We start from the raw sequence: 120,681 nt of genomic DNA, 5'->3' as shown, positions 1-120,681 counted from the left end.
TTCAAAAGTGTGGAGTTTTTTTTTTTTTTTTTTTTTTTTTTTTAAGATGTTTATTCAGCAAGGACACATTCAATTGCTCAAAAGTCTTCTTAACGTTCTATGCAGCAAAACATAAATCCTAATGAAAAAAGTATCACTGTTTCCACAAAAAAAAAAAAAAAAAACATTTGCTGCCCTGGGTGTGTGTTCACTACTGTGTGTGTGCACCACTTGGATGGGTTAAATGGAGAGCACAGATTCCAAGTTTAGATCATCATACTTGGCCACACGTCACTTCACTTCAATACCAAGTACCATATAAAAACTGTTTTTGTACAGCTAAAATAACTGGAAGACAATGACACCGGAAGTTTTGCACATTCACCACAAAACGGCCGCGCACATGGCTTACATTTAAAATAGATCACATTCACCTTTAAATTAAGGTGGATTAGGAGGAGTAAATGATGAAAGAATGATAAGTGAACAGCCTCTTTAAAGTCTGCCTGTCGTCGTGCAGGGCTTTTGACTTTTCCGAAGTATTACGGAAAGTCATACGGGATTTTCAGATTCAGGTAACTCTTCAATTAAAGACATCAAGTATTCCTGCGCTGTAAGATCATTCAACAAGTTCACAACTAAGCGCCTTACTAATGTGTGTGTGGCTGAGAGAGTGTGTGTGTGTGTGTTTTCACAGAGAGGCGTAGCTTCCTGTCTCGTATCTCCCACTAAGATGGTATGACAAAGAATTTCATCATCTCACTGTCAGGCGCAGTTTGTAGATTACCACCACAGGTGGTGTGAACTTCCACAGAGTGGGAATAGGAACACGAGGATTATGGGAGAAAAAAACAGAAACCTGGATTTTAATCGTAATACTTTAGACTTCTTCAAGGCCAGTCGATTACTGACAAACAGCCCCGGCAGTAAAATATTCATTTGAGCGGGCGCCCTCATTGTCATCATTTACTCACCTTCATGTTGTTCCAAATCTGTGGTTTCTTTCTTTTTCTTTTTTTTTTTCTTTTTTTTTTTTTTTACACAGAAGATGATATTTTGAAGAATGTAGTTAACTCTATAGTTGCTGGTAGGCATTGACCTCAATAGCATTTTTATCCCATACAAAGTTAGTGGCTAACAGCAACTGTTTGGTTACCAAGAATACCAACATTCTTCAAAATATCTTCTTTTGTGTTCAGCAGAAAGAAACTCGTACAGGTTTGGAAAAACTCGGGGATGAGTAAATGATGACAGAATCTTCATTTTCGGGTGAACTATCCCTTTAATGGTCCTAAAAATATCCTTTTTCTATTGGTGTAAAATATAATGTTTTTTTTCTTGATTTCGAAGTGGCCTCCATTTCTCCATGAGCTTAATAAACTTTTTATGAAGTCTTGACCTCATAAATGAAAGCTATATATTTAGTTTATAATTTTTGTTGTTGATGTTGTTGTTTTTCCAGTTAATATTCAACAGATTGCTCACAGTCGGTCCTTTAGATCTTGGAAATGTCTCATAATGTGACCTTGAGAAAGGAATTTATAGCTATAAAGTCTTCCATTTTTTAAATATCCTCTGGGTGTGCATCTAATTTGTGATTAATCAGTCATGTGCATGAATCATGCACATAATTAAAATTTCAGTGCAAATATGCTTCGTTTTAAGAACTGTGTTTCTCTGGTTTATTCTTATTAAAATAAAATAAAAAATGAATAGTCTAGTTAATGTACTATATTTGTATTATATGCATTTATTAAATATTGAACACTAGTCTTTTATGATACTGCAGCTGCAGCCATTTAATAGAAATATGAAATGGGAGGCTGTACATTACAGTCATGTAACAAGAGTCAAAGGGGTTAGTTTATAAGCTTCACTTTGTATCATAACGCACTACCTCTCATTATTGCTTTTCTCAATGTCTCAATGTCTCTTTAAACATATGGGGGGTGGGGGGGTGATGACCGCTTTCTAACATCTTTTGTCAAGCTGTGATTCTCACTCCATGTGTTATAATTAAACCTGTCGGGGATTGTCCAGTAAATGCTAGATACTCGCTCTAATCACATTTTGTCTGTCTAGAGGTCATATTGAAAGATGGTGAGCTTAATTTGATCTATTATTTGAACTTTACATGAGTCATGAGGTGAGATTTTACTGATCAGCAATGCATTGTTTTCTATAGTCAGTTAGCAGATTATATTCAAAGCAGAGACAACTGAAATTGCTCCTTAATGTCACTTTATGCTAGTAAGAGATCCGATTGAGAGGCTGTTCATGTATCTGCAAATGTATGTGGACAAATCTGCTAAAACTAAAATGCTGTAGTCATAAGACCACCACAGAGCAGATTAGAGAAGAAAAGGAAAAGAAGAGAGAAGAGCAGTTTTCTGGCTATAGCTCAAATCTCTCAAGCATGATGACTCAGAGAAAACCATATATCCCAGAAACCCATCACCTCAGACTTTTCCCCTTTTCTCCCTTGAGTTTTGAGTAGCAAGAAGGTACATGGTGGACTGTGGTACAAAACTGCAGTAGTATTTACTTTTTTCCTTGTTGAGATCTTCTCTGGGAACTCTTTTCTTTGAGAGGTTTCTGTAGCCTTTGGGGCTGTCTGTCCCTGGGCTCCAATTAGTTGCCTTTAATGGTCAGCAAGGGCACTAGAGAGACCCTCATAAGGTTCTCCAGCCGAGCAGGAGAAATGAAAGCATGAAGTGTCTCTCTCATCTGGACTGGACTGTCATACGTTTTTGTTTTGTTTTTTTCCTTATTATATGGTCTCCTACTCGGTCTCTTCCATTCCAGTCTTTTGTTCAGTTTAATGGGTTGTTCTTGTTATGCAGTTGCTTTTGATCTTTATACCTTTAAAGTGACACGAACAAAATTAAAACAACATCACAGAATTGATTAAATCCTTCTTTAATACTTTCATTGTTCACTCAAGTAAAATAAAAAAGTAGTGTTCATACTTTTACTGATATTTGTATGTACTGCATAGCAAGATGCTAATGGTCTCTTTGTGCTTTTGTGCAGTACACTATGCAGCATCTCACGAACATGATTTGCAATTGCCCTTAGCACTATAGGATTATGTTTTATGGCATGGTTTCAAAATAGATTAGTCACTTTTAAAGTGTGCAAATGTGTAGGTGGATAGGGTGTCCTTTGTATAGCGACCTGTATTTAAGACCAATCCAAAACCCAAGAGTGAAAACTGCCAGAGACTGTAAAGGTTTTCGTTGGGGCTTTGTAAGCGTTCTAATTTGGGAATCTAATCATACTCTTTCCAACAGTGTTTTAAAACAGGTGCTTAAAAGGTGTGCACAGAGCTTTATAATCTTGCTCCACAGGAAATTAGGCCTTTAAAATGCTAATTGGCACTCAACTTCGTTCAACTGGAACTGGATTGTAAACTGTCATATTGTCTATGTAAACTTGGAGCTGCAAAACCGTTCAATGAAAATATGAACTGTTTCATGCTCCGCTTGCTTTCACAAAGGCGAGCATCCAGGAAACCATCGCTATAAGCCAATGCCTGACTTCTGCAACTTACCAGGAGCTTTCACCTGCAAACTCTTGGAAGATTATAATGGCGTATCTTTGTTTTGCATCCCAGCAGGCACCCTTGAAGATTAGAGGCGATGCTGTCAGGATAAACAGCAAACCTGTTGGAGCGTATGTTTGGGCCACCGGCAGCTAATTGTGGATGCAGCACATGTGTTAACATCCATGCATGAACTTCGGGAATGCCAGTATAGTAATTTAGGTCTTCAGGAAGAGCTAAAGGGTTAGACAAATTAGTGAAGAGCTGTCATGTGAATTTTTAAGAATAATTGATTCGGACAAACCTACCAAATGGCTGAAAGGAAGTCAATAGCAATTTAGGTTTTAAATAAAGAACTGACATGTTCCACATGATTTCATTGTTCATAAAACAATTTTCACACTGGAATGTCTAATATGGTAACGGTGCATTGAAACCTATTTTTGTTTTCATGCCTAATTAGTTCACTTATATTCTTGTCAATTCTTAGACGTATGCTTCTTGCCTTAAAAAAGGCTGGAGCAACAATCTCCAGTGGTGTGCTACTGACATCTAGTGGTAAATACTGAAAAATATGAGTAAGTAAATCAGAATCTGACTAAAGATAAAACTCAAGCAATTTTTCTTTTTTTTTCACAACAGAGTGTAACTAAATTTAATAAATAAACCAACAAGTTCAAAACCACTGCCTAAACTACCATGCAAACAAAGCAGAAATGTAATACTGGTATGGTGAACACTAACTGATAACTAACTGATTTTTACTGCCTTTAAAGATGGACCACAGTACGTGAATGTGACAAACAGGAACACACCTGGGCTGTTCAGCCAGACAGGGCATTAGAGAGAAACATGTTGACTTACAAGAGAGCACTCTTATACAGTGCTACTATTGTGAGCTAAATGCTAACATCAACTTAAGTTACTGGAGAAAACACTTTCACTGGTTTGAAAATCACTTACATGGTTCTTGTGGTGTTGGTGTGGATGTTAAAACCTCCGGCAAAGTAGCTTTTCTTTTAAAAAACTTCAGAACACAAATGATCGCTGTTGCTACCTTAATAGTAATTGATTTTGACACCTTGATTTGAGTAAAACCTTTTCCAAAAACTCTTTTCACAGTTATTATCATTGCTAGCATGTCAAACAGGTGTTCTGAATTACATTCTGTCAGATTTGAAACACTGCCCCCTGTGTGCAGTAAAATCCCTGGAGTGACCCACAGCCCATGTGATTCGAATTTTACAGGCAATGACAACAGTCTCTGTAAAATTTTCTGAGCTAAATTTAGCACTGGGTCAAACAGAACAAGGTTGCTTAGATATTGCATACAAATTATATAACATACAAAGAAATGTACAAGTCATAGAGAACATGAAATGTTGAGCAAACAATATCAGGGGCGAGAGGTGAATGAACCAAAGACAGACAGAGGTGGGTCTTCTCCGAGAAGGTAGATCAGATCACCATTCTCGCTTCCTGTTGACCTGCACAAGATCACCCACATATTTTAGGCCAGAGGTGAAAAGAAAAAAAAAACACCAAAATCCCTATACGTGTGTTGGTGCGTGCACTTATTTATATATCTTCAAACGTCCTCCTTCTTTGGGGCATGACAGGTGGCCCCCCCAGCTCCACCTGTCCATCCTTTTCCACAGCCACATGGTGGCGGACAAATCCAGAAAGGGAACAGTCATTCAAGAAATGGCATGCTGAAGTGCCTCGGGGCCACGGAAGATCTCTGGATACCGGATCAGACGCAGCTGCCCCCCGGCTGCTATTTTAACTCCGCTTAAAGCACCATGGGCAGCCAGCATCTACGCCATGGACTACCGATAACAACCAGTCTGTCTCTGCACGCCATGAAGTCTACCACAGGGGAGCACGAGCATGCCGCACACGATACCCAGAGCTTGCCCTCCGACCCTGATGAGCTCGACAGTGGCAGCGAAAGCTCAGAAAAATCCACCGGAGCTGGGAGCCCCATGCAGGGCCACAGGGAGGCGGGGAGACGCAGAGGGGGTCGTAGACTTGCAGGGGTGAGCAAACAACGTCAGGCAGCTAACGCTCGGGAGCGAGACCGCACACACAGCGTCAACACTGCCTTCACGGCTCTGCGTACCCTTATCCCCACGGAGCCGGCCGACAGGAAGTTGTCGAAAATCGAGACCCTGCGACTGGCATCAAGCTACATTTCACACTTGGCCAATGTACTTCTGCTAGGGGAGGACTGCAGGGATGGGCAACCGTGTCTGAAATATCACAGCATCTTACAAAGCAACACCAAACTCAAAACTCCACCAATCCGACCCATCTGTACCTTCTGCTTGAGTAACCAAAGGAAAATGGTGAGTCCTTGAAGGTGGTGAACTATCAACTGCCACCTGTTGATTCTGTGAAGGTTGGATTGCCAGAAATTGTGACATATTTGGTCATGTATTTGCATGCCAAAACTTTATATTACTTGCCAGAAGTACCTTGTAGCTACCTGAATTGTTCTCTTAAGTGTTCAGCTGCAATAATGCATGTATGTATTTCACATAGAATTGTAAACTGATTGTTGTGCGGGTGTGAATTCTAACACCTTTCAATTATCATGTACTTCTGCAGCTTAGAGACGGGGAAAAGCACACAACTGCGTGACAGCAGAAGTTCTCCCAACTGACCGCTGCTACATACGAGCTCTCAACTTCTGAATGTTTACATGTAAAGAGACATTGCCTTGCACAGAGACAAAACATTTCTTTTTCAAATCTCTGAGGACAGACAAAACAGGCAACATGAAAAGAGACGAATCTGCACTTTTTCTGCATGTGTGTCCACCTTATTAACGGTGTTTTGGTTAATGTAACCGGAGAATATGTGTAAAGTTGCAACTGGTGGTAGGCTATTTCAGTATCAGATATAGTAAGCTACACCATCCCTCACCATAAAAAAACAGTCTTGTGTCTGCCTCTTGCACGTCACATGATGGTAACTGAAACCTTGCGGTTTGCAGTGGTCGCTGTCAGTACAACGGTGGGCAAAAATCTCATCCCCTCCCTCTTGTTTCCACATCTAAGCCAGGACCACGATCCCAACATGGCTCTCAGGAGACTGTAAACAAGATTCTAACCTCAGCATGATAATTTGGGTTGGGCAAAGCATGCTAAATATTTATTAGAAAGTTTAAGTGGCACATGACTGAATGTTTTAGGTGGAAGTATTTCATTATGAAGGCATAATCTTTCAGTGTTGGTCAAGGTACATGATCCCTAACACGAGCCCTGGGTTATGACCCTGACCTCAATTGTTAAGTATCCTTGTCTCGAATGCTACCCTAAATCTTTTTAGTCTTTCTTTGAGTCCAGGCTTTGGTGAGATAATGTTGTGTAGACTGTTGAGTAGTAGTGCTCACCAGTGCAGGCTCAGTAAGAAGGTACATCGAGGTCACACCATAACAACAAATGGCATGCTTGTGCTTCTAAATCATAAAATGCCACATTCAGTTTTATATATTTCACTGAAATTGCATTTAGGAAGGCCATTTAAGCATAAGTTCAACTCACCAGCGCCTACGTCAAGGCAGAAGCTTGCTGCATTGCATGCATTTCAAGACTTGTTGTCGTCGATGTTAGAGTGCAGACTTAATGCGTTAATTATGCAATCATATTCAACTCTACAGCATGCAATTTTATCTCCTATATCATATTGACATACTATATATACTATATAGATTCGCAATATGACGGGGTTTTTTCGTTTTTTGTCCACTGATTTGCACCAAATGAAATATGTACGAGACCGTGGCCTTCTGAAAAATAGGTAGCTGGAAGTTTCATCTGGGAATTTCACTGCCTATTGCTAATTGCAGCTCTCTTGCATTTTAAAGTGCGCATGACTTAATAAAGGCCAATTTGATTTCAGAAAGTGTTCCAGAATGTGTCCCAAAAGTTGGCACGTTTTAAGTTGACAAAGGTCTGGGGAAAGATCAGCAAGCTTCTGTCTTGTAGCGTGCGCTAAGCTTAAGTACACCACTGAAACATCAACTGCTGAACCTTTTATGTTGTTTACATTAATAGGAAAGACAATTTTGAGCCTAACATTTATTGTGATTACAATTTATATTCAGATACTGCATCTTTGACGTGTTGTTTGAAGGCAGAATTATTTCTGTGAAAGCATCAAGATGTATCAACCAGTCGTTTCTATCCAAAATGTTTACTTGCGCGTCTTGCACAAATCAAAATTTCAGCTTGTAGGTTTGTCTGAATCTGCAGACTGTGCAGAATGACTGTTCCTTGCAATAAAAACACTTTTCAATATGGACGTTATACAAAAAAAAAAAAAAAAAGTGCAATGGAACTACCACATAATGTACTGGAAATATAGTATTCTGGAAAGGCTTTTTGTAAATATTTGCATTTTTTAACCTTTAATTTTAAAGGTCAAAATGCATTATACCAACAATATGGCATACCTTCAAAAATCTTAATCTTAAACACTAGCCTGTCGTCTAATACTTATAATTATTGTGTTGTCTGCTCTTATTTATGTTGCTTTAATTGTCCGCTCTTCTCAAAATGAGCTGCTATTTAATGAGTAAGTATTTTTGTACAAGAAAAACATCTGTACTCGCGACTTTTTCAAACCATAAAATTATTTTTGAAAACTGTTCTGAATGAGCTCCATCTTTGGTTTTGAGGTGCCCCCTGGAGGAAGACACATACTGCATGCAATTTCAAAATGGTGGACTGAAATCTGATTTTGCAATTACTCAAAAACCAGCATGTTAAACAGAAAGCAAGGCAAGAAGCACAATGCATATACTTCTAGGTCTTTATTTCTTAAAAAAAGTCAATTAAGATTAAAGAAATCGGTGACATAAGATGAAGATACATAGAAGAGGTTGGGAGTCATTTAAGGGTCTTTACAGGGTGATCTGCAATTTGTTTTCAGCACTGTACAGTTTCATAGGCAGGGAACAGAACGCTGATGATATTATGGGAGAAGGACTTAAGCCTTTGGCAATAACATCACGATGAGACAAGGTGACTTTTTTCCCTTTGTGGACACTGATCATGACAGGGCATGAAGGCATCGATACCATATAGAAAAGGGCGTCTTAAAGGCAAACAAGGCAGCCTGATCTAATTCAATGGAATGTCAATTCATAAAGGAATCACTATAACAATAATTTAAGATGTCCAAACTGTATCAACACTTAAAAGTTCCTTGAGTGAGTAAATAATTACAAAGGTTGACCACTTTTGTGCTATATTAAGTGTAAACCTTAATATTAGAAAAATCTGTTAAAATTAATCATTTGTCATAAAGCCCTTAAATGACATCTAAATGTTATGGTTTGAAAAACAGGAGGTAGAATCAAAAAAAAAAAAAAAAAAAAAAAAAAGCCAAAAGAAATAATTACAAAAAAAAAAAAAAAAAATAGAAAGACAAGCACTTCTGTAACAAAACATTCTGCTGACATGGTGTTTTAGTCTCCCTCCTCTTCCTCAGATTCGGACTCTGAAAGAAACAACAAATAATATCATTAGAGGAACTATTTTAATCTGAACGTTTCAGAGAAGAAAAAAAACCTGCTTACCCTCTTCAGCGTTCTTCAGCCACTCTACAAACTTCTTCATCTGCTCGAGGAAGACGCTCTTTCCTTTGGCCACGTGGGATTCTGTGTACCACTTCAAAATAACCTCCTCGCTCAAAACATCAGCTAGATGAAGAAAAAAAAAAAAAAAAAAAAAAAAACCAAGACATCTTCAAAACACTTTAACCAGCCATAAACCTCTGCATAGCGCTGCACAGGCTAGGTAACATTTTTGTACAAAAACTACCACAGTGTGCCAAGCATTGGGCTTCAGTGCATAGTCTTGAAAAGATCAGCTATCAAAGACACACCTTTGTAAAGAAGCACCACGATCTTCTGGAAGGCCTTCATGAAGTGGATATTGTCGTAGCAGTACTCCTGGATCTTCAGCAGGAGGGTGAGCTCAGACAGGCCCTGGGAGGTGAAGGCCTTCAGCAGTGGGCTGTATTGCTGCAAAGAGTTAGCAGAACAGATTACTACCGCTAATTTGATTAAAGGAAGCACTATGGATCATTAAACCTTCCAGAAGCATCAGATACCTTCAAGAGTTTGATGGCTTGCTCCGTGACGAGCTCCTCCTTTTTATTCCACTCGACAGAGCTCATGACACTGGTCCACACGATGCCGATCATTGTCTGCTCGGAGATGCTCGTTTTCTTCATCTCTTCACGAACGTAGGCAATGATCTGGGGAGCAAACAAGGAAAAATGTATCAAATACAGGCACAGTAAACCTTCAAAGCCAAAATATGGATAACGATTCAATTTTTAATAAAAATCAGAAAATGTACTTAAAAAAAAAGAAAAACTTAAAACAGGCAGAGACAGACAAGGCAGAAACTCACGTCTTTGAGGGTCTCGCCGCGCGACATCTGCTCTTGCAGTTCTTTCTGAAGCTCTTTGCGTGCGCCAATGGACTGCTGGTTGCGAGCGAAGTCCGAGAGCTCCTTCAGCCCAGCGTCGGTGAAATATTTTGAAAAGTGTTCACAGCTACGCTTGTTGGCAGGGAACAGCTCCTGTTTTGCACAAAAGAGGTTACATCAACAAGGAAAAAAAAAAAAAAAAAGGCATGAGGTTGATGTGGCATAAGAAAAGTTCAACATCTTTTGAGGCTGCAAACAAAATTGTAAAATTTCAGATTTTTGTTCACTTCAGTTTACTCAAGTAACGTGTGCTTTTGTCATTCTGTCACTGATGTGAAGTTGTATTCTTATATGGCTGTTAATTTATTTTTAAATTTCAGGTTTGTTTTAATATTTCAACTTAAGTTAATTTATTTTAATTAATTTTTTCTTATTAATGCCGAATAATGTTATTAAACGGTTTACAGATTTACCAAAACATTCAAAGATCCTGTTTAATTTTATTTCTGATTAATTTTATAGTTTTAATTACATATAACCAAAGTATTATTCACACACTAACCCTTTACCATTTTATTCATAGATTTTTACATAACTTTTATATTACTCTATTAAGGTATATTTTGGATGCTTTTGGGATTTTGTGTGTTGCATTCCAAGTTGAGGCTGCAGTACAATATTTACCATCAGCCTGTTGTCCATGCCAACTTTACGCAGGCTAGCAGAAACTGAGTTGATGTCTTTTTCGTTGATCCAAGATTTGAACAGTTTCACAGCGAAGGCGGCAGACACACCTGCAATAAAACCCAGATGACAACTTGGTTACAAACTCTTCACTCAAAGCACCACTGCTAGTCTAGAGCCATTAAACAGGTCTGTCATTACCTTCCTTGACCAAGTTCTCATTAAAGAGGCTGTTCAGGATGGAGGCTGATATATTGCCATTGGCCAACAGGATTCCGGTAAGCATGGCCAATTTATTCCTCTCTGACTCTGTGAACCCTTTTAAAAACAGCAGCAGCTGTGGAAAAAGAAAAAAAACGATACTTTCCAGATGCACAACGACACACTTTGTTTGACTAACAAATATGGTGTTATCCTTAGTTCACCTTTTTAATCTCCTCTTCAAACCCTTTCTCCAGGTACTTGTAACGCCTGATCAGCTTGTTAAAAACCTACAACACAAGGTGAACACGTTAAGACATGTAAAGGGGAAGCCGGTAAAAACAAATTACACCCGCCGCAGCGATATTAATTCAGATGAAGCTCCAAAACGAGAATTTTCCAGCCAGCCAGCACATAACTAAATACCTGAGCGTAAGCCTGCATGGTCTCCAGGTCTTCACTTGCCGTGAAGAGGCAGTACTCAGTACGGGTCATGTCATCAGATAGAGTCCCTCCTGGGGCTGCGGGAGAACAAAAATAAATAATTTTAAATAAATGACATTTTTGGATTTATATTTTATATAAAAATACTAGTTCAGTCTTATTTAAGTTTATTGCCACATCAGCTTCACAGGCAATATCATGGCAAAGATTAGTTATTAAAGGGATACATCACCCCAAAATGAAAATTGTCATTAATCACTTACCCCCATGTCGTTCCAAACCCGTAAAAGCTTTGTTCGTCTTCGGAACACAATTTGAGATATTTTGGATGAAATCCAGGAGGCCTGTGGCTGTCCCATAGACTGCCAAGTAAATAAGTGTCAAGGTCCAGAAAAAGGTATGAAAGTCATCGTCAGAATACTCCATCTGGGTTACATGAAGCGACGGGAACACTTTTTGTAAGTGAAGAAAACAAATAATGACTTTATTCAACAATTCCTTTGTCAACAGTCTCCTCTGTCTCTCTCCATATCACCTTCTGCTCTTCTGTACCATCCATAAATACACAGAAACAGCACATCCTTGTGGCGTGGATGATACAGAAGAGCATACAGTGATATGGAGACACAGAGGAGATTGATGACAAAGGAATTGTTGAATGATACTTTGTTTTCTTTACTTACAAAAAGTGTTCCCGTCACTTCATATAACCCAGATTGCACGTCTGATGGGAGATGGAGTATTCTGATGACTTTCATACCCTTTTATGGACCTTGACACTTATTTACTTGGCAGTCTATGGGACAGTCACAGGTCTCCCGGTTTTCATCCAAAATATCTTAAATTGTGTTCCGAAGATGAACGAAGCTTTCACGGGTTTGCAACGACATGGGAGTAAGTGATTAATGACAATTTTCATTTTGGGGTGGAGTATCCGTTTAAGTATAGTAGAACAATACAAAATACAATTCAACAGACAATTATAAAACAAAGCATTGCACATACATTTCTATAAAAGATACTTTACATTTACTATTGAAAGAAATTGCAAAAGTGTTTATGGGTCCATCTTATAAAACAAGTCCTTAAGAGTTTGTCCTCATAATAATGTCTCATGACATTAAATATTGGATGGAACAAAAGCACATGTTTAACAGTCAAGTGAGACAAGCTATATTATAAAAATACTAGTAAAATAAGAAATATTTAACAAAAAAAAGTAAACTTAGTAAATAAATTAGTAGAAAATCTTTAGCAAAAAATTAGATGTACACATTATATAAAGATATTTAGTAAAAGTAAATTAATAAGTATAAATTGTAGCGATTAAAAAAAACATTTAGTTGATTTAGTATAGTTTAGTTTATATTTATTATAGTATAATTTATTAATATAATGGTAAAAGTTCTATAAATTGTAGATATAAGTGATTAGTGCAAATATTTCATGACAAATTATTTTAGATGTACACTATGTATAAATATTGGGGAAAAAAAAACCTGTAGATACTGCCAAATTAGTTGAAAACACTAAGAAAAAAATGTATTTAGATGTAGACTACTAAAATATTAGTAAGTAATATTTACTTTACATTTTTTAGATATGCTAAATTATTTGTACAAATTAGTGAAAATATTTAGTAAAATTAAATAAAAATATAAATTGTAGATACGTATTTACATCCACTAAAAATTTGACTTTTAGATATAGCTATTTCTAAACATTTAGCAAAATAAAATGAATTTAAATACATACACATTTATATAAATTAGCAAAAAAAAAAAAAAAAAAAAAAAAAAAAAAAAAAAAAGGACTGCAAAGATATTAATACCAGCCCATCGACAGAACCGCACACGGTTGCTTACCCAGCATTCCTCCAGCCACCAGGATGTCGAAGAGTGTCTCAGCATACCGGCGGTAGTCAAGCTTGGCGCCGGAGGCATCGAGGAACTTTGCAACCGCTTCCAAATCTGTGCCAGTTTGGTTCAAGCCTTGAACAATACTTTCTTGAAACTGAGTAGGGTCAAATCTCTCCTTTTCATCTGCGAGGAAACAAGGGAAAGTTTCAAATGGGAGGCACGGCTTTAAAACACTGTTATTAACTGTTCCTTAGACTACTTACCTCTTTTCCGAGTTTTAAAACGCTGGCCGGTAAGCGTTGGCTTTTGCTGCTTTTGATTATTCATAAAAGACACCTAAGAAGACACAAAATTAAAATATTAGTGTACATATTTGTGTTCAGATTAATATCAATAGAGGCATCAAGGAAACGGCAGATGCGGCATGATATATCCCAACCCAACAAAACCATCAGAATGATTCTAATAGAAAAGGTGCAAAAAAACACCTTTAAAACGTTATAAACGATTTAAACCTTTAATAAATTGGTTTATTTACAGATCCAGTTAAACCTGCATTGATCCAGCGTGCAACCACGAGTCACGTTGCCTCCTGATCAAAATGCATAAACTAATGTCATTAATATCAAATCAATCCATTATTGCATGCATATATATTGTTGCATAAAAGTCTTTATTTTAAGGACGATTTTTATAGGTCTGAACTGCAGCTCACGCGCCGGTGTCGCGCTAAAGCTAACCGGCTAATATGAGGCCTAACCGGTCCGAATCTAATTTAAACGCCACATATTATCGCTATATATAGTTATTTTTTAATAATAAAAAGAAAGAAATAATAATTAATTGACATAAATTAAATAAAAGAAAGGAAGGAACATTATTTATATTTTTTTTTTTTAGTTAATTGATTTGATTTATGTAGCTAGGTCATCATTATTGATTTAAACAGCTAATCACAAACGTGAGCCATCCTTTCAAAACACGGGTTTGCAAAAACTCAAAACCAAGCTGTATACGCTCATTATAGATATATAAAACAAATGGAGGACTTACCGAAATGAATGCAGATAAAAAACGGCTTTTTGAACCCAAGAACAAAGCAAGACAACAGCAGGTCCGAAACCGACACACAAAAGCCCTCACGGATGGCAAGAGACTGCTGCGCACGCGCGGATGGACAACTGAAAAGACAATGGATCGGTCCATTACAGGGGAGAGCGGAGGTTAGAGGGGTGCTGTGTTGATATGGTCACGCAAAATATAAATTTAAATGTATTATTTTGACAACTTTTTACAGTAAAATGTCACAAAATGTTCGCAGAGTCAAACATTTGCTTGTGTTACTGCTTACGTGGAAGTTTATAAAAACATCACCCCTCTGTGCTAACAGTGATTCATAAATCCGATGCTGATCATACCATTGTGATGAGGGGTGTGATTTCTTTATTGCTAAGGTCGAACCATAAAAAAAGCATTTAGTTCAAAGGGGTCAACACGAAAACATTTCGTTTGCAAAATATTATTATTATTATTTTTTTTTTTGTTTTTTTAGTTTTTTTTTTAGATTTTTTTTTTATTATTTTTTTTATGCTTTATTTTAAGGTGTGATTTTTCAATATTTCATGTCCATATATTTATTTGGTGACTAGTCATGTATACGTGGTCATGTATTATTGCAAAATAAACACTCTTACCTTATTAATAAAAACTGCAAACAATATAAATTGTTATGTACTTTGATTGACTTTATTTTTCCCACCACCATCACATATTTCATAACTTGAACACCACCAGAAAGTAAAGACCATCATCACTACTCATCTACAGACACATGATCCATATTTAATTATTTCTCATCTTCAGCATCCATACAGCTTGTTGACCCTTAGAATGTCAATGTTGGACATTCCCTGGCTCTGTCCGATTTCCACCGTCTTATCAGGAATGGGGGTGATGGTTTGCAGGCCAGGCTGGATGGAGAAGGTTGTTTTTCCATAGTGCATGACGGAGCCGTAGTCATATGGAGTGTTTTGGTTGTTGGTGTTTTGTTTCTTGAAGTTGTCAGCCATATCAGGAGAGACATTCTCCCAGTTGATCCTGACGTACTGGTCGCGATCGCTCCTGGTGTGCTCGTGGTAGAAGCCCAGAGCATGAAGGAGCTCATGCTGAACAAGGCCGTGATACACACAGTCATTCCTTCTGAGGGAGACCACCTGTTTGCCACCAGTTTCTACCATAAGAGAGAGAAGCACCTGAGAGGAGAGACGAAATAATGGGGTTAAATATAATCAATGTTTTGGACTAAGGTCAGTTAAATGTTTTTAGTTTTGTATGATAGTTCTCACCCATCTTTGCTCTCGATACTGATGTAGTCAGTCTGAGTTGATCTGGCCACAAAGCGGATGCAGGTTTTGGAGTGAAAGGTGGACATGGCGTTTGCAATCACTGATTTCTCATAAGAAGCTGCAAAACAAAAAGACACAAAGTTTAAAATGAGATCTACATGAACGATAGATATGTTCAGTGTATGAAGGAGATTCACTCACAGTATTCCCTGTTCACTATGTAAGGGACCTCCACTATGTTGTTAGAGTTTTTCTTCCAGAAACAGTTGTTGTTAAAACAGGAGAGAGCATTTCTGGTTTTGGGAAACACCAGATCTCCTTCAATCAAGACTTCAGAAGATCCTGTTTTTAAAGAGATTAGGTGAAATATTTATACTTCTAGACTATTTTTTCCCAACTATTTTGTGAAACCCATTGCTGGCTTTATAGAAATCTACAAGGTGTCTGACCATTGTTGGTCTCCAAAATCCTTGTAGTGATGTCCACTCTTTCTGGCTCTGACACAAACACTCCTTCAAACCCTTCCTCCTGCAAAAACAGAGATGTTTAAAAAGACTCATTTGAGGAACGTTGATCATTTAAGGGAGACACTAGACCAGATCTTACCATGAGAGGAGACGCCTGTGAGACGCCAAACAGCAGCAGCAGAATGGAGAGGGAGGCTCTTGTGTCCATGTTGTCTCAGTGTGTAGAGATGTTCAGGATGCTCCTGTGCTGAGCTTTGGTGTCTTTGTGCTGTCAGTCCTGGACTTTATATTCACATGAGCAGGAGGGTCTACTGGGGGATTATGGGTAGGGTCTTAGTGTCCAGAGACTAATGTGTGTAACTACAGGGAGGAAACTCTGACCTCACCTGTTAGTCCAAATCCTTACAGAAACAAATACTACACTAATGTTCAAGTAATGTATTTATTGTTAACACTAAAGTGGTCATGCTGTAATGTTTGTGTTTTAGTGCGTGCAGCATACGGGGGAGGCCCCAGAACTTTAAACATTGAAAAACCAAACTGCTTCCATTTCAGTGGAACTGTATATTTTGTTCTCAAGTCCAGTTATTCTACTCAGTTGCTGGGATAATAATAATAAGTTATAATAAGTTTTATGTATATATTGCCTTTCCAGTTCTCAAGTATGCTTTATAATATGCTTTATAATAAATGGACGAAATGTTTATTATGTTTATTTAAATGTTTAACGCATTGATAATTCGGCCCCTGCACTTAAAATCCATGTTAATTTGATGAATCAGTTAAGCAAATGTAAGAACCATTTGTGACCCTGGACCACAAAACCAGTCATAAGGGTCAATTTCACGAAAAGGAGATTTATACAACATTTGAAAGCTGAAAAAATAAGCTTTCCATTGATGTATGGTTTGTTAGGATAGGACAATATTTGGCCGGGATACAACTATTTGAATATCTGGAATCTGTGCAAAAAAAAATCAAAATACTGAGAAAATCGCCTTAACAATTGTCCAAATTAAGTTCTTAGCAATGCATATTACTAATCAAAAATTAGGTTTTTGATATATATTTACAGTAGGAAATTTACAAAATATCTTCATGGAACATTATCTTTACTTAATATCCCAATGGTTTTTGGCATAAAAGTATAAATAATTAATAAATAATAAATAAGTTTGACCCATACAGTGTTTTTTTGGCTATTGCTAAAATATACCCCAGCGACTTAAGACTGGTTTTGTGGTCCAGGGTCACATTTGTGATTCTGTATGTTTTTGGACTAACAAGCTAGGTCAGAGTTTACTCCCTGTAGTTACACAAATTAGTCTAGACACTAAAACCCTACCCATAATCGCCCAGTAGACCAAACGCAAGAACCAGTGCGGTTTGTGAGCAAGTTCTTCTTCTCCCTATATGCTGTAAAGTGCACTAACTTTGCTGCACTTAAACAAAACAAATGATTTCTCATGAACACCAGATACAAACTGAACTGTTTTAGTGAATACAACTTCAATTATGGTCTGTTTTTCACACTTTTCAGATTCAGAAGACTTGGAATAATGCACACAAATCACAAATCAACCACTGTTATGTGCTTTTTGGAGCTTTACAGTCAGTATCACCATCCCTTGATTCTTGTGTTTCACGGATGAAATGTCATTACGTTTTGGAGAGACATGCAGGTAAGAAATTATGGTATTTTTATTTTTGGGCCAGCTATACCGTTTATATAACTATAAACATATCAGTAGTATCACTTACAATTCATTTAAATTTGGGAATTTTTAAGAGCCTTATTTGTATACTTACATTTGTTGTTCTGTATTTTCACATCACATATACAGATGATAACAGCAGAATGTAAGGCTACAAAAAGTAAATTCATAGATTTCATTATTCATCATAAACTAAAATAAATTTTGAATGGAAAAAATAACATGATAATATAGGCTTTTGTTTCAGATTAATTTGTGTCAGCTGAAGTAATAATTTAAATGTTTTTTTTTTTTTTTTTTTCATTATTTATCATTAATTACAACTCTCTCATAGCAGCTTTAGGCCAGTGAAGCAACCTTACTGTTGAGTCATGATGGGTTTCATTTGAACTCAACTTTGAACAGTTGTTGCACTGAGACCCTTTACTACATTGCAGTTAAGAACAAAGAAACATTTAGCTCAATTATTTTGAGGCATCCCAACAACTGATTATGAACCATTTCTGATTCTGAATGTTTTTGGACTAACAAGCAAGGTCAGAGTTTCCTCCCCGTAGTTACACACATTAATCTAGACACTAAGACCCTACCCATAATCGCCAAAATAATCGCAAATGGGGTAAGCAAGCCAGCGCCTTCGTGAAGCTCAGGCAGCACGGATTTCAACCGCCATTGCCTAGCATCCATCTGGCGAACCTCCGCTCTCTACTCAACAATATGGATGAACTCCTTCTGCTCTCCCGGACAAATAAGGATTTCTCACACTCTGCTGCTCTGTGTTTCATGGAAACCTGGCTGAATGATGCCATACCGGACAGCGCGTTAAATCTGCCAAGTTTCCAGCTGTTCAGAGTGACCGAGATATAGAATCAACGGGGAAATCGTGCGGTGGCGGGACATGCGGTTACATCAACGAAAGGTGGTGCACAGATGTAACAGTGTTAAAGAAGATGTGCTGTCCCGATCTAGAAGCGCTTTCCATTAACTGTAAGCCTTTCTATTCGCCGCGGGAGTTTTGCTCGTTCATTCTCGTGAGTGTTTACATTCCTCCACGAGCGCACGTGAGCTCAGCTTTACAGAAACTTGCTGATCAGATCACAGACACAGAACAACAACACCCGGACTCTGTTTTAATCATTCTTGGGGACTTTAATAAAGCAAATCTCTCCAGTGAACTACCAAAATACAGACGGCACAGCACTTGTCCCACCAGAGACAGTAATAAATTGGATCACTGTTACAGCCCAATAAAGAATGCATATCACTCTGTTCCACGGGCAGCTTTGGGGCTCTCTGATCACTGTTTGGTTCATCGTATACCAACCTAAAGGCAGAAACTGAAATCAGCTAAACCTGTATTAAGGATTGTTAAAAGATGGACTAATGAAGCACAGCCGGCTTGTTTTGACCTCACTGATTGGAGTGTTTTTGAAGCTGCTGAATGAGCTCACAGAGACTGTAACATCTTATATCAGTTTCTGTGAAGACATGTACATTCCTACCAGGACTCATCTAACTTACAACAACAACAAACCATGGTTCACTGCAAAACTCCATCAGGCCAAAGGCCAAATACACACTGGAAAAGGAGATCAGAGTGGCAAAGAAGAATTATTAGGCCTCAGTTCACTTCCAGCGACTCAGCATCAGGGCGAAAATGTTGGAAATAGATCACCAACTACAAGACACCATCCCCCAGTACTGTTGAGAATCAACAGCTGGCAGACGTTCTGAATGAGTTCTACTGCAGGTTTGTATCCATCTCATGAACACTTGACAATAACTGTGGAACACACAACACTATTTATACACTCATACACTTATTTATCTAACACACATAGGCTACACTTCAAATTTGCACATAATATACCTGTACATACAAAACTGTCTATTGTAATATACCTGCACATACAAATGTCAATTTGTATATTGTTATTCCTTATTTACTTTTTTTTAAAATTATTCTTTTATTATTTGTGTTTTTGTTCTGTTACTGTCATTCTTGTCTGAACACTTACAGTACATCCTCCCGAGGTCTGTAGGAACATATTACTTGCATTCACAGGATCTGTTTTTATTGACAGTCCCTAAAGCCTGCACTGACTTTGGCAAAAAGGCTTTTAATTTTGCAGCACCATCTGCATGGAATCAGCTTCAGAATGAGCTACAGTTGAAGAAGTTGGTCTCACTTTATTCTTTGAAAGGCTTGTTAAAGGACCTTGCAGAAAGGCAATCTGTCTGTCATTGGACCCAGGTTGACATATATATATATATATATATATATATATATATATATATATATATATATATATATATCTATATATATATATATATTGTTGTTTGAATATGAAGAATGAAAGTGTGTTTATGTATTGCCTTTGTATTTGTACCACACTGCTGCCATTATTTGGTGACTAGTCATGTATACGTGGTCATGTATTATTGCAAAATAAACACTTTTACCTTATTAATAAAAACTGCAAACAATATAAATTGTTATGTACTTTGATTGACTTTATTTTTCCCACCACTATCACATATTTCATAACTTGAACACCACCAGAAAGTAAAGACCATCATCACTACTCATCTACAGACACATGATCCATATTTAATTATTTCTCATCTTCAGCATCCATACAGCTTGTTGACCCTTAGAATGTCAATGTTGGACATTCCCTGGCTCTGTCCGATTTCCACCTTCTTATCAGGAATGGGGGTGATGGTTTGCAGGCCAGGCTGGATGGAGAAGGTTGTTTTTCCATAGTGCATGACGGAGCCGTAGTCATATGGAGTGTTTTGGTTGTTGGTGTTTTGTTTCTTGAAGTTGTCGGCCATATCAGGAGAGACATTCTCCCAGTTAATCCTGACGTACTGGTCGCGATCGCTCCTGGTGTGCTCGTGGTAGAAGCCCAGAGCATGAAGGAGCTCATGCTGAACAAGGCCGTGATACACACAGTCATTCCTTCTGAGGGAAACCACCTGTTTGCCACCAGTTCTACCATAAGAAGAGAAGCACCTGAGAGGAGAAATAACGGGGTTAAATATAATCAATATTTTGGACTAAGGTTAGTTAAATGTTTTTAGTTTTGTATGGTAGTTCTCACCCATCTTTGTTCTCAATACTGATGTAGTCAGTCTGAGTTGATCTGGCCACAAAGCGGATGCAGGTTTTGGAGTGAAAGGTGGACATGGCGTTCGCAATCACTGATTTCTCATAAGAAGCTGCAAACAAAAAGACACACAAGTTTAAAATGAGATCTACATGAACGATAGATATGTTCAGTGTATGAAGGAGATTCACTCACAGTATTCCCTGTTCACTATGTAAGGGACCTCCACTATGTTGTTAGAGTTTTTCTTCCAGAAACAGTTGTTGTTAAAACAGGAGATAGCATTTCTGGTTTTGGGAAACACCAGATCTCCTTCAATCAAGACTTCAGAAGATCCTGTTTTTAAAGAGGTTAGGTGAAATATTTATACTTCTAGACTATTTTTTTCCAACTATTTTGTGAAACCCATTGCTGGCTTTATAGAAATCTACAAGGTGTCTGACCATTGTTGGTCTCCAAAATCCTTGTAGTGATGTCCACTCTTTCCGGCTCTGACACAAACACTCCTTCAAACCCTTCCTCCTGCAAAAACAGAGATGATTAAAAAGGCTCATTTGAGGAACGTTGATCATTTAAGGGAGACACTAGACCGGATCTTACCATGAGAGGAGACGCCTGTGAGACGCCAAACAGCAGCAGCAGAATGGCGAGGGAGGCTCTTGTGTCCATGTTGTCTCAGTGTGTAGAGATGTTCAGGATGCTCCTGTGCTGAGCTTTGGTGTCTTTGTGCTGTCAGTCCTGGACTTTATATTCACATGAGCAGGTGGGTCTACTGGGGGATTATGGGTAGGGTCTTAGTGTCCAGAGTCTAATGTGTGTAACTACAGGGAGGAAAGTCTGACCTCACCTGTTAGTCCAAATCCTTGCAGAAACAAATACTACACTAATGTTCAAGTAATGTATTTATTGTTAACACTAAAGTGGTCATGCTGTAATGTTTGTGTTTTAGTGCGTGCAGCATACAGGGAAGGCCCCAGAACTTTAAACATTGAAAAACCAAACTGCTTCCATTTCAGTGGAACTGTATATTTTGTTCTCTAGTCCAGTTATTTTACTCAGTTGCTGGGATAATAATAATAAGTTATAATAAGTTTAATGTATATATTGTCTTTCCAGTTCTCAGTCATTCTTTATAATATGCTTTATAATAAATGGACAAAATGTTTGTTTTGTCCTAAATGCATTGATAATTCGGCCCCTGCACTTAAAAGCCACGTTAATTTGATGGATCAGTTAAAAAAATGTAAGAACCATTTGTGACCCTGGACCACAAAACCAGTCATAAGGGTCAATTTCTCGAAATTGAAATTTATACATTATCTGACAGCTGTATAAATAAGCTTTCCATTGATGTATGGTTTGTTAGGATAGGACAATATTTAGCCGAGATACAACTGTTTGAAAATCTGTAATCTGACGGTGCAAAAAAAATAAAAATACTGAAAAAATCGCCTTTAAAGTTGTCCAGATGGAGAACTTTGCAAAAATAAGGGTTTTGATATATTTACAGTAGGAAAATTTACAAAATATCTCCATGGAACATGATCTTTACTTAATATCCTAATGATTTTTGGCTTAAAAGAAAAAATCAATAATTTTGACCCATACAATGTTGTTCTGTATTTTCACATCACATATACAGATGATAACAGCAGAATGTAAGGCTACAAAAAGTTAATTCTCATTTTTTTCATTATTCATCTTAAACAAATGAAAATAAAATACATTTTGGATGAAAAAAATAACTGTAGGCTTTTGTTTCAGATTAATTTGTCAGCTGAAGTAATAATTTAAAGGTTTTTCTGTTTTTCGTTTTCATTATTTATCATTAATTATGACTCTCTCATAGCAGCTTCAGGCCAGTGAAGCAACATTACTGTTGAGTCATGATGGGTTTCATTTGAACTCAACTTTGAACAGTTGTTGTACTGAGACCCTTATTAAATTGCAGTTAAGAACAAAGAAACATTTAGCCCAATTATTATGAAGCATCCCAACAACTGATTAAAGTAACCGGACTACATAACAAAATATACAGTTCTGCTGAAATGGAAGCAGGTTTGTTTCTCAATGACTTAGCATGCTACTGTTCTAGAGCACTAAGAAAACAAAAACTACAGCTAGTCTACTTTAGTGTTAAAACCAATAAATAGCGTAAACTAAAATGTTTTGTCTGTTTCTGCAAGGATTTGGACTAACAAGTGAGGTTAGAGTTTCCTCCCATTAGTTAAACACATTAGTCTCTGGACACTAAGACCCTACCCATAATCCCCCAGTAGACCCACCTGCTCAGGTGAATATAAAGTCCAGGTCTGACAGCACAAAGACACCAAAGCTCAGCACAGGAGCATCCTGAACATCTCTACACACTGAGACAACATGGACACAAGAGCCTCCCTCTCCATTCTGCTGCTGCTATTTGGCGTCTCACAGGCGTCTCCTCTCATGGTAAGATCCGGTCTAGTGTCTCCCTTAAATGATCAACGTTCCTCAAATAAGCCTTTTTAATCATCTCTGTTTTTGGAGGAGGAAGGGTTTGAAGGAGTGTTTGTGTCAGAGCCGGAAAGAGTGGACATCACTACAAGGATTTTGGAGACCAACAATGGTCAGACACCTTGTAGATTTCTATAAAGCCAGCAATGGGTTTCACAAAATAGTTGAAAAAAAAAGCAGTCTAGAAGTATAAATATTTCACCTTATCTCTTTAAAAACAGGATCTTCTGAAGTCTTGATTGAAGGAGATCTGGTGTTTCCTAAAACCAGAAATGCTCTCTACTGCTTCAACAACAACTGTTTCTGGAAGAAAAACTCTAACAACATAGTGGAGGTCCCTTTCATAGTGAGCAGTGAATTCTGTGAGTGAATCTCCTTTATAAACTGAACATATCTATCATACATGTAGATTTCATTTTAAATATGTCGGCCTTTTTGTTTTGCAGCTTCCTATGAGAAATCAGTGATTGCAAACGCCATGTCCACCTTTCACTCCAAAACCTGCATCCGCTTTGTGGCCAGATCAACTCAGACTGACTACATCAGTATTGAGAACAAAGATGGGTAAGAGCTATCATAAAATATTAACATGAAACATTCATCAGTCCTTAATCCAAAGTCAAAAAAAAAAATTATATATATATATAAAACCCCTGTAATTTCTCTCTGCTCTCAGGTGCTTCTCTTCTCTTGGTAGAACTGGTGGCAAACAGGTGGTCTCCCTCTACAGGCAAGGCTGTGTGTATCACGGCATCGCTCAGCATGAACTCCTTCATGCTCTGGGCTTCTACCACGAGCAAACCAGGAGCGATCGCGACCAGTACGTCAGGATCAACTGGAAGAACATATCTCCTAATATGGCCTACAACTTCCAGAAACAAAACACCAACAACCAAAACACTCCATATGACTACGGCTCCGTCATGCACTATGGAAAAACAGCCTTCTCTATCCAGCCCGGCCTGGAAACCATCACTCCCATTCCTGATGAGACGGTGGAAATCGGACAGAGGCAGGGAATGTCCAACATCGACATCCTGAGGATCAACAAGCTGTATGGATGCTGATGATCAGTTTAATATGTATGTGGCGTATCAAATAATTTAATGTAGTTCACATTCCCGTAAATGAAGAATCGAATGAGGTGATGGTCTTTGTCTTTTATTGGTGTTCAATTTCTGTAATGTGTGGCTGAGTAAGGAAAAATCAAGTTAATAAAAAAAATGAACATGCAGTAAAATGGTGTTTTTTTCTCTTTAAAATGAAATGTCTGATTTCATAAATTATCAGAAGACACGTTTAATTTCTGTCATATGTCATAGATGGGGAGCAATGAAATATGCTAGCGCTAGTGTGCGCTGATTGTCATGAAACAAAGCTTATTGCAGACACACATTTAAGTTCCAGGGGCAGGTTGCATAAACTGCTTAGACCAGTCTTAAAAAGTTAGTCATCTAATTTCTTTTCTTCAAGACTGGTTATAACTTTTTAAAGTCAGCTGCTGCAAAAGGTAGATTGGTGTAATGTGAAGCCAAAAAAATACGACTGATTACTCCTTGGCTAACTGCTAGTTGGTCAAACTAGCTTGTAAGACGCAGTTTTAACATTGTGTCTATGTTTATGCAACTGGCCCCAGGGCAGAGCAAATCATCTGGACTCTTGGTTAACAACCAGATTTTCTTTTTTTCTTTCTTTTTTTTCTTTTTTTGTTGTCACAAATAACAAGTACAACTGGATTCCACTAAATGACTTCGATTTATTTTCATTTTAAATGTATTATGACATTTTTAAATGTAAATCTCAGAGTGGGCTGACAGAAAAGTTTTTCACGCTCTACACATCACTGAGCATGACACACTAAAAGTGTTTCTCCTTCTAGTCTAAAAAATGTACCCAGTCATCACTTATTTCGGTTCTTCCATATCAAACACTTTATACAGCAGCAGTTCCCTCACTTTCCTAATTGTCCCCCTGAAATGCACATTGACCATTTTCTTGATTTGAATATCAAACATAAGCGTCTAATCTCAGTCATTTATAATTTAATACATTCAAATAATGTGGACCTTATTGACACTCTTAAAGATATCTGAGCACAACCTAGGAGTTACTATAACAGAGGATCTATGGCATAACATCTTGACACTCCTCTTCCTCAGGTGCATGGTTTTATGCAGTGTAAAATACTATTCAGAGCTCAATGCCCAATTGGCAAACTGTTTCCCAGACAGGAGCGCTGCCTGTAACCACTGCAAGCTTTCACTTGCTGAAGATGAGTTTTATGCAGACTACTTAATATAGTTCATGTGTCTGTAGGTGAATAATGTATAATGAAGTGATGGTCTTCTGATGGTGTTGAATTTCTGAAATGTGCGAAGAAATGATTAATTAAACATTTAACAAAAGTGAACCTTTTTGTGTACTGTCTTTACATCTAATAATTCTTTCTCAGACACTCACAGCACAAAGTGAAATGAATGAATGAAGGAAGGAGTCTCCAAAGCTATACAGTATATATATATTTGTATACTTACATTTGTTGTTCAGTATTTTCACATCACATATACAGATGATAACAGCAAAATGTAAGGCTACAAAAAGTAAATTCTCTTTTTATTTTAATTATTCATTTTAAACAAATGAAAATAAAATAAATTTTGGATGAAAAAAAAAAATTATGATACTGTAGGCTTTTGTTTCAGATTAATTTTGTCAGCTAAAGTAATAATTTAAAATTTTTTTTTTTCTTCTTCATTATTTATCATTAATTTATGACTCTCTCATAGCAGCTTCAGGCCAGAGAAGCAACATTACTGTTGAGTCATGATGGGTTTCATTTGAACTTAACTTTGAACAGTTGTTGGTACTAAGACCCTTATTAAATTGCAGTAAAGAACAAAGAAACATTTAGCCCAATTATAATGAAGCATCCCAACAACTGATTAAAGTAACCGGACTACATAACAAAATATACAGTTCTGCTGAAATGGAAGCAGGTTTGTTTCTCAATGACTTAGCATGCTACTGTTCTAGAGCACTAAGAAAACAAAAAACTACAGCTAGTCTACTTTAGTGTTAAAACCAATAAATAGCGTAAACTAAAATGTTTTGTCTGTTTCTGCAAGGATTTGGACTAACAAGTGAGGTTAGAGTTTCCTCCCATTAGTTAAACACATTAGTCTCTGGACACTAAGACCCTACCCATAATCCCCCAGTAGACCCACCTGCTCAGGTGAATATAAAGTCCAGGTCTGACAGCACAAAGACACCAAAGCTCAGCACAGGAGCATCCTGAACATCTCTACACACTGAGACAACATGGACACAAGAGCCTCCCTCTCCATTCTGCTGCTGCTATTTGGCGTCTCACAGGCGTCTCCTCTCATGGTAAGATCCGGTCTAGTGTCTCCCTTAAATGATCAACGTTCCTCAAATAAGCCTTTTTAATCATCTCTGTTTTTTGGAGGAGGAAGGGTTTGAAGGAGTGTTTGTGTCAGAGCCGGAAAGAGTGGACATCACTACAAGGATTTTGGAGACCAACAATGGTCAGACACCTTGTAGATTTCTATAAAGCCAGCAATGGGTTTCACAAAATAGTTGAAAAAAAAAAGCAGTCTAGAAGTATAAATATTTCACCTTATCTCTTTAAAAACAGGATCTTCTGAAGTCTTGATTGAAGGAGATCTGGTGTTTCCTAAAACCAGAAATTCTCTCTACTGCTTCAACAACAACTGTTTCTGGAAGAAAAACTCTAACAACATAGTGGAGGTCCCTTTCATAGTGAGCAGTGAATTCTGTGAGTGAATCTCCTTTATAAACTGAACATATCTATCATACATGTAGATTTCATTTTAAATATGTCGGCCTTTTTGTTTTGCAGCTTCCTATGAGAAATCAGTGATTGCAAACGCCATGTCCACCTTTCACTCCAAAACCTGCATCCGCTTTGTGGCCAGATCAACTCAGACTGACTACATCAGTATTGAGAACAAAGATGGGTAAGAACTATCATAAAATATTAACATGAAACATTCATCAGTCCTTAATCCAAAGTCAAAAAAAAAATTATATATATATATAAAACCCCTGTAATTTCTCTCTGCTCTCAGGTGCTTCTCTTCTCTTGGTAGAACTGGTGGCAAACAGGTGGTCTCCCTCTACAGGCAAGGCTGTGTGTATCACGGCATCGCTCAGCATGAACTCCTTCATGCTCTGGGCTTCTACCACGAGCAAACCAGGAGCGATCGCGACCAGTACGTCAGGATCAACTGGAAGAACATATCTCCTAATATGGCCTACAACTTCCAGAAACAAAACACCAACAACCAAAACACTCCATATGACTACGGCTCCGTCATGCACTATGGAAAAACAGCCTTCTCAATCCAGCCTGGCCTGGAAACCATCACTCCCATTCCTGATGAGACGGTGGAAATCGGACAGAGGCAGGGAATGTCCAACATCGACATCCTGAGGATCAACAAGCTGTATGGATGCTGATGATGAGTTTAATATGTATGTGGTGTATCAGATAATTTAATGTAGTTCACATTCCCGTAAATGAAGAATCGAATGAGGTGATGGTCTTTGTCTTTTATTGGTGTTCAATTTCTGTAATGTGTGGCTGAGTAAAGAAAAATCAAGTTAATAAAAAAATGAACATGCAGTAAAATGGTGTTTTGTTTCTCTTTAAAATGAAATGTCTGATTTCATAAATTATCAGAAGACACGTTTAATTTCTGTCATATGTCATAGATGGGGAGCAATGAAATATGCTAGCGCTAGTGTGCGCTGATTGTCATGAAACAAAGCTTATTGCAGACACACATTTAAGTTCCAGGGGCAGGTTGCATAAACTGCTTAGACCAGTCTTAAAAAGTTAGTCATCTAATTTCTTTTCTTCAAGACTGGTTATAACTTTTTAAAGTCAGCTGCTGCAAAAGGTAGATTTGTGTAATGTGAATCCAAAAAATACGACTGATTACTCCTTGGCTAACTGCTAGTTGGTCAAACTAGCTTGTAAGACGCAGTTTTAACATTGTGTCTATGTTTATGCAACTGGCCCCAGGGCAGAGCAAATCATCTGGACTCTTGGTTAGCAACCAGATTTTCCTTTTTTCTTTCTTTTTTTTCTTTTTTTGTTGTCACAAATAACAAGTACAACTGGATTCCACTAAATGACTTCGATTTATTTTCATTTTAAATGTATTATGACATTTTTAAATGTAAATCTCAGAGTGGGCTGACAGAAAAGTTTTTCACGCTCTACACATCACTGAGCATGACACACTAAAAGTGTTTCTCCTTCTAGTCTAAAAAATGTACCCAGTCATCACTTATTTCGGTTCTTCCATATCAAACACTTTATACAGCAGCAGTTCCCTCACTTTCCTAATTGTCCCCCTGAAATGCACATTGACCATTTTCTTGATTTGAATATCAAACATAAGCGTCTAATCTCAGTCATTTATAATTTAATACATTCAAATAATGTGGACCTTATTGACACTCTTAAAGATATCTGAGCACAACCTAGGAGTTACTATAACAGAGGATCTATGGCATAACATCTTGACACTCCTCTTCCTCAGGTGCATGGTTTTATGCAGTGTAAAATACTATTCAGAGCTCAATGCCCAATTGGCAAACTGTTTCCCAGACAGGAGCGCTGCCTGTAACCACTGCAAGCTTTCACTTGCTGAAGATGAGTTTTATGCAGACTACTTAATATAGTTCATGTGTCTGTAGGTGAATAATGTATAATGAAGTGATGGTCTTCTGATGGTGTTGAATTTCTGAAATGTGCGAAGAAATGATTAACTAAACATTTAACAAAAGTGAACCTTTTTGTGTACTGACTTTACATCTAATAATTCTTTCTCAGACACTCACAGCACAAAGTGAATTTAATGAATGAAGGAAGGAGTCTCCAAAGCTATATATATATATTTGTATACTTACATTTGTTGTTCAGTATTTTCACATCACATATACAGATGATAACAGCAAAATGTAAGGCTACAAAAAGTAAATTCTCTTTTTATTTTAATTATTCATTTTAAACAAATGAAAATAAAATAAATTTTGGATGAAAAAAAAAAATTATGATACTGTAGGCTTTTGTTTCAGATTAATTTGTCAGCTAAAGTAATAATTTAAATGTTTTTTTTCTTCTTCATTATTTATCATTAATTATGACTCTCATAGCAGCTTCAGGCCAGAGAAGCAACATTACTGTTGAGTCATGATGGGTTTCATTTGAACTTAACTTTGAACAGTTGTTGTACTAAGACCCTTATTAAATTGCAGTAAAGAACAAAGAAACATTTAGCCCAATTATAATGAAGCATCCCAACAACTGATTAAAGTAACCGGACTACATAACAAAATATACAGTTCTGCTGAAATGGAAGCAGGTTTGTTTCTCAATGACTTAGCATGCTACTGTTCTAGAGCACTAAGAAAACAAAAACTACAGCTAGTCTACTTTAGTGTTAAAACCAATAAATAGCGTAAACTAAAATGTTTTGTCTGTTTCTGCAAGGATTTGGACTAACAAGTGAGGTTAGAGTTTCCTCCCATTAGTTAAACACATTAGTCTCTGGACACTAAGACCCTACCCATAATCCCCCAGTAGACCCACCTGCTCAGGTGAATATAAAGTCCAGGTCTGACAGCACAAAGACACCAAAGCTCAGCACAGGAGCATCCTGAACATCTCTACACACTGAGACAACATGGACACAAGAGCCCTCCCTCTCCATTCTGCTGCTGCTATTTGGCGTCTCACAGGCGTCTCCTCTCATGGTAAGATCCAGTCTAGTGTCTCCCTTAAATGATCAACGTTCCTCAAATAAGCCTTTTTAATCATCTCTGTTTTTGGAGGAGGAAGGGTTTGAAGGAGTGTTTGTGTCAGAGCCGGAAAGAGTGGACATCACTACAAGGATTTTGGAGACCAACAATGGTCAGACACCTTGTAGATTTCTATAAAGCCAGCAATGGGTTTCACAAAATAGTTGAAAAAAAAAAGCAGTCTAGAAGTATAAATATTTCACCTTATCTCTTTAAAAACAGGATCTTCTGAAGTCTTGATTGAAGGAGATCTGGTGTTTCCTAAAACCAGAAATGCTCTCTACTGCTTCAACAACAACTGTTTCTGGAAGAAAAACTCTAACAACATAGTGGAGGTCCCTTTCATAGTGAGCAGTGAATTCTGTGAGTGAATCTCCTTTGTAAACTGAACATATCTATCATACATGTAGATTTCATTTTAAATATGTCGGCCTTTTTGTTTTGCAGCTTCCTATGAGAAATCAGTGATTGCAAACGCCATATCCACCTTTCATTCCAAAACCTGCATCCGCTTTGTGGCCAGATCAACTCAGACTGACTACATCAGTATTGAGAACAAAGATGGGTAAGAGCTATCATAAAATATTAACATGAAACATTCATCAGTCCTTAATCCAAAGTCAAAAAAAAAAAATTATATATATATATAAAACCCCTGTAATTTCTCTCTGCTCTCAGGTGCTTCTCTTCTCTTGGTAGAACTGGTGGCAAACAGGTGGTCTCCCTCTACAGGCAAGGCTGTGTGTATCACGGCATCGCTCAGCATGAACTCCTTCATGCTCTGGCTTCTTCTACCACGAGCAAACCAGGAGCGATCGCGACCAGTACGTCAGGATCAACTGGAAGAACATATCTCCTAATATGGCCTACAACTTCCAGAAACAAAACACCAACAACCAAAACACTCCATATGACTACGGCTCCGTCATGCACTATGGAAAAAAAAGCCTTCTATCCAGCGCCTGGAAAACCATCACTCCCTCCTGATGAGACGGTGGAAATCGGACAGAGGCAGGGAATGTCCAACATCGACATCCTGAGGATCAACAAGCTGTATGGATGCTGATGATCAGTTTAATATGTATGTGGCGTATCAAATAATTTAATGTAGTTCACATTCCCGTAAATGAAGAATCGAATGAGGTGATGGTCTTTGTCTTTTATTGGTGTTCAATTTCTGTAATGTGTGGCTGAGTAAAGAAAAATCAAGTTAATAAAAAAATGAACATGCAGTAAAATGGTGTTTTTTCTCTTTAAAATGAAATGTCTGATTTCATAAATTATCAGAAGACACGTTTAATTTCTGTCATATGTCATAGATGGGGAGCAATGAAATATGCTAGCGCTAGTGTGCGCTGATTGTCATGAAACAAAGCTTATTGCAGACACACATTTAAGTTCCAGGGGCAGGTTGCATAAACTGCTTAGACCAGTCTTAAAAAGTTAGTCATCTAATTTCTTTTCTTCAAGACTGGTTATAACTTTTTAAAGTCAGCTGCTGCAAAAGGTAGATTGGTCTAATGTGAATCCAAAAAATACGACTGATTACTCCTTGGCTAACTGCTAGTTGGTCAAACTAGCTTGTAAGACGCAGTTTTAACATTGTGTCTATGTTTATGCAACTGGCCCCAGGGCAGAGCAAATCATCTGGACTCTTGGTTAGCAACCAGATTTTCCTTTTTTCTTTCTTTCTTTCTTTCTTTTTTTTTTTTTTTTTTTGTCACAAATAACAAGTACAACTGGATTCCACTAAATGACTTCGATTTATTTTCATTTTAAATGTATTATGACATTTTTAAATGTAAATCTCAGAGTGGGCTGACAGAAAAGTTTTTCACGCTCTACACATCACTGAGCATGACACACTAAAAGTGTTTCTCCTTCTAGTCTAAAAAATGTACCCAGTCATCACTTATTTCGGTTCTTCCATATCAAACACTTTATACAGCAGCAGTTCCCTCACTTTCCTAATTGTCCCCCTGAAATGCACATTGACCATTTTCTTGATTTGAATATCAAACATAAGCGTCTAATCTCAGTCATTTATAATTTAATACATTCAAATAATGTGGACCTTATTGACACTCTTAAAGATATCTGAGCACAACCTAGGAGTTACTATAACAGAGGATCTATGGCATAACATCTTGACACTCCTCTTCCTCAGGTGCATGGTTTAATGCAGTGTAAAATACTATTCAGAGCTCAATGCCCAATTGGCAAACTGTTTCCCAGACAGGAGCGCTGCCTGTAACCACTGCAAGCTTTCACTTGCTGAAGATGAGTTTTATGCAGACTACTTAATATAGTTCATGTGTCTGTAGGTGAATAATGTATAATGAAGTGATGGTCTTCTGATGGTGTTGAATTTCTGAAATGTGCGAAGAAATGATTAATTAAACATTTAACAAAAGTGAACCTTTTTGTGTACTGTCTTTACATCTAATAATTCTTTCTCAGACACTCACAGCACAAAGTGAAATTAATGAATGAAGGAAGGAGTCTCCAAAGCTATACAGTATATATATATATTTGTATACTTACATTTGTTGTTCAGTATTTTCACATCACATATACAGATGATAACAGCAAAATGTAAGGCTACAAAAAGTAAATTCTCTTTTTATTTTAATTATTCATTTTAAACAAATGAAAATAAAATAAATTTTGGATGAAAAAAAAAAATTATGATACTGTAGGCTTTTGTTTCAGATTAATTTGTCAGCTAAAGTAATAATTTAAATGTTTTTTTTTTCTTCTTCATTATTTATCATTAATTATGACTCTCTCATAGCAGCTTCAGGCCAGAGAAGCAACATTACTGTTGAGTCATGATGGGTTTCATTTGAACTTAACTTTGAACAGTTGTTGTACTAAGACCCTTATTAAATTGCAGTTAAGAACAAAGAAACATTTAGCCCAATTATAATGAAGCATCCCAACAACTGATTAAAGTAACCGGACTACATAACAAAATATACAGTTCTGCTGAAATGGAAGCAGGTTTGTTTCACAATGACTTAGCATGCTACTGTTCTAGAGCACTAAGAAAACAAAAAACTACAGCTAGTCTACTTTAGTGTTAAAACCAATAAATAGCGTAAACTACAATGTTTTGTCTGTTTCTGCAAGGATTTGGACTAACAAGTGAGGTTAGAGTTTCCTCCCATTAGTTAAACACATTAGTCTCTGGACACTAAGACCCTACCCATAATCCCCCAGTAGACCCACCTGCCCAGGTAAATATAAAGTCCAGGTCTGACAGCACAAAGACACCAAAGCTCAGCACAGGAGCATCCTGAATATCTCTACACACTGAGACAACATGGACACAAGAGCCTCCCTCTCCATTCTGCTGCTGCTGTTTGGCGTCTCACAGGCGTCTCCTCTCATGGTAAGATCCGGTCTAGTGTCTCCCTTAAATGATCAATGTTCCTCAAATGAGCCTTTTTAATCATCTCTGTTTTTGGAGGAGGAAGGGTTTGAAGGAGTGTTTGTGTCAGAGCCGGAAAGAGTGGACATCACTACAAGGATTTTGGAGACCAACAATGGTCAGACACCTTGTAGATTTCTATAAAGCCAGCAATGGGTTTCACAAAATAGTTGAAAAAAAAAAGCAGTCTAGAAGTATAAATATTTCACCTTATCTCTTTAAAAACAGGATCTTCTGAAGTCTTGATTGAAGGAGATCTGGTGTTTCCTAAAACCAGAAATGCTCTCTACTGCTTCAACAACAACTGTTTCTGGAAGAAAAACTCTAACAACATAGTGGAGGTCCCTTTCATAGTGAGCAGTGAATTCTGTGAGTGAATCTCCTTTATAAACTGAACATATCTATCATACATGTAGATTTCATTTTAAATATGTCGGCCTTTTTGTTTTGCAGCTTCCTATGAGAAATCAGTGATTGCAAACGCCATGTCCACCTTTCACTCCAAAACCTGCATCCGCTTTGTGGCCAGATCAACTCAGACTGACTACATCAGTATTGAGAACAAAGATGGGTAAGAACTATCATAAAATATTAACATGAAACATTCATCAGTCCTTAATCCAAAGTAAAAAAAAAAAAATTATATATATATATAAAACCCCTGTAATTTCTCTCTGCTCTCAGGTGCTTCTCTTCTCTTGGTAGAACTGGTGGCAAACAGGTGGTCTCCCTCAACAGGCAAGGCTGTGTGTATCACGGCATCGCTCAGCATGAACTCCTTCATGCTCTGGGCTTCTACCACGAGCAAACCAGGAGCGACCGCGACCAGTACGTCAGGATCAACTGGAAGAACATATCTCCTAATACGGCCTACAACTTCCAGAAACAAAACACCAACAACCAAAACACTCCATATGACTACGGCTCCGTCATGCACTATGGAAAAACAGCCTTCTCTATCCAGCCCGGCCTGGAAACCATCAATCCCATTCCTGATGAGACGGTGGAAATCGGACAGAGGCAGGGAATGTCCAACATCGACATCCTGAGGATCAACAAGCTGTATGGATGCTGATGATGAGTTTAATATGTATGTGGTGTATCAGATAATTTAATGTAGTTCACATTCCCGTAAATGAAGAATCGAATGAGGTGATGGTCTTTGTCTTTTATTGGTGTTAAATTTCTGTAATGTGTGGCTGAGTAAAGAAAAATCAAGTTAATATAAAAAATTTACATGCAGTAAAATGGTGTTTTTTCTCTTTAAAATGAAATGTCTGATTTCAAAAATTATCAGAAGACACGTTTAATTTCTGTCATATGTCATAGATGGGGAGCAATGAAATATGCTAGCGCTAGTGTGCGCTGATTGTCATAAAACATAACTTATTGCAGACACACATTTAAGCTCCAGGGGAAGGTTGCATAAACTGCTTAGACTAGTCTTAAAAAGTTAGTTATCTAATTTCTTTTCTTCAAGACTGGTCATAACTTTTTAAAGTCAGCTACAAATTTGAATTTCTAAAATGTGCAAAGAAAAAAATAATTAAACATTTAACAAAAGTGAACCTTTTTGTGGACTTTGTTTACATCTAATAATTCATTCTCAGACACTGACAGCACAAAGCAATATATATATAACAATATAGTAACCCACTGCATGTATGTCTTCTTTATGCATTCTTGTATTTTAAGCATGGAAGACAAGGCAAAGCCTGTAACATGTGATGTGTGTCAGTCAGTCGCTCGTTCAGCTGATGGTCAGTAAACCAGGAGCATCTCCAGCAACAGAACACTGCGATTCTTCTCAACTCATCATGTCTTCTCTATCTGTAAACAGTGAGCTTGTCTTCTACATTACTGGCAAGAAGGTATGTTTCCATTACAGATATTGGTTTTAAATGATATGTTTACAGATCTATAAACTGAAGGCACAAACATTTAATTTGACAAACGTTTTTTTTTTTTTTTACAGTATTTTAAAAATGGTACAGTCATTCTGAATTTTTTTTTCTTATTAGTTTTTACTTTTTTGGCTCATATTATTATTAATATTTGACTATGGCTTTAATCTTGCTTTAGTTCATAAATGAAAAGTGTACAATATGAAATTAGTTTTCAAATTAATTAGCTAATATCAGATTGTATTAGTATCACTTCTACTGAGATGAATTACAAAATTTTAAATGATCATATCTAGTCTTCTCATAATCAAAGTACATAACCAAACTTAAAATGGCAGGAAATAGCGCAACTAAACGTGCCTGTCAGAATCGTGGCACATGACAATTTTTTTCCTCTTATGTATGATGCCATGAAAATGATTTTCTACGCTTCAAACAGTCCATCATGTGTTTCTCCCTCTTACACACACACACACACACACACACACACACACACACACACACACACACACACACACTCTCTCTCTCTAACTATGACAGTGGTTTTTCTGTTCTAATATGTTTCTAGTTTCCACATTTCTCCCAGAATTCCAGTCAAAACTATTATCATAAAATAGATAGTGACATCAATTTACAGTTGATACATACTGTATGTCGGTCTCCAAAATCCAATCCTATCACATGAAAAATACTGAATGATTACTGGCTTGACAGTTATCACAAAATTTGAGCAATGACGGTCAGTTAATTTTTTTGTTTTTGTTGTCTACAAACACAGAACACCAGAATTTAAACATTCTGTTGTCTTTCTTTTTGGGAAACCTGTGTCGTTGTACTGGATACCGATGGATAATTGATGGATTTAAAACATTCTGTGATGTAAGGACTGTTAACTTCTAATACAAAATAAAAATGTTTACAAATCAGTGAAAATTAGTACACGTTAAAAAAAAAAAAAAAAAATAAAAAAAAAAAAAAAAAAACACAACAACAAAAAAAACACTGAGTTTGACTACAGGAAACAAATATGTGTAGTGAAATTATCTATTTTTCCAGACTCTATTATCTTGCTAAAATGGTGACGGAAATGGAAAATGTTGCATGGAATACAGCAATTCTCACAACAATGTATCCGATGTAAGAAAATGTTAGCCATATGAATTCTTATAATGTCCTATACATGAGCTATATGTTGTCACAGTCTTCAGCTGGGGTGCCCAGGAGGGCCACCAGATGACGCTGTTTTCTGTGAGCACATAACTTGTGTTGTGTTTGTTTGGTCCCATGTGCTCTCTCCCCTATTTTCTGACCCCACCCATCTTTATTTTAATATTAACATTAATATTGTTTTAGTTGCTCCACCTGTGTCTCCCTTGTTAGGTTCCCTATTTATTCTCCTGGTGTCTGTAATCCTGTGCTGATCTGTTGTTTTCTATTGTGGTGTTATGTCTGTTTATAGTGCAGTTTCTAGTCTGCCTGTTGTTTTTGTTAGTTTTGTTTCATTTTCTTATTAAAAGAAGGACCCTTCTGCCTGCTTTTGAGTCTTCGCCTGTTTCCCACCGTGACGGAACAGATCAGCCAGACTCAGCGGCAATGGGAATTTTTTTATACTCAGCTGCCAGACAACAGAGGATCCAGACCCTGGCCAATAGGCCACATCCCTGCCCACAAGACAATCGCCCCTTTGGGCTGTATGCGGAAGATCTCTTCTATGCAGGCCAGGGGCTAGGGTTTGAGGAAAGCACCCTCATCCACCTGTTTCTAGCGGGCCTGGATGAGCCTGTCAGCTGGGGGAGCTGGATATGTGGTCCTACTGGGAGATGGTCGACCACATCATCTATCTGAAGGAGGTGGAACTGCTGGAGGGTGCCCCCCTCCCAGTCTGGGCTGCTGTTCCAGAACCTCCTCAGGTCGTGCCGGCTACTTCCAGGTTCTTGGGGTCATTCTCTGGGCACCTCGGGCTTAGACGCAGCATGAAAGATCCTTAGCTGATGTCGGTGAGGGAGGCAATGGCCGCTCACAAGGTTTCGGTGGCGGCGGTCGGCGTCCGCTCACAAGGTTTCGGTGGCGGCGGCAGTGTCGTCCGCTCACAAGGTTTCGGAGGTGGCGGCAGCGTCTGCTTGCAGTTCCCCCGAGGCGGCGGCGTCCGCTCACAAGGTTTCGGAGGCGTCGGCGGTGTTGTCCTCTCACAAGGTTTCGGAGGCGGCGGTGTTGTCCGCTCACAAGGTTTTGGAGGCAGTGGCGGCGGCGTCCGCTCGCAGTTCCCCCGGGGAGGCGGCGTCCGCTCGCAGTTCCCCCGGGGCAGGGGCGTCCGCTCGCAGTTCCCGCGAGGCGGCGGCGTAAGCCCGCAGTTCCCCCGAGGAGGTGGCGTCAGTCCACAGTTCCCCCGAGGCGGCGGCGTCAGCCCGCAGTTTCCACGAGGCGGCGGCATCCGCTCGCAGTTCACCCGAGGTGGCGGCGTCCGCTCACAAGGTTTCAGAGGTGGCGGCGGCGTCCGCTCGCAGTTCCCCCAAGGCGGCGGCGTCCGCCCGCAGTTCCCCCGAGGTGGCGAAGGTGCAGTACCCCCCCGTGGTGGCTGAAGAGGCTGCAGTGTTCCCAGAGGCGGCAGACGAAGCTGCAGTGTCACCCTCTCGGAAAGGGAGGAGGAGAAGGAAGGCTTCTTCCGTCCTTCAAGGCCTGGAGGTCTTCCCAGATCCGGGTGCCATCCCAGAGCCGCCCAAGCTTCTTGCCCTGCCGGGGCCACCCTTGATGTCAGCTCTCCCCCGGCTGCTCGCCCTGCCGGCTCCCTCCTTGAGGCAGGCTCCACTCTTGCTGCCTGCCAAGCTGCCGGCCCCGCCCTGGCACCTTTGTTTACCTCTGTCTCCAGGCCCTCTTCCACTACACGGGCCTGGCCCGCCATCTCTCCCCCTGATCCATCTCCGTTCCACCTCCCTCTGGGATTTCTTTCGTTGGAGCGTCTGGAATCCACTCCTTAACGGAGGGGTTCTGTCACAGGAGGGCCACCAGAAGACTGCTGTTTTCTGTGAACACATGGCTTGTGTTGTGTTTGTTTGGTGCCATGTGCTCTCTCCCCTATTTTCTGACCCCACCCATCTTATTACATCATAATTGTTTTAGTTGCTCCACCTGTGTCTCCCTCATTAGGTTCCCTATTTATTATCCTGGTGTCTGTAATCCTGTGCTGATCTGTTGTTTTCTGTCGTGGTGTTATGTCTGTTTTTAGTGCAGTTTTTATTCTGCCTGTTTTCCCCCTCGGGGTTGTTTTTGTTAGCTTTGTTTCATTTTCTTATTAAAAAAGGACCCTTCTGCCTGCATTTGAGTCTTCGCCTCTTTCTCACCGTGACATATGTATCATTGTAAGTAGACAGAAAATTGTAATTCTAGTAAGTCTGTAACTGTTATTATCGGTAGATATCTGGAGAACTTTTCAGAATGGATAATGTTTTACCCCTCGATCCAACTCAGGATCTGATCTTTCCCCCAGAGTTACTGGTAAGCAAACCATGTGTTCTTGTGCTAACTAATAAGAACAGATATTTCAGGCCACTAATTTTTAACAGATTATTGGAAAGCAAAAAACTGAACAAGTTTTTTTCCAAGGTGAAAAGGTCAGGTGGATTTCCCCAGCAGATCTGAAAGATTTAATCAAGCTGAAAGCTGAATACCCCAACGCACCTCTGTTGGTTGGAAACACAACCATAGCTTGGTTTCAAGAAAAAGTTCATCCATCCATCCATCCATTCGTTCATCCAAACTGTTTCTGTTCTTTTACAGGGCCGAAGATGAATCTGAAGAGAACTGTTCATCCTTTGGTGATCTATGGTGGAAGCATTCCAGAACTTTGAGCGATCAAATGGAGAAAAAATGGTAAATCATGGATAAACAATGTATCAGCATTTCATATGCTTTTTAGTGAATATTAAACCCAAAGTAAATCCAACAACACTGCTTTATTTAGGTGTAAATCTAAGGGCAGGATGCAGTTTGTCTATTTTGAACGATGTCCTCCTGCGAGGAATTGAGAAACTCGGGCCAGAGAAAAGCAAAGTTTACCAGGCCCTCGTTCAAACATTACAATGTTTGGTGGGCAAACAGATACGCAACATGTCTGTGAGTAAAAAAACTAATTGCTGCAAGGAATTAAGAGGAACAGATGGACTGGAAAATCTTAAGTTGTTAAAATAACATTATATACAAGACCAAAAATTTGATGACAAATTTGTGTTTTAATTACATGTCTACATTTTACAGTTTTATGTTGAAAATTCAAGACCACTGGTGAATTAATGTATGAATGAATGAATGATGCATTTAAATAGCGCTTTATTGTGTATTTTTGTACACCCAAAGCCAGGGGCAGATTAACACTTTGTTGTACCCTGGGCAACAATATTCAAGGGCCCCATCATCACGACCCCAGGATCACCATAATATGGTCATATACAGAATATATTACTGTAATATACAGTAAATATACTCAATACTTCAAATTCTAACTGTCATCAGGTGTATTTTGATTTACAAATATTTAAATGCTCATAGAACTACAAATGCACTACTATGTCCTCTATCAAAGACATTCACTCACATATGATGCTATGAAAACAAAACACATCAGCATCTGTATAATCTGGTAAAATTGACCCACTACACTGAGAGGGAGGGAAATATCCTCCATTTTCACAAAAAATGAATAAATAAGCAGCCACTTTCAAACCATTGTTTATTTAACAACATTTATTCCCAATAGAAATGTATTGAATTGATAGAGCTATAACAGAAGACCACAGACAACACATCAAGAAACATTTTGGTCTTCAGCTCATTTTAAGCAGAAATCACCCTGACAGGGTGACCCTGTTTCCTCAGAATTCAACAAGGCAATCAAGTTATTAGTCCAACACAAACAATTTGAAATCTGCCAGTTATCCCTCCACAACAATTTACAGCATTTTAATGAAGCTGGCACCTCAAGGAAAAAATAAATAAATAAAATGCAGTATCACTATTATCTGCTCATAAACATTTTTATCCTAAGCTAATTTTAACTTGTTTTAAGATAGAACAACAAATCACAGCACAATTAACCAGTTAAACATTTTAGTGCTACATAAACATTTAGAAATCTGTCAATTTCTCTGAAGAAGACAAGACAGAAGTAAATGCTACATTTACAAAACACACAATTTTAGTCCTAAATAATGACGAAGTGCATGTTTGAATTTGAAATGCCTTCATTTGGCAAACACATCTTACAATGGCTTTTTTTTTGGACTTTGACTGTGCAAACTGGTGTATAACATCTTCAAAATCAAGGCCACTAACAAGTTCATGTCCAATAGCTAAAATAGAAAGTGCAGAGCCGTTGTCTGTGACACAATTTCTCTCTAGAAGACAAGATAAAAATAAATACTACAAAAACCTGGCAAAACACACAATTTTAATCCTAAATAATGAGGAAGTGCATGTTTGCTTTCATTTGGCATCTTATACTGGCTTTTTTCTGGACTTTGACTGTGCAAACTGATGTATAATATCTTCAAAATCAAGGCCACTTACAAGTTCATGTTCAATGGCTAAGAGAGAAAGTGCAGAGAGCCGTGTCTGCGACATTGTGGTCCTCAGCTAATTTTTAACCCGTTTCAAAACAGAAAATGACCTCTCGCCCTCACAGTTAGACACAGGTAAGGTTAAAAACAGTCTTAGTGCAACATAAACATTGGTAAATGTTGTCTTAAGTCCATGTCTGTCAAGAGCTTGCAGCAGCTGTACAGGTGAAGTCTCATGCTGCACAAAGTGCTTGAACTGAATAAGTTCATCCGACAAGGAACTATCCAGATCTGTTGGATAAGTGGAGCTCAGCTTAGCAGCTCTTACACGCACATCACAATCATCACAGTCCCTCTCAAATAAAACCCCAAAGAGGTCACACACATGTGTGTAGGCTTCTATGCGCTTGGATAGGCATGAACAAAGTCTGTCAATGATGACGTAATATGTTTCAACTTTAAATTTCTGACTGCTGTCATTAAAATCTGCTTTGCTGTCATCAGCAGACTCATCTGCAAATCTCTTTTTTTTTCTCACACGTTTAGTGTCAAACTGGTAGTTTTGTGTCACACTGACCGCGCGTGCTGATTCTTCGAGCTCTGAAAAACTGTTCTCGTAGAGTGCCAACATATGAAAGCAGTGAGCGCAAAAGGCCAAGAGCAGTAGCTAAATCCATATCACTTTTTTGGAGCTGGTCACTTGTTGCCTTAAATCTATGCAGTACCCGGTCCCACAGCATAGTCATTATTACCGTCTCCAGTTTATCAAGTTTTGCGACCAATGCAGCAGCTTCGAGTTTAGTTTGTGTTTTCTCATCACAGTCTAAAGATATTTTGGCTAATATATCTCTAATTGCCCCGTAATTTTCTTTGAGAGCTTTTGTGGAGTCTGCTCTGCAATTCCATCGGGTGGTGCTGAGGGATTTAAAAGTGTATTTAATGTTATGTTCGCTGTTATTGAAAACTGTATTACAGCGATGTGTTGATGCACTACAAAATCTATACATAGACTGCAGCAGTTCAAAAAAAAGAGTTAACCTCCTCACAGCAATTATCAACGCAGTTAACCCCTACGAGGTTCAGAGAATGGGCAGCACACGGTGTATAATGAATGAGCGGGTTTTGTTTTTTCAAGTGCGCCTGGAGCCCGCTGTATTTGCCAGCCATGTTGCTAGCATTATCGTAACTTTGGCCACGACAGTCTAACAAGTCTAACCCCAAGCGACACACCATTTCAATCACAGATTCAGCTAGGCTGAAACCTGTGTGGCTGTGGATGGGCTCAAACCAAATGTTTTGTCTATGTTCTGCACTCTTTTCGTGATCACTAACCCTCTCTGGATGTTTCCAATCACAGAATTCAATGATAAATGCGTGCTTTTGGGATGACAGAAGTTTGCAGGCATAACAATAAACTGATCCAGTTGATGGCGAGTAAAGAAGCCATTCCCTTGGCACAATTTGATTGTTTGGGAGCCGGCAGTGAAGCAAATCGTTGGTGAGGGAGCGTGTCCTGTTACTTCCAAGTCCGGACTCCCTTACCGATGCAGGATACTTGGCGGCCCGGTTCTGGAAAGCTGCAGGCCCTCGGTAAATGGCTTCTTCCCGGAGCCGCTCCGTAACGGCCCCCCACAGTGCAGGATCCCCAGGGAGTAGAGGCGTTGAGATGCAGGGGCTGCTCCCAGACTCGACAAGCGGCTCAGGTGGCGGCGGCGCCGGCGGAGACACTGGAGACCCGCCATCACCGCTTCCCTCTACGATCAGACTCGCTGCCTCTGGGTTGTTGCTTGAAGTTGCTGCTGGCTCTTCGCTCTCCGGGCTGTAAACGTAAGCTGGCGGTGTAGAAAAGTCCTGGCTAGCTGAGTTGTCCTCGTCGTTGACGGAAGCTGACTTAACAGAACTGTCGGCAACATTAACAGGAGTGAAGAAATTACCTATTTTAGGTATATACTTTAAATTTTCTGCGTTTCTTATGTCCTTTTCCTTTTTTAATTTCCGCTTCGCGCTCCCACTTAGCTTCTCCATGTAAAATTTTTTTTTTTTTTTTTTTTGTGTAGCTTCTCCATGTCAGATTTTTTTCTGTTGTAGCAACGCCTGACGTAACACGCTCGGCGTAACATTTGACCCACCTCAAGCGGACTGACCAATGAGGAGAGGGTTTTAACTTGAGGCCCTCTCTTCATTGGTCAGTCCGCATGAGACTGACTCTCAACCGCTCTCAACTCACGTTCAAAGTCATAGGCAGCGCAGCGTCTCTCTGTGCAGTGCAAAAGCCCGTGTTGACAGTTTGTTTAATTTAAAGCGGGAGATTACCAGATACAGTATTTTGCTCGTGCCCTTGCTGCCCTGGGCCCTTTAGAGGTCTTGGGCCCCTGGGCAATTGCCCAGTTGCCCGTATGGTTAATCCGGCCCTGCCCAAAGCGGGTCTCTCCTCAACCACCACCAGTGTGCAGCATCCACCTGGATGATGCGACGGCAGCCACAGTAAAACGGCACCACTGCGCTCACCACACACCAACTACGGGTGGAGAGGAGAGAGAGTCACAGAGCCAATCAAGTGGTTGGGGATTATTAGGAGGCCATGATTGACAAAGGCCAGAGGGGCAATTTGGCCAGGACATCACGGTTACACCCCTACTCTTTTACGAGAAGTGCCATGGGATTTTTAATGACCACAGAGAGTCAGGACCTCAGTTTAAGGTCTCATCTGAAGGACAGTGCCTTTTGACAGTATAGTGTCCCCGTCACTATAGTGGGGCATTAGGACCCACGTGACCACAGGGTGAGCACCCCCTGCATGCCTCACTAACACCTCTTCCAACAGCAACCTAGTTTTCCAGGAGGTCTCCCATCCAGGTACTAACCAGGCTCAACCCTGCTTAGCTTCGGTAGGCAACCAGTCTTGGGCTGCAGGGTGATATGGCTGTGGCTAAAATACCCTGGGTGGAAATATCCTGAGCGCCAACCCCAAATATGACTTGAGCAGCATTCTAACAGCAGCAGAGTGTACGCTACACATTGTTTCTAATGGTAATGCCAGTATATTTGGACTTTATTTGTACATAATTTCCTATAACATCCTTATTGTAATATTTGTCATTTCCCAATATATCTGATATGGAAAGTGCATTACCTGCTATTTTTTTTTTGTGTTATATTTCATACATCCTAGTCAGTGAGCACTGATTTTTGATTGCTAGAAAATGGGATGAGAAACTTCTGGTAGAGGGAACACAGCTCTTAGAAGAAGAAATTTCTGTGCCCCCTACTGCCCCTGGTGGACGGGAAGAGTATCACAAGAGTTTAGTACTCCGCTTCTTTTTCAAGTTGTACACACAAGTGCTGCTGGAGCTCCAACAGAAGGTTTGACTATGCTAATTATCAGTTTAAAAGCAGGACAGTTTACTTAATTCCTACTAAATATAATATTATTTTATTGTGTCATTAAAGGAGGTTGGCATGCATGATATGCCATTTGAATATCTCAGGACATTAAAACCCTTCAAAAATGAGGTGCCACAAGGAAACAACTCATTCCAGGTAGGCAGACCCGAGTTACACAAAAATAAACGCAAAACAAAGCTTGCATTTTTATATCAAGTGTGGTTAACAATTTTAATCAATTAATTATTACCAATTAAATTACAGCTTGTACCAGAGACTCAGTCTTCTAGTGGCCCAGTGGGACGTCCAAATGTACACCAAGCTGCTCTTCAGCAGACAACAGGAGAAGCTGTTTATTATGATGACCTTCCGGCTGTTAAAGGAGAACTGTTTGTTTCAGTGGTAACCAGCACCATGGTTCATGCAAAGATCATGTTAGTGGAATGTAATTCATTCAATATTTATTGAATAATAGAGAAAAAAAAAACAGAAAAAAAGATCAGTCTGATTCATTTTATTTTTCCCAACCCAATTACACATTCCCGAAAATGAACACCAACACAAGACAAAGAATCAGCTCATTCCATTATTCATCTACACACATAATACAAATGTAAAAATTCCTCATCTTCAGCATCCATACAGCTTGTTGATCCTCAGGATGTCGATGTTGGACATTCCCTGCCTCTGTCCAATTTCCACCGTCTTATCAGGAGTGGAAGTGATGGTTTCCAGGCCGGGCTGGATAGAGAAGGCTGTTTTTCCATAATGCATGACGGAGCCGTAGTCATATGGAGTGTTTTGGTTGTTGGTCTTTTGATTCTGGAAGTTGTAGGCCATATCGGGAGATATGTTCTTCCAGTTGATCCTGACGTACTGGTCAAGATCGCTCCAGGTTTGCTCGTGGTAGAAGCCCAGAGCATGACTGAGCTCATGCTGAGCGATGCCATGATACACACAGCCTTGCCTGTTGAGGGAGACCTCCTGTTTGCCACCAGTTCTACCAAGAGAAGAGAAGCACCAGTTTATCTGGCCACAAAGCGGATGCAGGTTTTGGAGTGAAAGGTGGACATGGTGTTCGCAATCACTGATTTGTCATAATAGGCTGAAAACAAAAAGGCTGACAGATTTAAAATGAGAAATATGTTCAATGAATGAAGGAGATTCACTCACAGAATTCACTGTTCACTATGTAAGGGACCTCCACTATATTGTTAGAGTTTTTCTTCAAGAAACAGTTGTTGTTTAAGCAGTAGGGAGCATTTCTGGTTTTGGGAAACACCAGATCTCCTTCAATCAAGACGTCAGAAGATCCTGTTTTTAAAGAGATTAGGTGAAATATTTATACTTCTAGACTATTTTTTTTCCAACTATCTTGTGAAACCCATTGCTGGCTTTATAGAAATCTACAAGGTGTCTGACCATTGTTGGTCTCCAAAATCCTTGTAGTGATGTCCACTCTTTCTGGCTCTGACACAAACACTCCTTCAAACCCTTCCTCCTGCAAAAACAGAGATGTTTAAAAGACTCATTTGAGGAATGTTTTTTATTTTTTGGGGGAGATAGTAGAGATCTTACCATGAGAGGAGACGCCTGTGAGACGCCAAACAGCAGCAGCAGAATGGAGAGGGAGGCTCTTTATTCTATTATATATAGATATATTATATCTATATTGTCTCAGTGTGTAGAGATGTTCAGGATGCTCCTGTGCTGAGTTTTAGTGTCTTTGGGCTGTCAGACCTGGACTTTATATTCACCTGAGTAGGTGGGTCTACTGGGGTGTTATGGGTAGGGTCTTAAAGGTCCAGAGACTAATGTTTGCAACTAAAGGGAGTACACAATCTATTAAGTCCTAAGCCTTGCACAATGATGGGGGGTAGCTTGTTTAACTAAGTCATCCATTAAGTGAATGAGCTGGACAATTTTTAATTTCTTTGAAAATCCAAATCTCATTGTCTCAACCTTGTCTTCACATCAGCTCTATAGATGCACCAGTGGCTCTAGCCACGTCTGGAGTGATCACCTTCATCTCTGCCAAGGATGTTCCTGGTCAGAATCGAAGACTCTGGTTCAACAACCCAGAGGAGCTTTTTGCAGAAAAGGAGGTACCACAATAAATATTCTCTGGTTTAAAGATTGATCTGAATACTAAATTAATCCTATCTAAGATGTTTCAAGCCTTACTATATCTATCATTAGATGTAACTTCTTCTTAGTCAATATTGCTTCTTTTTAATTTTAGGTACACTGTAATGTTGTGTCTTGTCTGTTTGCACTTTGCAGGTCATTTGTGTAGGGCAGATTATCGGCACCATTGTGGCTGAAACCAGAGAACAAGCCAAACGAGTAGCCGAGCAGGTGGACATCCAAACTGTCTTTTTCACTATAGAGGTATTTGTAAACAAAATCATATTCAGAAAAATACTTCATAATGGAGTACCAAACAAAAGTTGAGGAGCAGCACGTTCATCCAATCCTACTAATTACCCCAACATCTTTATTATTAAGGAGGCCATTGAACACCAGTCATTTTTGCCCCAAAGAGAAAACTGGAAAGAGGAAATGAGGAAGAAGGCTTTGAGAAAGCAGACCACATACTGAAGGGTTTGTACAATTAAATCTAAATATCATTTTGATGCTTTTTTGAACTGTTCTTTGACTTATATATATATATTTCTTTTATAATTCTCACAGGTGAACTGTATATGGGTGGTCAAGAACACTTCTACATGGAAACGCAGGGACTGATTGCGATTCCTAAGGGAGAGGCAGGTGAAATGGAGCCCTATGTTGCCAGTCAGCATGCAGCTTTTACTCAGGTCTGTATTGCCCCAAGGACATAAACGGTTGGATATTATTCAATATAAAGATATTTATTTTTTATTAATTTAAATCTGTATTTAAAAAAAAAAAAAAAAAAAAGAAGAATGCGGAGCATGAAAAAAGTTGATTAAAAAAAAATGTTATTCACATACTCTTCCTCAATTTTTTACCTAATTTCCTCTTTTGAACAACAGGAAGTGGTGGGCATCACTCTTGGCATTGACTCCAATAAGATCACATGTCATGTGAAGAGGCTGGGAGGTGGATTTGGTGTCAAAGTCATGAAGATTGGATCATTATCTGCAATCACTGCTACAGCCACTTACAAGTATGGCAAAATGAGACTTGTACCTTTTACAGAATGGCACTTATTTAACTGATTTTGTATTTGCCCTTATTGCTTATATATAAGTGCATTGTTTTCTTATTTCTGTGAAGTGCAAAGAAAGTATGCTATGAAAGCAGCCTTTAACACAATACTAAAAGATAATGCTAAGTACTGACTGTATCCTCAAATTTAACCACAGGACTAGCCGTGCTGTACGATGCGTACTAGAACGTGGAGATGACATGTTATTCACCAGTGGCAGGTCCCCTTTCTAGGGAAAGTACAAGGTAATGTTTTACTATTGGTAACAATATGTTGACTGAATAACTGTGAAGCATCACAACAGCTTAAGTCCTGCCTTTTTCCTACAGGTTGGATACATGAATGATTGAACAATCCTGGCTGTTGATATTACATACTACAGTAATGGAGGATGCACTCTGGACGAATCCTCCTTTGTATGTTAGTTTTTAAGACTTAACAAGAAAAACTGGAATGTTTCACATTTTGAAATGGCCAATCCCTTTATGAAATGTTGAAAATCTATTAAGTTAATCCTGATAATAAGGAACTGTAAGCTAGGTTACCTTAAATTCCCATGTAGGTCAGTCTCCAAGTCACGTATCTTCTATAATTTACTACCAGATAGTGGAGAAAGCTCTCCTTCACATGGATAATGGCTACAAGATCCCAAATCTACGTGGACATTGACTGGTGTGCAAGACCTACCCTCATATACAGCCTTCCATGGATTTGGTGGACCTCAAGAGTTGACCAACATTGAGAGCGTTCTACATGAGGTGGCCGCCAGATGTGGCTTACCTGCACATCTGGTGGGATTAAAGACAAGTTGATTAAACAGAATTCAACACAGACTTAATGGGTTGAAATTTGAAAAATTTGAACTTAAATGTTAAAAACGCTACAACTGTTGGTTCATGATGTTGAGCATGATAATATTGTTGAAAATTGTATAAAAATAAAAATGTGTCTTACTATACAGGTGAGAGATATCAACATGTACAAGGATGAGAAATGCTACACCCACCACAAGCAGCTCTTTTCTCCTCATGACATGGTGCAATGCTGGAACGAGTGTCTGGAGAAATCAGACTACACCCATCGATGTCTGTCCATTGAGCAGTTTAATGCCCACAACCACTGGAAGAAGAGAGGGATCTCCACTATCCCACTGAAGTTTAGAATTGGATTCTCCAAGGGCTTCTATAACCAGGTGGGTAAAAACTTGTGACACTGCATATAAAATGGTGCAGTTTGGTTCACATGATCACTTCAAAGCTTTTAACTGTTTATTTGTCAATATTACTACAAAGTAGGGCTGTATATTGCCAACAAAGTCACAATACGATACGTATCCCGATACAGAGGCCACGATACGATACGATACATATCACAATACTGCACTTTTGTGCACAAAAGTATTCTCGTAGTTTCGTATAATTGTGAATGAACCACTGATGTCACGTGGATTCATTCACAGATCTCCTTTTCAGTTGCATTGCTGAAATTGTTGCATTGTTGTCAGACAGCTCCAGATTCCATCGAAAAAAAAATTGTAATTTGTGTTCCGAAGATGAACGAAGGTCTTACGGGTTCGAAACGACATGAGGGTGAGTAATTAATGACAGAATTTTCATATTTGGGTAAACTAACCCTTTAAAGAAGCGATGGCAGCTGCACGGAGAGAGAGAGGCCTGAGCAACAGTTTCCCTTTCTCTTCTCCTGCTACTGTGGAAAAGATACGTATGGACTGTGAAGGTGGGTGAACAGTGTTAATACAGTAAATTCATATTCATATATATTCATATATATATATATATATATATATATATATATATATATATATATATATATAATATATATATATATATATATATATATAATTAGATTATATCACTATAATCTAATACATTTAATAGATAATATTTTATTTGTTATATTATTATACATTACTTCAGGTTTATCAGTTTTGGCTCCTAGAAACAAATTTACAAATTCATCATTTAAATATTACTTTTCTTTCTACTTTTTTTTTTTTTTTTTTTTTTTTTTTTTTTTTTTTTTTTTACAGAATACTTTGGATAGGAAAGTAAAAAGCAAACCCTGGACCATCAATGTGTGAAGAAAAACGTCAGATTATTCAAACTCTGTAATGCAAACAAGCTGTCACTTTCTTTTCATTTAGACTTTGAGCTTATAAACTGGCTATCAGGTCCTCAATTTACATGCCGGGGACTTCTAACCTTCTTTAATATTTTTATTATGCAGTTAATGTTTTATAAAAGCAATAAGGAACTTGCTCAGTCAGTTGCATGATGTAGATTAATTCACATTTATTATAATAGCTGTTTAAGTCTAAGCCTAAATGTCAAGAGAACTGATTTATGTGAGATGAAATTAAAATATATTAATAAGCGTGAATAACTAAAAATTGTTCTTGAGACATGTTTGCATGCAACTTCTTTATTTTATTTTTATTTTATTTTTGTAGATTACTTATCGTTCAGAAAACAGCTGATAATAGTTGGATGTTAAATCAGGTGACTGTCTTGTGTCTACATAAATGTTGTGTGATTTAATAAGAGCAACTCAATAGCTTTAAATCAGAATAAAATGTAATAAGATGATGATGATGTTTTCATATGTTCAGAGCCCACGGCTGAGCTGGTCCAGAAGTTGATTCACTTTGTGCAACCTACCGAAAACAAATTATATTTTGTTTATATTTTGTATATATTTCAATTATGACAATCAAATAATAAGTATTTATAAGAAATTTTTTTTTACCACATTTATCTTTATTAAGTATTTGTTTAATCTATATTTGGACTCAAAAAGCACAAATGGGTTACTGTAACTCTCGTACCATCTGTGTGAAGTGTGTGGCACAGGCCAGACATGCCCGCTCTGGGGTGGCAGGGCTGTTCAGCTGGAAGGGGCCTGTTAAACCTGCATCTTTTCGAGCTGCAGTCACAGCGTCTTTAATAGCGAAGAATACAGAACTGCCAAGAAAAACAGTCGGCTCTCCAATTCCCTAAAACAAGAGGATGAGAATGCTTTAGTTTGCAGTGATGTTACCTCTAGAGCAGATCTGGAAAAACGCAAAAAAATTACAAAAATCATAACTAGGGTGCAATATTAGGTTTGAATGCAATTAGATGTGAAGTAAACCACAAGGATTCCACAAAATCCAAATAAATAAACTCTGCAGTGACCTGAAACTTAGTACAGTATAGTACAGTAGCAGGAGAAGATGAGTGAATCACCTTTGATGAATAGATGGCGTGAGGGTTGGATGAGCCGGCTAAAAGGTAGACGTTGAACTTCAGAGGGACATCACAGAAGGATGGGATCTTGTACTGGCTTGGTCCACGTGTGTACAGAACACCAGACGGAGAAAACTTGAGCTCCTCCATGGTGTAGAGACCCAGACCCTGCATGAATGCTCCCTCAATCTAACGCAGACACACATATTATATGAGAATATGTTTTTTTTTTAACAAAAATACAGCAAATGCTGTAATATTGCAAAATATTACTACAATTTAAATAAACTGTTTTCCATTTGAATATGTTTTAAAATGTAATTTTTATTCCTGTGACGTAATGCTAAACAAAAGAAGTAATGCTAAACAAAATTATTATAATGTTTACATTAAATAAAACTGATGACAATTATGAACAAAAGATATTACAATTATTAAAAATACATATATTTTGCTCAAAATTACTCTTGGACCTGACACAAGGGGGAGCTAACACTTCTGTTACTGGGCAATGGTTATAAAAAAAAAAAAAAAAAATAGCTAATAATCAGGCATATTTATTAATCACTGGTGTATAGATTATATATTTTGCTATTAAATAAAAAAAAAATTCTATTAAGAGGAGAAACATCGTAGAGATCATCTTACCTGACCAATGTCAATGGATGGATTTATACTTCTGCCGATATCAACAACAATATCAGTCCTCAGGGTCTATGAGAAAAAGATATAGTATGTCAGATGAGTTTTACACTGACTTGACAAATAGCTGAAAATGTACATGCCACAAATCTTCTTCATCATATCTGGATTTACCCTGTACTCTCCAGTCAAACAGTCCAGCTCAACCTCACTGCAGCCCACTGCATACGTGAAGTAAGCGTACGGCTTGCCTTCCTGCTTCTCCCAGTCCATGTCTAGATCGTGGCCTCTGAAAACAGACAAAACTCTCATTAAGCATTAAACAAAACCTCCATGTTTTGTCTAGTTGTAAGCCTTTGTTTGCTTCTTTGATGATGCAACGAAGATCACACTGTTGACAAACAACTACAACTTCAATGTCTCAAAGTACATTTAAAACCCAAAAATGCTCCTTTTAAATGAAGTTTGGGCAGTTTACCTGTAGTATCCTGTGGCTGACAGACTGATCTTCTGCAAAAATGCTGTTATTATCTTTAAAGACATAAAAAATACATTAAATATATCAAAAATAAAATATATAATACATTTAAATAAAAAATAATAATTAAACATTGTCCGTAACACATGGCTTTGAGTAGCTTATTGTTTTTATATAAAAGGAGCAATAGTAATATAATAAAGAAAACACCAATATGTAATAATAAATAGATTAAACTTAATATTTTTTAATAAAACACAAATCTTCCACTAAATAATATATTTAATTTATCTAACTGTAGATGATATTAATATATAATTATTAATACAAAATAATGTGCAACTATTTCAGAACTGTATTGAATGTGGCCGATTCTATCAGATTTTGAAGTCAGAACTATGTGTAATATCCATACAAGATATTGTAGCAGAAATAACTGTACTCATCATTTTCATTTTGCATCAAAAAGCAAAAACTTTAATGGTTTGTCCACTTTACCCAGTTCTGCCATGTTCCCTTAGGATTCTTCTTTCTGATTGGTTCTAGTCTGTTGTATAGTATCTGACAGGCATCCTGCAAAAGTATGATTTGAACAATCCAAAAATAGTGCATTAATAACATTTTATGATTTCAAATTTGCCTCCTATAAACAAAATAATCAAATCCTTCAATATCAACAAATCATGTTGTCCAGACAGATCTGGCATTTCAAAATCTGGTGTTCGATACCTTCACAGCCATTCCATTAGCGTCGGTACCAAAGGACGCAGCAGATGGGCAGGTATTCGGGACGCATTGTGTGCTGGTCTCAGAGATGTGGATCAAAGAAGTAGGAATATTCAGCTCTCGACTTGCCACCTGTGAGAAAATAGCTGAGATTAGCCCAAAAACTATGAAATGGTTACAGGTACATGCAGAAAGCAGAAAGTGGGACCTGTTCAGGACTTTAGTGTGTATGCCTTGGCCCATTTCCGTCCCACCATGGCTCACTAGCACAGACCCATCCTTATAAATATGCACGAGAGCGGCAGCCTTTGTTAAAAACAAACAAAAACACCAACAGATCATTTGGAGTTCAATTAAAATAATATAAAAGACACTGGGGCATGTTTTAGAAGAATGTAACCTGGTTGAGGAAGGCCTCAGCAAACCCAATGCCATATTTGATGGGCACAATGGCGATTCCTCTCTTTTTGAACTGGTTCTGCTGATTAAAAAGATCAATGCCCTGCCGGCGCTGCCTGAAGTCAGCTTTTTTCATACACTCGTTCCAACAGCGGACAAGATTCTCTGGGTCAAACTCCATCTTGTAGTGAGTGAGGGACACTTCCTTGTACATGTTGATCTCCCTGATCTGCAAAAATAATATGGAATAAAGCACAAATAATGAGAGATGAAAATAAGTAGATAACTATGTATTTACTCATTCTCAAAAAAGCCCGTATTTATGACAATCAATCAATCAATCAATAATCATTAACATATCAGCATCAAAGGCTTTATTAATTCCAATAAATAAATATTCATTACCATGTCAGCATCAATGATTATATTAATTCCAATAAATAAATAACAAATCGAAATTTCAGCAACAAAGGCTATTTTAATTCCAATAAACAAACAAATAAATAAATATTAATTACCATATCAGCAAAGGCTATATTAATGCAAATAAATAAATATATAAATTGATGAATCATAAATACATAAATATTAATTTCTATATCAGCATCAAAGGCTATAATAACGAATTTATACTGCATTATGTGACAATTTTGTGACACTGACCTCTTCAGGCAGACGGCCGAGTTTGAGTGCAACATCATCGATCATACTCTCAACGACCAGCATGCACTGGGGCACACCGAACCCTCGGAATGCAGTGTTGGAGGGCAGGTTGGTCTTGCAGGCCGCCGATCGGCCACGCAGGTTAGGAATGTTATAGGCGTTATCAAGATGCAGGAGGATCTTCTCTGCCACCTTCAGAAGTAAAATATAAGAAAAGAGATACAGTATTCATTTAGTACTATATATTCTCCAATGACTTTCACACAGGTGTCTATAGTGGCCAAAAGCAGCACCCTGAATAAGTAGCTTCCACTTTTAAGCCACTATTTTAATCTCCAGCAGGAAGACAAATCATCTCACCAGTACGGATTCATCTACTACGTTTCCAGCATTGGCATAGTACTGGAAATCAGCTGCTGTTATCCTCCCGTCCTTCATAAAGCCTACCTGTTAAAATAAAAATATCCAAATAAATTACATGAATACAGATTAGATAATAGCTGTTATTAGATTAAGTGTTTAGAAAAAGCACTAGCCTTATATATTCCCCACACCGGGTGGCGTCCTCCGGTAATTAACATGTCCTCTCCTCTCTCCAAAACACATCGCACAGGCCTTCCAGTCCTGAACAGAGAGAGAAAGTTAAGTGCTATACTTGCCAAACTTCTACATATTAAAAATATTCATGTGGTAAATACAAATGTAAATCATTTATATTTAATTTGTAATTTAAATAATCATGATGAATCTGATGTTTGCGTCCAACTTATTTTGACTCACTTCGAAGCAGCAACAGCAGTGATGGAAGCCAAAATGGCAGTTTTGGTGACCTTGCCTCCAAAGGCTCCGCCCAGTCGCTTAACGTGACAAGAAACACGATTGGACGGGATTCCCAGCGTCTCAGCTACTGCCTCCTACAACAGATTAGAACAAAACATATCTTTCTTGCACGTTTAACTCCCTGATCTCAAAAAAAAAAATAACATAAATAAATAAATACATTAATCAATTAATTAATTAAATTAAACCTCAGCTACTAACTCTTAAAATTAATTGGAATAAACTTTTTTTTTTATTACATGTTTATCTCTGTCACGATTTTCCACTGGAGTGCCCATGATCTTCACCAGAGGGCACTCGATCCATGACTTTTACCATTCACCCAGGACTCCATTTCCCATAATCCTTTGCCGGGATCCATCAGCACTCAACAATTGTAGTCACCTGTCTCTCATCACCTCATCAGTCTTTCTCACACACACACACACACACACACACACACACTCTGCTGATGACTGTTAAGCCTGTAGTGTTCTCCTTGTTTTTTGTTTTGTTTGACCCTGGACTGTTTTCCTTGTTTTTTTGATTTTTTGCCGCCTGCTCTGACCATTTCCTGTGTATTGGATTACCCTTTTGCCTGTGCCTTGGATATTACTGTTTGCTGGTGTTCTGAACCTGCCTGTCTGACCGTTGCTTTTAATAAAGCCTTGCTTTTGGATCCTCTACTTGCGCTGTCACACCTCCTATGTTACAATCTCCTTGATCTGCAAAGGATCTGATTGTGATCTGATTACAATAAATAACAAAACAAAAATAAAAATAAAACATAATAAAACAAGTTTCTGCTACTGACTTCCTACAATGAACCAACTTTCTTGCACGTTTATGTACGTTTTATCCTAAAAAAATAAAAATAATGCAATAATATTAATAAATAAAAAAAATTTATATAATAGTGAATAGCAATAATGCAAAAAATAATAATAATAATATAATAATAATAGTAATATAAAGACATAATAATAATATATATATATACATATATATATATATATATATATATATATATATATATATATATATATATATATATATATACACACACACACATATATATATAAAAAATATATACAGCTCCTTACTCCTTCAAGGAACTGGAAACAAACAAACTTTTTTTTGTACATGTTTATCTCCTGTCCTAAATATACCAAATTAATTATATCTATATAATATATATGTATATAAAATTTATTTAAGGCCTTTATGCCTTCTTAATGTAACAGAATCTGAGCAGCATACTTGTGTAAATGCTGGGTGCTGAGTGGACAAATAAACTTTCATCTCCTTCTCTTCCCCAATTTGAATGACCAGAAAACTCTGTGTTTCCAAGTAGAAATGTTCCTGTCCTCCAATCCGAATCTCTCCCTATATTGCATGTAGAAGCATGTTATAGAACATAAATGAGGTGTAATCAGAAAGGAAGATGGACGATCTTACCTTCATACACTTGTTCAGCCTCTCTCAAACCCTTTTCCACATCTCCTCGCTCAATCTGTCTCCTAGGTAGGAAGAAAGACTCTTTTTCGATGGCCTCCTGAAAACAAGATCCAAAAAGCAGCTCCATAAGAAACAGACTATACAGTTAGGTGAGAATAAAAAATTAGTGCAGCTAGATTATTTCTTCTCACCTCCACAGTGAAAATGCGATCCTGCAGATCTTCATAGCTGATCTTCACCACTGCTGCCCCACGTTTAGCGTGTGCTTTAGATTCTGCAACCACAGCGCAAACCATCTGACCAACACAAGTCACCTGAGGATGCAGAAGAGATTGCAAATTGTGCCTTATTTTGAGGAATTTCAATATGCAATTAAAATTCATACTTAAAACAAATACCTTACAAAGAAAACCCCACTAAATAATACACAGACCTCATCTTCAGCCAGCAGTTCTTCATCATATCCTGTGAAGGTTCTGATCCTTTTGCCTGGTATGTCTTTAGCAGTGATCACGTCCACCACACCGGGCAGCTTTAGAGCTTCACTGAAGTCAATATGACTGTAAGAAAATGCTACCATTTAGGTATGAAGTTACTCATTTGTTCCATTGCTGGTTTCAATTTAGTTTTTCAAAGTAATGAGCAACCATGACTTATTAATTATAAATAAATGAACATTAATTTCCTTATCAGCAAAGGCCATATTCACGATTAAACTTTATTTAAATATTTTTATTTATATATATTATATTATATATAATATTTTTTATTAATTTTGATTGCCATATTAGCATTTAGTCTACATTTATCACAATAAATAAATATTCATCTCAATATAAACTTAAAATGTTATATTTATGCTATTAAATATTAGAATAAAAAAAAATGTTAATTGCCATATCAATAAAGGACTATGCTCATGAACATTATTTATTTATTGCCATATCATCACTGAATGAATGAATGAAAACATATCAGTTTTAAAGGCTATATTCAACTAAAAATATTTATTGCCATTTCACCATTGTAGGCTATATTTATGCAAAGAGTGAAATTATTTCCTTATGAAATGAACTCCTCATGAAGCCAAACACTCAGGAACTCTCGCAATGCAAAGGCCATGCTAAAAAACATTGAACTTTGATCAACTCTTATCAGATAGGGAGATCTGGAAGAAAGACCATTTTCTCGTTAGCCCCTTCACCTGGGTACATAGTCCAGGTCACTAAAAGTTGGCAGAAAAAATTCCAAGAACTCAAATTGCTATGCTCACATAAAACATTTACTATATCTTCAGAATTCATGATCGTAAAATTGTCATGTGTGGTATCATTTTAAGAGGTCTATGTGCGATTGGTAAAATGGTCTCAATATCACAGTTGTCACTTGTATTATGGGAATATTGAAAACTTTTGTAGAATTGTGTTCTGCTTTAGGGGTCGGTGAGAATGTTTATCTATCACCAGCCAGGTGTGGCCCTGGGTCACAGGAACCTTACAAAACCAAAAGGTCTTTTATGTTTTTACAGCTGTTTTGAAGGTTTCTTTGTTGTCTGGTCTGAGTATATAAGGGAAGTGACAAAACACTACTTTGTGATTCTGTAGTCAGATCAGCACGTAGTGTGGAGTGTATTTCATATGCTCCATACAATGTATCTTCCTGAAGTTGGAAACATTTAAACTTTTTTTTTTTTTTTAAAATGTAATGTTGTGTTAAACACATTGTGTCCATAGAGTTGTTTGTACTATTACATGTGCGCATATGCACCTGAGTGCTTTGCTATGCATTTTAGACCATGTGTCTTACGTTAAATTAGGACAACTGTTACATGTGTGAAATTTATTTATCTCCTGCGTGGAACACTTGGCTATTTTCAATATAGCTACAGTAAACCATGTACAGGAGCAGGGTTGCCACGTGGTTACAATGTGATTCAAAATTACATTATCCTTTCTAAATTGGCTTCTAATTGTTTCATTATGTAATTGGCATGATACAATTTTTACCTGACTGATAATAAAATTGTTATATTTGACTTAATTCTGAACTCTCCTGAAATCATTACGACTAGTAAACTGTGGGGAGGCTTTTGTTACTGCAAATCTATGGCCAGGATAGGTCAAACTGAAGATTCATGAATGGTAGGAGTAGTAGGCACGCCATCGGAGACCTTCTGGTTTCTGTCTATCGCTTATATTAGCAAGTTGTACAGACAAGGACTAAGTGAATTACACTTTTTGTCATAAGCAAGCAGTAGGTGGCAGGCAACACAGGTATTAGTCTACCTACACCCTCTGAATATCATCAGACTGGCGAGTTGTTGATCGTAAGATCCACGAAAGGCCAACGTGAGACTTAAAAGAGACATTAGGGTCCCTAGTGAACGGATAATTGAAAGTATAGTGAGTCCCGGAATAATCAAATATCTAAATTATTATTTGTGATCATTAAATTTAAGCAATATTTCTAATTAAAAAAAAACTGATCACTTGAAATTGGAGTCAGATTGAGCACGTGGAGCTAGACTAAAATTGAAATTAAGTCCTGATAAATTCAGAAGCGCAAGTAAAAAGACAGAAATTACGCATTGAACCTTCGACCAGGCCACTGGATGCCGCTTTTTGGGCTGGAGGGTGGATTCTTACATTTATGACAACAAATAAATAAAAATCCAATGCCATAAGCATCAAAGCTATTTCATGACAATAAATAAACAAATAAATACTTAAGAACTCCATGTTTGAGATTGAATTAATTTGATTTGACTTAATTTGTATGACAAATTAAAAGTAAAAAAAAAAAAAAAATTGTAATTAAAAATATTTTTTGAATGGTTTTTTTGAGTTTTTTTTGGTTGTTTTTTTACGTGATCTTGGCGTGTGGCCTGGAGCTTGTCACGATCACGAGGAAAAGTTCACCGTCAGTTTGCGGTAGGTCATCACAGTATACGGCCTCTCCTGTGGCTTGACTCAGAGCTGTCCGGTGCATCATGGGTCGGCCCACCGGATCTTGAGCCGACTGACCCTCCAAGACATTCTGTACACATAAAACACACTACCTGCTGTTTATCTTCTATAAGTTCAGTACTTTTTGGTTTTTGCTGACTTTTAATTGAAAAAACATGAATGTTGCAAGCAGGATTCGAACACAAATTTTCCCATTTGAGCACTGGTGATACCCATTGATTTTTGCCTGTATAAAAAGACCATATAGCGCTACCTGAAACTCTTGGTAGCCAGGGCTGGTATATTTTTTAAGAGAGGTTGAATTGCACTCTGCATCTTTTGGGGTATATCCACCTGAGTGACATCCTGTAAAAAGATACACACAAACAAAAGGGGTAAACAAATTGAAATTCCATGTGATATTGATTTCATAAAGTGGTTCATATATCCTTTCCTTAAGGTATTGGAGGACGAGCAGTTGAATTTAAAAAACAAGCTCAAGTAAGGGATCTGCGGAAATCCACTTTTCCCGCCTGGTGCCGACGGCCCAAGTTTGATCTCATCAACCAGCGTGCTGTACACATCACTTTAATGTTGCCCTCCTCCCAAGGCCTTCGAGAAAGAAAAAAAGTTAAAAGCACAAAAACAACGCAAACTATTGCAATTCAGTACAACTCAAAAAACAACACAACCTATTATGCAACTTTTACTCCCATCCTAGAGGCAATGCAAGTAAAATAAACTATACTAAGCATTATGCAAACTAACTTTTACTCCAATACCAGAAAAAAAAAAAAAAAAACAGCAAAGCATTAGATCTTTCTCGCATCCCAGAGGAAATGCAATCCAAAAAAAACACTGCAAATTATTAGCCAACTTCACTTTTACTCCATTCCCACAAAAAAAAATTCAACTCAAAAAACAACGCAAAGAATTAGACAACTTAACCTTTTTTTACTCTCCATTACCAGAGAAAGTACTGCAAAAAAAAATCCAATAAAAAAAAACAACAACTGAAGTATTACCAATTTAAATGTTTTACTCCACAAAACACAATTTACTTAAACTCTAATTCCAAAGGAAAAACAAAAACTTTTAAAAAATAAATAACATGACAACATAAATTCACTCTATACCTTCCTACAATCTGTTGACATGCGCGGTCAGCGCTGAGGATGGTGGCTCCCACTCCTCCGTAATAAATACTGATCTCCTTCACTACATTTGAGTTCTCGTTGAACCAAACGCGCATCCCAGCATTCACCGTAGCTAGTGCGCTCTCCCTACGTGGGGCGTGTCGGAAGGCATGGTGACGATCTCGTTCTAGGGAAAAAAAACAATGATAATTTTTGGAAAAAATGTGTGCAAGCACTGAACTAGCCCACGGTTCATTTCTTACCGGTCCCTCTTGAAGCTGGAATGAAAAACGGACACTACACACTATCTCGTCTGGCTTTAGGAACTGTCTTTGCAAATCCAAGGAAAAAATCTTTTATCGATAGGCACCCTCCTTCGTCCATCTGTAATGAATATTGGGTAGAAAAGTGAGTAGCCTGTCAGGCAAAACATGCTTGAAGTACAATAACTATATTCATAATTAATGCAAAATGTGAGCATGTGAAATATTAAACATAATTAAAACACACTGATTTAAATATTATAAATTTATATAGAAAAGTTTGGTTCACCTTTAGAAAGTGCCACTAGAGTGCATCTTCCAGCAGCTAACGATGGGGGTCAGGTCGAGTTTGGATACGCGCGCTTGCAATATTGCCACCCAATGTCTACATGTTTAACAAACATAAAAATAAATAATATAAATAAGCAAAAATAAAGTGTAAACTAATTAAATTTTGACTGCAGATTATTTTTACAATTAAAAATAAAACTATTCAACATTTACAAAAAGTTCATTATTTATTTTAACTTATTTTAAAAATAATAAAGTATTATGCTTTTCTTTTATTTTTTTTTTTTTTACTTAACTTGGAAATTCAATGCTCAAATATTATTTAATTTGCATATAATTTGAAACAATTTTTTTCAGTAATTAGATTATTTTAAAATAATAATTAATAATATTTAATTCATTCAAATAATTAATTTCAAATATTAATCATGTTTAAAATTAAAGTATTTTCTCTTTATGTTGATCAATGTTGTTATAGTTAACTAAAACTATTAAAAATAAGCTTGCAGTGATTAAAATAAAGATCAAATCAAGTAAAATATAAATATAAATATTATCTTTTTATTCACTCTATGATTTACCCAGGGATAGAAATACATGTTAGGTATTATATAATATATTAAATATTATATATACTATAGATATAATAAGCGTCTATAATATATACACATTAGTAACAATAAATGTAATATACATCATTTTATTTGCATTCTGAATTCATTGGTGCTTTCTGAGATCGCTCGTGCCCTTCTCCGCATAGAATACATCAATGAGTGAATGTGAATTTGTGAGAGCAGCAAGAGTGATTCAGGGTTTGTTTACACTTACAGCCAGGCCACGTTTTCGGATCGGTTGTCCCGCCCACAAGCTTTTATCTTCTGCAGCAAAGCCCGAAACATGTGCGTGCTCTCTGGTGGGAAATCATTTATACTTCTCTCCAACACACTCTTCAGAAACGACATACTGCATCCTGCTCCAACACACACACCTACAAACACAAACCATTCACTAATGCTTGGAAAATTATGTCATTATTTACTCACCCCTCAAGTTGTTCCAAAACTCAACAAAAGATATTTTTGAAGAATGTTGGTAACCAAACAGTTTGACGGTAGCCATTGACTGTCCATAGTATTTTTTTTTTCCATGCTATGGAAGTCATGGCTACCAGCCACTGTTTGCTTACCAACATTCTTCAAAATATCTTCTTTGTTCAGTATAACGAGGAAAAAAGAGGAACAACTTGAGGTGAGTAAATAATGACATAATTTTCATTTTTGGGGTGAACTCTTAAAATTTGACTTTCTGCACTGTTAGATTTTAAAATTGATTTCTGATATGTACCTCATAGTGACGTATCCATAAGATTTCATCAAGTTTCTATTCTTAGGCAATATTTTCATAGATTTTGTCCACTTGTGAAGTGTTTGCTATTGTTAATTAAAAAATATTTTTTTTTAAATTCTGATAACTTTGAAATAAAACTGAAGTAATATATTACTTGCAAAATAAACTTAACTTAAAAAAAACTTAAACTTAAAAAAAATTCATATACATATATATGAAATATATGTGTGTGTGTGGTGTGTGGTGTGTGTGTGTGTACTGTATGTATGCATGTTAAACTAAAAATGAAAAGAAAAAAAAAACACCTAGAATATACATAAAATGAAATCACAAAAGCACACAAACTAAACCTAAAATAAGATGAAAAAACCGAAATTATAGAAATCTTATTCAAAATATATATAATCTAGTGTATTTAGTACAAAAAAACTTAAAAATATATAATAATAATAAAAAATAACCTGCCCTTGTGAACAGCAAAATCTGCTCATATGCAAAAAAACCCCATACCCTCTGGTTTTTGAGTAACCTTGAACAGTTTCTGACACTTGTGTTGGCGATATTATTACAGGATGGAAGATACCCTTGACTTCATATCTAGGCCTGTAGAAGTAAAAATAAAATAAATGTATTCCCACATTTGCCAAAACCAGTAGACTTATTAAACAACAATGGGGTAAATGTCACAGGGCGCTGTTAATGTCAATTCAGCAGAAAAAAAATGGAGTTTACTCCATTGGAGTTTATTAGGTTTTGGCTGATTTGGCCAATACGCAACCTATGTTTTGGTGTTGCCCTGACAAGAGGGGCTTGTGGGTAATCAGCCTTCAGCTGGAGCAGCTCATTTAGAGATCCAGGGCTGATCCAGGTCATTCTCTCCCCACAAAACCTCTGAGTGGTTTGGTCCTTGACCTCTGCCAATCTCTAAACACCAAAAAAACAGAATAGACCATGATTACACAACATCCAAATGTGTTGTTTAGCTGTTAAAAACATCTGAACTTCTGACAGGCAGCTTATCAAAAAAATACAAATAATCACAAACTAGTGTGGTGACTTTGTTAAACATTGTTAGACCTTGCTTAAACATGAAGCAAAAACTTAATTTAAAATCTCATAGTCATCATTATATAACCTACTTTAGAATGAAGTCAATGAACTATTTTGAACAATCTGACGAACCATGAGCTCAGGGTGGGAAGATCAGAATCCTGGGTTGGGTCGTCTTGGGAAGCAGGTCACCTTTACTAAACAGTTCAGGTTGACCCCTAATAAACACAAAAATTAAGTTTAATAATATTGTAATATTTATTTCTAACATGTGTAATATGATAACATTTTTTAGTTTATTATCACATTTAATACTATATATCTTATATATTATATATATCTGATAGAAATAACAATGTATTTTGTTATATAGTAGTATTCTTATTATGATAAAAATCATATTTTATTATATATTTAATAACATTACTTATTATTTATTAATTTTTATCTGTAAATATAAACAATATGGGTAAGTATTGTTTTAAACAATTGTATGCAATAGTCAAAATAAAAAATACTCACATTCTCTATGGGGCTCCACAGATCCGTTTTCATTTCCATTTGACATATTGCATGTTTGAGGCCATTTAACTGGCAAACAGTTTTCACTCTATAAACAGAAAAAGTGAAAAGAAAAAAAAAAAAAAAAATTCTGCAATACACAAATGTCAGATAAACTTATATAAATATACATAAATAAATTTAGTTGACTGTCACATTGTAAAAGTCACATTGTTCTTCCCAGAATCCTAGAGATAATCCGTAGCAATGTCAAGTATGGATCACATTGTTAAAAAAAAAAAAAAAAAAAAACAAAAATGAATAACACTGTATCAAAATATGTGGAGTCATAAAGCTGGTTTTGAAATTAATGGAGAATATTAGACACAGTCTGAAATGGGAATGGTTGGGCAGCTTTGGAACAAATCCATAAAGGATCTGAAATGTCATGCCAGTCTATGAGTGCCACATGATTTCAGCAGCTGAAACGAATCAAATTAAGGATGACCCGGATGACTGCTGTTCACCTCACAGAAGGTTCTGTAGCCATCAACAATGTGGCCGGTACCCTGTGCATCTGCATAAATTACCTGCAATAATAGAACAGTCATGTTTGATCATGATTGAAAGTCTTATTATGATTTTGCTGTGTATTTAAGACCGTGTAAATGTGGCATCATACCAGCGAGACCTTCAGTCACGTCCTCCATGGTGGGCTGCTTGGGTTATTTCCTAAGTAATGACGTACATGGACATCACCATCTCCCAAGGAGTACAAAACCCACACTGAGACCCATGAGCCCTTTGCTATACGCTCCTGATGAATCAAACAACTGTCAATGATGCACAATAATATTATACTGGAATATTTGTGTGTTATGTTGTGTAAAAACTTAATCATTACAATACAATTATTTTCAAAACATCAATGTCCATTGGTTTTTGGGAGAGTCACACCGCATATTAAAATATTAGATTCCAATATATATAAGTTTTTTTAGAATATTACTTAATAATACTTCTAAGCGATTAAACATTACAGTGAATATTTAAAATATCGTCTCATTCTATTCTTTATATATACTATTTTGTATATATATATTATTATAATAAAATATTAAAAAATTATAAAAAATGTAATATATAAAATCTTATATAGTTATATATATAATCTATATATATATATATTAATTTATATATATTTATTTTGAAGCTAATTAATTCATATTATAATGCTTTAATATTAATCAGACTTGCAGACTTTTATTTATATTATATGTTATTTATATTTTACATTTGTAACATTTACATGTGTCCACAGATATTACACTGATTATGCATACACAATTTAATAATAAAGTTTTGTAATATAATTTTTGATAAGATTTATTTTTAATAATTTGTTTTTTTAGAGTCACACCACATGACATTAGTTACTAACCATAGAATATGATTTGTATATAATTTATCACTTATTATAATATATGAAAATAATTGTTGTAATTATATTTGAAATGAAAAAGAGAGATTTTTTATTCCAAATAATTTTACATATAAATTGCATTTTAAATTAATTTTTTCAATTAATAGATAATACAAAAATTTGCTATCACTGACCTAAATGCAGGGGTAAAGAGAGATGAAAACCAAGTCATGATCAGATAATTTAATGCTCATAATCCTGATCGGATGAGTGTATCGGAATTGACAGCAATCTAATATACTAAGCTGGATTGACAGGAATCTAGATTAAATAATGCGTCTGAAAACTAAAGTCATGATCTGGATCTCATAATCTGGATAGGGTATAATATAGATTCTAATGTGGAATCTGTTACCCTGCACTGGGTGTAATTTGGTTTTGGTGCTTTCCAATCCTTCACTCGGTGGTCACAGCTGCTTCCGTGAAGTTGGCACACACAGGAAGCAGACAGGCATTTGACAGACCAATGACTGTCCAGTGGAAGAACAGAGCACATTTAATACAGATTTTTATCATAACAAAAACTAATTAATAAATAAAAGTGTAAAGATATTAGCAGCATGCCTATCTTCCGATTCAGAAGGTTGTGGTCCTAATGTTATTAGAGGCAGTGACTCTGTAAGCCTCCTAAGGCGTTGTGCGGTATTCGAATCTCGGGCGGCAGCGAAGCACCTAGCGACTGTGACGAGGGGCCCTTAAGACAATGCACCGAACACACACCCGAAATGGTGACTCCCCGGGCGGGTTCCGGTGGCACGCATGAATATGGATGCCCACTGGCTCCAGTGTGGTTGTCCCTTCACGGTTGTGTGTGTGTGTTTCACTGCTGTGTGTGTGCACCTTTGGAATTGGGTTAAATACAGAGCACGAATTCTGAGTATGGGTCAGCCATACTTGGCTGTATGTCAAATTTCACTCACTCAGAAAAAGAAGAATCACTTAAAAAATAACGTAAGAATTTAAGTTTGATAAAGAAAATAAATAAAAGGTATAAATATTGATGAAAGGAAGAGAGTGGAATGAAATACTTGATGTTCTTTGGCAGCCTTAGGGTTTCTTATCTGGACCACCATGACACCGTACACGGCTCCAACAATCCTCCCCCTCCACCACAGGCAGTACTTAGTTTTCCTGTCAAAACCAAACCGCACTGGCACACACACATACACACACACCACACAACACACACACCAACATCGCAAGTGGCATTCCAACATGGTAGGGTAAGCAGGAGAGAGTGAACAGAAAACTAAACCAGAGACAATGAGATCGAGTAATATTTGCATTAAATAATCCCCTCTGAGAATGATTCAAAATGCAAAACTTCACCAGTTAACAGTAACAAATCTTAGTACTTACATATTTGAAGATTTATAATATAAATATAAAATCATCAACGGTAATACTATCATAGTTATACATATAGACACATCTTTAGCTACATTATCACAAAAAAATCCATTGCATAAATAAAACATAAAGGCGTATGTACATATACATATACATACCATCATATTTTTATTTATTTTCTACAAAAAATTGTAGATGAGAGAGAGAGTAATTATAAGTGCGCCATTTTATGTAAGAAAAAATACAGGTTAAGGATTGTGCAGTTTATTGCAAAACAGTTTACACAATACAAGTTTTCTCAGCAAAAGGACGCAAACAGTAGTCGTCGTGTGGTCGGTTATTCTTCTCAGCTATCTGTTAAAGATACGCAGCATATGCAAAACACCTTCTAGTTTCTGCAGATTATTTGAAATGCTCTAAACAGATTATAATTCGGTGTTCGATGTCAATGATGATGGTCTTTTTTCAGTTCTATCTTTGTTTTATTATGTTATGCATTACTATAAGGATTGCACGGGCAACAACACCACCTAAATTTTACAAGCAACCATGATCAGGTTACACTTGCACAGAGGATTTCTGCAGATGATATGCATGAGAAAGAAATACCTTTTCCCCGTTGACATAGAAAATCAAGCCATCGCTCCTGGTTTGTTCGGCCATATCCTCAAAGTTTATGTCCAAACACAAACAAACTGGAAACAAATATGCAGTCTGGATCCTCTCTGAGAGCTGCCAAAACTGAGAAAAGTCTTCTGCAAAAGTGCGAAATGCAGAGAATGGGAAAAGGGAAAAGGGTCAGTAAAGGCGGAGCTTATCAGACTGCAGGTTATAAAGTTATCAGTTCAGGTATTAAATACGATTCGTTTAAATGGTATTTCGTACGCGTATTTTCTCAACTCAATGCTAGTAATGTCAAATATATACTCATTCTGTGCTGAAACTACAAAACCTACCGAAACCGGCGACGTACGTGAAATCTGTTACTTTTCTCAGCGATGACTGACTGAACCAATTACAGCAGTTTGAGACTACTGAAGACGTGTTTTTAACAAACCTTTAATAAAGAATACTTACATTACCTATTTTGTTTACATATCAGGTATCAATCTGCGAAATTAGTAGATTCAAATGATGAAAAAGGTCTCCATTCAGTCAAACCCCATTTGAATGTTTGAATGTTACTCGACTTCCGAGCCACCGAGCTTCGTTAATCACTTTTCCGTGGTTCTCTGTCCCTGAATTGTTCGGTTTCGTTTGGATTTGTCTTGCTGAAAGACTTTTAAAAGTGCATGGCAGACTGAATTGCTGTAGTTTGCCAATTTTATTTGTCTATATTTACCACCAGATGGCGCCATAGGCATAAATGTAACTTTTAAATATGGCCATAAGATGGCGCTAGAGGCCGATGCGTAATTAACGCATCTGACCACTAGATGGCGGTAAAAAGATAATAAAAATAATAAAACTACCACCACTGGCTGTACAGAGAAAGTTAAATTTATCAGAATTATCCATACTTTTAACAAAAGACTAATACAATGTTTCAATGTCATTTTTTTTTCAATTGTAGACACCACATTTTGTAGACTACTGTATGAAAACACATTCACCGGAGAGTTTTTCTCTCAGGACTATAGATAGAAATGTATTTTCACTCTCGTTAATGAGCAGAAGAATGACAGCAAATTGGGTTTTGCCCACTGTCTCCTGTTTTTCTGAGGCTGTTTGGGCCTTACAACGCACACACACACACGCACACACACACACACACACACAGAGGAACCCTGCTGCTACGACCCCCCTGTGAAGTGTGATCAGGGGAACCCCCAGAGGTTACCACAGGGAGTTAATACCCTACACGAGTCAGAAAATCTCTCCCACAGGCATTCCGGGATTAGCTAAAATGCTAACACACATACAAAGCGCGGCCATGCTTGGCAGCTACGCTGAAGAGACACCAACAGAAAAAACATGTCGGCCAGAAGCTCAGCCACTCACACACAAAAAGCGTTAGATACAAATTTTGCTCCTTCCTCACACTGATACTTTGCGGTATATCCGCGGAGATATCTGTTTGGCTCCTGTAAAGGCGTAAATTGTTTGCTCATCTACAGTACTGTATGTCTATAGGGCGTTTTTTTTCTATCAGATAATAAAGCCAGGCGTTTTTTGAAATAGCCCTAACGTCACGGCCAGGAGTAAAGCTTCTTCTGCACACACCGGAAAGCATCCTGATAGCACATATCGCCAGGCGTCTGCATTTAAAGCCTGCACAAGACATTTTTAGAGTGTTTGCTCACGTACCGGCCATATGTCTATTTGGCGTTTCCTATCAGATGTCAAATGAAGTATGGGCCAATAGCAAGAGATGTTTACTTATTGATTTAGGAGAATGTCGCATAATAAAACTGACTCTTGGAAGCGATACATCGGAAATATTTATGCACGCGCGGGAGTAGCACCGAATCCAGAGATCTTAGCTTGGAAAAAAGCATGCGCAGGCGTATGGCGCTGCTTATCTGGAGTCTGCACAATGTACAAACAGCGATAAACGCCATTAAGATATGGGGAGGTTTTACTTTCATTTTGCGTCATAAACATCTTAAGGGAGTATCTTCAAACATCTGTTGCGGCATTCTGATAGGAAACGTCCAGCAGACGCGTATGCAGATGAGCAACACTCTAAAATGTCTTGCAGGCGTAAATGCATGAGGTCGAAATGAATGTCTAACCCTAACCCTGATCTAACCCTAACGCCTAACCTAACCCTAACGGTTTGCATTTTCATTCTTAAAAGAAATTTGTTTTTTTGTTTGTGTTTGTATCAGTCCAAATGGGTTTAATGAGTTAGTTCTGCATACTAAGGCGTTGACTTCAGTTGAGGAGACAGTGGCAAAGGGTAACGGCTAGACTCAAGGTTACACTGCGCTAATCATCTGTAATGGCGGACTGTTGCGGCTACGGCACCGACCAAGAGTCTTCAATTTCTTGCGGAAAGCAATCTGGGCTGGCCGCTCACCGTCAGCACGGCTGTTCTTTTACTACTCTGAGTTTTAAGGGCCACGCACGCACCACCTATATAGTTAACCTCCACTAAAATATGCCTCTGAATCATTTATCCACATGTAGCAGTTACATTGTTCCACTAAGCATGACATTAGCTTGTGAACAAGTAACTGCTACATGTGACATCCTTTTCCCATGCCCCGTTTTTTATGAACAGAAAAACACCATCTGCTTTCCATCACACCTTTACAGCTGTGACTACGCTCTCTCTGAATTCCTTTCATCTCTGTCCAGTTTCTTTACCACTCATATCTTTGCTCTTTTTCTCATATTGGCTGCTAGCACTTTCTTTCTGCATTTGTGAAGCCAGTAACTTCTGTAATTACTGCCCTGGATCTGTTACTGTGTTTAAGTGAGTGTGTTCTTGCCCTTCATGGTGTGTGTGTGTGTGTGTGTGTGTGTGTGTGTGTGTGTGTGTGGTGTGTGTGTTGTGTGTGTGTGTGTTTACTCATAGTCACCACTTAATCCACAGACTAAACACGGTGGAGTTGCTGACAGAAGCAAAATTACTGTTCGTCTAATCACAGTCTTGCACAGGGACCTGTGGTGAACACTGTTACAGAGTGGATTTAAGTCAGCTATAGATAAAGATTAACCTCTCCACCCAGTCTTTCAATATGTACTGTATGATCATATGATTTGTTAAGGATTTGAATTTATTGTACCATATACCCATTCTTTGGGCCGAACAGTAATGATTTGGTTTTAGCCAATTTATCTTTTTTCCGGCCTAGTTGGAACGATCAAACGGTTTGCAATTTGTTTAGTGCTTGCTTTGTGCAGCTTGAAGCTTTGAGGTTATCTGTGTTTTTCACCACATTTAGAACCACATGCTTCAATTTCCGTTATGTTTATTAGAATACAAGCTGCCTATTAGATCATGATAGAAGCGAAACAAAGGAACGTCCTGTTTAATAGGCTGATCAATTCGACATGCACGAGCAGATCTGCTCAGCGGAAACAAGTGTCTTTCAAAACCAAACACATAAAGGCCATACATACACATAATACCTTTACACTACACTACTATGAATTTTTTTTATTATATTTTATAATAATTTTATTATTACATTTTTTTTTTTAATTTATCTTTTCATTTTAATTTAGGTTGTAATTTTGTTAAGGTACTTTTTTGTACTTTTTATGATTTTAATATTATTATTTAGTTTATAATATTTTATTTAGAATTTTTTTGGCTGCAGAGGCTCAATTAAACAAAGCGGAAATAATAAATAAATAATTTATGTTTTTTTTTTTTTTTTATAAAAAAAAAGCCTCCATATATATATATATGGGTTTATAAATATATACTTACTTATATATATATATATGTATAACGTTTACATGTATATATATATATATATATATATATATATATAACCACACACACACACACACACACACACACACATATATACTTGTATATACTTTTTATAAAGCTTATAGTATTTATATTTATATAATGCCAATACAATAATATTTGCTTTGTTTTTTTACATTTTTTAAGTCAAGTCTGTTTTTAAATGATACATAGAAAGTTTAAAATTATATAGTGTTAAAATCATTTTTAAGTGTTTGAGTTTTGATTTGGTTACTAGTATATCATGTTAAACTCGAGAGAGCCTGAAACAAGAAAGAGGTTTGCTTTACAAAAATAAGCCACTTTTTTTATATTTTTAAATTTTATATTAATAATATTGGTTTAATTGATTTTAGTTTATTGTTATAACCCTAATATGTAGGTAAACATTATTACATTGGTAACATTACATTAAATGATCATTTTCTACCGCACACCCATGGTAACAGTGTTTTTTGGCGTTTGATGCTACATCCACATCAGATAGGTGGCAGTATAGAAATTTTAAGGGGAACTCGCAAATAGTGTCTAAATCGCTTTAAGGTAAAGCACATACTTACATTATTGAGCTTGTAGATCATAGCTGTTATTATATATGAGAATGCTAAGTAAGCTATATAGTAGAAACTAAGATTTTACTTATGCAGTAGCCATATTAGTAAATGTAAAGATTTGTGACATTTTCCAAGTATGGTAGCTTAGACTCGTAAGTGGTGCTCTGCACATTTAACCCCATCTAAGTGCACACGAACAGCCGCGTGAGAGAGGCCACACCGCGTGAAACTTTTTTAGAGCAGTAGGCAGCTATATCCCAGCCCCGGGGAAGCAGCGCCTGGGTGTTCAGTGCCTTGCTCAAGGCGCTTCATCCGCGGGTAGTGAGGTGAAAGGAGAGCGCTTTTCATTCACCTCTCCACCCACCTCCAACTCACTGCCAGCACCGAGACTCGAACACTGCAACCGCTGAAGGTTTTTTTTGATCCAACGCTTCTAACCATTAGGCCGCATCTGCCCCTATGTGTACCCTGTTTGAAAAAAACAGCATAAATACTTTAAGGGTATGTTTTTTGATGCTGGGAATTGCTGAGTTTATGCTACGGGTCTATGCTGCAGTCCTGGTACTTGCTGGTCTATACTGGTGCTTGCTGGTTTATGCTTTGCGGGAGACCAGCAGGAACCAACATAAACCAGCACAAAAGACCTGCATAAATGCTAGCAGACCAGCATAAACCAGCATACCAGCGTATGCTGTACCAGCATATACTTATTTTTCCTTTAAAGATCACTAGGCATAGCAAGCTTTCCCTTCAAAAACCAGCCATGATCTAAGGTATCATTTATGGTACTTGGCACAAGTTGTGTTGCACAAGTCAAAAAAACATAGTTATTAATAATCATTAAAAGGGTTGTTTCAGAATCCTCTAACCCCAGTCCTTTTAGGCAACAAAGGTGATGCTTAACTTAGCAAACACCAATTACGTAAAAAATATGTACTCATTGCTGCGCTTGATTTGGTCAAAACGTTCAGGCTCACGAGGGCACCAAACTGAACGTTTGTTTACTTTCAGTAAGCAAATGATGGCTTTTTGGTCATTGTCAGCAGTGTTGCAAATGGCCAACTCGACTGTCCCGGGGAGCTAACATTTGCAGTAGCCCTTTGAAGGTCCCACAGAAGAGGTTTCTCTTTAGCTTAAGTGAAAGAAAGGATCGCCAGGTGGGACCTTAGCTTTCATTGACTTCCTGAGAAGAGAAGTAAAATGGCACTTCAATGTTCCATAAGACCGTCCTCAGGTGTGCCCTTCTAAGGTAGCTGCCATGGTCCCCCTCTTTTATTGTGGAAAAAGGTAGAACCAGTATTTCATGGTCCTTTTCTAGGAGGAGGGAAGTGTTCTGGTGATGCCTTTTATTTCCCTTTGGTGAAATGGAAGCCCGTATGTGCTTTAAGTGGCAGTTAGGCTGACCGTCTTGATGAGACCTTTTTTTGGTGTTTAAAAAGTGCCTTCTTGCTATGGCTGCATGGTAAAATGGACTTTTTTGGTTGTTGTTGTGAGAGATACAGTTTTAAGTGGTTTTTTTAAAATGGTTTGTTCTTTTCTTAAGGGCCAACATCACGGTTTTCAACAACTATTTGAAGACCCTCCCCCCCCCCCCCCCCCCTCCCCCCCTTCCACCCCCCCTTCCCCCCCCCCCCCTCCCCTCCTTCCCCCCCCCCCCCCAGCCCCCCCCCCCCCCCCAGCCCCTCCCCCCCCCCCCCCCGCCCCCCCCCCCCCCCTCCCCCGTCCCCTCCCCCCCCCCCCCCCCACACCTCCCCCCCCCCCCCCCCTTAAGGCAACATCAAGGTTCACCTTTTGAACAGTCATTAACCCTGGAATTTTCAAATGTAAAATTTTAAAAAAACCCTGATGTTTTCAAATGGAAATGTCCATTTATGCAAATATAGTTAATAAATAAATATATATAAATTGTCACATTCTATCTATCTGTCTGTGCTGTCCCCTATATAGTCCTGTCTGTCATCTATCTATCTATCTAAATCTATCTATCCTCATCTCTCTATCTATCTATCTATCATCTTATCTATCTATCTACTATCTATCTATCCTAGCTGTCTATCTGTCCTGTTCTGTCCTGTCGGTCCTGTCTCTCTATCTGTTCCCCTGCTCCTCTTGCCCCCTGTCCCTGTCTGTCATCTATCTATCACTAGCTTATCTATCCTATCGTACTTTATCGATCTAGCTATCTGTTCTGCCTGTCCCTGTCGCCATGTCTGTCATCTATCTCTCTAATCTATCTATCTATCTATTCTAGTTCTACTCTTATCGATCCTATCCTAGCTTGCTGTTCCTGGTCTGTCTGTCCATCTATCTATCTATCCTGTCCCTGTCTGTCTGTCCTCATCATCTATCTATCGATCTATCTATCTATCTATCTATCAGTCTATCTAGCTATCTTCTATCTGTCGATATCTTTGGGTCCCTGTCTGGTCTGTCTGTCCTGTCATCTCTTTATCTATCTATCCTAGATAGATAGATAACCCTACTTTTCATTGTTCATATTTTAAGAATAATAACTGTCTTTTGTCTGGCTCTGAATAAATGTATATATAAATAAACCCAAAAGTTAAACATTAAAAAAATATAGATTTAACCTTAAACATGAAAACATTAAAAATGAAAACAGCACCTAAATGGTGTCTGTGGGTTTTAGTGATAATATACATTTTAAATTGTTTTAATCAGTTCAATTGGTTCATATTTTTTCTAAAGCGAATATTACGAAATTTAAACTTCTGAAATTACTTTTAAAAAAAAAAACCGAAACATTCCATTCTGCCATTTTCATTTGTGTTGATATTGCAGTAACAAATCACTATCATATTTCTTATAACACAATCAATTTATCTTTATTTATTTTTTTTTCTACTTGAAGCAAAATTCCTTTGTTTTTTTCTGTACAAATTTTAATAAAAATTATGTAAGCAAGTCGTTTTTTTTTTTTTTAAAGCAAGAAAATAAATGAAGTATGGGGGCCCAAACTTTTATTCAAATCGAAACAAGAATTGTTTTTCCTAGCTTTTTCTTTTTTATGAACACTTTTAAGACTGCCAATTTATTTGGTTTTTGTTTCCCCCATAAGGCCTACCGCATTTATTTTCCCCAGAAATACAGCAAAATTAATGCCTAATGTCGCATGTTTGCCTATTTTTCTCAATGCTAACTTTGTTAACATAATTTTGAATTGAACACTATTTCATACTGTTGACCCCTTTTAAAAACCCCCTCAAGAACAAGACTTACTTCACACCCACCTGCCACTCAGACCACATTGGAAAAAACCTTTAGCTCTCTTACTTGCATATATTATAGGTGTCCGAAGAAAAGAAGGCTACTATAATGAGTATATAAGCGTGTTAAGGAAAAAAGCTGGCTGAAGAAAGCGTATAACTGTAGTGAAGCCCAGAGCGAGGAAGCCTCTACTGGGGAACTCCAATGTAATGTGCTTTTCCTGACACACCTCGTTAAAATCTATATACCTGCTCTGTATTGGCTCAGAAATAGGTCAAACCTGAGTCCTACTAGGTTTTTTTATATGATTGTGTATTATGTTTGTTTGTAAGTGCGTTTTCATCACCTGAAAATGTGTAAATAGGTGATAACATTGCATTTGCACTATGGTATTTTCAGTACAGAAGATTTAAAAATCACGTTGCTTGAAAACAACTGTGATTTTTAATGGATATATTTGGTTCAGTTGGTGTCCACAAACATCCCACTTTGTGAGCCTATGTGCTCTCTTAAAAAGATTCAGACTGTGACTTATGTGTGGTGGTTGTGATGTAGTATTGTTTATGAGGCTGACGTGTGAGTTTGGAACTAGAAGCAGCAACAAGCTAGCTATGACACAAAATAGTTTTTTATTTGGGAATATGATTGGTTTGCACACTGCAAAAATAAATAAAGTATAAAAATATTTCCAGCTCAAGTATCTTAATATTCTTAAAATAAGATTTTACTTGAGAAGCAAACTGACGTAAATTCCCTGTTTGAAAATTATATTGTCTTTTTTTTTTTTTCTTTTTTTTTTTTTTTTTTTTTTGTTTTGAAGCAAAAAAAAAAAAAAAATTAAAAAATAAAATCAAAATAAGTGATTATGCTTAAAAAAAGAAGAAAAAAAATATCTGCCAACTGGGTGAAAAAATAAATTGTAATTCAAAGGATAAACAAGATGCGTTTTTCAAGATTCTGTATTTGTACTGGAAAAACAAGTCTAAAATAATGGTGTTGCACAGGTTGTTGCTAGGCGGTTTGCTAACATGTTTTTAGACAAAAGAGTTTTGCCATCAAGTCTGTAGGCTAATCTGGTCGTTGAGCTCAGATCCTCCTTCTGTAAATGTATGTTTATTGGAATGTTTGCCTGCATTATCCACCAAGTGAAATACTGTGGTTTAATATCTAATAGCTAAAATTAAATTTAAATCACAATAATAAAATTAAGAAAAAATAAAGAATTGGGGTTGCACAACATGATAAAGAGCACCCTTGATCTGCAGGAAGTGATTTTTATTTTATAATTGAGACTGTAAGTATGGAAAATATAGCAGCTGTCTTCTGCAGTGTATTTGTGGTTTAAATATGTCTGGAGGGCCAGACTGTGCTGTTGACGCTTGTTAAAGATCAAACACTTTAAGCCAAACACAGAGCCTTGGATAGTCCTACGATCAAAGCATGGTGCACCCCAGTCAAACATTGCAAATACACACGTGAGCAACGTCAGGTCACACTCTTACATTAATACTGAGATGCTCTGGATCTAGTAAATGTGGATAAAACACTTCACTGATGAAATATTCCAAAATGCTTAATGCGAAAATCCTATTGTTCTGGCCTCTTTAGTAAATTTTTAAGGGTCCTTTCCAAACGCACAGCTACATAGAGGCATCATACTTCTAAAGGCATGTTCTGGGTTCAGTACAAGTACAATATTTTAATATCTCTTAAACAAAGGGTCCAAAAGGAGGTTTCACAACATCAATAGACTATCGATTTTGGTTCTCCAAAGAGCCCTTAGTGAACAGTTCTTAAAAGAAACTGTTTTTTTTTTGTTTTTTTTCTATGAGTAAAGGACATTTTAATAATCTAAAGAACCTTTTTCCACTTTAAAGAACCTTTTGTGGAATGGAACATTTCCATTGATGCTAAACGTTCTTCATTGGAACATAGATGCCCAAAAAAGAACCTTATATTTTTAAGAATGTCAAAGTCTAATGTGGAAAACATACAAACTTCTTAACACATTTATATCTTGTTTACATTTTTAAAGGTAATGTTTTTTCTCATTTTCCATGCATGTTTGATAATACAAATTTTGTTTTCATAAACTAAGAGATTAGTCAAATTTTATTTAGGTCTTTCTTTGTAAATGTGAATGGTATTTTGCCCATGCAAAACGGTCCCTGTCCCCCATGTTGAGGGTGTTGCTAAGTGTTCCCTGCGTCAAAAGAGTTGTCGTCAGTCCTCTGCGATAATCTGGTCTTGTGATATGCGCTCCAGATCATTCTTTAAATGTATGTATATTCGATTTTTTGCCCGCGCTTTATCCACACAGTGAAATCTTAACTGCTCTTCTTTGGAAATCAATGTCACATGCAATTTTTCTGTATGGCCTAAAAGTGAACAGTCCATGTCGACTTTCTGAGACTTCAGAAGGCTTGTACAGTGTAGTCATGAATCACCTGATTGACTGTCACCTTTAGAGGCAAGTTCCTGATTATCGTCTACATTTGATCCAGGATTAAGTGGTGCCATTCATGGTAATGAATCATGGTAATGAAAACTATAATTTTATTTTCTGAAGATATTTTTGAGAGCATTAAAACAAAACTTTGATAGCCATAAGAAAAATAGACGAAATTAGTAAGAAAAATGTTTTATGTAAGGTAATGGAATTTGAGACTTCGCAAACAACACATGAACCCGGAGTCCATAAACTGCTGGTTTCCTCCCAAAATGTCGATGCGACATCGGTGAATGCGTTGTTTTCAGGACAGTTCCCGACTACTGGTCTTGATCGTACAAGATAAAATTAGAAACATAGTTGTTCTTTATGGTTGTTTGTAAAAATTTTGAGCCCGGCGTGGGTCACTGCGGCCGTGCGGTCTTGAGAGGTGGAGACCTATACTAAGGACTACAAAAAACTAGCAAGGGAAATGTCCCTTTAGAAGAAATACCTTTAAGTTCCATACAGTGCTGTAGAATATTTACAACAAATGTGTAACCTAACTGACCAACCTACTCCATAAACCTGCGGGAGTGTAACCTAACCTGAAGCAAACAAAACTAAAAGCAAAAGGTAAACCTCCTTTTAGGTAAAGTTATTTACAAAAACATCTTTCGTTCTTTAATTTGGTTGAAAAACTTCATAGCTTTTTTTTTTTGTGCAAAAGTGTATATTGGTTTTCTGAACGATTTTACTTTGCTTGTATTATAGTTTTCAAGAAAGCTGTATATTGTCTGTAGATAGAAAGTTTTGCTTTCATAATAACTCTTTTAAAAAGACATTCCTGTCCCATGGTTATGTAGCCGTTATGAGGCGGACGTTTATTCACTAGTGGTGTGTTGTGTGTGGTGTGTGTGGTGCGTGTGTGTGGTGTGTTTTATTTTATTATTTGATAAAAAAAAAAATTTTTTGCACGGCTGTTAGCTTGTGGTACGATTGATGCCTTTGTTGGCCATATAATGGATTTTGTTTGACCTCATCAAAACCATAGGTGTATAATTCGTTCAAAATGAACCGCATGATGCCCAAGTCAGTCAAAAGATGTTTTGCATTTGCACTCCACCCACCGAGTGTACTCTGCTCCACAGCTGTTACTGGTGTTCACAAAGCCAACGGAGGGTGAGACCTGTTGTGGTGAAGGAGTGAACACGAGGTCATCTGCCAAACATTCACAGACCCAGATGAACGGTTATAGAGATAGTGGAGGTTTTATCACGAAGGTATTTAAAAGAAAAGCAGCTACGATTTGGATTTGGAGAACACAGACCAGCTGTGTTTGCTTAGATGCAGCTGTTTTGTTTCAACCAGGATGAGTTGATTAAATACTCGTGGTGGCATTCTTAAAGTACGTAGGATACAAATAATGGGTTAAACATTTTTAACACCATAAAGTTAACTCTTGCAGACATTTCCAGAAGGAATCAATGTCTAAAATTGTGGTCGTTTTTACGAGTCAGAATTCAGAATTGACTGAATATTAATCAAATTCATCTACATTGTAGATGCACTTGGAGGGTGTTTCTTCATTGGGAACAGATTTGTAGAAATTTTGCATTACATTGCATACAGCTTCTCACGTCAACAGGTGTCAACTGATGGACTGGGAATGGTGTGTGGGAGACTTGTGGATTAGGTGTGTTCTTTTATCAGCTGTTTTGAACTCTCATTCTGAACGGCATCCATTCACTGCAGAGGATCCATGGTGAGCAAGTGATGCAATGCTAAATTTCTCCAAATTCTGCAATTGCTCCAAAATCATGTCTTCCCATGAACAACAATTAATTTACATACATGACCTGAGGGACAACAAATTTAAAGCCGATTTTCATTTTTGACTGAACTATTCCTTTAATGTTAGTTTAATGTTAAGTTTTTAAAAAAATCTAAAGGGAGGTAGATAATCTTTGAATTAGATTAATCTTGAGTTGTACAAACTATTAAACTGAGCAAACATTTTGTGGACATGCTGTGGTTTGTTTTAAATCGATCATTAAACGCTAATTGACTCTGGCCTGTTTTAGCAGTTTGTCAATGGTAGAGTGGACCAAGCGACAGTTTAATGAACGCATTAGAGTTTCGGAAAGGAGAAACTCACAGAGTGCTGAAGCGTGAAAAATGGCCTCTTTCAGCCTAAGGCTGTGACACTTGCCAATATTCAGACCTTTAACATGTATGTGTGTTTGTTTGGTGTTTCCTCTATATTGATAACGCTATACTAGCTAAAAGACATACACGGGCCAGTCCTGCTCAAAATTCGATCATTCAGTGTCCAGCTATGCACACAGACTTACAGGAATTCATGCACTATCAAGCTCACACGGCAGAATTGTGAGTTCTTGGCACTGGTGCTGAACTCAGTTTGCCCTAGCAACCAGGGGGCGCGTTGAAAGAGGGATGTCAGGATTGTGCTGTGTGATAGTCTGTATAAGAGTACAGAGTTTGCACTATATCCCCCAAGCATGCTTCACAATCAACGTCTTTCCGAGCAATCACACGCTTCTGCAATGGCATCCTGACGATTAAACCACATAGTAGCCATCAATGCGAATGACGCTCTCAGCAGATCTACTACTCCTAATCCGCATCCTGTCCGTCAGTTTTCTAAGCTTGTTATTTGTGTAGTTTGGCCTTAGAGTTCAGAAGCAGTTCAGAAGCACCTACACTGAAAAAAAAATGGTGTAGAAACTATTTTAACTCATAAATTGCTAGTGAGTTTCACAAATAATTACAAAAAATCAGTGATGAGTGGAATAATACAAACTCCCATGTTTTATTTCAATGTGTTACTTGTGGTTTATTTATAATGGTTTAATTTCTCTGCAAGTGATTTTTTTTCTACACTAGAGTTGATGTTTTTGTGTAATGTTGAAATAAATATTACATTTTCAAATATAAACACTTTTTGTTTTTTTTGTTTTGTAAAATATACCTCCAATAATCTTTGTTTTATTTAAAGTTTATAAAAAATTATTTGTGCTGTGGTGGTATTATGATAATACTATGGTAAAGTTTTTGATTGCCACATTCATATACTATGGTAACTCAATGCAAAAATCAAGTTTTATCCAAAGAAACATCATGGTAATACCATTAATTCTCTCTCTCTCTTGTGTGTGTGAGGACGCAGGTAATCATAGTGGTGTGCCGATTATATAGCCATATCTCACAGCTACGAGTGTGATATTGCTTTTATACAATGGTACTAGTGTGTAAAAATACATGAGAACAACAATGGGGTGTCTGTAAAACCCCCTCGTTTTGTGCAGATCTACTTCCTTCCGCCACAGATTGAAATCTCAGTTTGACAGTTTTAAAACAGCTGAGCGTCAAACCTTAGTTACTAATTCGAAAATATTACTTTAGAATTAACAAAGGAATGTTGAGTTGCTTCACTGAAAGCTTACTATATCACTGTATTATGTAGATTAAAGTATTACGAGAGAGAGATGGACTGAGCGAGTGTGTGTTTACTGCATCTGATACAGCATTCATCATTTCAGCTCAATCTCATATTCACAATAAAACATTAGTGTGAATGTCCGCTGAGGTCAAAGCAATATCGTTGTCATACACTCCTTTCATCTGTTAAGTTGGATTCCGATAACAGCGCTGCTCAGTGCATTTTTTGTGTTCATCTTACAAATTGTTTGTTGAAAGTAAATGCAACTTCCTTGTTCCACAACAGGCATTTCAGTCTTTTTTTTCAACAAAAGTCTTTACTGCTGACTCACTCATAAAAGTCCTCTTGTTGCCATCCTTATGGCGGAACAATGTAACTACAATCACCATCACGAACAGCACAGTTTTCCAATAATAAACACTATAATTAAACACTACTATTCTTTATGTAAAAATATTATTTATTAAATAATAATATTTAATAAACAACAACAACATTATTATTATTATTATTATTAATATTGATTAAAATATTCAGTCAACTTCTGAATTCTGACCTCGTAAACGGACAATTTTAGATACATTGATTCCTTCTGGAAACAACATTATTATATTATTATTATTGGTAAAAATCACTTTTTTAAAGTATATAATACATTTATATACATATAAAAGATATACATTTTGTTTTACAAATTTTATTATTTTCCCTTTTTTTCAAGCCTTTTTTAAAGAAAAAACAATCAATACATTTGTCAATTTGTGAATTTATGAGCGTTTTTCCACTTTTTCCTGCAAACTATAGTTACTATATAGCAAGTAGCAAATAATGGTCCACCATTGTGACAAACTAAAGACCAAAAGCTATTTAAAAGCATTGCTGAGACCATTTACACACCGAGATGTCCCGTCCAAACTTCCTGTTTCAATAGGAAGCACCAAAACAAAGCAAAATGTTGAACCAAAAATGTGTTATGTCTTTAAAAAGAAGACCAGTTTTTCTTGTTTTTTTTAGTCTTTCATTCTCTCTACAGCTTAAAGCATAAGTATGGCAGAAGAAGTGCCTCTCTTTTAACTCCCAGTCTCTCAGTCGTCTGCTATCCACCCTCAGGAGGATGAAAGAACTTCACCCTGATGGGACTTCACACCAGGAAACTCTTCCAGCTCCCGCCCCCTCAAAGCAGCCAAATGATATGCTTGGCTTTTACAACTAGATCAACAGCCTGTCCTGATGTCTGTCATTAAGTGCCGTGAATACTTCACAAACAGCAGGAGCAGGGCAGGACATGTTTACTATAGATGTTTCTAGTCTGCCTCAAACTGAAGATTTGACCCTGCAGAGATGATTTTTTTATTCAGTTTTTTTATTCTTTTTATTTTATATTATTTATGTAACTCAATTGCATCTTTCCAACCTTAGGAGATGTCTCAACATGTTCATGTACTTGGCAGCACTGACACTGTTTTAGCAGCATCAGCATTGCCTCTGATTTAGTCATCCGTTGTAACTGAATGCTATAAGTGTGTGTGTTGTGTGTTTTTCTGGGAAAATGACATGCTATGTTCCCCCTCTAATCTATTCAGTGCCACCTTAGAAAAGACTCTACTAATCAGGATATGACCCATCTTGGGTTTCTGTCCGTCTCTGATTTTCTCGTTTGAAGACAACAGATGGGATATACGACGTAGCTAACATTTCCAGAGTGTGTAGTTAAATCTTGGCCATGTTGTAATTCTATCCCTTGTTTTAGTTTCAAATCTTGGCCTCAGTTGCACTAATTTTGTTTCCTCATTTTAGTAAAAGCATAGCCACTGTACTAATATGTTCTTGTGATTTAGTTAAAACTTGCCCACATTGTACTAAATGTTCCCTAATTTTGGTAAACTGTGGTTAGGTTGCACAAATTCGTTCCCTCGTTTTAGTTAAATTATGGCTATGTTGTACTAATTTGTTCCCTTGTTTTTAGGTAAATCATGGCCATATTGTAGTAAATTGTTCCCTTATTTTAGTTAAGGGTATGTTTACACAACAAAAATGTATTAAAAATTGAAAAGTTTTTCCTTTGCATTTTTGAAAAGTTTTGGATACATATGACAACATTGTCAAAATGATCCCATTCACACGGATCCACAAAAACAACTAAAAACACTGTATTATACATGCCAGTAGCCAGTAGTTGGCGATGTCACTTTGTAAAGAAACACTGCGCATATAGACTGAACACATAATACGCATGTGCATATGTTTACCGTTTTCACAAATCAACATTTTTGTAGTTTAATTTTTTACATTTTGTAAGAGTTGCAGCTAGTTAGTACAGAAACTATTATTAGAATATAGCTAAGATACATTAATACTGTCATGGTTCACTTGGTTAAAACAGTTCTAAAGCCAAAGCATGAATTTAAGTAATCAGGACAAAAATAAACTCTTCCATTGCTGTTGATATGCTAAACCACCGTTTAGCTCAATAGATAAAATGGATGGAGTAGATTAAGCTCTGAACGTGGAAAAAAGATAGCGCTTTGCCAGCAGTTATCTGGCAGGGTTGTGATTAAAATGACTTCATGGGTGAAAATGAAGACACACACAAACACACACCACACACACACACACACACACACACACACAACACACACACACACTCAAACACACACACACACACACACAGAGGTTTTATTCACACACACACACACACACACACACAGGTTTTATATAAATATTCAGGCTTCTAGCATTACACATTGTGCTGCAGGGAATACATTCAACACAACAGTGTATCTGGGCACATGCATCCCGTTTTTCTCTCTCGCTAGCACTCTAACCTGAGGGCTTCATTAGGGAGAAATGCCAGTGTACTCTGATTAGCCACGCTAGTTCTTGTGCAGCTACCTGTAATTGGGTTTCAGCTCACATCAGTCAGAACATGAAAAACCATGACCACACACATTCTTGTTTTCAATGATCTTGATGACTTTTCACGATATTCAGTGATTTTTACCAGCATGGTAGTTCCTGCCTCTAATCTGGAAAGTATTCATGTCCGTATTCTGTGGAAACACACACACACATGCACAGGCTATATTTGGAAAACTATCATAATGCTTATTGCACAATATGTACTGCCTACTAGTTAAAAATACAGCATTTGAAAACAGAAAAATAGCATCCATTTTTTGATACTAAATACCATAGATATGTATAGTCAAAGTCAAGTCACCTTTATTTATATAGTGCCTTTTAACAATATCGATTGTGTCAAAGCACTTTACAGTATTAAATAGGCAAATAGTGTGTCAATATTGCAAAATGACAATAGTAAACACTCAATTTTCAGTTTAGGTCATTAGCGGCTGTTTCTTGGACCACTATAAGTAAGCAACCGCTATATTGAAAATGGTCAAAAACAGGTCCGTGAACACTCAAAAGAAAGTTGCCTGTATATCTGCAACCCTAATTATACACATTTTATGAAAATCTACAGCTGGGAGTAGACTTCAGCAGATTGATCTTTGCTAATTTAACACAATATAACAAGATGTTACACCCTTTACACCTCAAGTTTATTTTATTAAGTATACTTAAGTAAAGTTCAAGTATATTTTAAGTATACTTTATGTAGCAGGTACAAATATCAGTGTTCTAGTAGTATACTTGTGTACTGTTTTTCAATACTCATTGGGTCTATATTGGCCCACATTCTATTATAAAAAAAGTATACTTTTAAGTATACTTTAAGTATAACAGTAGCAAACTTTGAGTACACAACTAGTTTACCTCTATTTTTTTGTAGTTTTTACTGCAATTAAACTAAAAGTGAACGTATAGGTATACTGATAGTTTACTAATTAAATACTTTGTACACTTTGAAGTATAGTCTCAGTAAACTACTAGTTTAGTATTTTTATACTGCAAGTATACTCATAAGTTTTCTTTAAGTGAACTTCACATCATACTTTAAGTATGCTACTATGTCCTTATTTAGGTTTTAATTTGTAGAAATAACACAAATAACATTTTGAACAAAAAGCTGAAAAAAGACTATGGAATTGGATTCAGAATGATAATCAAAATGTAGATGGAGTCGATCAACACCCCAAAGCTTGACTGTAATTATTACCTCTTCATCGGTCGACATTCCATAACGTTACAGTTTTGATGCTGTTTTCATGTCAGATGATCATGCTACATGTGTTAGTATCTGGTGTTTTCTTTTTCTTCTTCATTTGGGGTTTTTTTTTTTTTTTTTTTGGAAATTCTACCGTCTACCGCATAATAATAAAAACACGGATTCTAGGAGCACAAGTATAGTTCAAATATAGTTAGACTTTTATATAGACTTTTTAAGTCAAGTATACTTAAATGTCATTTTAAGTTTATTTCTGAGGTAGAAATAAAAAGTAAACTAAAAGCATACTTTCCTATTTTAGTTTAAAAGAAGTATACTAATAGCACACTTGAATAAACTTATTTTTCGTAAGGGCAGACTTGAGTGACAAGACGTGTAGCTAAAACAACGTAATATAAAACACAAACACATTCTTACCTGTGAAAGTGGATCCAATTTCTCCAGGAATTAAAATTTTGGCAGTTTTTACAACCAGAGGCTGTGCAATGTTGTGGCATATTGGTAAACTCATTGATTTTTATTGTAAACCAGAGGCTGTGCAATGTTGTGGCATATTGGTAAACTCATCGTTTTTGGAGGGGTGGAATGTGGCATCTACCTATACATATCTATTACCAAATACTGTTATTTCAACATAACTTATATCTTTTTTTGACCTGTTTCTAGTATAAATATATACAAAATAAACACATAAGACAAATACACTCAAATCAAAAAAAGATACAATCTATGAGTCTTACTATCATATTGCTTCTCAAGTGAATAGATCCTGTTTCAAGGACTTTACATTTTGTAACTGGAAAATAAGACAAAAATAATCGTTATGAATATGATTTGTTGACATGTGCTGTTTTATAGGCTACTGCCCAAATTTTTTAAATATTTTTTATAATGTTATAACGTCAGTGTGATGTGCCATTGTTTCCTGTTTGACGCAGTTCACCTACTATTTTGACCCCAGGCAACTTTCCAAAAGCCAATTTGGAGCTCTTTACGCAACAACACTGACAACAGAACTGGTGTCATATCAGCTGAGTTAAAACTGTCAGCCAGAAACATTGTCAGAAACAGAGTTTGAAAAAGTGAGCTTTAGCTGCCTATGACACAGCATTGGAGTTATGACTTTTAATAAGTAGAAGATCGCCAATGGTTCTTCATGAAAAATTGATTTTAGATTGGGTACTGTCCCTCTGTGTGTGGTGTTTTGTTTTAAATCATTAAAGGAATATTTATCAATAATAAATAGCCACCCTGGATCAGCATCTTTATAAAAGGCAAAAAATACTTTGTTCATTTAATGGTTAATAGTTTTATTCTTTGTAAAGAGCCTTGTGGAAGGGACCTTTGTGAAGGAATTTTTCATTTGGAACAACCCTACAAATAGTGCGCTGTATTCAACTGAGCTATCGGTTTTGCATGGTTCTTATGTCATATAGGACTTTCATTTGGTCATACCAAGATGGCCTCACCCTAAACTCACGTTATTGGTTTGAGCGTGTTGTTATTGTATAACATTGCTGTTGCTATTTTTTATTGCAAAAAAACATATAACAGTGTATTTTAGAATGTTGCTATTTTTTATTGCAAAAAAACATATAACAGTGTATTTTAGAATTTTATATTTTCATGCAAATTGACACAACACGCCTATCAAGTAAGGGCACTCTTACAAAAATTAGCCATGGTTTTATTACAGTAAAAGTGTAGTAACCATGTTTTTTTTTGCACATTGATAACCATGTGTATAACCACAGTTTTACTACAAATGGTTACACTCTGGTTAACGTATCAAAACCATGGTTCATTTGTGGTTACCATAGTAATCATGTTTTTTTTTTTTTTTTTTTTTTTTTTTTTTTGTTTTTTGTTTGTAGTAAAACCGTACTTTTGGGTACTGAAAAGCAAGCCAGATCAGCGTGTACCATCCCAAATCGTACAGTACTGTACAGTACTGAACTGTACCGCTCAGTAGAAACAAGGCTTAAGACAAATACATTTTTGTAAATCCAAATACTTCTAAATCTATAAAAACAAGTCTTGTAAAAGTGTTAATTCTCAAATAAATGTATCTTCTTGTGAGGATTTTTAGATATTTTAACTGGAAAACAAGATAAAATATCCTTTCGGAATAAGGTTTTAGTGGTGTCTTAGAGAATCCCCCCCCAATTATCCTACAGATGGCTAACTTTAGCCTACTTTTAGCATATGGCTAACCTTTAAAGTTGTTCCTTATTGGTCTCAAGAAAGATGTTTTCCAAAATGTTATCTTGTAACTATGGTAACTCTGACATGGACGGAGAGATTGAGATCTTTAGACATGAGACATGAGACACACTGAGACATGAGGGACACACTGAGATCTAAGTCAAACGAAGAGTTAAAATTCCACCGAATTTTTACAATTTATATTGCAAGAAAATTTGGACCAAAAAATAGCCATTGTACGGAAGTTCTAAAGCGGCCATACATTTATCATTTTTTTCCTTTTTGTTTTCCTCGTTATAACGACTTAATTTTCTCGTTATCTCGACATAACGAAAGTTCGTTTTCTCGTTATAACGACTTAATTTTCTCGTTTATCTCGAACATAACGAAGTTTTTAAGTTGTTTTCTCGTTATAACGAATTAATTTTCTCGTTATCCTCGACATAACGAAAGTTTGTTTTCTCGTTATAATGACATGAAAGTTTTACTGTTGCTAGTAACGAACTCAACTTTGACAGGCATCTGATGGACAGCCACGCAGGCGCTCTTACTGTAGCCTATATTTCAGCAAATTTTGCTTCGCCTAGGTAATAATAACGTCTACAATACTGTATAAATAAAGGCTGATCAATCACTGTTGATTTTTTTCCAGAGACAGTACAACGAAACGTTTTGTTTTTGTAATTAACATGTTTAAATGGCAAACACCCGCGCCATTAGAGCTGCTTGGATTAAACTCACTTTTAATTTTCCCTTTATATGAAATAAAACTATATATAATTTGTAATTTGTAGTAGTCATTATGTGGCAGATATCATGTGTGTTACAAGCTTCTGTTTGAAAAAAGAGCGTTCATGTGTACGTGTATGTGTGTGTGTAGAAAAAAACCATTACAACATTACAGAACAAAACTGAATTAAATTAGCCTATGGATTTTACAATATACATCACATTTCTCATCAATATGGTTAACAATAAAGATTAGTAATAAGGAAAAGAAGCACATCAGCCTACATCGTTATCCCGTCCTACTGTAGATACACAGAACATCTCCGCTTATTAACTACCTTATCATTAAATGAAAATTAAATTAAAATTAATCATGAGCCTAAAAGAAGCACAAATATAATTATATTGGTGCAAACAGAATACAGTGATGTCAACCTTGGTTTTGATAAGCAGTTATTGATGAAACAGAATGCGTTGGTGAAACTCATGCATCTAGCAGGAACTTAATACACAAAATATTCATATTGATTCAAGCATTTAACATTTATGAATTAATTAAATGTCAGTAATAAACAAGACTGCACAAATTATAGCGATCACGAGGAAGGTCCGCGTACAGTACAGTGGATAGTATACAACACCCCATCAGTTATATTCAGGTCTATAGTGCCACCTGCTGGCGCAGGTTTTTGTAAATTCTTAGAGAGAAAATTAAGTCGTTATAACGAGAAAACGAACTTCGTTATGTCGAGATAACGAGAAAATTAAAGTCGTTATAACGAGAAAACGACCTTCGTTATGTCGAGATAACGAGAAAAATTAAGTCGTTATAACGAGAAAACAAAAAGAAAAAAAATTATTATGCATGGCCGCTTAGAACTTCCGTACACCGAGAAAACAAAAAGAAAAAAAATTATAATGCATGGCCGCTTACTTTGAAGAAATTAGACCATCTGTCAAATTAAATTCAACCCCACACGGAAAGACAGACCAAGCGCCTTCATTGCCTTTCTGATCTCTGCTGGATTGCTTGTCTTTTTAACATTTTCTCAACCACAGATAAAATCTCGGCCAGTGAGGGCTCTAACTTGGTTAAGCTGAGGTTCAAAGGAAACTCCAGTCGAGTCCTATAACTCTGTCTCCTCTGATTAGCTAATTGGTGATCAGAACTGTATCTGGCTGGCTGAACTGCACGAATTTGCAGTGTAATGTCACTGCCCATATATCATTTATTAACCAGTCAGTTAGCTTGTGGATATATACATGCTTTGATGCTAAAAGGTATAGCTCTCATGACGGATAAGTCAAGCCTTACTCCATCACAGTTTCATGTTATTTCAGATGTAGAGCATTAAGTTAAACTGGTAATGTTTTTCAAAACACGATATGCCACTGTCTGAAAGTGTCTTTGAGAGATCTCGCTTCTTGTCAGAATAACTTAAATTCTTGCAGAGCTCAATTCAGTTAAAGCTTTTATTTTCTGGCATCTCAAAGTAGAGATCTGAGCGCCACTGAATTCTGTCAGCATCAGCACGCCAAATCTCATCTCTTCCCTGTCTTTGGCTTTTTTTCACGGATCTCATTTTAGAAATAATTGACAGGGATGGAGAGACAGAGATAGCAAAGAAAAACAAAGAGATAACAAGGGAAAGTAGGGTTCCATGGTATTTGACATGTCTAAGCTTTGCGATCTGCTGGTTGTTTCCGTTAGTTGTGATTTGTCATGGTGGGGAGATATGGTATCAACTGTGAATGTGCCAAAGGAAGGAACAGATGCCAGGAACAATAGCTTTTTAGCTGTTCTAGGCCTGGGTTTTTTTGCCAAAGAATAGAGAAGCTTGACACGCCATATTCTTAATTTTGTACCTACAGACCGGGATATAAATCATTGAACTTCCTCAGGGAATCAAATACTGTCTGCTCACTTTCATTGATCTTGGTGGTAATGTTAAAATATTGTAACAAAAGTTGCATTATTATCATTATTATCATTATTATTATTATTAGTATTATTATTATTATTATTTTACTTTGGGAAGCAGCAATTAAAATGCTGTTTCCTTTAAAATATGTCTTTTTTTTTTGCCTGAGGTAGTATATGTATTTCTTTACAAACAAACTTGCTTTCCTCATAACTGCAATTGAACACAAAGATGCAACACACCAAACCATAACAAAACAAAAAAGTAACAGTGTAATACAGTTTTTTCAGATTCAAATTCAAATTCATGAATATTAAAATTTTTGGATTCCACTTTATGGGGAAATATATTGCTTATGGTTTTGCATATTGTAATTTACTGCACAGCCAAAACAAAAAACAAAAAACTATATATATATATATATATATATATATATATATATATATATATATAGTAACTATAGTTTGCAAAAGTATGTGGAAAAATTGGAAAAACGCTCATAAATTCACAAATTGACAAATGTATTGATTGTTTTTTCCTTTATAAAAAAAGGGAAAATAATAAAATTTGTAAAACAAATGTATATCTTTTATATGTATATAAAAATGTATTATACTTTAAAAAAGTGATTTTTTACCAATAATAATAATAATAAAAAAACTATATGTATATATATATATATATATATATATATATATATTTCTAGTTTTAAAATTTAGAAATCTTTGAAACAGGATACTTGAATTTAAAATTTAAGTGTCTTAAGTTGCTTCTCAAGACAATTTACGAACATTTATTAAAATGTTAAAAATCTGATTAGATAATGCTTGGACTAGGCTTGACTTCTAGCATTAATGTTTTACTGCTGATTTTTGAGAGTTTACTTGATTTCTCCTGTTCACATGGACCGTCCTGCCCTTCTACATTCCAGATAGTGATACAGTCTCCCCTGACCTTATCTGGGATAGTCTATAATGTACCATTGACAAATAACACACACACACACACACATTCCAAACAGATGATCGACTGTTCCGTCATTCCAATGAAAGTCATATTTTTACACTTTATCAGCTCAAATTCCTGTAAATGTGTGATCCACCTGGTGCTGTCCGAACCTCATGAAACGGTATTGAAAACACACTGACAGTTAATATTCAGACATCTGAAGTTTAAAGACCTGATTTAGATCTTTTCTTTGACACCACAGATTCACAGAAGAGATCTGTGGTCTGTTGGTCTCGCTATGATCTAATGAAATGCTTCTTTTCAGGCTGAGTCAACGTTTTTCCCTTACAGAGATACCATAAATTCCTGTGTTTGGCTCCCCTCCCTTTCATAAAAGCAATTTTTTAATCTTCTTAATTTTAGTAGTTCTTCACTGTTTTATCAAAGAGTTGTCTTCCTTTAACTTATGATCCAAGAACATTGATTTGAGATGTGTGGAGAAGGATAGTAATGTTTGCACTCCTTGCTAGTACTTATGTGGTTGTATCAACTGTAGACGGTTCGACTTGTGGACCTCTATAGACCCTTCACATGAATGCGTATGGCACATAAAAAAATGGCAAGAGCTTGCTCAAAAAGTAAGCTCCAATCTGATTGGCTAGCTGTAAGTTCATTACATCAATTCTGTTTGAGATTCTCTAAGAACTTTCACAATGACAGCAATTCCTGATGATTTTTACAAGATGTGGCAGCTACCAACAAGAAAAGTGTGAAGTGACATACATCCAAGTATGGTGACCCATTTCAACCCATTTAATGCAGCACAGAAGTGTGCAGAGTGTGTGCTTGCCACGGGTCTACATTTGAAATAACGAACCTGAGCGCGCAAAAGATGTGAACGGCTTTGTCATGTGCGAGGCTCCATTTTTATGATGAGAGGAGATGCATATTTAAATTTGATAAGCAGTTAAATGTGTTGGTTTACACACAAAGAAATGTGTAAGCTTTTAATAAGTCCAAGAATAAAATGATTAATTTACCTAACGTTAAAATTTGATTTACATAACTTTTTGTGCTGTTTTCTATCAGTTTTCAACTTGAATAAAGAGAGAAAACTTGCACTTAACTTTTTCACAGGCATTCTATTTTCATAGTTAGAAATATATTGTGATGTATAGTTATAGGATTGTCTAGCAATATATAGATTATCGCAGAATCGCTGTATTCGTGATATTATCGTATCGTGAGCCATGTATTGTGATTTAACCTGCGATTCCCTCCCCTAATAAAACAGCTTGGTTCCACACCAAAAGCTAAAGAGTGAAAGTCACCTTAGTAGCAAGTAAGCAAGATATCTTTGCTCTTAGGGTTGTATCCTGTTTCACATGCACCTAAAGCAGGGGGTGTCCAAACTCAGTCCTGGATGGCCACTGTCCTGCAGAGCTTAGCTCCAAACTTGCCCCAATGCACCTGCCTGGAAGTTTCCAGCTTGCCTAGTAAGACCTTGATTAGCTGGTTCAGGTGTGTTTAACTGAGATTGTAGCTTAACTCTGCAGGAGAGTGGCCCTCCATGAATAGAACTGGACACCCCTGACCTAAAGTCACAAATGCCAAATTTACATCTCAGTCAAGCAACCCGTGGATAATTCTTGCCCAGAATAAGGTGGACTAGACTTCAGACAAAGTAAAACAACTAATGTGGGTGGAAACATGAAGCAAACGAAAAGCCCCACAGAAAGATGCACAGAGATTTATAGAAAGCAGTAACCTCTTCCATTTCCTCTTCCGAGTCCTCAGGCTCTGGTTGGAACAAACCCCTTTAGTTAAGAAAACCCTTTATTAACCTTATCCATCATGATACCCTTGCAATAATATCTTAGGGTTTACTTAACCTAAGGGTTTTTGTTGCAACTGAGCCCTGACCTTCACCGAACAGACCCAGAGAGAAAGTTTTGCTTGCTGACAAGTGTCACGCTCTCCCAGAATCAGTTGTTGAGTGAATGAGATGGCACATTTCCAGACTACTTTCTTCTTCAAGCTGAGTTCTTCTCAATGACTTCCAAGGAACACTCATCAGGCTAATATTGACCTAGTGCCTGGAAAGAGCAGTGAAATTAGTTTGACAGGAAGTATAGTAAAATAAATGTGCTGATTTACGTTAATATTTAGTTTCAAACTCACTGACCTTCAGAAATGAGATATTTACCATAGTTTAATGTGCATATACTGTATGTATGTGCTCATGTGTGTTTAACAGTTTTATTGCTTGCTTTTAAAAGTATGTGTATGTGTTTAATCTTTGAATATGGTCACCACATGGGTGCTGGCACCAGAGCTAAACCTTTTCAGACACTTAGCCAGGAACTAGCAGGAATGAACCCACATCAGAAACAACAGCTGCACGTCCCCACCGGTCTTTTTCTTTTTTTTTTTCTTCTTCAGAATTTACCACCAAAGAGGGTCATGAGCGTTAAGATAGAAAACACGCAACTACAAATTGAGACCGGAGGAACATGTTCAGAGATTGTTGACGTTATGCAACACTTTTGGCTTTGATGGTGATGTACTGGACAAATTATGTGTCTTATGCACCTTCTTTGGCTAGTACTTGATTTGTTGCTGCCTTAAAATGGGCTATTTCATGGAAAAGATGCTCTTTCTTTATAAAAGTGGTTGATGGTCTATGCAGACATAATCAAACATTCAAAGGATAAAGCTGGCCCTTTCTCGAATGGGTAGGAATGACCCACAACCCTACATAGGATAAGCGGTTTGAAGAATGAATGGATTGATGGGTAAGAATGAGATATCCCAAATATGAGATGAAATGATGATCAAAAGGAGATTTGCAGCATGGCATCCCTCCCTACCACAGCACGCCAAATGATTAATTTGCTCTCCTAAATAAAGTAATAATGAAATGCACTGGAAAGCTTCAGTATTCAGATGAAGCTCTTGTTTTGATGCAAATAAAACATGTTCTGCAGAAACACACACTCAAAACTAACGAGAGAGAATGGCTGTGTGGGGAGACACATGCGGAGCCACACACCTGGGAAGGCGGGATTAACCCATCTCTGAACTCTGCATGCTGTCTGAACACGCTCTTACAAGCACTCGTGTGCGAAGGAGCAGGGGAGTAAAATTAAGAAAAGTGTGGATTTAGAGTTTGATTTAGAGCTGTAAACGAGCAGCGCATCGTGCACACTTTAATTTTGAGATTTGTAAGTGGCTAGAAATACATGTTTTGTACATTAGATAGCATAACAAACATAAATTAGCAAAAAACTAAACTACATAAAAAACTGGGGCATTGAGTTTTTTTTTTTTTTTTTACGAAATTTACGAGAACTGTGAGTTTTATAATCAGATTATTTTTTTTCAAGTAACTAGTAAAGTATCTCATTACTTTTAAAAATTTATTGTAAATATCTGAGTTTTTCAAATAAGTAACGCAAGTTACTTTTTTTTTCTCCATGTATTCATTGACAGCCCTCATGTCACTGTCTTGACAGAAACTGGGAGTGAAGTGCAGAGGCAGTTCCTTTAGCCTGATGCTTATTAATTTAACTTTTGGTGTGAAAGGACCCTTAAGAGTTGCCAAAAAATATAACTTTTGGGTTTATTGTTATTAAAAATAAATAAGCAAGCCCAGTTTTAGGTGATGAAAAGTAGTGCAAAAGTAACGTCAATAAAAATTTAACTAAGTAATACAGTTACAGTTTATGGAGTAATGCAATACTGTAATGCATTACTTTTAAAATTAACTTTCCCCAACATTGGAGAGTAAGCTTCTTGTTCTCTGCCGGTATAATACAGTAGTTTGGCATTGTTAGCCCTTTAGCAAGAGATAATGCTTGAGTTGTTTCTCTACAATTTGTAGAAATTCTTTCAAACAGTGCTGTTGAGAACAAACGTCTGTGACCTTGCTGGACATCAGTGAACTGCAGCCTGTCACAAGTATGTTACGTAACAAAGAGCTCTACTTTTAACGGCCTGTCTCAGTAATCGGGTTGAACGAGACCCTTTGGGGCACCATAAAACAGTGTCAGCTTACTGACAGGAACAAAAAAACATCTTGTTTATTCAGTACTATTTTAACTGTCCTGTCTTGCCCGCCTTCCCTGTGGTAGAACAGCTTTACAGACACTATGGTGTCCAGTCATGTCCATATGGTGAATATTTGCCTCCCTGCTGAGAACTCCATTTCTGTCCTGACACTTGCTTTGGGAGTTAGGACTTTCTTTAAGCCTTGGCAAACAGCTGAAATGACTCAGATGTTAAACTGGTGTTAACGTTTAATCCCTTCGAGTGGGGGGTCTGTTGGGCTCTTTTGAGGGCGGGTATTACAGGTCAGAAGTCACAGTGTTAAAACCTCCCGATTCACAAAATCTCAGACTTGAATAATCTTGCGCTAAAGCTGAACATATGTGGAATTATGAGGCTTCAGAAGCCAGTGGCATTTGGAAGTACATCCATCCATCTGTTTGTCTGTCTATCATTCTGTCAGATTGTCTCTCTATCATTATTTGTCTGTCTAGATATCTGTCTATCATCTTTTTTATCTATTCTCTCTGTCTGTCTTTATTTCTGTCTACTAATCTATCCATCCATCCATCCATCCATCTCTCCCTCTGGCCAACTGTCTCTATATACATTGGAAATGGTTTGTGACTGAGGTTTCTGATATTGGATTGTTGGCATAGTGTAGATATGAGTGTCATATGACCTCGTCGCCAATCAAAGCCCTTTGATTTGACTTTTTCAGCACAAGGGCCCGAGGCGTAGCACAGTGTGTCATAAACAAAACACAAATCCCCTGGAAGCTCAGCACTGATGACAAAACATGAAAGCTCCATTGTATTTTAAGACAGCACTGATGTTAGCATATAATGCACATTCCCATAGACTTAATCCAGATGGTGTGGTTTAAATGGCCCAAATGTAAAAACACCCACACAGGATGAGAAGATAAACAAGACAGAGAGACTTGATAGCACTGAACTACTAAGAAGGATTAATCAGTTCTCAACAATATGCAGTAAACAAACACGGCGGCAAAGCAGCATCTTCCATATCCATGAGCGCAGAAATGAATGATGCATCGGATGAAAGAGGAAGACAGAATAAGATGACAGGAAGGTGAGAGAGGATGGGTTGTGAAGAAGTTGTGAGAAAGTTGGACACAGGAACAGAAGGAGAATGATAGATTTCACTTTAGGAGGAAGATATCGGTGTCTGCACAACAAAAGTAGAAGAAAAGGCAGAGAGGTGAAAAGACATTCTGCCTGGATTATGAAAAGTGCATGCATTATATTATTGTATAATATTACACTCCCATGTTCAGTGTGGCCTTGTTTATATCAGCAAAAAGGAGTTTTCGAAAGTTAGTATATTTTGATGAAAGATTATGAAAAACTCCCCCGTCCAATTATTGTTTTTTAAACATTTTAGGCTATTTATTTACATATACTGTATATATATATTACTATTTTAAATCTATTTTAAAATATAATTATGCAATGTATATCATTTTATCTATGATGTATATTATTAAATATTATATAAAATATATTTTATTGTATAAACATAATAGAAAATAAAATACACATTTGAAAACTCACATTCTGGTGAGTAATTAATGATAAAAAATTATTATTATCATTATTTAGTATTATTTTATATATTATTTTTGTATGATTTCTGATGACAGGTTATAAAAAACAAAATCCCCCATCTAATTATTATTTTTTAAATGGGTCATATGGGCCTTGAGTGAACAGAGGCTGGAGGCCTAGAGTGAGCTGCAGTCTAGAGTGAACCGTGACCGGCTTGAGTGAGCAGAGGGAGTGGGCTTGATGTGGATTCTACGAAGGAGCGTACCTTGGTCTTGCAGCAACCACATGTGACGAACCCGTGCTGGAATCCGCTTCATCATCCACAGTGAAAGCCCATTCTGCGATCCACAGTGCAAAGCTGATGTATTTCCTCAGCAACCAGCACGGATCAGCTCAAGGCATGACGAAGTGGATATCGTCCTCTTTTGGAAGGCCAAACAAAGTAGTATCGCTTTCACAATGAAACACACAGCGTCTATACGACATGGCGGCAGCAGCTACAACAATACTACAACGAGAATAAAAGGTACACCTTCTTTCTTTGCGTGAACATCTGGGCGGTGTTTTCTTTGCGTGAACATCTGGGCGGTGTTATGCAAATCTTCCCACATACTGATGTAGATATGTGTGTAATATAAATGTATATAATCTGTTATATAGTATTAAAAATGATAGAAAATAGAAAAAATATTTCATTGTATAAAAATAATGTAAAATAAAATATAGTTTTAAAAAACTCAGTGAGTAAATAATGCTAATATTTATTTTTTTAATTGTGATCTATTCCTTAAAAATATAAGGTCAACAATTAATATCAGGTGTTGCATTATTTTTGTATGTTTCAACGGTTGTTGTTGTTTTTTTTTCTAAATAGTAGAAACAATTTTCAATCATGAAATTGTTAGTAAATTTCACAAACAATTACAAAGAAAACATCAAGTAACACATTGAATTCAATGTAAACATTTTGAAATACAAAAAAATTTAAGTAGTATTTTCTAATGAAATGTACTCAAACTTTTGTTTAATTTACAATTTCAAAAAGCATCAGCAACCAGAAAAAAAAAAAGTAATAATTTATACAGTATCTTGTTGATTTGGAGATCAACAAGGTACTGTATTCATGGATTGAGTCATTTCTAATACCAGGCCCCATTTGAGTTCATTTGACCAGTGAACCACATCAGTTTTCTCAAGTGACCCGCTGTAGTGTGTGTGAGCGAGACAGTAAATGCATAAATACATTCCTCTCTCTCTAGAGGGTTTTACCCCGTTTCTGAGTGCATCTGTTCTGCTAGCGTAGACGACTCCATTTATTTCAATCTATTTAGCTGCAGAATTACGAGTCTAAAAGTGGGTGAGCAGACAGAGAAAGACAACGCTTGGAGGAGATAGAAAGAGATTAAAAGTGGAAGGCAAAGAGCAGTAAAAACAAGTATCATACAAAAAAAAAAGGAATCACGCGCAGGCATGTCACGACAAGTAACAAACTTCCAAATATTTCAGTCACAAAGACTGAAAAGTTGCTTCTCCAGGTGTGTTTTGAAAGCTTAATGAATTCACCCAGAAAACCGGGATAGAGGCGGTACGGGAAATAGGGTTTAATAATAGACAAATCCTTCAATATGACCCAAATAGATATTCCTTTTTCTCTCTCAAACACACAGATACCATTTCCCCTGCTCCTTCATGGCCATTTTGAGTTTCACTTTTAGCAGTTCAAAATAGGATCTTCTCTGGTTTAAGAAAACATACAATTTGCATGCAATTACTCAAACAACTCATTACGGACATAACATCGGCTGCATGTTTACAGTAACAAATGGCATTTTAATAACTTGTTTGTATGGAAAGAGAGTTCAAATAGCAATAAATCCTTCAACTCAACAATGTGATTGTATATATTAACGTGTAGTATATAATTAAATAAAGTGGGAATAATGAAATATATATTTTTATATCATAGTAGTTGTTGAGGGAAACTGTATGTTTTTCCATCTGTTTGGCATGTCAAAATTTAACACAGAATAATACAACATAACTGTATATAAATACTTTTTATTGTTAATTTAAAATATATTTTTTTTATATTACTTATGTTTTTATTCATTTTAATTTTATTTGTTATTGAATTACATTAATCATTTTATTTAATTTATTATTTTGTTATTTATTTTATTTGATTCATTTTGTTTATTGCATTACATTAGCAGACATGACTGAAAGTCATACATTTTAATTCTATTTATTTACATTACATTTTAATTTTGTTTATTTTATTTGATCAATTAATCGTGATCTTAATTGCATTACTTTTTATAGATATCTTTTTTTATTTATTATTTTAACATTTTTTATTTTAATTTTTATTATTGCATTTGCAGTCACGAAAAGCCACATATTTTATTCAGCATTCATTAAAAACCTTAATCAGTGCAAACAAATAATGTCCCATATAAATGTACATAAAATGTCAGGAGAGATCCCATATTCATTAATTATGGTTTTACTTTAATAGTAGGTACTGGGGGCTATGGTTAACATGGTAAAAAATTAGCAAAATATAGCCTATCATTGTTTATTTTTGTATTTCTCTTTCAGTTGCTGGTAGCAGTCTTGACATGAGTCTTGTTTACGTGTTGTTTACTGATGACATCAGATAGTTTTTCTAAAAACAGAGATATTTCCTTATCTGCATTTCCATAAATAAAATTATGAGTAATCCCTGCCTTAAAACATCAAAATATGACCAATTCACTGTAAGTTCATTGGAAAAAAAAAAAATATGCATGCATTGGAACACATTTGACTGTCCAACACTATTCGTTCAATTGGCGCTGAGCGTCCCATTTTCTGGCCTTACGTAGGATTTCCAGTGGGTGCCACATTAATTATTAAGCTCTATTTATAGGACCCCATTACCTGCTCCAAAAAAAGCCTGTCATTCCCACAGCATGGGTTTTTAGAAAGGTGGACGATGAGATGAATTATCTATCATCTTTCCCATCGCCTCGGTGGGTTTCTGGATTATTCAGAGCCAGTCTTTCATCCTGTGATGTACTGTACCTTTCCAGTCTTTACAGAATTTCACACCCAAGGCCATGGGTTCATTTAGATGACGGGTAATTAATGTGGCTGAAATAATGACACACACTTACTGTGATTGTGAAAGAGATGTAAGAGGAAGCAGTACAGATATAGCAGCAGATTTTAGCTATATTGGTTTATGGGTCAATGACAAATGAGGATGTCTGGGATGATAAAAAGGAGAAATATTTTAAGTCTAGTTCATGATCATCTTGTATTGAGGTTGGTTTCATACATTTGTAAAAAATATTTTTGTTAAAAGTTCATGTACTGTTATGTATTCATTTTTATTTTTTCATATCTTTCAGATTTTTTCCAATAATTAAATGTTTTGTATTTTTTTTAGTGTGTTTCGCTGAAATAAGTCACTTATTTTCATCAAGGCTGCATTATATGATCAAAAATACAGTAAAACTGGTAATATTGTGAAGTATTATTACGATTAAAAATTAAAAACCATGTTAATATTAAAATTAAGAACATTATTAAAAATAAAATATTATTAAAATTAAAAACCATAATATTCTACCATTTTAAAATAAGTAATACTTTTATTCTGCAATTGTGCATTAAATTGATCGAAAGTGACGGTAAAGACATTAGGACATTTATAACATGTATTAATAACGTTATACAAAACAAATAAACATAAAATAAACAAATAAATATATAAAAATAAAATTTATCAAGGTTTCCAAAAAAAAAAAAAAAAAAAATATTAAGCAGTAAAAAAGGTTTTATAAGAACCATTATTAATAATTGAGCACCAAATTACAGGAATAATTAACATTTTTAAAAATATTAAAATAAAAAACAATTATTTTAAATTCTGATTATACTGTATATATTTAGTATCACTGTTTCCACAAAAATATTAAGCAGTAAAAACTGTTCTATAAAAAATCATTATTAATAATCGAGCGCCAAATTACAGAAATTTACATTTTAAAATATATTCAAATAGAAAAGAGTTCTTTTAAATTGTAATAATACTTTAAAATATTACTGTATGTATTGTATTTTTGACCAAAATAAATGCAGCCTTGATAAGCATAAGGACTTCTTTCAAAAATATTTTTAAAAATCTAGTGTTTTGTGTATATTTCTGTGAATCTTTTGCCTGTTCCTTTTTGTCAAATGACACAGCAGGCCTCTCTACGACTAAAAGTGATTTCTTAAAGCAGCAATGTAGCGTGACAGATCTTGCATGCAAACCTTTTCTTAAAACTTTTAAAAATAAAGCTAATTCTCATTAAAACCACAGTACAGCCTGGTAAAAGTACATTTTATTTAAAAACCACACTATGTTGCCATGTGTATATACATCTGTGTTTATCCCCACCCAGCAGGTGTTGTGTTGTCTACGCCCCATGCAGTCACTCCACCATCAGAGGGATTTTTCCGGCCCACTGTGGCTTATTCTAATTACACAATGGGTGAATTCTCCTATTAATATCCATTTTCAATCTCGGTGAGCACTAAAAGGTTATTATCCCGGTCCCGAGAGTGTGCCACGCTCAAACGCAAGCACGTGCGGGCATCGGCCAGCCTGGAGCTAAATCAAAGGGATTTGCGTCGTCCAGCGCTGTGAAATCATGTAGATCTGACAGCTCAGGGAATTATGGGAGATGGCTGTTGTACCAAACTGCAACTGTAATTACAGAAAACAGGCTCGCCGCCTGTGATAATGCTGAATGCAGACTTTTCTGAAGTGTTTAGGTCAGGTTGCACACCAACAGAATACAAGTTATGTATATTTGAGTATAATTTATTTTGAATATTTTTGGCATCATGTGCATAAACAGTCTTCATTTCACTACATGGTTTCATAATACAACAACCTCTGATTGTAGTTCAAAGTAGCATTTAAGCAAAAGAAATGTATCTGGTCATTATGGGAGCCCAGTTCAGCCATGGAATTCTCGCAATTCTGAGAAAAAAACAAAACAAACAAAAACCTTGGATTGCGAGAAACAAACTCAGACTTTTGTGAGTTTATATCTCACAATTTTGTCTGCTTCTCAGAATTCTGAGTTCATATCTCGCAAATCTTTTGTTTTTGTTTTTTTCAGAAAAAAAAAATTTGAGAAAAAAAAAGCTTTCATAGGTCATGGTCAAGGCCTGTAGGGCAACGAATTTTAAAAATAAAAACAGAAAGAATAAAAAAAAAAGGAAAACAAACATATGGTTATATGGTTAAATGTGCTGCTAGTTATGCAATAAGAGCATAATAAATGTACAAAATTATCATTTGAATCGTTTAGATTTACATAAAGGTGCATGTGGGCATTCAGTTTAAGAAATGATGTCATAGCAAAAGTAGTCTTTGTATAGGGTTTCTTCAAAGCACAGGCTAGCGATTATTATTGATATTTATAGAGTTAATTTCAAGCAGCAACATGGGTCCAGCCCATTTTTTTTTCTCTCGTATTAATGCATTTTAAATTATTGACTAGTTCTATATTTTCTTGCTATTTAAGTTTTTTTTTTAAGCATATTATTTACTTATTTCACTTGTATTTTTTTGTTAATCTTCAGTAACACATTAAAGTAACTTTCAACAAAATATTCAATAAGAAACATTCTTAAAGTGTGTAATTTCTGCGCAACAATCAGCACCAAAACCGAATCGCAAAAACAATGACTGTTTTCCAACAGGTTTCCCAAAATTGTCTGCCATTAGTTGGACAAACAGAGAGCCCTGCACCCAAACTCATGCCATTGATTGAGGCAAAGTTCCTATGTTGCAAAAAAACAACAAATGTTTATTCTCTATTATTTTATTTAACTCTTTATCCTTTATTTTAGTCTTTGTATTTAAGCTATCACCTTTAACAGATCAAGAGTTCATGTAGAGTCAAATATGAATATTTATGCAAACATATAAATGTTTCAGAAACTATGAATGTACATTAACTAAAGATCTGCTGAGCAAAATGATATTAATGAAAGTTACCAAATCCTGCACACCAAGGCAAAACCCGTCATGTCTTTAATGGCAACACTCTTAGTTTATCCAAAAATGACAAATTCTGTCATCATTTTATCCACCTTCACGTAAACCCAAACCCTGTGTACAACATAATTTCTTCTACTATACACAAAAAAAAGGAGATATTTTAAAAAATGTCTGTTTCTTTTGTTCATACAATGAAAGTCAGTGGGGTCCAAATGTTCGTTTTGGACCCCATTGACTTTCATTGTATGGACAAATACAGAAAAAAGTGTAAAGTCAAGTCAATGGTGTCCAAAATATCATTGGAATTTAGTGGGGTCCATTTTATATATATATATATAAAACATTCTTCAAAATATCTTCTGTGATTCTGTAGAATTCGTAAAGTTTTTCTGTTTAAGAGATTTCCTTCGTTTGACGATCATTTCATATAGTTTGTCCATTCCTTCGTGGAGCCCCTCACCAATGATGGCGCAAGCCGGTTGGGACGTGGTACGTAGTGGAAGGGACTCAGTTCATGGAGCGCCAGGTGCTTCTCGATCTCGGTGACCGTCAGGGATTTGGGAAGGTCCTGCTTGTTTGCGATCACCAGCAGAGGAGTTCCTTGGTTCTCCGCGAATTTGGTGACTTTATGCAGTTCCGTCTTGGCTTCCTCAAGTCGGTCGACATCGACGGAGTCCACCACGTAAATAATACCGTCAGTGCAGCGGCTGTAGGATTTCCACAAGGGTCTTAACTTCTCTTGCCCGCCAACATCCCAGAAGTGACAGCTGATGCCTTTGGCAGTGCCATTGCTGAGTTTGATCTTCTCAGTGTTGAAGCCAATGGTGGGAACGGTGTTGACGAATTCGTTGAACTTTAACCGATACAGTACAGTGGTTTTACCGGCCGAATCCAATCCGAAGCATCACAATGTGCAGGGACTGGAATGCTGCAATGTTGGAGAAACCGTTCCCCATCTTATGATGAATGTGTAACAATCAATAAATCACATAGCAACCTCGCCTATCTTTGCCTCTACAAGCATCTGAAGACCAGCTTGAGGCTTTCAGGCTCCCAATTCATTGGTTATATAGCTTCCAAACCTGATGACTTTGAGATTGAAGGTGAAGGCAATAGGTTATGATCCTGTAAAATGATCCATGAAACATGCACAGAAGATGCACCTCAACGTGTCAATGGTCCATGCTTATCCATGCAAATGCATAAAAGCATCCTCAATCTCAATTACACATCAACACAGGCAGGTATGCATGGTCGGTCTGGGAAGGGTGTTGGGTTCTCCTCCTGTTTTCAGATGATATGTTGTACTGCAGTCCGCAGAGCCCCTCCGTTTATCTCCTCTGTATGATTATGAAGAGCCTGATCAGATTTCTTCCCCACGCAGCATAAATCCGAGACAGTAAGGTCAGGGAGCGAGGCGTTTCCTCAGTGGTGATAAAAACAAGCCGACAGTGAGAGTAAATGGAGGTTTCCCCGCTGTGCTCTGCCTCACACTGAAGTGCTGCTGCTGCTGTCTGTGAGTGTGCATGAGGAATACAAATCTGTGTGAACTCCTCCCACACAGAGAAGCAGAAGCACGGAGACGCCAGTTCATAAAGTCACTTCACAACACTGTATGTAAAGCCACTCCATGTATAGCAAAAAAAAAAGAAAAAAAAAAAAGAAAAAAGCAAAAAATAATGTACTAAATAAAAATGCTTACGCGTTTATATATTTAAACGAATATTTGTAACATTTTTATATTTTTATTTTTTTATATATAGAACTAGTATTAGTTTATATTGTATAATATTACTAAAATTACTTTATATTAGTTTGAGGGTCTGAAGATTGTAATTATGATTTTAAAAACTCAGTTGTGACATGTATTCATTTCAATTAAAATGTGACATTTTTAAATTATTATTATTATGGTGAGACATCTTTGCCCATTTAGACTAAACACAATGTTTAAACAAAAAAAGTTTGTGAGTCTGCTGACACCTAGTGTAAAAATATATGTATAACAACCTCTATAAAATAATGTTTATAAAGATATTTTTGAAAACTGTAACTACAGTTGTAGTTGTCCGTAGATCATTAAAAATCCAGTCATTAAGTAAACATGCCTGATGCCTGAGATAAAGCACTTAACAATCATATTGTGTGTGTGTGTGTATATATATATATATATATATATAAACAGAGAGAGAGAGAGAGAGAGAGAGAGAGAGAAAGACAATGTATTTGTGAATATAAAACTCAAATGTACTACAGTTGCATAATACCTTAATCATTTCAAGTTGTTTATTATTGTTGTTACTGTTGGTAGTCTGTGGGGGGGAAATCATATAAATCACACACACACACACACACACACACACACACACACATATACACATATATATATATATCTATATATATATATATATATATATGAAACCATGAATAATTACAATATTTGGAAGAATTATTATTATTGTTATTATTATTATTAATGGGGAATTATTACAGAATCAAATTGTTTAGTTGAGATTGTTACCTGCCACAAAAGTGTAGTGTTGCTTTACTACCACTAGATGTCAGGATTGCAAAAGTAAAATACAAATAACAAAAAAATTAAAAATAAAAATAAAAATAAAAAAGGAATATTAATTAAAAATAAGTGAACATCAATTTATTTCCTTTTTTACCAAAAACATTTGCATCCACATCAATAGGCAGCAGTATAAAATTCAAGACTGTTGTATCAGAGAATCAACAGAAAAAAAAATTATTTAGTGCTCACTTTGTGTAAAAAAAAAAGAGGTAACTTTTCAACATAATTACTTATGCTCCACGATATTCATAATTTTAATTTGTTTTGACATTCTGACATTATTTTTAGATGATGGTTTTACGAGGTGTCAATTCTAACACTAAGTACCTTACAGCTCCTCTGTCTGAGGAGAAAGCATGCAGGGGTGTGTGTGTGTGTGTGTGTGTGTGTGTGTGTGTGTGTGTGTGTGTGTGTGTGTGTGTGTGTGTGTGTAAGGATGTCAATACAAAAAGGATTTAGGGAAGAAAACAAAATAGCGAGTTCCTGGCATTCTGACAGTCCTCCAAGTGGAGGGGAAGGGCTCAGGAAGGAGTATGTGGGTCTAACAGAGGAGCCTGGAACGGTTTATTGTAGCCGAAACAATTCAATCCAGATCAAAAGCCCGTTTCACATTCAAATGGGCTTTAAAGAAGAGCAAGACTTCAAAAATTGTGCCTTAGTAATATTCTGCATACATACTGCTCCTCCAAAATCAAGCATGCTGAGGGTTTTACTATACATCATTTTAAGAGAACCAAAGGTTTGAAATAGGAAACCAACAATTGATTTAAAATGGATAGATGCTAGATGCTATCGCTCTCTGCTAGTGAAAATAATCACAATCATATGTTTGCCAGCTGGCTAGTTTGGTCTGGCTTTTACGGTGTATTTACGGATTGTTTTGAATGTGCTGTAAAACGGGGACATTTCTGGGGACAGCTCCAGTCTGGGACAGGAAACCAAGAACCAGGACTGTCCCGGAAAACCGGGACGTCTGGTTACCCTAAGCATGACCCAAAACAGCTTGTAGCAAAACTGTTAGCAGCACCTGTTTTGAAGCTATTATCCTTAATATGTCAAGGGTGACATTTTTTTAGCAGAATTAGCTTAAAATTTAATGTTTAATTTTTGATTATGTAGAAACTGTTATAAAAGTTGTCAGGTACATGAGGTGTGCTAACCACACATCATACAATATAGCATAATCGCTTATTCATTAAGCGTGGCATGGCACATTTTGCTATGTATTATTTGTTCCTTACAGATGTTATTGACTTGTACAGGAAGTGAAGTAATGAGGAAGTGTTTTAAGACAGGACGCCGGGATTCTGTCTGAAGTTGCACATTGTTATAAATGAGCTCAAGCAGGTCCATCCACTTTATTCCTTCCTGTCCACTTCGACAGCCAGCAATGGGGAAGAAAGACAATAGGACAACACACACACACAAACACACACACACACACACACACACACACACTGGAAAACATAAACATATAAAAATTCTTAGTATTTTTATATGAATCCCTTAGTCACAAACAAACATAAATGTGCAAAGGTGATGTCAATAGTGTAAATCCCATCTATCTATCTATCTATCTATCTATCTATCTATCTATCTATCTATCTATCTATCTATCCATCTATCTATCTATCTATCTATCTATCTATCTATCTATCTGTGTCTGTCTGTCTGTCTGTCTGTCTGTCTCTGTCTATCTGTCTATCTATCTATCTATCTATCTATCTATCTATCTATCTATCTATCTATCTATCTATCTATCTATCTATCTATCTATCTATCTATCTATCTATCTCATTTAAGGGTGTTAAATGTAAATAAATTTAATGGTATTGAACTTGCAACTAAATCCCAAAACTTTTACTCTAACTTTGGCCCCGTTTTTCACATTCTTCAATAAAGCAAATTTTTTTCAGGGTAGACTAAAACAGCGAAGGATTTTGGATCTTACAGCATTTCAAACTGAATATGCGAGAGCTTTATAGATGCCAAGGGGACATAATCCTCAGGGTTAATCTAACTCCAGCTGCTCAGGAACATCTTGCCTTCTTTGCCCGCTATGGAAACCAGGACCTCCTCGGGGGAGTTCCTTTGAGGTTCCTCAGAAAAAACTGCAAGCAACCAGACACTACCTTTCATATTCCTCTCTTTTAAAACACCCTCTTACTTTCTAAGAGATTTCATACATTAATGTTTTTGACGTACAAATTTGCTGTCTGCAGAATCCTCTCATCTCATTTCTGTCTTACCCACAAGAGCTCTTGCGTGTGAGGAACAGGTAGATGAGGAGCTGCATTAACATGTGGAGAGTGTGTGTAACCGAGCAACAGGCCTGAATGGGATGTGCTACTAATTAGTTGCTGCTCCCGTGAGGCTCATCGATTTTGAATTTGAAGATGCTGTAAGATCAACCAAGACACGATCAGCGTTCTTACATTAGATCTGGGTGATCATCCCTTTGGAACCACCGCCGTGTCAAATTAGATTTCTTTTGTATCTCAATTGTTTATGCTAGCAATGCTAACAAAGCTGGTTTGAGGCTACTTATGTTTTAACCCTATACTGTTTTATGTGTGACACATAGTCTTCTAAGGACTCCGCACCATTACCATGATTTGTTTTTTTCTTTTATGTATTTTGTTTTGTATAAATTTTCCTATTCTAAATAATTATTTATTAAGTAAGTTTATTATTATGTTTCTAATTCAATGATTTTTAGGAGAAACATCAGAGACAAAACTCCTTATTGCTTGTCTTGTTTACAGTCCTTCTCTTTATGTTTCTCTCTTTCCCAGAATTTCCCACACCATGCTAATCTCTCTCGTTCTCTCTCTGCACTCGCTCAGGTGTAATACGGTCCACCTGTTATCCACAAAGCTTGGACAAGCAGGAAACTCATGTTATTCACAACAGATGCAAGTGCACACCAGAGACGCTGTCTTCCCCTCACCACTCTGAAACTCATTATTTTGCTTTTGTAACAGATGGAATCAAGTTTGTGAAGTGTGGAAAGTTATAAAGTGCTTCCTACGTGACTCAGTACACATACTTTTGCAATAAGGCCTTTGAAGCTGTTCTGTATTGCGAATACAGATAAATGGCTTTGAAAGACATAATGCGGAAAAAAGACACTGAATTATGTATTTTAGCACACCAATGCTGCACTGACCAATGAACATCCAGGATCAATAGCTGGATCTGTTTGATAATACAATACTGTACTGTAGCCTGGTGTCTTGGGACTTAGCTTGCTAATTTTCCCTCTGCTTCATGATTAACTTCATAATTAATTTTCTGCATGCACAATGCTCATTGAGTCTTGGCACCCACCACCAAGTTGAGACTGAATAAGAGTTTGGTTTAAATAACATGTTTAATTGATGGTGCCAAATTGTAATGAATCAAGCCAAAAACTGGAATGAGACCCTCAGCAGTAATTGCTACTTTCCTCTATGGTACAGCACTAATCTGAGGCAGAGGGATTCTCAGGAACAATGCTATGCATCTCTGCCTTTGCATTTTCGGAGTGCTTATTATAGAAAGAATATACTTAAGTGATAACTGAATGTAATGTTTTCATTGCATGTTAAAGGAATAATTCTCCCAAAAATTTAAATCTGCTGAAAATGTACTCACCCATAGGCCATCCTAATGTAGATGAGTTTGTTTCTTTATCAGAACAGATCTGGAGAAATGTAGCATTAAATCACTTGCTCACCAATGGATCCTCTTAAGTGAATGGGTGCCGTCAGAATCAATTTCCATGTGATCAAAGACAAATATCAGTCTCTGTATGACACAGACATGCTTCAAAACTTTCTGAAACATCATTTCTACACACAAAGTCACAACTACATCCCCTGAAGGACAGGACACTCTACTGTGCCACAATTCTACAGCGTCTGACAAATCAAAGCATGTCACATCAGTCCAAAACCTATCGCGAGCCAAACCCAGCATGGAATTCATATTTAAAGGGTTGTCCCAGTGACAAACTGCAGGCACAAGAGAGCTCATTTATCTCACACAGATCGAGGGAATTGAAAGAAATACTGGAGTGCATCACAGATAATTTTTTTACATCAGTCTGCCAGCCTTATGACCTGACCTTGGAGAGCATTTCTCAAATTAAAAACAAACCAGATTGGACTGAATTCTTTGTTGCTGCAATAGAGCGTAACAGTGACCACTCAGTTTTCCAGCGACCTTGCTTCTAGTATTATTCTCATTAATTTTCTCCATATGGTGTTAAAAAAAATACAGTAAACCGTTTGAAACACTGAAGAAGCCAGCAAGCTGTGAGACAGTTGATCTGAAGCAAAAGCATTTGGATTTTTTTTATTATTATTATTATAATTATTATTATTATTATTATTATTATTATTATTATTATTGGGATGATAATAAGTTATTTTAAAATATTTTATATTTATTTTATTTTTTTAAGGTAATATTGTTATTTTATTGTATTTTAAAGTGACTAAAAGTATAGATTATAAAACAATATATTTTAAATGCTAATATTTAATGAAAATGTACATTATAAATATAAAACAATATTTTCAAAATATTTCAATATTTAAAAACACAATTTTTTTTTACAGTACAGATTATAAAAATGTAATTTTGAAATACTTATTTGCAAAATGTACTTTGCCAAATTCATACGAATGTAAAAACAAGATATTTAATATATATATATATATAGAGAGAGAGAGAGAGAGAGAGAGAGAGAGAGAGAGAGAGAGAGAGAGGCTAAAATAAAATGTTATTTTATCATATTCTATTGGCCTTATGATTTCAAAATATTCAGATATCCAAGTAGTTTGAAAGTGTAGGGAAATCAAATCAATTACATTATTCACATTGCTTCATGGAAGTCTGTGGATTTATTTTGCCACAATTGTTTTTTACTTCATAACAACAACTTCTGATTAGTCAATTTTTCTTATGGTTATGATTAGTGTAGTTTGAGAATTTGGTGATTAAACTATTAACTATTAATGCTTCACAATAATGTTCTCTCTGTATATTAACAAGAGGACATAATGCATTTTATTTCAAGCAAATAAAATTAAATCCATAAAATATCTTGTTTATTAGGTGTTCTGGAACTGGAGATTTTGATTTCTCTGTTTACCCCACAACCTGATTGCATTATTCTTAGAGCGTAAAAATAATCTTTTTCCATCTCAAAAGGATGGTTTCCCATCATGAAATGATGCAGTTTTCCAGGTGCATTTCTTTTCATACCATTGTCACCGAGCATTTGCATGTGCTGTGTAATTATGGAAATTAGCTTTGTCGGGCCAACTCAGCGAGCACGATCTGGACACCTTGTGAAATTGGAAATGAGTTAGCGTCACTTGCCTGCCACACATTTAGAAGCTAGAAGTTCAGATACAAAAAAAAGAAAAAAAAAAAAAAAAAGAGGGGAGATGTTTGTTGGGCTTTACGGCACTGAAATAGCCTACCTGAAATACATTTGTGATTATGAAAAGGTCAAAGCTGTTAAATGTGAACCATTTCTTCTGAATTGTAACTTAAATACAACAATAAATACAAATTGACGCCATTTATTTGCTTAAATGTCTCTGGGCTTATTGTGCACAATCACTCATTGTGTAATATCGCTAAGATAGGCAATGTTCATCATTTTTCATCTAAAATGTAACAAGAAGGTACAGTGGTATAGCATCAGATGGCAACACAATGATTTGAAATGTTTACCATAGTAATGTGTCATAGCATTTACAAAGTACTTCAAAGAATCATGGTGTGTTTACAAAATTATGATATTAAGCATGGTATTTTCATGGTTTATTACCCAAAAAATGACTTTGTGGTGCCTGTCAAATTTGTACAATCTTGATGGATGATGGATAGACATGACATCTGTCCAGACATGGTATTACCATGGTATATGACCAAAAAAATGCTTTTTAAAAAAGGAAAGGCTAGCAACAGCAAAGCATAATCATAATAATCTGCATAATCACTCTGCGAAGCCACGCCTCCTCCAAAACACATGAACACGCTCAGGAAGACAAGAGGCTAATCAGCGACTCAATGAGAGATGGCGTTGGTGGAGGGTTGAATGCAATGCTGTCAGATTACCTCATGTCTCATTCACTGGTGAGAAAACATTACAGTACAAAGCATATAATATTACAATAATAACAAATTCCATTCTCGCTCTCTGCAATTGACCTATCGGTAAGCCCCTCCCCTCGAATGCAGATGAGCCAATGGCAGTTGAGTATCAATTGCACAGGGACCAGAACTCTGACATCTTTAGGTTTCAGCGCCATAGAGAAAAACTGGAAAATCCAAAGCTCTCATCAGTTTGATGGTGTTTATGCTATTGTCATTTTGGAAATTCATTTTGTATCTGTGGCAACTCTTCAGATTAACAACAATAATTAACAAATACAAACATCAACAGGTTACAACAGATTACAAATAAATACAACCAGCATCAAACAACATCCCTCTCACAACAACAGAATCACTGCCATTGATGTTAAATGACAACTGTGATATCACAAAAATGTATTTAACAGAGATATACTGGATGATATAAAAGATCTTTGTGCACGGGCAGACCGTAACAATATTGGGATGTGAAGAGACTTTCAACCAGTATAACCAAAAAAAAAATGTTTTTGAACCAAATCACCTACCCTGCCTTTCAGTCCCGCCATTCATCATTTACCACTGAATATTCCTTTTTACCACAAAATACATCATGCAGGAGTTAAATGTTTAATGTTTAAAGTTTAATGTTGTCTAATATAAGTGCATCCACTTAAGTAATTGGTTTGGTTTTCATGTAGTTGTACCGTTAATATTTGCACCTTTCTCTGAGAGAATGAATTCATCCCCACAAAGAGGAGCAGAAGAAGGAGCTATTGATTTATTCTTCTAACTATTATCCATCTGCTGCACTCTGCGGGATGAGGAGATGTTAATTAAAGGGCTTTACTTCAACAGCGAGGGCAAGTCGAGCTCTCTCACTCTCTCTTTCATATTAACTTTCCATTCTGAGTCCGATTCTTCCACCTGCACATCATTCACCTTCAACACTTCCTCACAGGACTGAACTGTCCGAACAGGAATATAAGACAGACCCGACTCCCTCAGGAAACATTTCGTCTGTATTACTGCAAGAATTGGGTACTAAACTAGGCTGTTTACTCACCTTTCATTGTTGCTAGGAGACAAACGGGTGTTAATGACTCACAGGATGCTGTATTGAATTAAGAGAAAGGAAATTTAAATTCGTCCCCTACCTCAGGCTGTGGGTGTGTGTTCTTGAAACCGTTACTCCTCACAAACGGCTGACAAGCAGCTGTGTTTATGTGTGTACTGAGGGTTGTCATAGAGACAACACATTATATAAGGTCGATTATTGGGGGGAAAAAATATGCATCAAGTTACCCACATGTTGAAATTATGAGCCAAACAAAGTTTGAACATATCGTAAATAGGATTGTTTAAAGGTGCACTCTGTAATTTTAACAACTTGACAACTATTTTAAAAATCACATTGTTTTTCTTAAACATTTCAAACATAATTAAATACATTGATTAAATACCATTTGTTTGTTGTGCATAACTTTAATCAAGAAACAATTTGTACCTAAAAAGAACATAAAACCATGTTTGTTTTTTGTTTGTTTTTTCCAAAAGTAGCCTACCACTTGATTCTTAACCTGTAACATGTAATGAACATTGAAAAGTCTTTTAAAATTATATTTTAAACCCAGACAGCACACTTACATCTGCAAGATGTCTGATAAAGAAAGCTTCATCTGGAAACTATCTGCTGTGTACAAACATCTGATAGACTGACATGTCAGTTTTACATACATTTTAAATCATAAATACATCTTAAAGACATTTTCTAAATGTTTATATGATTCTTTGAAAAGCCATGAATCCTTTAGCCAATCAGCCTTAAGCATTCACCCGTATCCTGGCAACCGTGAGGAATGTTTCCCTGCATTCCGCTGTGTGACCTTGACACATCGTCGTGGATACGCACAAGCTCTCAGTGTCAGCTTCCCATTGTGATGTGTAATGCATTGCCGGAACATTTAATTAACCTAATTTTGCAATGGATGCCTTTGACAGACAATTATGTCATCAGAATGATGTATGCCTTTGATCATTAGCAGGAATGCAAGCTTATTAAAAGGAAGGGTGTTGCATGACAGGAATGTATTTCAGAAAGAGCAAATGATGGGGCTTTTGTTTGTCTTGTGTGAAAGAAAACAAGAATTTGGGGTGTTTATTTGGTTGGTTGATCCATTTCCACTGATCCAACAGTTTATTATTTCTGCCACTTGTTTTGCATCTGCATTTGAATTTCAGTCACGATCTGAGGTCTAGGAGAAGCGAATGGTGTGAAATAAACAGAAAAGTGAAGAAGAGCTTGGGATGCTCATCCTTCTTTGCATCTCGATAAGTTTTACTTAGAGAGCCCTCACACTTGAAAACCACCAACATGAAAAAAGACTCAAAAACAGATCAAACACCTTTTTCTAAACTTAAAGTTTAATATTTCAAAAGAAGACACCTTTAAATCACTCCTCAGTTCATTTATTCATTAAAAAAAGAGCCATTTCATTCTTTCTCATAGAAGTTCAGCTTGGAGTTAATCTCTCGAAAACATGTCCACATCACATTTTCATGCCAATTAAGAATAATTTGTCTCACATTCTGATATTCAAAAGCTGTCCTGACATTTTACAACTTTCTTCTTGCTTTCTTTTGACTTCAGAGTAAAACATGGTTTGGACATGTTCTTGATAGGTTTTGTGAGATTTTCCTGCATTTTAAGAGAGAAAACGTAACAACACACTGCCATCTAACTTCAAAGAACATGCAATGAAGATGAAAGAAAAATGTTAACAGGACTCAAGGGAATATTTGTCAATTCGCTCGGTTTCTAGCCGTAACAAATCTTGTGACTGACACTTGACATGATAACTGTAGACATCACAAACAATGAAATAAAGCACATCAGAGTCCTTGACACCTGTGAAAAGACCTAAATATTTACTGCAGGGGCTCCAGCTGCTCAGGCTGTGGTGGTGTCCTTAATTTAGTTTAATTTGAGTAATTAAAAATACTTCTCTGTCATCTACTGCATTCAAGTCTTCTAAATAACGATTTTTAAGTATGTGAAAGTAATTGCCTGGGTTTGATTAGTTAAAACTAATAAAACTAATCTAATAAATGGTTATTAAAATATTAAGTATTTTAAGTGTCAACTAGAAGATATTGCATCTGGCATTTAAACTAAGATTAAAGCAATTTTACAACAAAAAAAAAATATTTTACTCACACGTTTGTCACTCCTGTATGACATTCCCATTCTTCTGTGGAACACAAAAGGATATTTATTTGAAGACTGTTTCTAATTGCTCTTTTATAAAACGTGCACTGAGTACAAGCTTCAAAAGCAACATAAATGTATCATACAATTAATCTGTGTTATTCATACTCTATTTATAAATACCTTCTGAAGCCATATGATAGCTTTATGTGAGGAACAGATGGAAATTTCCCTCTTTGTATTTTAAGATATTATTGCGAACAGGTGTTTTGCATCATAGCTGTTACTATATTGTGCCATTTAGCACAGCTGGAATGCTGTATCAATCAACTGGACCTACCCATTTTTATTTCATAAAGGATATAGCATTTGTTGTTGTGATTTGATGTGTTTGCTCTGCATGTATGTCTTTATTGACTCTAGTCATCATGCTTTTCTTCTTTAATTATGATTGTAATAAAACAGTCTTGATTTTATAGTGCCCATTCGACTTTCTGTAAGCTTGTAATTAATTTAGCGATTTAAATATAGTGTAAATGGATTTTTCACAGTAAGCTCTATTGAAGTGCTTAGGGATGCAGAAAGCTGGGTGGAGGTCAGAAAGAAAGACTGCAATACACACGCATTGAAGGACAGACTCTTTAAATGCATAAAAATCAAACAATCCTAGTTGCACATTAAAGTGGTCATAATATCTTAGGGGTGGGTGATATAAGCAAAAAAAAAAAAAAAAAACACGTCACAATTTAAAGCTTGACAGTTTAATACAGTTTATACAGTTTTAGTAATGACAAATACTGTCTGAATTGTGAGGCAGATGAAATAACACAAAAATGACAATTGACCCTTCACAAAACACCCACACCCCGTTACTATGTCTGACAAGCCATGGTGCTCTCACACCACACATGTTCACACCAGGGGCGGACTTCGTGATTTGGGGCCCCAACACAATAACTATGTAAATAAGACAAGACAGAGCAGGTTACTTTTGGTATGAAAAAGTCTTTTTGTATTTTTTAAGAAATTAAAATATTAAATAAAATTTTTTGGCTCTTTAATGTGTCGTGACAGATCTCTGTAGCGCCTCAGTTCATGTGGCACGTGAAACGATCATCTCTTCTTCTTTACTAGTTATAGCACAATATAAACATGAATGAACATGAGACGGCATCTTGTTTCAAACGCGGAAAGATGTCAATACACAATATTTTTCAATGTCATGTCCACCGATATTTACCTATTCTCCTGTATGGTTTGTTTGTCGGATAAATTGACAGGTTTGGCATTATGTTTTGTCAGATCGGCTGTCAATCAAACTCCCAGTGAAGGGTCAATTGTGACGTTGCAAACATGAGAAATAGTTGCGAAATTATGTCACAGTGGTCAGATATAAAGTTGCACTTTAAAAAAATTTGCAATAATACGAAATAGTTAATAGTTGCAATAAGAACAGAGTGATAACTTGAAGTCAGGCAAAGTTCACAGTTATGAAAAATAGTCGCAATGACTGACAAACTTTAAATTTACAGCTGCTTTATTGAATCCATGGGAACAACATGGGACAGCATGTTTCAACTGTTTTCTTGCTAAACATATAGCTGCAACTAAGACAATGTGTGAATTATAACTTTTCAAACAGTTATTCTCAAACACCTCGAAGATCTAGCACAAAAAAAAAGAAAAAAAAAAAAAACAAGTTATAAATGTGACAGAACTCTAAAACACCAGAATATTTATATATAAATACATACATTCACTTTTTCCCTACATGCTGTTCCAAAAAAACAGCACAAAATCTCCTTGACATGTACAGGATGATGTAAAAGAAATGATTATTATTTTTTTAAAACCACCAAAAAAGGCTTTTAGGACACAAAACATAAAAGAACATAAAAGTCTAAAAAGAGAAACTGTAGGTACAAAAAAAATAAATGTAAAACAAAAATATTATCACAGTCACGCTGTGATCTGTTCATTTATTCATCTGACTGCATTTGTTTCTTGACAAAAACATTGAATGAATGACTCACTATTGAAACTAAAGCAACACTGCAATTTAATACCTAGTACATGGTGAGATATCTGGTCATGCCAATGCAAACTTGCAAATTTTGCAAAAGCTTGAAGGGACAAAACACAGTCTGAACTTACCATCTCATTACCACACCTTATGCTCCTTCCTCTGACATAACTAGTTTGTAGTGTTTCGTGTTTCTAGTAAGACTAATCCGTCTTTCTGTGCAAAGCAACTGACACAACAAATCAGTGGAATAAAATCATAAATGTGGAAGGCTTGAGCACTTGGCAATGAAATATAGAACATCCAGACCAAGACAAACATGGATAAATGTCACAAAATAGTCCTTTGTTTTCAGTAACGAACAAAGATGTAATCTGTTGTTTTTTTTCTGGAAAAAAAAAAATCGTTCTTGTAAAACGGCAAACTGATCGTAAAAATTTCCTTTGTGCCATCCGGTATAAAAAATATAGATATCACAAAGAAGAAAACTGATAAAAACGCCTTCAGAAATCTCAAAAAATAGCAACACTTAAAACACTCGGTGTTTTGGCTTTATTGGCTTTCCGCATGCCCTTATATGGACGTGGCCGGGTACAGGAAGTCCTCACGGCTAATTGAGGTAAACTCACAGCTGACGGTGACGTAGAAAAGTGTGTGTCCATTAAAAGTTCAGCACAGTCTTCTGAGGTGATGTCAAAACTTAATTGTGAGGAGGTGGAGCTAAATGGCACAGTCATCCTGAGGGGCGGAGCTAAAGGCGGAGCTTCGAAGCAAGTCAAGGCAATTGACAAGGATAAGAGTGCCGGTGAGGTGCTTCCAGCGTTTGGTGATTGGATTCTTCATTCGGTCCAGGCCCATGTGCAGTTCATGGATGACATCGCGGTAACTGTCACCAATCTGAGCGGCCCATGTCAACAGGAAGTCGTAAGCTGGTTTCCACATGGCCTGAAATGATAAGATAAATGTAGATTATATCATCTGTTCGAATTCACGAATGTGAACTCTACTCTTCTATATTGAAAAGGAGGAGGTTTTGTGTCCTCACCTCACTGTCCACCATCCCAGTTTTGTCTCTGTGTGGAGCCTCATAGGCCTCCATTTGTTGCTTGGATACGTGAGCGAGTTTTTCGGCGAGTTCCCTCCAGCGAGGTGCCACTTCCACTGCCATTGTCAGCAAAACAAAGTCCATAATGAGCCGGGCCACCAAACCCTGACAATCGATCTTCAAAAGAGCCTGATTAAGAGATAAAAATATTAGCTTAATATTCCAGAATGATAGTTATTGCTGCCGTAGAAGGATTTAAAGCATCTACAAATATACAATAGTAACAAAAAAGGCCAAAAACGTACAAACATAAGACAAAAATCTCATCTTTATGAGCTTTACACAAAGGTTGAAACATTGCACTGCAATTTTACTAATATTTTAAGTCGCAATTGACCCGAAAACTTTGCATTCTTTTAATTTATAATATATTATATGTATAAAATGTTCATTATATCTCATAATGACACCATTAGATAGTTTCAGTAGAAGAGTTATTAGAACATCGCTAGTTTCTATAGGGTGATATTCTGAGGTCCTCAAAACATAAATTGAGATCTTTCTAGCACCATAAAACACAATAAATTATTTATTGAATTAGGTATGATAGGTTATTTATAATGGAACTGAATTTCTTTTGAACTTAAATAAATGAAATTGAACTTGATAAATGAACCTGGCATTCATTTATGATGAATAAATGTAAATTTTTGCCCTTCAGATCCATTTTTTTTGTTCAAAAAAAAAAAAAAAAAAAAAAAAAAAAAAAAAAAAAAAAAAAAAAAAAAGTATTACTTAAGTATTACTTAAAAAATTAAATTATTTTACTTAATAATAAATATGCATTTTATTGTTTTATAATAGTTTATATTATAAATATATATTAATTTAACCTTTTCTAAGTACAGTGGAGATCAAAATTAGAGAACAATATATAAATACTTGATTTTTTTCTGAAATATTGTTTATCGTCACTCAAATTTTGAAGGAGTATTAGCTGTAGGTATATTACTGTTCTACTACCATGTTTGATAAAATATCCAAGGCATCTCAACAACAACAACAACAACAAAAAAAAAACTTAATTTTGTGGAAAACACAAAAGAAGATTATTACTAATATTATTGTTGATGATAGCTGTTGTATGTTATTAGTAGGTGTTGTGGAGGCTGATTTTGAATGACTTCAGCACATCTGCAGCCGCAGGACATCACTGGTTTCTCAGATTGTGCTGGTGTGATATTGGTCCACTCTTCTTCCACTCTCTTCAATAGTTCAGTAACTGCAGTGGGTTTCTTAGCCATAACTTTGTTGTCAAGGATTTTCCAGAGGTTTTAAATCAAATGTAGATCAGGACTCTGGGCCGGCTATTTCATTATTCTTAGCTTCAAGGAACTGCTTTACCTATTTTGCAGTGTGAAGGGAAGAATTGTCTTGCATGAAAATTGCAGGCTGATTGGGAGATGCTTGCAGCAAAGGAACTGTATGTTGCTGAAGGAGGTTCTGATAAACATTTGCATTCACCTGCCCTGTAACTGTGTGAGGCTCAACTCCTGCTGCACAAAACATCCCCAAACCATGACACTTCCTCCTCCACCTTTCACTGACACACACTCGGACTTCAGTCTTTCAACAGTTTGACGCCAAACATAATGTTTCCCATCGGACCCAAATAAATTAAACTTGCTCTCATCATTAAAGTGAACTTTGAACCAGTTCTTCTCTCTCTACACAACATGCTCCTCAGCAAAGGCGAGTCTAGCCTTTTGATTCTTTCTGCTGATGAGAGGTTTGGTCACTGCAGAGTGCACTTTCAGTCGGACTTCTCTTAAACATGCCGAGACAGATCCTTACCCTGTTCAGCACTGAACTGGTGTACAATTCCAGCTGCAGTGTTGAACCCATTCCCCGTTGAAAGTCTCTGCAATATCCTGTCTTCTCATTCATTCATCTTACATGGATGACCAGCCTTTTTGGGGGACAAGTGTCATTGTAAAGCTACAATATTCAATAAAATAACAGATTTGGAATGACCAGCTTCTCTTGCAGTGGCTGAAAGGGTCATCCCTTTGGCCTTTATCTGGACAACTACCTGTAGCAGGGTTTCAGTCACCTAAGGCTACGTCCACACGAGGCCAGAGCTTTCCCTATCCATTTTTTTTTTCCTAGTCTCAAGAAATATCTGCGTCCAAAAAACACACAAAACGATGTAGTATACATGCCAGGCCAGCTTGTGGTGCTGTAATTCTGCCACAGAGATACACTAAAAATGGAGAAGAAGACTTGGACTATGCACATAAACCTTGCGCACGGTATACAAACGAACATGGCTAAAAATGGAGAAGTCTCTTTGTTCATGTTTTTGTTGTGGTACAACGTAGTGTTACTAGGGGCGTCTGGGTTTGGTTTACAGTACGGATTTGTTATTGCGTTCTTTATCCACTCTGGGACCCAGTTTTCACTCTCGCCCAAAACGCTGGATCTGCCATATACGCAAACATGCGTAACTGACCTCTCCGTATGGAGTAGAGCGGCCCACCATCTTGCATCTGAGTGATAAGGGAAGCTGCCAGTTTAACTATAACTAAATTAGCACCATTGCCAGATTAACACCAATAACTTGAATGTATCTGTAAAATTTTGATCAGTTTTGTATACTGTGCTTCAGATACAGTTTACTTTATGAAAAAAGCGAATAACATCAACAAGAGCTAAAGTGACCTTGAAATTAGGAAATGTAAATGAATTCTCTAATTCTGAATTAAATAATATAATATGACACTAGGACCACATTTATTCATGCAAAATAGCTTAAGTTAAACCAGATAAGTAAAACACACACCAGAAAGTGAGCTAACCTCCTTTAGGAGTGAAATCTGATTAATGTCAAGTCAAATGTGTTTTAAAATAAATGTCCAGATGCGGCAGGAGAACAAAAATACATCCAGTCATGAAACAAGAATGGATAAGGTATGTAGAATAAAAAAAAAAAAAAAAAAAAAACAAGGAATTTGCAGGCTTCTCTCTGTGGCCTCCACGGATGAGTGACTGAACCCTTCAAAGGACCCGACCGACCCGGTTTCCTGCCACACACACAAACACAGCCATGTTTGGAATGAAAAGGGACCCCTGGGGTCCGGCAGAATGGAGCGGTAATCCCTGCTCTCCTTCATGCTTGTTGCCGGAGAAGGGAATAGAACTTGAGAACTTCAGCCAAATTATAAGATGTATACAATCATGAGAACAGCCTCCCTGTTGGGTAAATAAAGTCAATGACTTCCTTTTCATTGCTTTATGAGACACTGTACATGTATTAGTGAGATGAGGGAGGAGGAAACTTCCAGAACAGGGGAGTATCACTTCAAAAGCATGATAAATCTGTGAGGCGACTTCTGATTAATTCCCCTGCAGTGCTGAGGGTTCTATTGTTTAAGGAACGCATAAATATTCTTTACTGCAACTTCAGAATGCCTCTTTAAATCTAAACCTAAATGACAGGCACTTTAGTTTGAGGGGGAAAAAAAGCCAATAAAATGCCCACAGAAGCACTTAACGATGCAAAAAACAGGCTTTTTGAATAAACACCACAACA

The 120,681-nt window shown here is 36.6% G+C and overlaps 9 protein-coding genes and 4 pseudogenes across 9 annotated transcripts in view; 5 read left to right on the top strand and 8 right to left on the bottom strand.

The window, feature by feature from the left end:
• The first annotated feature begins 5,199 nt into the window (after nt 1–5,199).
• Nucleotides 5,200–8,010, top strand: LOC109046610 (transcription factor 15-like). Its single transcript, XM_042711757.1, has 2 exons — nt 5,200–5,871; nt 6,134–8,010. Exons 1-2 carry the CDS (start codon nt 5,326–5,328, stop codon nt 6,164–6,166), a joined length of 579 nt encoding a protein of 192 aa, XP_042567691.1. The 5' UTR covers nt 5,200–5,325; the 3' UTR covers nt 6,167–8,010.
• Nucleotides 8,011–8,327: 317 nt separating this feature from the next.
• Nucleotides 8,328–14,355, bottom strand: LOC109046613 (basic leucine zipper and W2 domain-containing protein 1-A). The gene is made up of 12 exons (XM_042711755.1): nt 14,211–14,355; nt 13,421–13,493; nt 13,164–13,340; nt 11,281–11,375; nt 11,079–11,144; nt 10,855–10,990; nt 10,654–10,763; nt 9,952–10,122; nt 9,647–9,793; nt 9,419–9,557; nt 9,111–9,233; nt 8,328–9,031 (listed from the first exon to the last, which is right to left on the bottom strand). The coding sequence occupies exons 2-12, from the start codon at nt 13,482–13,484 to the stop codon at nt 9,000–9,002; spliced, it is 1,260 nt and encodes a 419-aa protein (XP_042567689.1). The 5' UTR covers nt 13,485–13,493; nt 14,211–14,355; the 3' UTR covers nt 8,328–8,999.
• A 526-nt stretch (nt 14,356–14,881) lies between these two features.
• LOC109061828 lies at nt 14,882–16,269 on the bottom strand (annotated as a pseudogene).
• A 3,908-nt stretch (nt 16,270–20,177) lies between these two features.
• On the bottom strand, nt 20,178–21,537 carry LOC122134862 (hatching enzyme 1.2-like). The gene is made up of 5 exons (XM_042711754.1): nt 21,398–21,537; nt 21,241–21,319; nt 20,993–21,133; nt 20,792–20,909; nt 20,178–20,703 (listed from the first exon to the last, which is right to left on the bottom strand). Exons 1-5 carry the CDS (start codon nt 21,464–21,466, stop codon nt 20,313–20,315), a joined length of 798 nt encoding a protein of 265 aa, XP_042567688.1. The 5' UTR covers nt 21,467–21,537; the 3' UTR covers nt 20,178–20,312.
• A 1,549-nt stretch (nt 21,538–23,086) lies between these two features.
• On the top strand, nt 23,087–24,523 carry LOC122134861 (hatching enzyme 1.2-like). Its single transcript, XM_042711752.1, has 5 exons — nt 23,087–23,245; nt 23,324–23,402; nt 23,512–23,652; nt 23,737–23,854; nt 23,967–24,523. The coding sequence occupies exons 1-5, from the start codon at nt 23,177–23,179 to the stop codon at nt 24,355–24,357; spliced, it is 798 nt and encodes a 265-aa protein (XP_042567686.1). The 5' UTR covers nt 23,087–23,176; the 3' UTR covers nt 24,358–24,523.
• Nucleotides 24,524–26,517: 1,994 nt separating this feature from the next.
• LOC109060047 (hatching enzyme 1.2-like) lies at nt 26,518–27,957 on the top strand. Its single transcript, XM_042711753.1, has 5 exons — nt 26,518–26,677; nt 26,757–26,835; nt 26,946–27,086; nt 27,171–27,288; nt 27,400–27,957. Exons 1-5 carry the CDS (start codon nt 26,609–26,611, stop codon nt 27,788–27,790), a joined length of 798 nt encoding a protein of 265 aa, XP_042567687.1. The 5' UTR covers nt 26,518–26,608; the 3' UTR covers nt 27,791–27,957.
• Nucleotides 27,958–29,696: 1,739 nt separating this feature from the next.
• LOC122134960 lies at nt 29,697–31,380 on the top strand (annotated as a pseudogene).
• A 2,011-nt stretch (nt 31,381–33,391) lies between these two features.
• On the top strand, nt 33,392–34,818 carry LOC109061830 (hatching enzyme 1.2-like). Its single transcript, XM_042711751.1, has 5 exons — nt 33,392–33,536; nt 33,615–33,693; nt 33,804–33,944; nt 34,029–34,146; nt 34,260–34,818. The coding sequence occupies exons 1-5, from the start codon at nt 33,468–33,470 to the stop codon at nt 34,648–34,650; spliced, it is 798 nt and encodes a 265-aa protein (XP_042567685.1). The 5' UTR covers nt 33,392–33,467; the 3' UTR covers nt 34,651–34,818.
• Nucleotides 34,819–41,625: 6,807 nt separating this feature from the next.
• LOC109060026 lies at nt 41,626–43,295 on the bottom strand. The gene is made up of 2 exons (XM_042711750.1): nt 43,095–43,295; nt 41,626–43,053 (listed from the first exon to the last, which is right to left on the bottom strand). The coding sequence occupies exons 1-2, from the start codon at nt 43,209–43,211 to the stop codon at nt 42,049–42,051; spliced, it is 1,122 nt and encodes a 373-aa protein (XP_042567684.1). The 5' UTR covers nt 43,212–43,295; the 3' UTR covers nt 41,626–42,048.
• Nucleotides 43,296–44,900: 1,605 nt separating this feature from the next.
• LOC109060048 lies at nt 44,901–46,441 on the bottom strand (annotated as a pseudogene).
• Nucleotides 46,442–49,895: 3,454 nt separating this feature from the next.
• Nucleotides 49,896–67,064, bottom strand: LOC109060027 (aldehyde oxidase 3-like). Its single transcript, XM_042712303.1, is given in 29 exon segments — nt 49,896–50,279; nt 50,451–50,618; nt 50,851–51,039; nt 51,499–51,564; nt 51,667–51,781; nt 51,971–52,023; nt 52,469–52,543; nt 52,700–52,836; nt 52,915–53,002; nt 53,097–53,324; nt 53,759–53,950; nt 54,119–54,205; nt 54,295–54,382; nt 54,539–54,672; nt 55,838–55,962; nt 56,036–56,132; nt 56,227–56,349; nt 56,469–56,595; nt 58,902–59,071; nt 59,255–59,346; nt 59,525–59,592; nt 60,117–60,303; nt 60,487–60,500; nt 61,499–61,658; nt 62,528–62,555; nt 62,557–62,620; nt 62,796–62,941; nt 64,096–64,158; nt 67,011–67,064. Coding segments are annotated over 29 exon segments (3,195 nt in total). The 3' UTR covers nt 49,896–50,222.
• Nucleotides 67,065–102,447: 35,383 nt separating this feature from the next.
• LOC122134959 lies at nt 102,448–103,197 on the bottom strand (annotated as a pseudogene).
• A 12,343-nt stretch (nt 103,198–115,540) lies between these two features.
• LOC109046588 (SH3 domain-binding protein 4-A-like) overlaps nt 115,541–120,681 on the bottom strand; it is a 15,147-nt gene continuing 10,006 nt past the window's right edge. The window contains exons 3-4 of the mRNA XM_042711749.1: nt 117,090–117,278; nt 115,541–116,989 (exon numbers count right to left, since the gene is read on the bottom strand). Of these exons, the coding sequence (XP_042567683.1) occupies nt 116,765–116,989; nt 117,090–117,278 (414 nt within the window). The 3' untranslated portion in view covers nt 115,541–116,764. The remainder of the gene's footprint in view (nt 116,990–117,089; nt 117,279–120,681) is intronic.

This window comes from Cyprinus carpio, chromosome A22 (assembly GCF_018340385.1).
Source record: "Cyprinus carpio isolate SPL01 chromosome A22, ASM1834038v1, whole genome shotgun sequence".
NCBI lineage: Eukaryota > Metazoa > Chordata > Actinopteri > Cypriniformes > Cyprinidae > Cyprinus > Cyprinus carpio.
Note: the sequence above shows the minus strand (reverse complement) of the source record. Positions and strands in the feature narration are given on the sequence as shown.

Bases quoted from the DNA above. Each gene is read 5' to 3' on its own strand.
- LOC109060026 (XM_042711750.1), bottom strand. From the start codon at position 43,211: ATGAAGAGAGGGCCTCAAGTTAAAACCCTCTCCTCATTGGTCAGTCCG. The intron at 43,054-43,094 runs ATGGAGAAGCTA...AAAAAATTTTAC, and splicing joins ACAACAGAAAAAAATCTGAC to ATGGAGAAGCTAAGTGGGAG.
- LOC109061830 (XM_042711751.1), top strand. From the start codon at position 33,468: ATGGACACAAGAGCCTCCCTCTCCATTCTGCTGCTGCTGTTTGGCGTC. The intron at 33,537-33,614 runs GTAAGATCCGGT...CTGTTTTTGGAG, and splicing joins CACAGGCGTCTCCTCTCATG to GAGGAAGGGTTTGAAGGAGT. The intron at 33,694-33,803 runs GTCAGACACCTT...CTTTAAAAACAG, and splicing joins GATTTTGGAGACCAACAATG to GATCTTCTGAAGTCTTGATT.
- LOC109060047 (XM_042711753.1), top strand. From the start codon at position 26,609: ATGGACACAAGAGCCTCCCTCTCCATTCTGCTGCTGCTATTTGGCGTC. The intron at 26,836-26,945 runs GTCAGACACCTT...CTTTAAAAACAG, and splicing joins GATTTTGGAGACCAACAATG to GATCTTCTGAAGTCTTGATT. The intron at 27,087-27,170 runs GTGAGTGAATCT...TTTGTTTTGCAG, and splicing joins CATAGTGAGCAGTGAATTCT to CTTCCTATGAGAAATCAGTG.
- LOC109046613 (XM_042711755.1), bottom strand. From the start codon at position 13,484: ATGAATAATCAAAAGCAGCAAAAGCCAACGCTTACCGGCCAGCGTTTT. The intron at 11,145-11,280 runs GTATTTAGTTAT...CTTGTGTTGTAG, and splicing joins CCATGCAGGCTTACGCTCAG to GTTTTTAACAAGCTGATCAG. The intron at 9,234-9,418 runs GTGTGTCTTTGA...TTCTTCATCTAG, and splicing joins CGTGGTGCTTCTTTACAAAG to CTGATGTTTTGAGCGAGGAG.
- LOC122134862 (XM_042711754.1), bottom strand. From the start codon at position 21,466: ATGGACACAAGAGCCTCCCTCGCCATTCTGCTGCTGCTGTTTGGCGTC. The intron at 20,910-20,992 runs GTGAGTGAATCT...TTTTGTTTGCAG, and splicing joins CATAGTGAACAGGGAATACT to CTTCTTATGAGAAATCAGTG. The intron at 20,704-20,791 runs GTGAGAACTACC...TTCTCCTCTCAG, and splicing joins AGTATTGAGAACAAAGATGG to GTGCTTCTCTTCTTATGGTA.
- LOC109046610 (XM_042711757.1), top strand. From the start codon at position 5,326: ATGGGCAGCCAGCATCTACGCCATGGACTACCGATAACAACCAGTCTG. The intron at 5,872-6,133 runs GTGAGTCCTTGA...GTACTTCTGCAG, and splicing joins TGAGTAACCAAAGGAAAATG to CTTAGAGACGGGGAAAAGCA.
- LOC122134861 (XM_042711752.1), top strand. From the start codon at position 23,177: ATGGACACAAGAGCCTCCCTCTCCATTCTGCTGCTGCTATTTGGCGTC. The intron at 23,403-23,511 runs GTCAGACACCTT...CTTTAAAAACAG, and splicing joins GATTTTGGAGACCAACAATG to GATCTTCTGAAGTCTTGATT. The intron at 23,855-23,966 runs GTAAGAGCTATC...CTCTGCTCTCAG, and splicing joins AGTATTGAGAACAAAGATGG to GTGCTTCTCTTCTCTTGGTA.